We start from the raw sequence: 144,179 nt of genomic DNA on the forward strand, positions 1-144,179 counted from the left end.
TGGTCATCTCTCCGACGAAGGCCCTTCTCCCCCGATTGCTCAGTTTGGCTGGGCGGCCAGCTCTAGGAAGAGTCTTGGTTTGGTCCAAACTTCTTCCATTTAAGAATGATGGTGGCCACTGTGACCTTCAATGTTGCAGACATTTCTTTGGTACCCTTCCTTTCAGCATTTGTTGTTTGCATGTCATACTTAAGGTTGCTAATCTTGTCAACAYAAAGGTTATTGAAGTGGTTGGCAATATCAAAGGGTTTTGTTATGAACAAACCATCTGCCTCAATGAAGGATGGAGCCAAGTTTGCTTTTTGTCTATAATTTAATTTGAAGTACTCCAGAGCTTTTTACTATCATTCTTTTATATCATTAATCTTTCTTCCATAGTCTAMTTTATTTTTGTTTAGTTATGTGATTTCTCAATTTACTGTATGTTTGCCAGTCTGCTGCCTTGTCAGACTTATTTGCTATTCCCTTTGCCTCATCCCTCTCACCCATACAGTTTTTCHATTTGTAATCTATCCATGGGGATTTGGCAGTTCTAACAGTCCGTTTCTTGATGGGTGCATGCCTATCAGTAACTGGAAGAAGCAGTTTCATAAATGCTTTATGTGCAGCGTCCAGATGTTCCTCATTACACACATCAGACCAATAAATATTATTCACATCTTTGACATAGGAATCATTGCAAAATCTCTCTAGTGTAAATCTATCAGTGGGGAGTACAGTAACAAGTAATCAAACTCCAAAAGGGTGTTTGTAAAAATCAGTTTGCTCTTATTGATACCATATTACAACTCTGGTTCAACTGTACAGTATGTAGTTAGACCTGGAATGTGTTGAGCAATGGATATGTGCCATGGAGAATGATCATGCCATCATCCGATGTACCCATGTGAGAGATGGATAACACTGTACCCAGTTCTCTCTGTGTGTTTCCGTGTGCCCATCTGAATCCTGCCTGGGTCAAACTCTGCAGAGAGGCGATGTTGTGCTGCCTACCCTGTGGGAGATGGCCTCAGCTGTGGGAGCGTGTGCTTTGTCATGGGGCTCTGATTACATGCTCAATGCTTGGCTTGTGAGTAGCTCATTGTCTGGGCAATTGAAATAAATGACAAACCTGATCCCTGGCCTGCCTCTATTTGTTCAATTCTAGGCTATTTGATCAACTTCTGCTAATTTGACAACTTGAAGAATTTAGTGATTTGCTGAATTCTGAGGCCTTTACCTCGACTGACCCTTTGATTATCAATGAACTTAAATGTTATCTCAGTGTTTAGGTTCATAAAGTCCACAAACCTGCYCAGTCTTTCAAAAGTGCAAGACTACTCTCTCTGTGTTTCTCGGGTGTCAAGAAAGTGTTGTGTTGTTGTGAAGTTGTTGCTTCGATTGTGATCTTGTGTAATTTCAGGCAAAAATATTTTCCACCAAGAGACTCTTGGTGATGGAAGAGATTTGAGATTATTGTTTTGGGAGTTCCGCTTCTTACAAACCATTCCTACTACTGTTTTTCTATTTAGGCCCTTCTCAAATCATCCTAGAAGTAAGATTAAGGCAAAAATATGGCACAGCAACAATTTAATTTGAATGGTAATAATACCACAAAGTACAAGAGATTTACATTGTTTGATGGCTGACGAAGACAGCGTTTATTAATGCCTTGGTATTAGAGGAAACAATTGAAATGATCATACATATAAAACAAACCACAATAGTATTTCAAAATTCACACAAGCATGTTATTCTGAAGTGTTTTTATAATCATACGCAAAACATCAATTGTCTTAAATAAGCCAGAGAGGTGTTCACCTTGACCAATGTGTTATGTTAGCAAATATCTTCTCTCACTTGTTTAGACAGTTGAGATGCCTGTGAACAGTAATTCTTTTGTGTGAAATGTTAAGAACTATTGTGTGAATTGTACCAAGTTGTTCCTTATGTAACCAAATATTTTGTATCAAGGATAGAGAATGATTAAGAGTTTTACATAGAAGGATTTACAGACAGATACTTTCAAGAATTACAGACAGACCGATGGTTATACATGTAACAAAATCTTGCTTTGGAGTTGGTACAATTGGCTTGTCTTTACAGTACCAGTAAAAAGTTTGGATACACCTACTCATTCAAGGGTTTTTCTTTATTTTTACTATTTTCTTCATTGTAGAATAATAATGAAGACATCACAACTATGAAATAACACATATGGAATCATGGATTAACCAAAAAAGTGCTAAACAAATAAAAATCTGTTTTATATTTGAGATTCTTCCAAGTAGCCACCCTTTGCCTTGATGACAGCTTTGCCCCCTCTTGGCATTCTCTCAACCAGCTTCACCTGGAATGCTTTCCCAAAAGTCTTGAAGGAGTTCCCACATATGCTGAGTATACCACCCCTATCTTGTCACAACACAACTGATTGGCTCAAATGCATTAAGAAGAAAAGAAATTCCACAAAGGTGCTTTTAACAAGGCACACCTGTTAATTGAAATGCATTCCAGGTGACTACCTCATGAAGCTTGTTGAGAGAATGCCAAGGGTGTGTAAAGCTGTCATCAAGGAAAAGGGTGGCTACTTTGAAGAATCTCAAATCTCAAATATATTTCGATTTGTTTAACACTTTTTTGGTTACTACATGATTCTATACGTGTTATTTCATAGTTGTAATGTCTTCACTATTATTTTGAAATGTAGAAAATAGTCAAAATAAAAAATACACCTTGAATGAGTAGGTGTGTCAACTTTTGACTGGTACCTTTGTATATTTTCATATACCGTATCATTGATTAGGAAATACCGGCACTATTTGTTGCCCTTCCTCATCTACAAAATCAGCAACTTTTCAACACACAATCACTGCTCTCTCATAACTGCAACTCATCTCTTGTTCCTAATGTTTTTGTATACTTTCAGAGTTTTATAGATAGGCTGTCTCACTTTCTATGCATCCCTTAGGACGTTCAATGAAAGAYCTGACAGTTAGGGCAACTTTTTCATCAGTCTTTGGGTAACTAATGGGTTAAGGATATTTCAAGGCATGTATTTCCTGGCCTTCATACGGGGTATAATATGTAGGTCTCTGATGTCATTATGCTGAAGCAGCCAACACAAGTAGCGTTCTGTGCCCATACCCCACCCGCTGGTGAGTAGAGGAATGACCTGCCGCATGTTGATGTACCACTTGTAGGATTCCTCTGGAACTGCATGATGTCTGAGGGCTTCTTGCACCATCTCAGGGTTAGAGTGACGCTCCCCAAGACCCAGAGTCTCCCCCAATCCCAAGAGGAGGTCCGATGCTTTTGCCTTGCGTCTGCCTGAGCCCTCCACATATGCTTGGTAGAAAGCCACTCCCAGGTGGTCCATCTCTGTCAGCCAAACAGCGCCTCCGTACTTCTCAATCAAAACCCGTTCTCCTTTGCGGGTTAACTTCCTGCCAAACTGGGGCTGGCCATCCTGTACCCACTCCAAGCAGTCTGGCGAGGGCATCATAGGGATGGCCTTGTCCAGAGTGACTCTTGGGAGAGGGGTTCCTCCCTCCAACTTCTCCAGTAAGTCCTTGACATGTGAAAGGGTCCCAGCGGTGTTCAGGATGATGTTGGAGTGTTTCTTCAGCATTGCATTGGTGAGATGAGCCACGTATCCCTCAGCTATGTGCATGGCAGTATCCATGTCACCCAGGAGCTCACACTCAACATGGTAGAACTGGTTAAGATGAGTGGCATCTGGATCTTCTCCCCGAAAACTTGGCGATACATAGTATGTCCCTGGCAAGTTCTCTTGGAATCGCAAGAAATACTCCAGCACAAATTGCATGGAGTCAGCCAAGTACACATCCTGCCCCAGCAAGTTGACGTAAACGGGCTCGGAGTCTGATCCCAGGCCCATCGGAGAGGAGATTGTGTCAGTGGTGAGAGGAGTCATGGCGTACGCGTACTGACAGGTGTTGTTGAAGTACTCCACTGTGTTGTGGAAGAGGGTATTTTGAATTTGAAAGAGATTGCGGTACCACTGGCTCTTGATGGCTAACATGGAGTGGCTCTGTGGGTCCTCCCAGGAACGAGGAGGCCTGCAAAGTGTGATTTTGGTGTGGATTTCCTTTAGAGWTTCAGGGCTGGCGGGAGGGCCATCGYRAGATGAGACYTASCCGGGGTAGCTTTGGAAGTACTCTGGGAACACCTCAGCAGGCTTGTCACCACGTGGAGGAACCAGAGGMATCAGCTTGACATYGGCATAATCAATCTCAAAGCCCTCAAAGATGAGTGCAACACCTCGAGCATGCATTCCTTCCTCCAGCAGTCCAGCTACCTTACGAGTGGCCAGGATCAGTGATGTGTAATCAGTCTCTTCCAGACWGAAAATYTTGCTMGACAGTGGTTTACGTGGCACTAGAACTGTGAGTCCAGGTGTATTAGGGTAGGGAGTGAGGAAAGCCACATGATCACTGTCTTCCCACACCCGCCACTGTTGCTCCTCCCCACGCACGATACGGCTGAACAGTCCATTGTGGGAAGGATCTCCTAAGAAGTCATAGCACGATGGTGCATTAGGCGTTGGCAGCTTGTCCCGAATCTTGGCCTGAACCTGYTCCAGATCTGCYTCTTCSCAGCGRGGGCCACRCTTTGAGSTYCAGTAACCTGGGTCATAGGGCTGAAAGTCCTCCTRCCCGGTKYMWTGGGGGCYCCAGTTGGTTTCCAGGCCATGAAGTGGTAGCACTCGGATATGGGCCGGSMMCTCGGGATGTGGGTTAAATACTAGGGCGCAACGCTGTACCCCCAGTCGTTCGCATAGCAGGTTTGAAACAGCCCMTGCMCCTTGCAACAGTMCTAAGAAATCTGGTACAYCCAYSTGAAAGATGCTGCTRGGRCCACTCAGAGTCTTTTGGGTAAGGATGGTGGCACCMGGTGTCCAAGGGTMMGAGTGTAGGTGAGCAACTAMTTRGTCAGTCTCCCAGATRACATTGYAATAACTCTTCATMGGTCTCAGGACTTCGACACGTGCAATGCCACCAACCATGGAWGCTACAAACAWCACCCCAYCATTGGTTTCAARAACAGCATCSCCTTTMGCGTCTACAGCAATGATTCCAGCACAGCTYCCCTTCAAGTTCTCAGARATGACTTCTCGACARGCRGCCCTAAGGCTGTAGCCTTTATGATGGTAGAGACTGGCRACTTTTTGTGCAACTGTGTGCTMWAGAAACACATCTCCATCACCAGAGCAMGTTAKTGCAAGRTTGTCATCAGCAAATATACCTGCTCCCACTARTGCMGTGTCRCCAACTRGACCCTTCCATTTTCCCACCAACCCACCTGTGGACGTTGCAGCAGCTAACCTACACCARCGATCCAAAGCAACAGCTCCCACRMTCTGTGGATGGTTGTTCTTGGAGGCYTTGCCAGRACTGAGTTTTGCTATCAGCTCTCTGCGACGGACATCAGTTTGGAAGTACTCCGCCCTCATAGGCTTCTCACTCTCTTCTAAGCCTTGCAAAAACTCTTCTGCACCTTCCCCTACTAAGAGTGAGTGTACGCTCTTCTCCATGACCTGTCTTGCTGCTTTCACTGGGTTCTTCACACTCTGCACACAAGCCACCGATCCAGAGTTCATCCCATTTCCATCTACTATGGTCGCCTCCATCTCATTTTTCCCATCTTTGTTGAAAACAGATCCCTTCCCGGCATTGAACAGAAAGCAGTCCTCAAGAGCTTGCACACTCCGCTGCACTGCGTCAAGACTACTGCCTCCTTGTTGTAGCACTTGTGCTCCGAGGGTCAGAGCTGTATGGAGAGCAAATTTAATGACACCTACCACCTTTGTATTCAGCATCATCTCCTCCCCAGCTCCACCATGGATTACCAGAGTGAAGTCTGGACTCATCTTGGAGGCAGAGTTAGAGGGAAGTGCTGACTTAGACATGGTCTTGCCTTGTTTTTGGCCTGCTGGACTGATACTTTTGTGAATTTCCCCTTGGGAGGATCCATTCCTTCTTCCTGCTTGTCCTTCTTGCAGCAGACACTCCATGGCTCCCATTTGTCCGGCGATGGAATATCTGACAGCGAGAAGCATCACCAGCTTCAAATTTACTTTCAGGCTATCTTGAAGCTTCTCCAACACTGTGGCAAAGGTACCTTTCCCATTGAGCACCATACGGACCCGGTCTCTCCTCCCCAGGTAGGTTACAGCAAGTTGGTCTTTAGCATACACATTCCCTACAGCAAGCTCCACTCCCTCCATCAAATCCTTACCAGTAAGGTAAACAGAGGGGCACCCAAAAGGGTCAAGAAACTTCTTGAGAGGGTTGTCTGGAGACATGGACCAGCGTAGGGCTGCTAGGTGAGGGCCCACACCATGTCCACTTTTAGTGGCTTTAATCAGGTTCTTGTGCTCCAGGAAAGCCACATGGAACAGACGGAGCAGTTCGTTCGTGTATCGAGGTTTGTTGTCTGGTCCGATGCAGGATTCCAAAGCACCGATGAGCTGGTAGGATTGCATGGTGAGGGAGTATGTCGGATCGCAGCGGCCATGCTTGTAGTGACGCATATGGGTAGGGGTTACAAGAATGTGGCTGGCAGCAGATTCCCCAAGAGTCTGCCTCAGGGAGAGCTGCAAGGAAAAGTTGATCCAGGCATCGTACAGGCCCCTGTGACCCCTGAGGGTAGCAAAGACATCTGGGTAAGAGAGAACCTCAAACGTGATGATGGGATGAATTGCTTTAGGGGACGATTTTGGGGGGTCTGTTTTAGTTATACCCTGTAGTGGGAATGCTAGGGGGCTTGGGGAGGAGGAATCAGCCTTGTTAAGATAGGCTGACCCATTGCTTCCTGTGTTGGCCTGGACTAGGTCTACATTAAGAGACTCAGAGAGATACCACACAGTCTCAGCCACTAACCCAGCCACCATTCCATCCAGTGCACTGTGCTCAAACACCATCCCTGCTGTGCTGTCTTTGAATACCACCAGGTTCACCACCTGTAGAAAAAGTATAGAAAAATAGTTGACCTAAATAGGAACCTATGTTTTCAAGTCTTGTGTCAGTGAGTTAATAAACTGAGGTTTGTTGGGTGCAATTACGTATGTCTGATGTGCAGTAAAGATCCACTTACAATTTGATTCAATATTGAAAACTTGATTCAACTCCATTATCTAGGGTATATTTTTGTCAACACAGAAAATCAAGACCATATCCTCATCCGGTAACCTGATGAATCCAGTTGATTCACTACGGCATCACTGTACTGTATTGTAGTAGTTGTCATCCACAATTACAGTACCACAAACATCCCATACTGTACCTTGTCATAGTATCTCAGACAGGGCCCATCTCCTCCTCCCAGTCTGACAGCGTTAAGGGTGTCTGCCAGATCAGCTGGTGGATTGCAGTCTTCCAGGGAGAGAGCGACCACAGCACTCTCCATCAACCCCAGTGAGGCGGCCGCTGCCCCACCTGCTCTCAGGATCTCCTCCCTCACAGCGCTCCAGGCTTGCCGCTGCAGGGCAGAGAGGCCGCAGATGGCAGAGGGCTTGTTGTTCTTGGCAGCTCTATGTTGGCTCATCACATGAACCACTTGGCTGTAGATGTCAGGGAACGGTAAAGGGGACATAGGCCCACCTGGGCTGAGACGCTGCAGTATGTTGATTGAAAATACCTCTCCAGCACAGATTACGATGGCATGGAGGCAGTCTGGGTATACCTGTAATACAAATAGCACATTAAGAAGTAGGAGATAATCACATTAGATGAAAATAAGACAAAGGAGTATGATGAACTGTTATCATTATCATCAGAGATGGTGTATGAAAACACAAAACAACATTGAGTCAAAGTAGTCAATTTTTTCCCCAAAGCTTACTTTAATCTCATCTTGGGTCTTCCCAGGAATGCGGCTGGCAGCAAACACCTCTGATTGCTGTGTGCGCTCAGTTTGCCCCTCGCCCTCTACCAGCGAAGGCTCACTATACATCTTGGCCACAGCCCAGAGCAGAGCGGCAGCCCTCTCAAGTTGGGAACACTCCTTCTTGGCTCTGGAGGGGGGCAGGACAGCAGGGATGGCTGTCGAGGTGGGCAGGGGGTCGGTACATGAAAGCAGCCGGTTCTTGAATTGCTCTGTCACCCAGTTCTCTCGGCCAGAGAGGGCAGCCGCCAAGCATTTTTGGGTCTCCTGCAGGACCTCCCTCTGTTGGCTAAGGGTGTTTTTGAATTGTGGGTAGAGCTCGGGGCTCAGGGTGAGCTGGAGCACACGGCCTGCCTCTTGTAAGGTGACATCTAGCTCTGGAATAGGGTAATCGAGAAGTGCCATCCTGTCCTGTCGATAGGTGGAACCTAATGCAATGAGAGAGCGAGGACGCACAATCAATTGAGTTAAGGTAAAGACACTCAGGTAATTTGCCCTGATATTCTCTTTCAACCATAGTTACTGTAATACATACTGTATTAACCTGTATGATTACAAAAGCTGTAATTCAATTAGGCTAATCATATTATCTAGGAGAAGAGCTCATGAGACACACAGAGGACTCTTTATGGATTCACTTGGCTGATGTGAATGGACAGTACCCTTAGTTTGTATGCCAGATCATCAGTAATACAATACCTCCTGTAAGGTCAATGTATCCTTTTGAGATACATTGTGACTTCTCCTTTGTCACACTGTGTGTGAGAGTGGCTGCTCTACATTACCCTCATCCCTTAATGATAAGAATTAGCATGGTGTTTGTATTGCCAGTTGTCATGGGAATATGTCTCATTCTGCAGGACCCTGTTGGGGTAATTAGATTTGTGCTGATAAGCCTAGTCAGTCTCTCTTTACAATGTTGCCTGTTTTTCATTCTTCTAAGGCCATATTCAAGTTCAGCTATGCCTATGACCTTGTGATTACCAGGCAGTTACTAATTATTCTAACCAAATTAAGTTACAATTGAAAGGTTTTATGTAATACCACCTCTATAAACCACATAGGTAATATATAAGTTCAGAAATACATTCAACTGTAGAATTTAAGTACCAAATTGTAATATTTACCATAAAAAATAAACTAATAACACAGTTGTGTCACTTTTGTCAAAATGGAGCTTCATTAAAACCAGTTATCAGCAAACTAAACCAGCTTATAAGATGTCAAAATCATGTCACAGAATACATTTTTGGGAGAAAAAGTGGTTATTTTGAATTTTCTCTCTTGTATTATGGAAATTCAATTTTTGCAATTAACTTTTGAATGTGATAGCAGCTCTCTTCAAGAGATCTGTTCACAATCTCAGGGCATCACAACCAAAATATAGGGTGTGTAAGGGTTACAATGTGTAAGTTCCTCAAATGTGATTGTGACAACTCCACTGACAACCAATGCTATTAACCAACTATTTTGCATGCCTAAAATAGATGTAAAATAACAACACAGCTATTATATTAAAAACATTTCCCCCCTGCCTGAGGCAACTTTTTGTCATCAAAGTTGCTAAGATCAATTGCAATGATTTAGACAATAGAGTAAATCATTTAAGTTTACATACATTGTCAGTGGTATGTCCTGAAGTCCCTACACCCCTCAACAGTATAAGCAAGGAGGCTGCCCTCCACTAAATAATGTATCATACCGCTATGACTCATTCAAGCGTGACTAACTTTAAAACATGCATTTCAAGGAAGACCAATATACACATCTGGCTCAGCTTCGTGGGTGAAAAAAAATTGGAAATTTTAGGTACACAAAATACCACTATGATCAACAACGCAAGTACTCACAGAAACGTTGCTCTGGACATTACACTCTGTAATTAGGCTATACATAAGTAGATAAAGTTGTGTTATTCCTACAGCCATTGTTGGTACGTGTATAAGCTCATAAAATGGAATTTATAAAAGTAGAAACTAGCTTACCTCAATACCGAAAACACTCCCAAGATATGCACGCTCCGTAGGATGCAGTGATAGTCAGTGAACAGCAAGTTTTGTTGTACTACACAAACAAGGGTTGGCAATAATATGTACCTAGTGATTCCAATTAAGCAATTACATTTCCTGTCTCTCAATAGACGCTGGGTGAATCTGAGACAGCCTCTCACTGCAAATACTCTCCCTAATGCAATGGTCAATGTTCAACAAATGTTGGAACTCTTTTTAAAGGTTTTTCAGGTGCATCATTAGTTTGATGCTCTATGCTCTATTTCACCCAAACAGTCATTGACAGACAGTTTTCCACATGGCCTTTTAACCCTTGTGACTGAACATTAAATGCACTTTAACTGGTTTCGAAAATGTCTCCTGGTACATGCCTCCTGGTCTCTATAATTAGATTTGTAGCAACAGTAGAATAAGAGTCATGAGGCTGAATTAGTAATGGCTGTCTCTCGCAATGTCTCATGCCGTCCCCCGTTACAATAGTCTTAACGATTTAACACAATTTAGACCATATTCAAAAACACTTTTACAGATATCACTGCTGCCAGTAACTTGGTTACCTGTGAAGTTCTGTTAGGTAGACTAACATTATCTGACTCACAAACAACATCATTATGGCCATAGGGCAAAATGTAATGTGAGATTTCTGTGGTTTATTTACTAATACAGACCACCATACATTCAATCATGTGACGTAACTATACAAGTATTTCCTTGGTATTCTTGATTATGATCAATAGTATCCAATTGTGAAATATTGGAATAACTCAGTGAATATTTTTATTATCTTATCCCRAGGGCTCCCGAGTGGCGCAGCGGTCTAAGGTACTACATCTCAGTGCTAGAGGCGTCACTACAGACTCTGGTTCGATTCCAGGCTTTATCACAACCGGCCGTGATTGCGAGTCCCAGGGGGTGGTGCACAATGGGCCCAGCGACGTTTGGCCGGGGTAGGCAGTCATTGTAAATAAGAATTTGTTCTTAAATGACTTGCCTAGTTAATAAAAAAATCCTATTTCAGTAAATGAGCAAATTGCCTAAAAATGTCTATACTATACCTCCAGTCAAGGTGTCAAAGATGTGTGATGAGCCTCCTGAGGTTTCACACCTATATTTATACTCTGATGCATGTTTTTTCTTATTGTGTACACAGTAAAACCCATTACTTATTTTTCTTTCCCCCTTAGTGGGAACTGTTCTTAACATATGTAGTTTCACTTTCATCAAAACTGGTGCTGTTCCCGAAACTCTCTGACCACAACTACCCGAAGCCCCCTGAACTCAGTTGCCCAAACCCCCCCTGACCTCTGACCTCAGCTGCCCGAAGCCCCCCTGACCTCTGACCTCAGCTGCCCGAGACTCCCTAACCAAAGTAGGCCTCACCAGCCTTAGACAGACACACCTTAGACAGAACTGTGCTGTACATTTTTCTTGTAAATCAGATACGATTCTTAGGCACTTAAAAAAWWTRTTTTTACTTTAGACATATAGTATTCAACATTACTCCTTTTGTCAGTCTTTCTATTTGGAGTTGTGCTTATGAAAAGGTATTTAGCCGAAACGTGGGGAATTGGCTATGTTTCTGTTTGTTTAAGATTATTATTTTTTGAACGAATATAATTTATTGTAAGTCTTTGCATAAGATTGATGACAACACAGATTATTGGGACTTCTTATTTTCACTAAAGGTAATTTAGCAGACAATATACTCAGACATTCCTAATGGAGACAAACAGTATGTGATTGTATGCGAGCTGCTTAGGTAGCTAGTTGTGAGATTTCACCACTTAAGGGCATTTGGGTTCCCAATTTCAGAAACCACTTTGCTTAGTTATGTGTAATTCCTAAGTAACTGTTTCTTCAATTACACAACAATAACAATGTAGATATTTATGATAACAATAAAAAACACTTTTTATATTTTGTTATTAGTTATATTATTTTATATTGAATACTGCACTGTTGGGCAGGGCTTGCAAGTTAAGCATTTCAGTGTACTTGTGCATGTGACAAATTAAACTTGAAACCACCAGCAACATGGTGCCCAGCCCGTATGGGCTTATAGGACACGATATCAAGTGTCAAGTAGGTGTGCACAAAACAAAAATGTTACATTAAACAAATTAAATGCATAATTAGCTATTACAATTTTCACCTTGTCTCTCTACACAAACAATACACTTCTCCACCCCAGGAAAATAAATTGTGCAATGTAAAAAACTCACATTGTGAAAAAGAACTTCAACCTGTGTTCATCCTGTAGTCAAACACTTCATGAGTGAGCACCAACAATTTTACCAAACAGAACATGTCTCAAGTCATCATACAGAGGGCAATAAAACACAAAATGGGCTTCACTTTCTATTAACCCAAGATCACACAAGGGATTGTGTCAAATCTTAGCTGCTCACAAACTGACCAATATAGTACATATTAATATGAGCTTGTTTTATTATATGTGTTTAATTTATCCTTGTCTTGTCCTTGTAATCAGTGATGATGCTATAGGTGATAAAACAATTTCCCAAATTCGGGTTAATAAAGTAATACTCTCCTCTAACCTACTCTACTTATATGGTCTTGTTACATTGGCTTATGATCTTATTCACATATGTTTTCTTATTAGACTTCTTTATAAAATGCTTTATTCCATCATAGAAAGGTGTATAGGTTTGTAGGCTAAATAAGATTGAGTGCTGTAACGTCACATTTCTCAACCATACATTTTTTTTCAACCCGGATGTAGTAATTCCCGTGCAAAAATAAGTAGCCAATTGCTTCCGGTTTGTCATTCTGACCCCGACGCGAGGGGGAACTGTGTCTGTTTTACTTATAAGTAGAAACCTTTGAAATCGTTTCTCAAACGTAAGTTCAGCGGTCTCCCTTGACGATGTAAAATGTTGTTCTGTCAATATCGTATATTTGTATTCAATTTATTGTGAGTAGCAGCTCCTCAATGTGCAAGGTCAGCATCGTTCGGAGGCTAACGTTACTGTAAAAAGCTAATTAACGTTAGCTCGCAAGCTAGGCTAGCCGTAAGTGATTTTTTTATTACTGTTAGCCAGTCAAAGGGAACAATACTATTGATACTGGTTTTGCTATTCTAGTATAGCTAATTGTTAGCTCACTTATCGTATAGTCTACACGGGCAACAGCAGCTAACGTTTGGTAGTTAAATTGCAAAGGGGTGTTCTGCTGGACGAGTGCTAACGTAAACTATTTAGATAGCTAATGTCAGATGAAAGGGGTTAGTTAGCTAGTTCAGTATCTTTGGTGTATCTTATGTGTTGCTCTGGTCTGACAGCTAGGCTGCATTCAGACTAGACAGGCATAACATAGCTAATGTTAGATAGTTAGCAAATTAACTTGACTTGCTGCTGGGTGGGTGGGTATCATTTGTGGAAGGTTCTAACATGAATCTGTTCCAGAAACTTCGTAAAGTACAAGGATGCCAACAAACAACGCATACAAAGTAGCATGATCAATTCACCAAGCGAACTAGCTTCCGAATAGTCATCAACTCATCACGTAGCTTATTCTTAATGTTTGTCCATAGACTACCAGAGTGAGGATAGACATTTTTTGAAATAAACGTGGTGAGTGAAAAACTTAACTAAATTGCCCACGGCCTACCCGGTATCTTATTCTGCCGCTGTACAACTTTGTATGCGTTGTTTGTTGGCAACCTTGTTATTTTTGGAACAGATTCCCGTTTGGCACGTTCCACAAATTACACCCACCCCTTGCTGCTAGCTAGTAGTACCAATAATCGGTGTAACGAACACCGAATCGGCAACAAATGACCAGTCTCATCTCTTATCTCGTCATCCACAAAGGTTATCTAGCTAAATATGCCCAATCGTATAAAGTAGTTAAGTTACTGTTCAGGATTAGTATAGCCTAACTTGATCCATGTTGTCCTTCCACTTCACCAGTGGCAGATGCCTAGGTGACAATGTTCGAAAAATCGACGCTAATACTACCCTTTGTGTAATGATTACCTATTCTATTGAAATAAATAAATAAATACACGTCCTTCTATCTCTCCTCACAGGAGTCCTCCCATCTTCATGTGCTTCCCTAATGGGCGGCTGGTCTCGTAGTGCGGTGCTGGAGCTGTACCGAGCACTGCTCCGTGCAGGGCGCCACCTTCAGTACACAGACCGCAACTACTACCGCCGCGCCGTGGCCGGCGAGTTCCGCCGCTGCCAGGCTCTGACCGTGCCGAGCGACAAGGAGGACGCACTGAAGAGGGGCCAGTTCTTCCTCAGCAGTAGACTGGGGGGGCTGATGTAGTTGGGGGTCAACCATCCAACACCACCTTTTAGCAAGACGTGCTTGTGGCAGACCACAAACAGGTAGACTATTCAGCTATTTAACTGACCAACTATCCTTTTGCTCTCATAAATTAATAATACATATTTTAATAATGAAAGGTACACAGTCCTTGAGTTATGGTAATAGAACGCAGGACTCTTCACATCTGAATCAGTACTTTCTTTGTTCTTCTCATCAATTTCCCCTCCTAACGCTACATTCACAAAGACAGAATGGCGGGAGTGAACGGTGACCGTAAAGGAAAGAAGGATGACAACGGGATGGGCACGGCCGTTGACTTTTTGCTCTCCAATGCCAAGCTTGTGCTTGGGGTCGGAGGAGCTGCCATGCTTGGCATTGCAACACTAGCAGTCAAAAGAGTAAGTGGGACATTCTTTAAGTTAGATCATTGCAATTCTACTCTTGTAAATGTTATTATGTACATTCTTTGTCCGTTGCGCCAGTTCAGTTGTAGGCTAAATGTGATCACCTCACTGTTTGGCATCTGATCTCTACATCAGTCGTTTTACTGTTTTTAACCACGAGTGGAAGACGTGCATTTCATGAAACACTCTAATGGACAATAATGCTTTTCAATTCCATCTCCTTTCAGATGTATGACCGTGCCATAAGTGCTCCGACCAGCCCTACTAAGATGGAACCATCAGGGAAAAGGAGTTGGGAAGAACCAAGTTGGATGGGCTCGTCACCACGGGTACTTAACCACGACATGAGGTCAACAGTGAGCAGGTCACTGCAGACTCTACCCACCTCCTCCAACTCCTTTGAACCAGGTATGGTACGCTAATGTATTTAGGGTGTCACACACAATAATGTTCCGCATTACAACTATCAACATTGCTCATTTAACAGAGTTACAATCGTGCCGTTAGCTCACCCCACAGCGTGAAACGTTACCAATGGCGCTGTCAAATTGGTACTTTTTCGGTGGTGCGACTGGTTAGTACGTTGTCAAGCAGGACTGTTACGTGTGTTGGCAAGGCAGAGGATGCGAGATCAAGTACCAGTAAGGACTGGTGAGCGTGGAAGCTAAGCAGCACAGGGACGCCTGTTACACTTGCTCACACTCACACACAGTGGTCACAGTGGGGTAGTAGTGTGTTTCAGATGGTTTGACCTCACCTCTGTGCATTGTTTTCTAATCCTTGGCTGTGTCTATTGACGACAGGATGGCTGATGTCAGGATGGCTGTACTTCCTGTATTGTGGGTGATGCTACTGACTCTGTGCTTGTTGTAGGAAGCTATAGGGTCGTTCCATTTGATTTCAATCAGATTTTGACCGCACATCTTTTGATTTAAACTACACTTTCCATACATATTTGCCCATGGTTGAAGTGATCAGAAAATTACTTTTTGGACCTGAATGCCAACACAATCAGGAGATGGAGGGGCTCGAAGTTGACCAATTTTTGCATATCCCACCATAACATGAGACGTCCATGTATTTACCACTTGAAAAGATGAARGGTTAAGTTTGATATAATTTAAAAGCTTGAAACCGGGGTTGCCAAACTATTTTAAATTGTAGGAAAAATATGTGTTTAATTTCAATTATCTAAATACATGTAAACTCAGATTTAGTTAAATGTTTGCCTATGTTGACGCTTAGACCCTAATGTATATTATCTGAGGTGTATGTGTTGTGCCTGCCATCGGTTGAGACACAGTATACTCTTGAATACAGGGTGGGTGTCATTTTAATCATAGAAATTGTATTCATAGAATGGACCTATCCCTTCAGACAACTGCAATTGAGCTGTTACACCATTGAAAGTAATTGAATTTACATTTTACATTCCAATTACTACCATGAAGATGGCCGCCGGTCCACCCACCATCAAATGTCAATTTAAATGGGAATGTCTTGTTCACATCACCAACAAACTATCATGGTCTAAACACACTAAGACAGTCATGAAGGGGGCATGACAAAACCTATTCCCCCTCAGGAGACTGAAAATATTAGGCATTGGGTCCTCAGATCCTCAAAATGTTCTACAGCTGCACCATCAAGAGCATCCTGACTGGTTGCAGCACTGCCTGGTATGGCAATTGCGCAGCCTCTGACCGCAAGGCATAACAGAGGGTAGTGTGTACGGCCCAGTACATCACTGGTGCCAAGCTTCCTGCCATCCAGGACCTCTATACAAGGCGGTGTCAGAGGAAGGCCCTAAAAATTGTCAGYCTCCAGCCACCCTAGTCATAGACTGTTATCTCTGCTACCGCACAGCAAGCGGTACCGGAGCGTCAAGTCTAGGTCCAGAAGGCTTCTTAACAGCTTCTATTCCCAAGCCATAAGACTCCTGAACAGCTAATCAAAGGGCTACCCAGACCCCTCTTACACTGCTGCTACTCTGTTTATTATCTATGCATAGTCACCTTAACTCTACTTACATATACATATTACCTCGACTAACCTGTGTCCTCGCACATTGACTCTACTGGTACCCCCTGTATATAGCCTCGCTATTGTTATTTTACTGCTGCTGTTGAATTATTTGTTACTTTTATTTTAAATTTTTTACATAACACATATTCTTTCTTAAAGCATTGTTGGTTAAAGGCTTGTAAGTAAGCATTTCACTGTAAGGTTGTTGTATTCGGCCGCATGTGACAAATAACATTTGATTTGGTGCTATCTATATTTATGATTTTAATAGTTTTTTTTATGGGAGATTGACATTGTAATTTAAAAACTGATATTCCCATTCAAGTCAATATTTTCTGTGTGGACCTCCAACCAATTGGAAAGTTGAAATGTCAATGTTATTCCCTTTTTAGTTACACCTAGTCTGTATTCAAGTGCATGCTGTGTCTCAACTGATGGCAGTCTCAACATAAACCATACTTTTTTGTTTTAAATGAATTACCAAATAGTTTGACAATCCTGTTAGTAAGCGTTTAAATTATATCAAACTGAGCCATTTTATATTTTCAAGAGATAGAGACATACAGTGGCTGTCTCATGTTATGTGTCATGGATCACAATTTGGCCACCTCTATCTCCTGAATGTTTTGGCATTCAGGTCAAAGTAATTTTCTGACCACTTCTACCATGGGCATACATGTATGGAAAGTTTTGTTCAAATTACAAGGGGTGCGGTCAAAGCTATTGAAATGGAATGGAACGACACTATAGTTTTGTTAGTAGAAACCCCACTAAATAGACTCAGACGGCTAGTTTCTATTGAGCTCCATTAGATATGTGTTATAAAGTTAAAAATACCTCAAAGTCTGTGGTATTTTGGGTGGTTCTCTTATGCCGGGTGTACACTCCACAACTTTCAAAATCGTAACATTGCTGAGCCTCTCACATTTAACGACCGTCTTTCATGTCGTTTCATTGTCTTCCCAGCGTATTAGTGCTCAAGCTAAACGATGTGGCACAAACTGGGAGGCGGGGGTCACACACTACAAGGTTCTTCACTGGGTCGTGAGGATTCTCCATACCACGCTGTCTCGTGAAAAACAAAAATGAAACGTGTCTGAACTCGGCTAAAAAAATTGTGTGGTGTACGTCCGGCTGTAGTAGTAGGTTACTCTCTGTAGGAGAGGATAGTCTGTAAAGCTGCCCCTCTCGTGGTACGTGTTCCCATTAGTTGGGTTTGATTTCCTGTCGTCACCCAATATCCTTACATTTGTAATTTACCTCCCATGCCCTTTCAACATAGTTGATTTATTTCATTATTCGTGTCTTGCATCATCAGAATGCTCAGCCCACATGGGTTATATGCACTGTATATGCGATAACCCATACCTGCACATTCCTAACCTCTGCCTGTCGTGGCTGTATCCCACTCAGACTGCATGCGGAGGGCGGCGGGGCGGGGACGTAGCGCTGCAGGGGAGACCGACCTCTCCCGGGCCAAGATGCGCCTCTCCTTACAGGAGAAACTGTGGGAGTTCTACCAGGAGCGGGTGGCCATCCCCGCTGAGGAGCAGGCCACAGCCCGCCGGGCTGCCCTGGACATCTGCGCAGAGCTGAGGATCTTCCTGCATGCCAAGCTGCCTGACATGCCTCTKCGAGAGATGTACCTCAGCGGCAGCCTCTACGACGACCTGCAGGTAATAAGCGGGTAGTAGTAGTAAACTTTATCCCTCCGGGGGAAGGGATAAAGGCTAAAGATATCACTTCACAGGCCATTGGCTTAGGAGTGTTGTGACCACAAACAATGCTTTTTACCTCAGTGCCTGTCTCTGGGTTTGAAATGTTAAGGTTTTACAAGAGTAACACCATGTGCTCTCTCTCTCCCACTCTTTCTCAGGTGGTGACAGCGGATCACGCTCAYCTCATGGTCCCTCTGACCCTGGAGAAGAACCTGTGGTCGTCAGTCCCCGGGGAGGACACCATCATGAACGTTCCYGGCTTCTGGCTGATTCGCAGGGAGAACCTGGAATACTTCCCCCGAGGCAGCAGCTACTGGGACCGCTGCATGGTAGGTGGCTACCTCTCCCCCAAGTCTGTCCTGGAGGTGTTCGAGAAGCTGGTGGCGGGCTCCATCAACTGGCCGGCCATCGGCAGCGTTCTGGACTACGTGATCCGGCCGGTGGTTCCCTCGGAGACGCTCACCCTGGAGGTCCAGTACGAGACAGACCGCCTTCTTTACGTGGACTTCCTGCCTCTGCTGGTGATGGACGACGGCGCCTCGCTCATCGCCAAACCACACAGGCTGGCTGCGGAGCGCCATGAAAACCTGTGGCGGCAGAGCTTCCGTGTGGCGGAGACTGCGCGCCTGCGGGCTCTGGACCAGGAGGACGGGGGCTGCCGCTGCGCCTGCCTCAAGGTGACTAAAGCCGTGTGCAAGCTGAACCCGGCCCTGGCGCGCCTGTCMGCCAGTCAGCTCACCAACGCCATACTGCTACTGAGCGAGAAGGAGGGCGACTGGACCCAGGAGGCGCTGGCTAACCGCTTCCTGCAGTTGCTCCGCTCGCTAGTGGGACACCTAGAGGCCGGGAGGCTCCCCTGCGCCCTGGTCCCCAAAGTCGACCTGTTCTGTGAGCTGACGCCAGTGGAGGTGGATGAGCTAGGATATACCCTCTACTGTTCCCTCTCTGACCCAGAGGGACTCCTAAGGACTCCTCAGTCTAAGTCTGGTCACGGGTTCTAGGGTTTAGGACAGATGGTATATAATTCTAAGATTCCATACTGCAGAAGAGGATAGGATATGTAATTCATATGCGCTTCAGACATGGACCATGTCCCCTGTGACCATGTCTCTGTGTGATTGATTCAACATCACGTRGCTGGAGTCCCTGTTTCATTGATCAATATCTTTCTCTTGTAATTTTTTTTTATTTGTGTAATTATGTTTGTGATAAAGTAAAAATGCAAAATAAACCACTTTAGTATGGGGGTTTAAAAATGAATACAGGATCATCCGAATACCAGTTAAACCTCAGATGATGAAACCAGTCTCTTCATATGGTCCCTATGCTGCACGTAAGCCGTTTATAAATAGTACTGTTCAGAGGGGTATACTTTAAAGCACGATCAAGGAGTTGGCCAACTAACTTGCCTACATATCCTGAAATAACTTCAAATGGGCTTGGTCTAATTGACTTAACCAAAAACACAATTTAGCTTAATGAACCCCAAAATATGAAGTTATTTCTGTTTGTTTATCAAGGTTGAACCTGTTTTGTAGTATACCCCTTTGGGTAGGACTCTGTGTTTGTTGAATTGGGGATTGCTTCATTGGCTAATATTATGTTACCATAATATTATGTAGCCAGTTTGGATTGAATCGTCTCGGGGGGGGGGGGGGATATATTTATTCATTATAATTTGTGGGAATGGAAATTGGGGTTTATTTGAAAGATATTTTGGTAGCTCGATCCTCAGATTGCAGGTCTTTCAAACACTGAGATTATGATGGGTAACATTAGTTTAATGCTAGTTAATATCATGTCTGAACAGGGGCATGAAAGAGATCTCTCAGTTAAATGAACAAGCCTCCATAATCGGCTCAAGCAGTATTGTTCTCTACATTTATAGCTTACCATTAAGCTGAGACTTGGAGGCAGGGTGCTTCTTACACTCTGCCATGAGATGCCAGTTCAGATAGACAGATAGTTTGGTGACACCGTCAATACTGCCGCCCCCTAACGAGGTAAATGGTCTTGAGCACTGTTGTGGTCCACAAGGAAATAAGACCAGTGAGTGGAACATGACAGGGGGTTGTTCTTCTACTGCAGGGTACTTCTAGTACTGTAGCCTGGTATCGTACAGTTTGTGCTGTAGCCAACTCTTCTCGTTGTCATGTATGGCATTGACATGGCAAGGCTAGAAGAGTTGCTTACAGTGCAGACAGTATGGGACGAGGCTACACTTAGCCTACTCTACCGCTCTAACTGTGTAAATGGATAGAATGTAATGTTGACCATGTGAGCCGCCGCAAAAGCAAATAAATTATTGTGGTACGACTGAAATCTTGACATTCTTGAGGTAAAAAAAACCTGCTTTTTCTTTATTCTTTTTTTTTGTTGTCTAGATTTCTTGAAGTGAGTTTTTGAATTTGGTTCAAGTTATAGTTCTGAAATTGTAGCAAACTTTGCAAGGGGATAGGCTGCTGAGGGGAGGGCGGCTCATAATAATGGCCGGAATGGAGTGGTATCAAACGCGTTCATGTGTTTGATTCCATTAACTCCATTCCAGATGTTATTATGAGCCGTCCTCCCATCAGCAGCCTCCACTGGTGAAAATGCCCACTAAAAAGCCTAATATATAAATCACATAGAAACCTATCTTCATGGTATTTAAGTTGCGGATGATTTYTGTTTTCCAGGACTCCTCCCACAAAGTTGTTGAATGAAAGAATGTTGAGAAATAAGAATATATACTTTTATGTTAGGAATGTGTGCCGTTTGCATGGGTAAGAATACCAATGTAGAAAGTTAATCATACGTTGGGTTATTGTTATACACCTTTGTGCTGTCTGTTTATGACGTCAAATATGTCTTGTGACGCTAAGATAAAATACTTGACGTATATGTTCATTCATAGGTCTTTGTTGGGTGAAACTGGTTGTTGCATACCTTGTATGAAACAAATCTGGCATGACTTCCTCCCACTCATAACACAAAATGGTTGGTGTGCTTTTTTTCAAATTACATTTTGCGCTAGTTAGGATGTTAAGCTGAGAGCAAATTTATCAAAGACAGAGCACCTCTGTCGGATGCTGTGGAAAAAAATATGTTTCCAGTTGCAAATATAGTATTTGTCAGTTTGGCTTTCAGGTCTGGTCTTGCTTCAGCGGACCTTACTGGTATAAGGTAACTGTTGCTCAGTCATGATATAGTGTCTTCAGAAAACATTCATACTCATTGACTTCTTCCACATTTTGTGTTACAGCCTCAATTTYAAATATATATTTTTCTCACCCATCTACAGACAATACCCCATAACTGACAAAGTGAAAACATGTTTAAGAAAATGAAATATTTTATTTAACTAGGCAAGTCAGTTAAGGACAAGTTCTTATTTACCATGACAGCCTACCGGGAAGCAGTGGGTCAACTGCCTTGTTCAGGGGCAGAATGACATATTTTTACCTTGTCAGCTCGGGGATTTGATCKAGCAATCTTTCTGTTACTGGCTCACGGCTCTAACCACTAGGCTACCTGCTGTTGAGCTGAAATATGACATTGACATAAGTCTTCACACCCCTAAGTCATATGTTAGAATCACTTTTGGCAGCGATTATAGCTCTGTCTTTCTAGTTAAGTCTCTAAAAGCTTTGCACACCAGGATTGCACATTATCTGCACATAATTATAACAATTCTTCAAGCTCTGTCAAGTTGGTTGTTAATCTTTGCTAGACAGCCATTTTCAAGTCTTGCCATAGATTTTTCAAGACAATTTTAAGTCAAAACTGTAAATAGGTCACTCAGGAACATTCAATGTTGTCTTGGTAAGCGCCACCAGTATATATTTCGCCTTGTTTTTTAGGTTATTGTTCTGCTGAAAGGTGAATTTGACTCTATCTGTTGGAAAGCAGACTGAACAAGGTTTTCCTCTAGGATTTTTGCCTGTGCTTAGCTCTATTGTTTATTTTTTTATCCTAAAAAAAGTTCCTAGTTCTTGCCGACAAGCAGACCCATAACATGATGCAGCCACCACCATGCTTGAAGATATGAAGAGTGGTACTTGGCAATGGGTTGTTGGATTTGCCCCAAATATAACGCTGTGTATTGAGGACATAAAGTTGATTTCTTTGCCAAATTTTTTGCAGTTTTGCTTTGGTGCATTATTTCAAACAGGATGCATGTTTTGTGGAGTAACTACAATGTTGTTGATCCATCCTCAGTTTTCTCCTATAAACTCTTTAAACTCTTAACTACACCATCCAAAGTGTAAGTAATAACTTCACCATGCTCAAAGGGATATTCAATGTCTGCCTTTTTTTTTTTTACCAATAGTTGCCTTTCTTTGCGGGGCATTGGAAAACCTCCCTAGTCTTTGGTTGAATCTGTGTTTGAAATTCACTGTTTGACTGAGGAACCTTACAGATAATTGTGTGTGTGTGTGGATTACAGAGAAGAGGTAGTCGTTCAAAAATCATGTTAAACACAGTGAGTCCATGCAACTTACGTGACTTGTAAAGAACATTTTCCTCATGACATTATTTAGGCTTGCCATAACTAAGGGGTTGCATATTTATCGACACGAGACATTTCAGCTTTTCATTTGTAATTCCGTCTGTGACACAAAATGTGAAAAAACGCTAGGGGTGTGAATACTTTCTCAAGGCACTGTATATCGTCTTCTGTGGTATGTTTGTGTAGATATTGGAACAAAGGTATGTTCAGTTTAGAGAGACATTTCCTTTATTATTTATGGTAGTTACATTAACTTTACACTTACAGACACGGGTCGGTAGGTATTCATTTTGGTGCGCACTGTGTGCATTTAAGGGTGCTGGTCAACCCCATTGACATATAAGATCAACCCACATTGAAAGACAGCCAGGGTTAATCTGGTGTTGACTGAGTTGACGTCCAGCAGACAGACAGGGATTTAAACCAGGTCAGGTAGCAGCTATAACCATCCCATGCCAAGATGTCCAGTGTTCAATCACAAGCCTTCTTCGAGAGTGGCCTCCCGAGTGGTGCAGCGGTCTAAGGCACTACATCTCAGTGCTAGAGGCATCACTACAGACACCCTGGTTCAATTCCAGGCTGTATCACAACCAACRGTGATTGGGAGTCCCATAGGGCAGCGCACAATTGGCCCAGCATCTTCTAGGTTTGGCCAGTGTAGGCTGTRATTGTAAATAAGATATTTTTTCTTTACTGACTTGCCTAGTTAAAGGTTAAATACAAAATAAGTGTTATGCAAATATGATAAAATATAAATCTGCACTTTGCTCATCTGTGATTGAAAAATAAACATCTTCCCAATTAACACAATATTGTCTCACAGCTATTTAGTGTCTATCCTAGTAGGAGTGGAGGGAGTGCTTGGTACAGTAGAGCATTATACAAGAAAATCTTCYACATGTAATGGAGATAGTTTAGTATTTTTGTATTATACGTTTGTAACCAAAAAAGCAGAGTATGTTTGCAATGCTACCACCACAACCACACATAGTGTTCAGAAGTGCTTAATTCTAGGTGTACTGATATTAACGGCTCAATCCGTGATGGGACTACTTATAAAGGATGTTTTTGTGTGCAGATTTGTCTCTGTAGACCTGACTTAAACTACAAAGATTTCTGTGCTGTTGTTGGGGTCATTTTGCCACGCAAAGTTTACTACAACTGTTATGAACCACAAAGTAGACAACTACATCTACCTTGAGGATTTCAGCCTAGAGACGATATGCTTGCATGTAATGTAGGTTTAGTTTTTTTGTTGACAGTTTTCGATTTACTTTTAGCTATGGAACTGAATGGTACACAGCACTTTGTATACTCCGATAATAAATGTTGCGGCAGATGTTTCTTGTGGTTGTTTTTGTGCAAATAAAAATTGGTAATTTCTTATCATGAGGCTTGCAGGGAAAATAATTTTTGGGTAGGATACAGCAGCAACAGGTAGCTGGCAGCCGGAAGAGATGGAAATTAAGCTAGACGGAGGCTAGTACTTTTCAGCCCTAGCTAGTAGAAATAGTGGTCAACTAGTCGGTTGTAATATGTGGTCTAGTCAAAGTCAAATATCGCACGGCATAGATTTTAAAACTGGCTTGTCAATCTGGTCTACTAGCCCAGTGCATAAAATCCTTAAATTCAACCCCTAAATCTTTGAGTAAAACATGAAAAGGGTGGGGTTGAGAAGTTTGGTTAGGTCAATTTCCTTCCCTGTACTGAACACACTTGTATAGCTCCTTTGAGGGCACTTACTCTTAAAGGATGTCTGCTGAAGCATACAACTACCACCAGTTCATTCTGGACAAGAATGACTTGATTTTTACTTAATAAAATACATTTTTCAGTGTCACATCTTTTAATTAATGTTAGAATCAGATGCTGTAGTGCATTACCAGTTTATTTAGGCTATAACGGAAGCATCATGGTCTTGGGGTCAACGTACAATAAGAGTTCAAGTGTACACATCACAAGACATCGTTTCACAAAAAAAGTTTGAGAAACCTTGATACTATTACTGTACCCTGGTCCTTGGTACATAGTCAAATTCACTGGACGTCAACATTGTTTTTGTTAAATCAACCAGAGTTGAATCTACAATGATATGCATTCAGTCTTCTGCTTCATCTACAAAGGAAATGTATTTAGAATAAAGATATGCATTCAGTAATCTGCTTTCCAAACATAAAAGTGGTTGCATTGTCAGATAGGAGATACAACAGTACCACTTCGTCTTCATACAAAACACCAAGCTGAACTGCATACAGCAGCTCATATCAGTTTTGATCTGTAACTATTTATTAATCATTCACCAAACTCACCCGGGAACACTTTTATTAGTCTTAAAAGAAAATTAAGAAACAGCCCCCCCCCCCCGCCCCCCCCAAAATAAGAAAAATAGGCTAAGACAAGTTTCTTTTGGGGGGCGTTTGTTCATTTTGGTGGTGTGCCTCTCCTATAATTCAGCATGATCTGTGGGGATTTGATAGGTACTAGCTCCACCTTGCACCTTGGTTTGGTAGGACCACTATATTGCTAATACCCATCAAATCCTTTCAGATCTCCACATGTGGCTAGGGGTTGTTTGTGGTTTCTCCCCTCTACTTGGCAGGGGCGAACCCCACYCGGTCTGCGTCTCTATCAAACACGCTGTAGTAGCGTCCAATGAACACATCTCCCAGGATCCACAGCGGTCCAGCCGGAGGAGGGATGTTCATYGCCATGAAGCCTGACAGACAGATTTTCTGACCCATCTGGGAATCCTGCAGCACATAGGGGAGAAGCTTTTGAATGATTCTCAACGGCAGGCATGTCCAGAGAATTAAATATCATAATACATTTCAAGATGTAGTAAAATGCATATACGCATGCGAACTGTGATTAACTGTTTAAGTGATGATGATTGAAGTTGTCAAATTTCACAGACTTTCCTACTGGCAGGCAGGCCACATTGAACACTGGTCATGAGGTGCAATTTACCATTATGATATAGTCGTCTCCAGTCAAGTTGAACATCTTCCCTCCCAGGTTGAATGTGATGACGGGGAGAGAGGAAACCTTCTRGCAGTCAATCCAATACTGAGAGGAAGAAAAAAATAAAGTGCAAGTAAGTTAAAAATAACTGCATGTACTTCACAAATCAAAACTTCTATCACTACAATACATGCGTGCATGATTGAAATCTTTTGTTGGTCATTCAGGAGAACTAAAACAGAGGTTGGAACTGATAGAATGTACTTATATGCTACAACAGGTAGACATTTAGTCTACAGACTCCTGTACCTACCTCTCCCATCAGTAGAGGCAAGGCTCCGATGGCTTTATGCAGCGCCCGGACCTCCTCCGCAGGCCCGGTGATGAGGGACGTTCCCGTGTCAACAATCGCTTGGCAACCGGCCTTGCACAACGTCAGCTGGTTTCCCACTTCCACACTGCAGAGCACCAATTAGCTGTGATCACTCAAGACTAAATTATCCTTATAACATTGTGTGCGATTTCTTAATAAATCGGTTCAAGGACATGCATCTGGTGTAATAGAAGCAATTATTGGTACAATGATTGTCTTTGATTATTTACACGGAGATAGTTATTTTTCCATTGACTATAATGGGGGATCCTGCTTTCTGGAAACAGCAGCATGCAGTACCCCATCAGCCTTGAACTTCATGGCTTCAATGAGGGGGCAGTTCTCCTCTGGAATAGATATTATAAAAGAGCCTCTGTGTYGATGAGAACCAAGTTGCTTACCTGCTCATCTCAATCTGCCAATAGGCCTTGCGTGTGACATTGACATAGTGCAGGTCTCCAGTGTAGTACAGTGGGTCCGTGCCTCCCAGCATCAGCTCTCCTCCTACAGCAGCAAATGGAACTCTGAGGAACAGGATATCAAAAGGGGTTACAAGTTTAGTRCAATCTACTGACAGATATGTAATTGTATTGCCTTAACCCCATTGAAGCTAGTGACAACACAAGAATACAAGGTTGTACAAGTTATGCAAATGTTTAATTAACCTGTGGTTTATGTTCATAGACTTTACCCACAAAAATAAATACATGTTAAAGCTGCAATATGTAACTTTTTGGYTGACCCAACCAAATGCACATAGAAATGTGCGTTATAGATCTGTCACTCATTGAATGCAAGTCTAAGCAGTAGATGTTCTATTCTATGCTTCCCATTCTTAAGTTTTGTTATTGCTCTTTTACTTTCAGTTTTGTACACCAGCTTCAGCTAAAATGGAATATTTCAGTGGTGTAGATGGCACAATGATTCTCTACACTATAACGTGCTTGTTGTCACAAACTGAAATTAGGTGAACRATTTCACTTATTTCCGAGGAAATATGACAGAAAGTGTGGTTAAAGAATTTCAGGACAACAGAAGCTAAAAATATCCCAGTTCAAATGAAAAGATAAACTCCTTTCAGTTGACCTCCAACAGCAAACAGGACTTWAAAAAAAATCGTTTAAAACAAAATCACAAGTCAACAAACCACACATTGACCTACGGCCCTTAGTAGGAATGTATTAAAAATGAGAAAAAAAATCCCTAAAACCAACCTGCTAATATAGAAGGAAAATATGTTCTGAGGCAACAGCTTGGCAGCCATGGCGGTGTCAAACACAGGGGTTATCTTATCGACAGATATGGTAGGGTAGCCCATGCCCAGCACCCCGTCAAAGCGTGCCACTGCAAACGTGATGCCAGGTTGCTTCACGGCCTCACCAAACTGTTGACCAGTGACCTGCATGCCAGCCAACTGAGGGGGATGGAGTGAAGAACAGGAACTGTGATGTACAAAGCAGATTGTTCATGAACACAGTGAGGTTTACAAACAATACACAGTAAGAAATGGTATGCAGACTATGCTCCACATTCCATCACTTAAAATGGACAATGGTAAAATTACAGAAAAATGCTGTGGATTTGTCCACTTAAGTGCGAGGAATGCAAATAAACAATGGACACGGTGTGCACACACAGAAAAGTCCACTTACAGACACAGTGTCCCCACTGATGAACCCAGACAAGCTGCCTCTGCCATACTGGATGGAGAATTTGGTGCCATTCTGAACATACGTGCTCGACTTCTCCGAGTTATAACGATGGTGGAGCCCTAAGCAGAGGTGCACATAAAGTTCACAACCATCTCAGGTTGGATCAATGGCACTCATTTTCATACAAAACAAACACGTCCCTCATGACGCCTTAAAACGATGAATATGACTTCCAGTACAGCATGGATGATCAACAACAACAAAAAACGAGTATTTGCAACTTTATCTTTTGTACCCATCTCATGATTATATGATAAAGGGAGATACCTAGTCAGTTGTACAACTGAAATGTGTCTTCTGCATTTAACCCAACCCCTCCGAATCAGAGAGGTGTGGGGGGCAGCCTTAAAAAATTTAAAATAAATAAAACGACATCCATAGGAGACTCAGCGGATAGTAAAACCATATGTTATGAGTGAAGTGCATAGCCACGGGAAGTAGTTTGGGGCAGGGGGTGCTACGCCGACAGGGAGGATGCAAAAAAATGCCCACGCTGAAGACCTATATCGTCCGCTAATACAGGACTAGCYAAGACCCAGTGCACTAGTGTGAAACAAAATAATTGTATTTCAGTGTTTACTAGCATTTGTAACTTGAGTCTGATAYTTCTCTACATTTGATATAGGTTTTCCAGTTTCTTGAAATACTTTGCAAATGCAACTTATTTCTGTGGAAACTGAACTGATCTATTAATTTACATGTTAGTAGATGCTCTTATGCAGAGGAATTTACAGTAGTGAGTGCATACATTTTCATATTGGTCCCCCGTGGGAATCGAACCCACAACCCTAGCGTTGCAAGAGCCATGCGCAATCAACTCAGCACATGTCACAAACCACTTGATGTCTCAATCTACTCAAATACCGTATTGTGCATTTGTGATGGAAAGTCTACAGGTACAAACCTAAATGACCAGCCAATGTACAATACAGTAATGTTAATTTACATTACGTTTGTAAGGATGGTAATTAATACTGCACAAAAAGTGGTTGTTTTCCATGTTATTTGATGAAGAACATTTTTTTTATTGATGGATGTCTTGAGTCTTTGCCCATAACTTCGCACCTTTTGATGTAAATGTTTAAGGAGAGGGTTTTGTTTTTTCTGGATTCCGTTAGAATGATCGCAGAGAAAAGGGACAGMGCAACACCTCTTACAATTCCAACTATTGAACACCACACGATACTGRTCTTAATCATACAACTACCTTTTTGCCAAAGCTGAGATGCTGAAAAAAATGTTTTGCCRGCGCTACAGATGTCTAGATTGGTCCACTAATACAGGACTACTAATGGCCCAGTGCACTACTTGTGAGAAGAAAAAAAAATACATTTCCACAAAATATACAGTACCAGTCAAAAGCTTGGACACACCTAATCATTCATTTTTAGTGAAGACATTAAAAACAAATGAAATAACACATATGGAATCATGTAACCAAAAATATGTTTTAGATTCCTTAAAGTCGCCACGATGACAGCTTTGCACACTGTTGGAAATCTCTCAACCAGCTTCACCTGGAATGCTTTTCCAACAGTCTTGAAGGAGTTCCCACATGCTGAGCACTTGTTGGCTGCTTTTCCTTCACTCTGCGGTCCAACTCATCCCAAACATCTCAATTGGGTTGAGGTCAGGTCATTGTGGAGGCCAGGTCATCTGATGAACTCCATCACTCTTCTTCTTGGTCAAATAGCCCTTACACGGCCTGGAAGTGTCGGGTCATTGTCCTGTTGAAAAACAAACGAGTCCCACTAAGGGCAAACCAGATGGAATGGCGTATCACTGCAGAATGCTGTGGTAGCCATGCTAGTTAAGTGTGCCTTGAATTATAAATCAATCAATCACCGACAGTGTCACCAGCAAAGCACCCCCACGATTCACGGTGGGCACCACACATGCAGAGATCATCCGTTCACCTACTCTGCATCTCACAAAGACACGGCAGTTAGAACCAAAAATCTCAAATTTGGACTCAGACCAAAGGACAGATTTCCACCGGACTAATGTCCATTGTTCATGTTTCTTAGCCCAAGCAAGTCTCTTCTTATTATTGGGGTCCTTAAGTAGTGGTTTCTTTGCAAAAACTCTACTATAAAGGCCTGATGCACACAGTCTCCTCTGAACAGTTGATGTTYAGATGTGTCTGTTACTTGAACTCTTAAGCATTTATTTGGGCTGCAGTCTGAGGTGCAGTTACCTCTAATGAARTCATCCTCTGCAGCAGAGTTAACTCTGGGTCTTCCTTTCCTGTGCCAGTCCTCATGAGAGCCAGTTTCATCATAGCACTCAAAAGGTTTTTGCGACGACACTTTTTTTTACGGATTTTACAGATTGACTGACCTTCACGTCTTAAAGTAATGATGGACGGTCATTTATCTTTGCTTATTTGAGCTGTTCTTGCCATCATATGGACTTGGTATTTTACCAAATAGGGCTATATTTTGTATACCACCCCTACCTTGTCACAACACAACTGATTGACTCAAACGCATGAAGAAAATAAATTCCACAAATGTACTTTTAACAAMGCACACCTGTTAATTGAAATGCATTTTAGGTGACTACCTCATTAAGCTGGTTGAGAGAATGRCAAGAGTGTGCAAAGCTGTCATCAAATAAGATATTTTGGTTTGTTTAACACTTTRTTGGTTACTACATGATTCCATGTGTTATTTCATAGTTGATGTCTTCTACAATGTAGAAAATAAAAATACAATTCTGGAATGAGTAAGTGTCCAAACTGATGACTTGTACTGTATATACACTGAACAAAAATATAAATGCAACATGTAAAATGTTGGTCCCATGTTTTATGAGCTGAAATAAAAAGATCCCATACGCTCAAAGTTTGATTTTGGGCACACATTTGTTTACATCCCTGTTAGTGAGCATTTCTRCTTTGCCAAGATAATCCATCCACCTGACAAGTGTGGCATATAAAGAAGCTTTATGTGTTGGGGACAATAAATGSCACTAAAATCTGCAGTTGTGTCAAGTTGAGGGAGCGTGCAATTGGCATGTTGACTGCAGGAATTAATGTTAATTTCTCTACCATAAGCCGCCTTCAACGTCCTTTTAGAGAATTTGGCAGTACGTCCAATCGGCTTAACAAACGCATACCACYTGTAACCACGCCAGCCCAGGACCTCCACATCCAGCTTCTTCACCTGCGGGACGTCTGAGACCAGCCACCCAGACAACTGATGAAACGTAATTTTCACAAAAAAATTGTGCACAAATTGTCAGAAACAGTCTCTGGGAAGATCTGTGTGCTCGCCATCCTCACAAGGGTCTTGACCTGACTGCAGTTCGGCYTTGTAACCGACTTCAGTGGGCAAATGTTCACCTTCGATGGCCACTGGCATGCTGGAGAAGTGTGCTCTTCACAGACGAATCCCAGTTTCAACTGTACCGGGCAGATGGCAGATAGTGTGTTCGGCATTGTGTGGGTGAGTGGTTTGCGGGTGTCAACGTTGTGAACAGAGTGCCCCATGGTGACGGTGGGGTTATGGTCTGGGCAGGCATAAGCTACGGACAATGAACACAATTGAATTTTATCGAAGGCAGTTTGAATGCACAGTATACTGTGACAAGATCCTGAAGCCCATTGTCGTGCCATTCATCCACCGACATCACTTCATGTTTGAGCATGATAATGCACAGCCCCATGTCACAAGGATCTGTTCACAATTCCTGGAAGTTTAAAATATCCCACTTCTTCCATGGCCTGCATACTCAGACATGTCACCCATTGAGCATGTTTGGGATGTTCTGGACCGACATGCATGACAGTGTTTTCCAGTTCCCGCCAACATCTTCGCACACCCATTGAAGAGGAGTGGGACAACGTGCCAAAATCAATAGCCTGATCAACTCGATGCGAAGGAGATGTTTGCATGAGGCAAATTGTGGTCACACCAAATACTGACTGGTTTTCTGATCCACGCCCCTACCTTTAAAGGTATCGGTGACCAACAGATGCATATCTATAATCCCAGTAATGTGAAATCCATAGATTAGGGSCAAATTATTTGATTTCAATTGACTTTTATGAACTGTAACTAAAATCGTAAAAATRGTTGCATCTTTTTTTGTTGTTGCACCCTCTGCACCCCTACTTCCCGTGGCTATGGTGAAGTGCAGCAAAGGCAATAATAGACTGACTCACAGCATGCAACATCCAGGAAGGAGCAGTGAATGGAGGGCACCCACAGGTTGGAGGAGCCGGTGTCAAACAGCACAGTAAAGTCCTGGGGTGGTGTGCCTATGCTGATCACCCCATAATACTGAGCCTGTAGAGAGATTTGACATAAACACCACATTCATACGATAAATAGGCATAAGTCTATATTACAGTTCTCTTTTCCTAACTCCCGGGGAGAGAGATACTGAATGTGCAAGCTTTATTAAACCAAATAAATAAATTACATACACACATCTCATGATCTTCAATCTGGGCCATGATTAGCAGTTGGGCATGTTATGAAGGGTTGGAACAAAAGCCTGCACACCCAACTCCTGGAGAACCCTGGCTTTACTTATTATAGTTTTTTTCAGTCAACCTAGAATAAGCTAGAATTAAACCAGGCCTAGTGACAATACCCACTTACATCCATGAAGTTAGTGAGTCTCTCAACTGGCACTTTCGGGCTCTGAGTGGTTGCTGGTACGGGTGTTGGTYTGTCAGTTCCTGCACCACCAACGGTCTTGGCCATGTTCTGGAGTTGTTCAAAACTCATCCCATTGTCGTTCATCAGGCGGCGCATACTGCGCGTCTTGTGGAGGGGAATTCTAAAGGCCCATTTATATGATAACGAAGAGAATTAGTTTATCGGTCGTAATTTGTTTAACAAATAATTCATAACTCGTGCGCTCTAACGTACTTCCTGTTTTATACTGATGTTCCCATACATTTACGAGCAGCTTGGTTCTATTTTACAACTTAATTGCTTCGTTATTATGTACAATCTATGTTAACTTCAATTCAAAATTTAGGAGATAGATGTCATGAACATGCCAGCGTTATAGAAACGTTCTGTGGGTGTACCAAAATAAGACCCACATGTGCCTAAACAAATATGCATGTGAAATTGGCAATAATAATTGCCTAACGTCAGGAAATTAAACTACCCCAGACATAGCCTATTRTATACTCGTCACGGGATGGCGAAATAATAATTACTTGCGTTATTCAAAAGTTAACCAAGCAACTGACGAAAATATGTTACCTTATAATAGCAGAGCTGTGCGCTATCAACAGCGCGACGGTTATAGACAATATTTTAAGACACTTCATATTCTGTCTTTGATAACTCATCATCCAGTTGGTTTTTCTCTCACTTTAGACTATCTTGGCTGGCCAAACCGTCCGTTACACAAAAGACCGAACACTATCAAATCTACGCACTAAACCCAGTTATATCAGTATGCCTTTCGGTGGTTTCCGTACACACTCGCTTTTCTTCACTCGGTCCAATCCTGATTGGAGAGAGCGCATACATTAGACGGTCTTATTGGCTTGAATAATGTCCATCGTTTTAAAATGGTCACTGCAAGCTGGTATCCTTTGGACGTCTAGAGTGCACCTTTTTTTTTTTCTCTCTCTTTAACACTACACAGTTGATTGAAATTATAAAAGATTTGTGATTATTTAAATCAGGTGTGTAGTTCTAGGGCAAAAATCAAAACGTGCACCACTTGGGGTACCGATTGTGGGGAATCGCGGATAGCACGGGTCATTTTAAATCAGACACCCTACTGCGCACTTGACAAGTCGCTGTCGCAGGATCACGAGAGATGGAGAATGGTCTGATTGCGGCCCGCCATTCGGGGCGTTACTGCATCTGCAGGATCCCCTCTTAAAGAGCGACTGCCTTTAAAAAGCAAAGCATCCCTTTGAGAAAAAAAACGTATGGGAATCGATATGAGTCGTAAAAAGTTATTCTAGTGTCAACATTTACTACAAAGTGTAAATAGGATAATTTTGGTCATAAAATCAGTCTCTCTAAAACTGAGGTTGGATCATCCGTGTGTCACAACTGGTAAATTAAGGTTGGGTTTTGAAGATGTCCATTTTTCCAATAACATAATAATAATATGTTTTTTTAATTTGTAAAGAATAAATTAAATGTATAGATTTTTTATCCAGAACACAGACAACAATCAAAGCTATAGGTGTCGCCAGATCCAGAGAACATGACAACAGAATTAGCAGAGGTCCTTGAAAGCTGTCAACTTTCAGTAAAAACCACACTTGAAGCAAATTTAAACATTGAATTAAACCAATTTAATCAAAGGGCAGTTGAATAAGAGTGAGCAAAGTTTAGTATGAGTGGGATAAAGTAGTTGATTAGGCAGCATGGTATTGTCGCCAACAGCAAAACAACTTACCCTAATGAGAGAGAGAGAGAGAGAGCGAGAGCGAGAGAGAGAGCGAGAGCGAGAGAGAGAGCGAGAGCGAGAGAGAGAGCGAGAGAGAGAGAGAGAGACTGGGGAAGTTCAGGGATCATTTAAATTCTGTGAGATGGTAAAGGTAAAATGTAAATTGCATAATGATGTGGACAACCATTCACAGGCAAACAATTTGAAAGTGTCTAGGGGTCAACTATAGGTACTACCACACAACATGAGAGAAATGGAGAGACACGGCTTTAGAGCATCATGCCWAACAGGAAGTGTAAAGAAGGGGTTTTCCTTGAAGGATGGGGAAGGAGAGGAGGTTCTCAGCTGAAATCCAAGAATTATGATATGTTCTGTCCAGTTGTCCCTCTAACAGGCCTGCAGGTGCCATCAACCAGCCTACATACCATCTGTGAATGATGTCATGACTGTCCTGTGAGGATCCAAATAAGTCAGATCAGGTTTGCAATGAATMACTTCAACCAGACCCCCTCTCACCTGCAGAGGGGGGGAGGGAACTGTTGGGGGTTAACAACTCACGCCCTGTTGTAAATAAGCTCTCCCTCTCCAAATTCACCAAAGGAATGTGCCTTTGTTGTTTCAGGAGATTTTTTCAGCCGAAACTCTAACACGTTCAAAGGCAACTACTGGAACAATGTTTCTAACATAGAATGCGGGGAATGGTCAGAGGCGATCTAGAGAACATTAATGTCATGTTGTTTGTTGTTTTGTGATGTCATTAAAAATGTCAAAGGAAATACTGTAACTTGGAAAGTATTCCCACTACGTGTACGAAGTTTCCATCCTATGCATTATGCATGAAATATGAAAGTGTTTTTGTTTYGAGAGGGACATGATTTTAGGAGCCATAAGAGATAATTGTTTTACATAAACTTTGCACAGTGACAAGTCACACCCCTGAGTGAGGTCAGAGAGCGTGTCAGCCTGACGGAACAGCCCTTTRGAACAAACTGTATAAAATGATGAGTTAAGAATTAACATATCATACCAGAGAYACGTAGAGTTACAGCTCACGTTTGCACTCTGAATCTCAACACGAGGTAGAGATGATAAACTAACCTCCCGACCAATCACTGGTACGGCTGATTAGCTGTCCTAAGTAAAGTATCTAGAAAAGTGAATTGGAACCATTCTATTACTTTGCTCAAACATCTTATTACACTACTCTCTTCACACCACTGGGTACCAGCGACACGGCTGGCTAGCCTATCTTCAACGAAGCATCTTCCAGAGCGAATGGAAGTAGTACTGCTCGTTCCGTGTGTGATTTCCTGCAAGACAGGAATGTCAGTGTTCTGCCATGGCCAGCGAAGAGCCCGGATCTCAATCCCATTGAGCATGTCTGGGACCTGTTGGATCGGAGGGTGAGGGCTCGGGAACTTGCAGGTGCCTTGGTGGAAGAGTGGGGTAACATCTCACAGCAAGAACTGGCAAATCTGGTGCAGTCCATGAGGAGGAGATGCACTGCAGTACCTAATGCAGCTGGTGGCCACACCACATACTGACTGTTACTTTTGATTTTGACCCCCAATTTGATCATGGACACATTATTGCATTTCTGTTAGTCACATGTCTCTGGAACTTGTTCAGTTTATGTGGCCAAGTAATTTGGCCAAGTGCATCTGTGCTCTCTGTRCAGTGCGCTCTCTGCTTAGCAGTTTGGCAGCTGCGTGAGTGGGAGAGGGAGATGCCCGTGTCCTTCTCGGTTCACCGGATCTTTTTTTCTGCAGTTTTCTTGAAGATCACTCCGCGACACACGATGCAGCGCTGTCATTCAGCAGCAGATGATGCCCTGTCAGCCACTGACTTGTCATTCCCACTCACCGCTATCATGCTAGCCACAAGTTCTGTCTGAGCTCAATTGTCATGAAACGCAAATACAGGGACGAGTTTCTCTCTCTTTCATACAAACTTTGAGAAATAACGAGGAGCGCCCACAATGTGTTTTGTGCGGGGAAGTCATTAKCGTTAGTAATGAGTCTCTCAAAACGAACAAATTAACAAAACAAAACGTCCTGACCAAACATACAGCATGATGGTAAACCCAGGGAGTTCTTTCAGAACAGGGCAGAATGCTTCAGGAAACAGTGTTTCGACAGTTGAAAAGTAAGTCAGCTAGCAAGGCATTGTTGTAATTTTATAACAGACGATGTGATGATAAGCATAAATAAGGGAGTACTAACTCTCATAGTAGTAGATGTGAGTTTCGCTTTCAAACAATCCTGTGGCCTACACAGCTAATAGCTAAAATTAGCCAAAGCAAGCCAGCTACTTACTGATGGTGCAACCCTTAGTAACAGTACAGATGAAGATGACAAATTATCAGGCCTACTGTACATCTTACTGTAGAAATGATTGTTGAAAACTAGTCTACGTTGGAAATGTTGCTGTTAAAATACAAGTAATAATTTGGTTTCTGAACTGGAATAAATTGATTGATGCAAGATGCTTTTTGAGGCAAAAACACAGTTCTGGGTTGCTCATTGTCAGTAGACATCAAAAATTTGTCTACTGACATCATCTACAGCAGGAAGCGGCCCCCTGCCTGACTGAGAAAGCAGTAGATGTTCTGATCCAGTTTGGTACCACATACCTATGCGAGTCATTGTTCTCAACTCTGACATACTTAAAGAACAAGTACAGAAACAGTCTCATTGCTGAGTATGACCTCAATGTTGCACTGTCAAAAACTGAGCCAAGAATAGACATGCTTGTTGAAAATTTCAACCAGCCACACACCTCTCATTAGGACTGTGTGTGTGTATTCTGGTCTACATCTGTCTGATGTGTTCAATCAGTTTATTCAAGTTCAGAATAAAAAAATATGTATTTAATTTTAAACAGCAACAGTTCCAACCTAGATTTTCTTTTAACAATAATTTCTACAGTAAGAAGTACAGTAAGCCTGATACATTTTCATCTGTACTGTTACTTAGGGTTGCACTATCAAAAAGCCTGTGTGTGGATTCTGTTACTAATCTGTGTGATGTGATCAATCAGTTTATTCCAGTTCAGAATTAAAATTATTTATTGTATTTTAACAGCAACAGTTCTAACCTAGACAGATATGTAAGAGTGTTTTTAATGGTGGAAAATAAACATGAATGAATATTTAATTGAATTGTTATTTTTTGTTGTTGTCTATATTGCATTTGTTTTCAGCATAAGGGCAATGAAATGTACCTTAAACTGCAGAAATTGAGATAAACACCCTCCAAAATAAACCATCAGGCGCAGGCCTTGTAAAAACGTAGACCAATACTCTCTAGAATATCTGCTAAGAGAAGTACAAAAGCATCAAGAATTTGAGAAAGAGGAAAAAACTATGTCACCATGACTAGTCATGGAATTGCCTGAGAAAAGGTCAGATGAAATGAACACCATTAGCGAGGACGTAAAAAGATCAAATTACCCCTGCTCTCACTCAAAACCCTATCCAGGGCCCGCTCGATCAAGAAACAAGCCCCCGGGCTTTGACTATAGACTCATAAAGAAATGTTGTGACGCAAACAAGGCAAACAACATCGCAARAGCCAATTCCACTCAAACTCCGATAAGGCGATCTGTTTTCACCATGAACACAAATGACACATCACGCTGTTGCCAACAATCACTCCACTTTGTGGGGGATGTGACCACAGAGTGCAACTCTGAGGGTCGCTGCCTGGAAACAGTCCTGGAGGACTGCTTAAACTGTGATGTGGTAATTGATTCGGGCTCGACAATATCGCTCATCTCTCAAACATTGTTRAATGATCTCAAAAGGGCTTTGAACCCAGCTAAATGTTGGTTAAAAATGGAACGATGCGACACTAAACCTCGAGGTTTCACTCAGACTACCTCGCCTCTCACAATGGGTCTCATGCTGAAACTACACTTCCAAGACGTATCGCTTGTTCACCCTGTGTATGTTAGCAGCCTCGACACTGAACACCTGCTACTTGGAGCAGACTTGATGGATCGTTTGATCCCACTAATGGATTGGAAAAACAACCAAGTAATGGTCACAAGTAACTGTGCCGTCTCCACTTATCACACTGTCTTCTCCTAACGCTGGCTGTAACAGTCACCCACAAGGAGTATCTGTCGACAGGACCCCTTGGGGAAAAGATGTTTCGACACCTCTTGGTGCGGAATTTGACTCGAGCAGATATTACAATATCTCGTCACATTCAATCAGCAAACCTAATAGACTCTTATTTTCATGATTTCGAACCAGCAGTCTCTGTGAGTGAGCCACTTCCCTCCTCCTTGGAGTCATGCGATGCTGTGGCTAAGATGAACTTCTCTTGTCCTTCAGGTCACGACAGCCACTGAGCGTTTTGAAGCACAAACACCAGGGCTTTTGGTTGAAAGGTTACAGCCAATCTACTAACTACGCGGCTACTGACAACTCGTACAAAGGGCACAAACTTTTCGTTTGGGGTGGGGGGGCTACATGTAACACTGTATGAGGCCGTCCGATCAGGAAATCAAGTTGTAAACTTCCCCATGAAAACAGAGAGGAGCGGACAAGCCCCTCGACGAGGARAACCTTAGAATACATCTGAGATATCACAGTGGTCGTAAAAGAAGCCCAGTGGACTTTCCACCTCCCCCCAAAAAATTGTAACAATAATCACTTCTTGCCATGTGTAGTCTCAACTACAATGCAACTACTGTAGTAAAATGCTCTAATCATGTGTTCCGGTAGGATAACATTTTGGGATAAATTGGTAGGGTAGCTGGCCCCCTTTGGTACCAGTACCAATGCCAGCAACAGTCAGTCCAGCCACAGTCCGTAAGAAGGTTAGAGACCTAACAATTTGAATTGCCCTTGATAACAGCGACAGATGAGGTAGTAGTCGCTCAGATTTCAACACGTGGAAGAGAATTTCCAAAACACTCTTCTGATGGTTAACACACATGCCACTAATAAATAAAACCTTCCATTCAGGAGGAAAGTTATTAGAGGTCATGAACCATGATCAAACCCCGTACGACTGGTTCAGTGCTTATAGAGTACTTCCGTTGTGAGGTTAGTTCCACCGTGGATAGCATAGCTATGAAATAGACTCCTTCATACCTATCGCCACTACAATGGTGTAAGATACATTGACTTGTAATAAAACCACTACAGGTCCCCTTGGCATATGGCTTGAGGTCGGCACCGATTCTTACTGACACACGGTCATTGACATGGAAATTAAATGATGACATCAGACTCACTCTACCCAGGTTGCAGCCTACCAGGATACTTGGTTTTCTTGCCCTTGGCATGTGTACTTGTGCAAGCAGAAACGCACATGCACAACAAAACAATTAGTCAGGATTTATACTAGGATCACTTAAGGGTCCGAGCAAAATACCAGTCTTGGTAAAGTTGAAAATAGACCCTGAAGCCCCTTTGACTCTACAGCTACATTAATCACCAGTTTCTCCCCAGAGGTTCATAGATCATCCCTATAGACTGTCCGAAGCTAGTGCCTTATACCTGTAGACTTATCATGTAGTAATCAACTTAGGATAGTGCCCAAAGCAACACACCACTAAGTAAGATCGCCCTAGATATGACATTAGACAAAATGCCATGATAGAGTAATTTAGTCAAGACCGTGGACGTATATAGAATCGAGTCCAATTAGATTATTAAGGTGTGGTAACTATATTTTGTATATRTTTTTGTTCGMGTTTTTATTCTTAATTATTWRATTTTRTTGACACATAGGAAGTGATACTGTCACAAACAAGTTCCCCATARGACCACCAGTTGGTGCCACAACGCCGCTCATTTGGGGAAGKAATGTAATGATGTATTGCGTGAGTGTTATTTTGGGTAATTCGCTTACTTAACATGTAAAATACATAAAAAAATACGGTGAGATGCTTTTCAAGTTATGGCATACAAACATAAAGAAATAAAACATTGCCCTAAATATAACCCATCCAATTAGTGAATATCATAAGTTAAAGCTGTTTAATATGAACAGCATGAAATAATGCAGAAAATGCTAAATAATCTATTCCACTCAGTAGTGGCTACTGTATTATTCCTTATTACGTTATACCGTTTATTCCCCAATTGGTTTTGGGACATTGTGGAGAACAAAGCTCCAAGCTCTAAAAACAATTACAATAATCACCAAACCGTTTTTTAATGAGATTGTGAAACCCCTAAAACACATTTCCTACACATTTTTAATATTCAAACAAAACCCTTTGTAACATACCCTTTGTGTAACATTTACGCATCATACTAAATACTAAAGGTAGAGTGGAATTCCACTCTGCATAACATTTATGACAAGTTTATTAATTCAGGAGTTAAATTCACACTGCTATAAAATATGTAGTAAAACATTCTAACACTCAAAACCACACCGCCATCATTATCATATTTCTAGGCATGCTTAATTGCAGGTAGATTTTTAGAATTGTTTGTTTCAATATCTGTGTTTTTTCATGCACATTGATTGATTAATCTAATTCTGATAAATACACTATATACAAAAGTATGTGGACAGCCCTTCAAATTAGTGGATTTGTCTATTTCGGGTGTATTAAATCGAGCACACAGCCATGCAGTCTCCGTAGACAAATATTGGCAGTGGAATGACCTTACTGAAGAGCTTAGTGACTTTCAACGTGTCACAGTCATAGGATGCCACCTTTCCAATAAGTCAGTTCGTCAAATTTCTGCCCTGCTAGAGGAGTTGGAGTGGTGTAAAGCTTGCTGCCATTGGACTCTGGAGCAGTGGAAACATGTTTTCTGGAGTGATGAATCACGCTTCACTGTCTGGCATTCCAACAGACGAATCTGGGTTTGGCGGAAGCCAGGAGAATGCTACCTGCCCAAATGCATAGTGTAAAGTTTGGTGGAGGAGGAATAATGGTCTGGGGCTGTTTCTCATGGATCGGGCTAGGCTCCTTAGTTCCAGTGAAGGGAAATCCTAAATTTACAGCATACAGTGACATTCTAGACGTTTCTGTGCTTCCAACTTTGTGGCAACAGTTTGGGGAAGGCCCTTTCCTGTTTCAGGATGACAATGATCCCAAGCACAAAGTGAGGTCCATACAGAAATGGTTTGTTGAGATCGGTGTGGAAGAACTTGACTGGTCTGTACAGAGCCCTGACCTCATCCCCATCAAACACCTCTGGGATAAATTGGAACGCCGACTGCGAGCCAGGTTTAATCGCCCAACATCCGTGCCCGACCTCACTAATACTCTTGTGGCTGAATGGAAGCAAGTCCCTGCAGCAATGTTGCAAATTCTAGTGGAAAGCCTTCCCAGAAGAGTGGAGGCTGTTATAGCAGCAAATGGGGGACCAACTCCATATTAATGCCCATGATTTTGGAATGAGATGTTCGACGAGCAGGTGTCCAAATACTCTTGGTTATGTAGTGTAGATAAATAACATACAGAATACGTAATCTCAGCAGAACTTTTAGCAGCTTTGCTTTTGACTTGAAACTCTGACACCCTCTGGTGGCATTTTCTAAATGAGGCATTATATTTTATACTACCCTCTAAGTCATTTTTTGGTTTCAAAACTGTAAGTCCTAAAACACATGCTTAGTACTGTTAGAAAGGTAAGAACTGTGGGATTCTGATAAAGGTATGTGTGTACTACAGAGCCTAAGATACAGCAGGCCAAGATACAACAGGGGAGGGTTCCCCCAATTGTCCCCATGATAGGGAGATTTGAAAGGTTTCAAATAAAAAACTATGAAATAACACATATGGAATCATGTAGTAACCAAAAAGGTGTTAAATACATTTTGAGATTCTTCAAAGTAGCCACCCTTTGCCTTGATGACAGCTTTGCACACTCTTGGCATTCTCTCAACCAGCTTCATGAGGTACTCACCTGGAAGGCATTTCAATTAACAGTTGTGCCTTGTTAATTTGCGGAATTTCTTTCCTTAATGCGTTTGAGTCAATCAGTTGTGTTGTGACAAGGTAGGGGTGGAATACAGAATATAGCCCTATTTGGTAAAAGGCTTTTAGAACATTTTCCACATTTATTTCAAATAAAAACCTGAAATATGACATTTACATAAGTATTCAGACCCTTTACTCAGTACTTTGTTGAAGCACCTTTGGCAGCGATTACAGCCTCGAGTCTTCTTGGGTATGACGCTACAAGCTTGGCACACCTGTATTTGGYGAGTTTCTCCCATTCTTCTCTGCAGAACCTCTCAAGCTTTGTCAGGTTGGATGGGGAGCGTCACAGCACAGCTATTATCAGGTCTCTCTAGAGATGTTAGATCGGCTTCAAGTCCGGGCTCTGGCTGGGCCTCTCAAGGACATTCAGAGACTTGCACCGAAGCCACTCCTGTGTGCTTAGATTCGTTGTCCTGTTGGAAGGTGAACCTTCGCCCCAGTCTGAGGTCCTGAGCACGCTGGAGCAGGTTTTCATCACGGATCTCTCTGTACTTTGCTCTGTAAATGTTTCCCTCGATTCTGACTAGTCTCCCAGTGCCTGCCGCTGAAAAACATCCCCACAGRATGATTCTGCCACCACCATGCTTCACCATAGGGATGGTGCCAGGTTTCCTCCAGACGTGACGCTTGGCATTCAGGCCAAAGAGTTCAATCTTGGTTTCATCAGACCAGAAAATCTTGTGTCTCATGGTCAGAAAATCTTTTAGGTGCCTTTTGGCAAACTCCAAGTGGGCTGTCATGTGCCTTTTACTGAGGAGTGGCTTCCGTCTGGCCACTCTACCATAAAGGCCTAATTGGTGGAGTGCTGCAGAGATGGTTGTCCTTCTGAAATGTTCTCCCATCTCCACAGAGGAACTCTAGAGCTCTGTCAGAGTGGCCATCGGGTTCCTGGTCCCCTCCCTGACCAAGGTCCTTCTCTCCCGATTGCTCAGTTTGGCCGGGTGGCCAGCTCTAGGAAGAGTCTTGGTGGTTCCTGTCACGCCCTGACCTTAGAGTTCCTTTTATTTCTCTATTTGGTTAGGTCAGGGTGTGATTAGGGTGGGCATTCTAGTTTTTCGTTTCTATGTTGGCCTGGTATGGTTCCCAATCAGAGGCAGCTGTCTATCGGTGTCTCTGATTGTGGATCATATTTAGGCAGCCTTTTCCCACCTGTTTGTGGGATCTTGTTTTTGTGTAGTGCCTGTGAGCASACCATTACTTCACGTTTRGTTTGTTTCTGTATTTGTTTTGGTGAGTTTCATTTATTAAAACATGTGGAACTCTACGCACGCTGCGCCTTGGTCCATTTCTAACAACGATCGTGACAGTTCCAAACTTCTTCCATTTAAGAATGATGGAGGCCACTGTGTTCTTGGGGACCTTCAATGCTGCAGACTTTTGTTGGTARACTTCCCCAGATCTGTGCCTTGACACAATCCTGTCTCGGATATCTACGGACAATTCCTTAGACCTCATGGCTTGGTTTTTGCTCTGACATGCACTGTCAACTGTYGGATCTTGTATTGACAGGTGTGTGCCTTTCCAAATCATGTCCAATCAATTGAATTTACAACAGGTGGACTCCAATCAAGTTGTAGAAACATCTCAAGGATGATCAATGGCAACAGGATGCACCTGAGCTCAATAATTTCGATTCTCATAGCAAAGGGTCTGAATACTTATGTTAAAAAAATATTGTGGTTTCTAATTTTTTATAKATTTGCAAAAATTTATAAAAACCTGTTTTCACTGTCATTATGGGGTATTGTGTGTAGACTGATGAGACATTTAAAAATATATATTTTAGAATGAGGCTGTAACGTAACAAACTGTGGAAAAAGGCGTCTGAATACTTTCCGAATGCATTGTATCCATTGATGCAAATACATCCGCTGTCTGATTCTCAGTTTGTTCACTAGATAGCAGTAGGAGATCACATGATGTCTCTTGGGAAGTTCTTACTTGCAGGTGTCTGAGAGGATAGAACGGGGTCAGGTCAGTCGGTGTTGAGCAACTGGGAAAAGGCTGCAGACACAATGGGGGAACCTCAGGAACTTCTGTCATGAGTGTGGGGATGCTCTGACTAACTAAGCTGGGGGACACATCCTTCTGTTTTGAATGTGTGGAATGGAAGAGGAAAAAGAAGGTGTTGGAAGAGGTTGAGTTTGAATTTGATGAAGATGGGGATAAAAAGAGAGATGAGGTGTCAAAGAAGACTGGTGGCAAGTATAGAGTAAGAAGTACCCCAAACCTAGTCCTGGAAATGAATGAGGGCGAATTAATGGAGATGGAAAGTGTGTCGAAGAGCTCTAAGTCTGAGCCTTGCATTGATGGACATGATAAAGAAGAATCTGGTCCAATAGGAGTCACATTTTCTTTTTTTATGGATTCTTGCCTTTTGGCAGATCCATTTATTGTTTCAGAATGGGTGGGTAAGGAGTTGGGTGCAGCTGAATCAGTGAGGGTAAATACTTGTGATATTTGTTTGTGTTTCTTCTGCCCAGAAGGAGCTGGCGCTCCATGTCACCTAAATTGGGTCAAGTCTGTTTCTTGCTTTGCTTTTTAGGAACAGAGTGCCAGTGAAAAGAGTGATCTCTGGGGTGGCGTTAAGTGCAGCGCTGGAGCAATTGAAGTTGAAGATTCCCTGTGTGTGTGACGCCCACCATTTGGTGCGACGCAGACCTGGTGGTGAGCATGGTGAAACAGAGGAGTCACTGTCAGGCCTTTTGAGTTTTGAGTCAGTCTTTACCTGACAAAGTCATGATAGGATATATCAGTTATCCTGTTAGAGCTTTTGTGTCGAACCCACTGCAGTGTTTCAGGTGCCATGTTTATGGTCCTGTTGCAGTAGTGTGTAGGAGGGAGATTCCAAGATGTGGGAAGTGTGCAGGAGGGCATGGGACAGAGGAGTGTGTAGTGTAGTGGTCGCAGTAGCAGAGAAGTGCTTGGGTGTACAAAATGTGACTTCAGAAGATTTACAGGGTGTGTTGAGTGGTGGTGTTCTGTCCTCCCAGGCCGTAGGGTTAAATAGTGGAATGGGGTAGTGGGTTTTAAATGAGTGTATGGTTAGTCCCTTTTTCACATTTTGTATCAAAGTATGATGGATATATACCCCAGTCTAGTTGGTGGCGGTAATGCAACATATATTGGATGCCAACCGCCATTAAACCTCACCGAAGAAGACGTCTCTTGGCCACTTGAAACCAGTTGCATCTGGTTTGGATAGTGAGTCACAACGGATTTTCAAGCCTGGCATCTTAAATTGACCTTAGCAATCAAGTTATGGAGTACAAAATAAAAGACATAGACAGGTGAGGACACTTCAAACTCCCATTCACAGTTCKTATTGTAAATGATGAGCTAGATCAACGGCACATGTGGAGGATGCATACAAGGGAATGTGGATGGYGAAGGAAATGCTTGATTTACAATATACCTTTTCCATGCATGCTAAATGTTTGCACTTACATTGCATACTCTATGAAAATGACCATAGCATATGATGTATGGTCTTTATGGGGGGGGGGGGGTACATTTGTGCACAGACAAACAAGCTAACAAACACATTGTTGGCACGCAACGAACTGAACCTGAACTCTCCATCTTTATCAATCAAACTTCATGTTCATACTGTTTATTTAACCTGTGGGTATCTGTTTCTTGTGTTTATCTGTTATGCGTATCAGACACAAAGAGAGGGCAGCCACAGGCTATTGGGTGCATTCAAAGAGAAGGATTGTATGCAGCCACATTGTTTGTGAGGCCCTGCTGATACGGTTGAAATGCAAGGTCAAGCACACTTTCTGCAGATCATTGTGATGCATTTCTAGGAGGATGGCTAAAAACAGAGGTTAACAAAGGTGCACATGGGTAACAGTGAGTAAGGTCATACAAGGGCAAATGGCACGCCATTCCCTATATAGTGCACTACTTTTGACCAGAGCCCTATGAGAAATAGGGTGCCATATGGGACACAGTACACACCCAAAGACTGCAGAGTCATAAGAGGGGGAATACACAGGGGAAGGGCTAAAGAGGAATGAGGAAATTATTATCTGAGGAGAAACAGGATGCATCCCAAATGGCACACTTTCCCCTATATGGTGCACTACTTTTGACCAGAGTAGTGCACCAAATAGGGAGCCATTTGGGTCAAAGAAAAGTCTGTCTGAGAGAAATGGTGCAAAGAGATTCATGTGTTTTCTGTTCCCAAGCAGCAGTGAGAGCACACCTATTTGACATCACAAAGGCATAGGTGACAGAGACAGAGGCACAGACATCATTATCATCCATGTCACAACAGGTGAAAGAGCATGAACATGCATGAGAGAGAAGTGTAAGGGGAGAGACTCAAAGAGAGGGAAAGACTGAAGGTGAGACGAGGCTGAAAGCATGACAACGGTAAGGTCCTACATTGACTTTGGGGAAAACATTCTGTTTTAATGGGGCAACATACAAATTAGCATTAAGGATACATCTAATTGAGGGTGCAATCCATAACATAACCCTAACCAGAGTGACCATTTTCTCTGGCCTTGTAAATAACAGTGGCTTTTAGAGGATATGAAATTAAAATCTAATGAAACAATAAAAGGATTGTAAAATCATGTAAAATGGTTTGATTATGAAGACGTAAGCCACTACAATATGCCAACCTCATGTACAGCCAAAACATGCAGTCCCAAAATACCTCTGACGTACAGAGTTGCATAATCGAAATGCCATAGACACAAAAGAAGAGGATAGTCCCGTGAAGGCGAAAGAAAGAAACCAGTCAAACCAGTAATATTGTTACGCTCGTCGAAATGATCGGACCAAGGTGCAGCGTGGTAGGCGTACATTTTGTCTTTATTAAAAATGAACACCTAAAAACAACAGAAGGAAACCTGAACGTCACATTCGGTAGGCTACACAGAACTGTACAAAAAAAACATCCCACAAACTAAGGTGGCAAAACAGGCTGCCTAAGTATGATTCCCAATCAGAGACAACGATAGACAGCTGTCCCTGATTGAGAACCATACCCGCCCAAAACATAGAAATAAAGAACATAGAGTTTCCCACCCGAGTCACACCCTGACCAACCAAACATAGAGAATAAAAAGATCTCTACGCTCAGGGCGTGACAGATATATTCATTATCTGAACTTAGCACATGTCAAAGCAATTTAATGGCTTTGACATATTTGACAATTTGCACTTTAAAACCAGGCTTTTCAACATAATATGCAGTCAGAGAGACAGTAGAGGTTAGTTATAGAAAACAAACAATCTTTCTATCTGAAAGACCAGTCAGTATGTAACGGCTGATTTCCATGATTTATTAACAATAAACTGAACACTACACGAAACAAAATAACAAAAGCGAATCAAACCGAAAGACAGTCCCGTGTGGCACGAACACTGACACGAAATACAAACACCCACGTGAAACCCCGGCTGCCTAAGTATGATTCTCAATCAGGGACAACGATTGACAGCTGCCTCTGATTGAGAATCATACCAGGCCGAACACACAAAACCCCAACATAGAAAACAACACATAGACAACCCACCCAACTCACGCCCTGACCATACTAAATAAATACAAAACAAGAGAAAACAGGTCAGGAACGTGACACAGTAACATACTGTAAATGTTTAGCAAGATTTGTTTTGGGTGTCATGTTACTGATAGTCTGACAGTGGAGATGGCCAAAGTCAAGTGCTTTTGAGAGACAGGAACTCTCAGGGCCGGTTTCCCAGACCCATAGAACTTGCTTTTAATATCCTTCTTAGTCCATGAGTAGGCTTAATGTGGGTCAGCCAGGAAAACAGCCCCCAGTTACTCTCGAAAAACTATCTGCCAACAATAAAAATATATCGCCCTACCATTTCCAAAAAGGAATGTTGCGAAAATGATATGGTCGGATATCCTATTCATTGGTTGGCTGTTGTGTCATCATTAAAACAGCGCCAACTTTCAGTGTGAAACTAAAGCCTTAACCCAACACTATGGCTAAAGGTATTTGTCATTGCTCATAGTTAGATGTATCTTGTATTTATGAGTCTTGGATGTTCCTCACACAGTAGACTTGATATCAGGGGGAAAGTGCAACATTTCAAAGCAAAGCTCTCACTGAAGATTTGTCCTGTAAAAAGACAAGCGAGAGTTTGCAGTGATTTGATGTTGTGGTTTCCCATCATTCTGCCCCCAGCCTCCTATACCCCCCAGGAAGTCATTCTTGGTGAAGTCATCCACGGTCCTCGGGTCCTATGACCTCCCATCCTTACAGGAGGATTCAGACAACCAAGAGGAAAACGCATCAACGGTAAGGATGATGCCAGAAGGAATGTTTTTCAAATGCTTCTTTGAGACAGTGTTACATTTTTGAATTGCGTTTGATAGAATTATACGGACAATGTAGGGCCCTGGGAATAGCCAGACACCAGGGGCTGCAAGGTCAAGAAGCCAATCTCCCTTTCGGCCAAACTTTGTGACTGCTAGTGACCTGCGGCCTCAGATGTCAGAGCCCCAGGTGAGCAGTAGCCAAGTGAGATCAAATACAGCACAGCACTAACCTTTTCCCCAGGCTCAATTGCTATGATAGCATTACAAAGGTATGATTCAAAGACATGAAGAAATGCACCTTATACTGTTGTATGCAGGAGACCTGGGTTTCAAAACTCTGGTTGGTCACAATAGCTACATTATCATTTCATTCATCCTAATTCGCTATAACAGTAAAGTACTTATTATTCATATAATAATAATAATACTTTTTGGGGGGTGCTTATATTTGTCCTGTTACACAAAAGTACGTGATGGAAATGTTTAAACTTTTTTGTTGCATGTCCCAACTTCCTCTGAGACACCCGCAGGGAGTAGGGTCACCATTGTACAAAGCCCCTGCAGCAATTAGAGTTAAGGGCAGTACTACGGATTTAAAAAAATGTTGTTWTACCTTTAGGTATTCAAACCAGCAACCTTTCAGTTACTGGCCCAACGCTCTATGACACCACAACAGTCTATATACCGTTTAACTGCACATAATTGTGACTTTGTGATTTGTATCTCAGCCAAGTCTAACAGGAAGAAGCCAATCTGTGTACAAAATCAAGACTCAGCCGGCATTACCCCGGTGTATGTCCCACTCAGAGCCCCTGGACAAGAGGCCTCTCCCCCAGCTATGGCAATGTGATGGATACCCAGCTGAGTCAACAACACTCTCTCTTCTCTTGTGTTTCATTACATCTAGGTTCTTCTCATCCGTTTTCCTGTCAGAACCAGCATAGGAGATGCACGCACTGCTGTGCAGCGGCCCGGGGACCTCTTCTTATTTTTCCCCTCTCATTCTACCCTTTCTAGTCTGGCTGTGTTTCACTGTGTTTCGCAGTTAATGTTCCAATTATTGTTGCTAAATGATTGATTAACTGTTTTGACAGACCTCCAATCAGACTGGCTCCCTAACGGACTATCAGAGCCCCGGTTTGAGCCCCCGTCCTGTTCGCCGCCCTCCAGTTCCTCCCAAGACCTATGGCACTCTTCTGAGCCCCTCTCCAACTGCAAGCAGGGACTATAACACTGTTGATAGATCTAAACTTGGAATGACTSAGAAGGTAAACCAASAGGACCACTGAATAAGCCAGTATATAGTGTATACAGTAAGATAGGTTGAATAAAACAAATCAATCCACTACTCTTCTCTTGGTTTAACACAGGCCTTAGACGTGTATGGCAAAAATAAGCCCTCCCCTCCTCCTCTCCCATGGCCTGTGAGACCCCCTCGGTCCCCCATGATGTCCCGCTCCTCTTCAGAGTATGAGAGGACTCTACCTGAAATGCACCTATTACAACCTCAGGTGAGAGAGAGTACTTCATATTCATTGCAAAGAAGAAAACTGTCAATAAGATATCTTTGCTTCCTATGTATTGGTATAGGAATCCATAGAACGAAAGCACAGTCAGTCCCCTCGCCCTGTTCGACCCTCAGCTCGACCCAAATCTGAAACCATGTCTTTGTATGGGGGCTATGACGTCAATAGATCCCAGAGTCCGAGGGTAAGCACCACTCATTATTAGCATCACTCAAGTAACTTTTTAGGCCCTTATATCAATTCACAACTAACATCGCCTCTGGGGGTTTTTCATGTTCAATAGCCCTCAAACACAGACAATAAGAGGTCGCCTCACCCTTCACGGCCCCCACCACGGCCAGGAGGGCCCCCCTCCCACACCCTGTCCCGTTCCCCCTCAGGGTTTGAAACAACGACCACACAACTCCAACCCCTGCTGCAGGTGAGAGCAGTACATGTCCCTGTCTCCAGCTGGTGCTGACAGAAGCACAAACACATACACACATGGTGCAGTGCAAAGGATATAGTACAACATTTATTTACTGTGATATGCTTTCATTGCTTTCATCTGAGGTGAAACAGATACTGTACGTGTGTGACAGAGAAGTGTTCACAATGAAATGTGTGAAATCTCTATTTATGTTCCTTCCTGAAACTCAAAATGTGCCCTTATGGTTATGAAATGTGCTTGTCTCTTGTTGATTTGTTTTCACATGTGAACAAGAACAACATGTGTTTTTGGAACACTTCACCTGTGACATTTCATAAGTGAAATCATATGCAAGTGAAATTTCAACTGTGAAATCATTTGCAAACATGTTTTTGGAACATTTCACGAGACCACGTTTACACATGTTGTCACGTGTTTAGTTTCATGTTATTACATGTTGCTTTACATGTTGTCACATTAACTTAACTTAAACACGTAGAATTCAGATCGTTTTTCCGTGAGGGTGAGGACCATGTTAGGATGTTTGTAAGATGTTCTCAAGACATTTGTTTTACCAGTCGTCAGGATGTCATGATGATCCCAGATGGCCCCAAACGGTCCCAAACCATTATAATAAAGTAATGACACGGTGGTTTTAAAGTAAGTGGTACGCTGTTCAGCTGAAACATAACCCCACCTGGGATTTGAACTCACAACCTCTGGATTTGAGGTGCGCTGATCTTTCTGCTGCACCATAATATCTGTAACATTGCCCCTCACATGAATTACTCATAATAAGTCTCTGCACTTAGCAAAAGAGTGCCATTTGACCTGCTATTTTAGTTAATCTGACTATTGTTTCATCATTGATTACATTTATTTCTCTCAACAATTTGAGGTTTTACTAATGTTCGTGGGGCATATTATTGTGTTTAATGTTACTCCGGAATCACTATGCTAAATATAATAGTTTATATTGAGTGTATTATACAAAGCTGAGATTTACTTTGAAATCCAAAATATAGTAAWGCAGGTGAAATCAGTTATTGACACKMACGTGGAGTAGCAGAAAGATCGGAATGCCGTGAACCAAGAGGTTGTGAGTTCAAATCCCAGGGYAGGACATGCTGYATAATAATTACAGAAAAATACGAAAATGGATGCACTCACTACTGTAAGTTATTCTGCATAAAAGTGACTGCTAAATGACTAAAATATAAATCAACATACACAARGTGTGTCAAAGAAGTAAGTTGAAAATCACTGGGTGTGTATCATAATGACTAATTTTGGTTTTCACACAAAGGAGATCTTCCACATGTGAAATCATGTGGTTTTTCCYTAAGGGAAGGCTATGATACTATGATGAAGTTGCAGCAATAGAGTTGCTTGTGTCTGTAAAACAAAACTAAATTCATTCCATAGCCCACCAACACAAAAGGAGGATCTCTGCCTGCTCGTCCTCAACTCCCGCCCCCACCCTCGTTCACCCCCCCACCACCACCTGTAAATAAATCATCCCTGTCGTATCYACCTACCACCATCTTCCACTCAGAGTCAGACTACAGCGAGGTCAGCGAGGTTCAGGACCAATTATCTTATCTAGAAGTACTGCCTGATGAGAACACATTCCAGGTGAGACACACACACACACTCACGTGCCACACCGTACCTGACAATAAGTGGATATAATCCTACCTACATTGTATTCAATAAAAATAATTAGCAATGGTTTTTGTATCTCTGTTATTTCAGTTCAACCCATCTAGCAGCGTCTACAAAACACAGGCAGCACCACAGTTCCAACCTGGTCAACGTTATCAGAACTATCAATTCAATAAGGAAGCAGAGGTACAGAGTGAAGTCTAAAATGATTGATTTGCATTGTAATGATTGGGGGAATTTTGTATCCTTCTTTTGTACCAATGTATGTAGTACGTCCTATTCTCAGTGTCTAAGCCAGAGCCAGGCTTCACATGAGTTTTTCCCTATTTCTGTTGCTGTTCACCTGCATTATTAGATTATCCATCAATTCAATTTGACCTAAAAACCTATTTGTACCTATTTTTGTTTTTCAGCAGGAATTTGAAAATCTAATGAGGTGGATGAAGACAGTGGGATGTGAGTTAAACATTATTGCGACAGATGTACAGTACCAGTCAAAAGTTAGGAGACAKCTYCTCATTCGAGGGCTTCTCTTTACTTTTACTATTTTCTGCATTGTAGAAAAATAGTGAAGACAGCAAAACTATGAAATAACACATACGGAATCATGTAGTAACCAAAAAAGTGTTAAACAAATCAAAATATAATATATTTGAGATTCTTCAAAGTAGCCACCGTTTGACATGTATTTTTTATTTAACTAGGCAATTCAGGCATTATGGCAAGAACAGCTCAAATAAGCWAAGAGAAATGACAGTCCACCATTACTTTAAGACATGAAGGTCAGTCAATTTGGAAAATGTCAAGAACTTTTAAAGTTTCTTCAAGTGCAGTCACAAAACCATCAGGCGCTATGATGAAACTGGCTCTCATGAGGACCGCCGCAGGAAAGGAAGACCCAGAGTTACCACTGCTGCAGAGGATAAGTTCATWAGAGTTACCAGCCTCAGAAATTGCAGCCCAAATAAATGCTTTACAGAGTTTAAATAACAGACACATCTCAACATCAACTGTTCAGAGGAGAATGCGTGAATCAGGCCTTCGTGGTCAAATTTCTGCAAAGAAACCACTACTAACAGACACCAATAATAAGAGACTTGCTTGGGCCAAGAAACACATTAGACTGGTGGAAATCTGTCCTTTGGTCTGATGAGTCCCAATTTGAGATTTTTGGTTCCAACCGCCGTGTCTTTGTGAGACGCAGAGTAGGTGAATGGATGATCTCCGTATGTGTGGTTCCCACCATGAAGCATGCAGGAGGAGGTGTGATGGTGTGGGGGTGCTTTGCTGGTGACACTGTCAGTGATTTATTTAAAATTCAAGGCACACTTAAGCAGCATGGCTACCACAGCATTCAGCAGCGATACGCCATACCATCTGGTTTGCGCTTAGTGGGACTATCATTTGTTTTTCAACAGGACAATGACCRAACATACCTCTAGGTGTAAGGGCAATTTGAGCAAGAAGGAGAGTGATGGAGTGCTGGATCAGATTAACTGGCCTCCYCAATCACCCTGACCTCAACCCAATTGAGATGGTTTGGGATGAGTTGGACCGCAGAGGGAAGGAAAAGCAGCCAACAAGTGCTCAGCATATATGGGAACTCCTTCAATAAATKTYATGTATTTATAAAGCCCTTTTTACATCAGCAGATGTCAAAGTGCTATACAGYAATCCAGCCTAAAACCCGAAACAGAAAGCAATGCAAATGTAGAAGCATAGTCGCTAGGAAAAGACTGTTGGAAAAGCATTCCAGGTGGAGCTGGTTGAGAGAATGCCAAGAGTGTGCAAAGCTGTAATCAAAGAAAAGAGTGACTACTTTGATATCTAAAATATATTATGATTTGTTTAACACTTTTTTTGTTACTACAGTATTCCATATGTGTTATTTCATAGTTGTGATGTCTTCACTATTATTTTACAATGAAGAAAATAGTACAAATAAAGAAAATCCCTGGAATGAGTAGTTGTGTCCTAACTTTTGACTGGTACTGTATTTCGTATTATTTTATAATACATTACATTGTATTTAATTCATTTTTAAGGATGAAAGAACATGCAACTGTTCTTCTGTAATTGTTGTACTGTTCTCAGCTGTCTATGATTCAATAAGATGACCATTTATTACTGAGGGATAATACATTTGGTTTGTAATTGTGTATGTGTTTCTCTTTCAGGCTGGGAAAACATGCCTCCTTCATTTCATGGCCTCAGTCTAGAGGATGAAACCAGGTGAGGCCAGACTAAACTCTTACTGTACCCATGTGGTTAATACACCATTTCAAGGATAGAGGTTTGATCTTACATCTAATACAGGTAGGCATACCATTTAATCAGCACGTCTTTTATTAAATCCATATTTTGAAATCCATCCCACCAGGGAGTTCAGCCAGAGGTGCCTCTATGTGAAAAATGGCCTCCGTCTGTTCAACTGCCTGCTAATGAAGCATAACGATACCCTGCGAGGCCACATCACAGAGCTCAACGACCTTGCCGAGAAGCTGGACAAAGTGCAGAAGAAAACCAAAACCATGAGCATCGCAGGGGGCACCACGGGRGCAATTGGAGGGGTGGTGGCCATTGTGGGCATTGCCCTCGCCCCCATAACCATGGGTGTCTCCCTCATAGGCACGGCAATTGGGGCGGGCATGGTGGCTTCGGGTACTGGGATGGGCATCAAAGCGGCCATGGACAACAACCAAATCAACTCTGTGGACAGAAAGAGGCTGCAGGAGGTGGTGCAGAAGTACAAAGCTGAGATAGCAGACGTGGAGTTGTGTCTTTGCTTCATCCACAGTGGGATGGCGGAGCTGAGGCGGTATAACTTCCACAGGCTCCAGCATGCTGATCCCGAGGCCCTGCGGATAGCCAGGGTGGCGGAGGCAGTGCATCCTGGGTGTAATAAGTCCCAACAGTTGGGCATGAAGTCTGAGATGATCCTGCAAGGATTTGCCAGAGACATGGACCTGCATTATACCGACAAGGATGGCCAGAGGCTGAAAAAGGGCTCTGAGACTAAGTTTGCCACCAGGATCCGTGGTGTGACCCAGGAGCTACAGGAGGAGCTCAATGAACTGCACCAAGTGTGGCAGACTTTCTTTCTAGCAGCCAGTAGATTTTGAGGTGTGTGTGTTCCGTCGTTAATGCAGTAAAGGTCTGGCAATGTTTTGGACACATGCAAGATATAGTTTTTTTTGGGGGGGGGGGGCCGTAGGGAGGTGCTCATTTTTGAAGTGGGTTGCCCTATTGAAGCCTACATGAAGCCAGCCTTTGCTGACAAGTTGCTGAAATTTCACCCCCTGTGAACAGCCTTGGTTATCAGTGCAAACTTGCAGTGCTAATATTTGGGAGTCTCAGCCATGTACATAGGCTGACAGTACGTGGCTTTCAGATTGCAGGCCTGCATAGGACAAAGGCAAAGCAGCGGTACTGCTCTGTGTCAGCTGTTTTGGGCAGCTTTGCTGTATGGAGAAGAAGGTGCTTTCTTTATCCATAAGTCTCCATATATCCATGAACTTTGAAATGTTTTAATCCTSTCGACTGTCATGCGATTTGTGGATTCAAATAAACTATTTAAAATGTACGAGTGTGAATGTGAAATGTTTTATTATGCAGTGTGTACTGCTGAGAATATCCATGGGACATTTTATCTATATCCTATTTGTGAATTATCTGAATACTAAAAATGACGTGCAATAAACTTTATTGAAAAGTTGTTGGCTCACATAAATGTGATTAGTTTAAGACATCACAGGATGATTTCTAAAACTGGCCCCTGTTAACCCCCAATGTGCCGAATGATACGGTTCCCACTAGCTTCTATAGCCACAAAGTCAGATTCCACAGCCACCAAGTCAAAATTGGCAAACAAAAATWGATTTTGGTCTTAATTCAAATTTAGGGGTTAGGCATAAGGTTAGCAGTGTGGTTAGGGTAGGTTTAATATCACATTTTAAGAAGATAATTTGTAGAAATGGGTGGGGTTTATGACTGGTTATAGAAGCTAGCGAGGACCTGTGGAAGGATATCCTAGGTCTACATCAACGATGTATATAAACCCTTGACTGTTTATGCTATGTAGTGGCCATTTAGAGGCTTTGAAGCCACCGGTCGGCCATATTGGTAATCACCAGTAGGCTCAGTCKGCCATAGGACTGAATGGAATTCTATTTCAATTAAATGTTTCAAGGACAAAATTACATATATTTAAGTATTTCTTTGCTGTAGTTGGGGACAGTAACATTAGTAACCTCTAAAAATGTGACTAAGGAAAATGTTATGTATTTTTCACTTTTTATTTGTATGTTTATCTCACATAATATAATTTAAAAGTATGCATTAAGGTGTCTGTAATAGAATAAACGTGACAAAAATGAATGTGGACATTAATAAATACTTTTCTATAAGTTCCAAAATATGTTTTACAATGGCGGGGGTACCACGATGGAGGCACGGAGGCTTCAACACAGCGACTCCTATAAGTCTTCTAGTGTGTATATATAAATCATTGGTCTTTTGGGAGTTGTATATTACGTCGCGCTCTCAAAATGCGCCATTTTCTACCAGCGCCCAACAATATCAACATTTAAGTGACACCGCTCTCTTGAGCGAAATGGCAGTTTAACGGCTTGCGGCGGTCCTAGCAGCAGCAAATCCAACAGTGCATCAACRCAGTGCACTGCTTCAACTTCATATTTGTCAAAATGACGTAAGTATATATTTAAGGATTTTATTTGTAAGCAATTTGCAGGCTAACAGCCCAATGACGTCAATGASCTCTAACCTCAATTTGTGAAGCTATTAGCCTGCTTCTGTTGTGTAGCGAAGTATTTTRTAAATACATATAGTAACGTTATAACTTGCCGTAAGGTCGCCAGACAAATCCTTGGAATGACATTGGATACAAACGTCACGAGTCAGATCAGAGAATGTTACATTGTATTTCTTTCGGGCAAAAGGGTCAGTGAGTTGTTTCATAATTACAGCGCTAGACATTGTCACCAATTGTTTAAAAATAGGTGGTACGATTTTATGGAATTTTCCTATAATCCCAACGTGGCAAACAAAATGGTTCGTGATTTTTTTGGGGGGACAAAATGGCGATATAATCAGTGTTTAAGGCGGGAGGGTGTACACAAGTGTGGCTGTTGGTTAGGGAGGCGGAAGCAGCCATCTCATTCGCTAGACACACTTCCATTCTGACGATGGTTGCTGTGGAAACTGACCTCATTTGGCGCGTTTGCGAGTCACAAGACAAAGGCAGGGAGGGTATTCAGTGCCAGCGTTGTAAAATTGTAGGGGCAGTGTTGTGCACAACGCATTACATATATAAACATAAGTTCAGACTTAATGTTTTTCCCACCCAATTCAAAATGTGCAGCCAAATATTACATTACACAACATAACACTGCCGACCATGACATAATATAAAAAAAACAACAAAGGAGAAAAAGATAATTTGCCTACATTATGAGCTACTGTTTACATTTACATGCTCACCATGTCTAATCCTGTCTCTTTCCCAGGTCCCTTGTGGAAACCCTCAGCACTGCTGTAGTTGACAGCATAAAAGAATCGCTCAACCTCTTACTGCCGTACCTACCGTCTCAGATCCTAGTGACTGAACAACAGAGCTATGACCATGATGAGTTCACAGTTTGGCCTGGACGATATGGAGGCCCTACTCTGGGGGCCTTCCTCTCTCATGGCTGACCCCATGGGGTCGCTGCGCCACCAAGATGAAGTTACCTCGATAGAGGGGGGGGCTTCACCCCTCTCGTCATCTTCCTCTTCTCCACTTCTCCTTCTATCCCCTCCTCCCACTCCGCCGTCACTGCTCCTCCAGGAAGAGAAGGCTGGGGCAGACTTGCTGTCCTTCCCTTGGCTATCTGCTGACCAGCTAGGCCACACCCATCACATTGGTGCAGATGATGGGAAAGGTGAGGACCACAACATCCTAAGTCCTCCACACGTATGTTCATACTGGTCAACAGTGTGTAGAAATCCATAGCAATTTATATTTTATTCCCATTATCTGTTTTTTGCCGTATAGAAAAGGTAATGACTTATCACAAATTTTAATTCCAGTATATTACTTTAGCTATTGAGCAGCTGATTAACCCTCTCTTTGTCCTCCACAGAAGATGCCTTTTCTGGCATGGACTGGATGGCCGAGAGGGTAGACCTGAGTGAGTTTGATCTGGACTCCTTTATTGGTTCCTGCAGCCCAGACYGTTCCCCCAGCTCCCCTGAAGACCTCATCACTTCCTTAGAGTGTTCCATGGAGCTGGACTTACTCCCCCTCCCCACTCTCCCTACTCCCACGGACCTCCCCACCACCACTGATCCACTTCTCCCCCCGACCGTGTCACAGCCCCAGGAAGACCCTCAGGAGGTGTTTCATTCACCTCCCCCCTGTGTCCCTGATGCCCAGGAGGAGCTGGAGATCAAGTCGGAGCCCCAGTCCCCAGCTCCCTCTCCTCCTCCATCACCCACCTTCACCTTAGAGTTGGGCAGTGAGGTGTATGTCTCCGCGAGTGTCAGCGAGAAGCCGCTTCACCTGGAGGTTCCCCAGCCGGTCCCCAGCATTGTGCTGTCTCTCTCCCCGACCCGCATCGTCGTCCTCCTGGCCCCTAAACAGGAGGTCGGCGTGACAACCACCACTATCACCATCCCAGAGATCCTCTCTGACAGTGACAGCAGCTTCAGCTCCTCTGGTCAGCTCAACCAGCCCTCCATCGCCACAACTCAGTCAAGTTTCCAAAACGAGAGCAAACCGTACCCAACAACCCCCAAGTCTAGGCCACAACATCCAGACCAGCCCACCACCACCACATCGAGTGGGGAAATGAAGTCCTCCACTGGAGGACCCCCGAAGGAGAAGAAGCTCAAGAAGATGGCGCAGAACAAGACGGCGGCCACGCGCTACCGCCAGAAAAAGAAGACTGAGCAGGAGGCCTTGAGCGCGGAGTGCGACGAGCTCGAGCAAAGGAACCACAAGCTTGCGGAGAAAGCGGACTCCATCGCCAATGAGATCCAGTATCTCAAGGAGCTCATGGAGGAGGTGCGCCAAGCGAAGAGCAAGAAGGGCCTTGTGACCTCTAACTGTATTGTGTAACCCACCAAGTATCCCACTATCTAAAATCTATATGCTTTTTAAATGCGTGTATTGTATTGAGACTCCCAAAGCCCAAGTTCTATTGACATTTGACCTTCCTGCCTGTCTCTTCCTTTAAGAGTGAGACTATTGATCTTGTAGCTTGAGTTTGATGTAGTCGCTGATCTCTTGTATGAAAACCTTAAGTATTTTCCAGACAGAAACAGTATATTGACTTATGTAATTAGTCGGATCTTTTGTTGTCTTTGTCATCGTTTATTATCAATAGACGTGTCTATTGTTGTAGATGCATGTCTTAAATAGGCTTTGAAGGCTCTTATTCATATGTACTTTTACTGTAGTCTGAATCATATCTAATTCCTTTTTTTTATCTATTAAAAATTCAAATCCATTTGGTTTTGTGCTTTTCATTTAGCAAACAAGCTGGGAATGGGAATATACAGTGTTCATGATAAAGTATATTATTGGGACCAATTTTGACATTTCCATATAGTCGTTTCAAAATAGGGCCCTTGGCCTGCCTTGTCATTTGGCTAATACAGGTGTGAATGTTTGTGTTCATAAGTGTGGAGGCAAGTTGTTTAAATATAGCCCAGATTATTTTTAAAGTTTACCCCCTTTTCTCCCCAATTTTCGTGGTATCCAATCGCTAGTAATTACTATCTTGTCTCATCGCTACAACTCCCGTACGGGCTCGGGAGAGACGAAGGTCGAAAGTCATGCGTCCTCCGAAGCACAACCCWACCAAGCCGCACTGCTTCTTAACACAGTGCGCCTCCAACCCGGAAGCCAGCCGCACCAATGTGTCGGAGGAAACACCGTGCACCCGCCCCCCTTGGTTAGCGCGCACTGCGCCCGGCCCGCCACTGGAGCGCGATGAGACAAGGATATCCCTAACCCGGATGACGCTAGGCCAATTGTGCGTCGCCCCACGGACCTCCCGGTCGCAGCCGTCTGCGACAGAGCCTGGGCGCGAACCCAGAGTCTCTGGTGGCACAGCTAGCGCTGCGATGCAGTGCCCTAGACCACTGCGCCACCCGGGAGGCCGATATAGCCCAGATTTGACCTGCTCCAGTGCTCTCCTGAGTCATGTGAAAACCTGTTCCGTGGAGGAACATTTAACAGCGTGTTCTGGCCCAACATAAAACCCTTTACCCAGATAAGGGTCAGGTTAAACAACCATTGTGTGCACTCCAACCCTGTCAGAAAGGTCTACACATGAGACATTACAATAAGCATATGATGCTTCTTTCTAGAGAGAAAACAAGGACTGGGTTCTAAATTGCACCGTATCACCTACATAGTTAATTTACTTAGTTCATTGTGGGATACTATAGGAGCCAGGGTACATCCAAGTTCATTGTGGGATACTACAGGAGCCAGGGTACATCCAAGTTCCAACTCCTTAAATTCTATGTGGCCTGTACCAAACATTTAGTGCTGAGGCACAATGTATGTCTCTCTGAAAACACTCACAAGCTCCCTAAAGAAGCTGTGGGCAGTGAGAATCACAACCAGTTCTATAGGACAATTAAATCCAATTTACCACAACTCCTGCTAACTCTTGATGTTACAACTGGTCTGTCTGAAAGCAACCTTTTAATTCCAACCCTTTTGTTGCACAATTTAATAATGGATAATAACCCCCTCCGCAAAGCAGGAAGTCTCCTGGCTCCAGGAGTGTCATGCGATTCAGTCTTTCTTGAGAATCTCATGTGAGATCTATAATGGACATGTGACTGACCAAACTTGGCCTATCCATTCTTGGCCTGTGACTGACAGTAGGCTTTCACAAGTTTTGGGTTCTGTTGATTCCTCAGTTGCGGTTGGTGTCAGCAACACAGTTGAAGTTTGTATGTTCAGTTCACAGACATCTTTTAAATATGGGAAGACCTACATTGGACATATAGACCTACAAATTATCTTGGGATAGTATTGCAAAACAACTTTCTTAATCACAGTTCAGTGGGATAAGCTCTTCAAAAAAGTCCATTATTTCCTTGAATAATTCCTAATAACTTGGTAATTGTTCATTTGACTGGACCTCCAGGACCAAGTCCTCCTCAAAAACAAAGCAGGATCCACAGAGAAGGTCCCCATCAGAGGCCTAGCAGGCTCCATGAATATCATCAACACCTCCACACTCTGGTGCCTCTCCAGAGAGACAGAATCATCTCAAAAATGTGAATCTTGTTTCTCATGATCTGATGAGCTTTAGATGCCTTTTGGCAAACTCCAWGTGGGCTGTCGTGCTTTTTCCTGAGGAGTGGCTTCCGTCTGGCCACTCTACCATAAAGGCCTAATTGGTGGACAGCTGCAGAGATGGTTGTCCTTCTGGAAGGTTCTTCCATCTCCACAGAGGAACTTTAGAGCTCTGTCAGAGTGACCATTGGGTTCTTTGTCACCTCCCTGACCAAGGCCCTTCTCCCCCGATTGCTCAGTTTGGCCAGGTGGCCTGCTCTAGGAAGAGTCTCGGTGGTTCTAAACTTCTTCCATTTAAGAATGATTGAGGACACTGTTCTTGGGGACCTTCAATGCTGCAGAAATGTTTTGGTACCCTTCCCCAGATCTCTACCTTGACTCAATCCTGTCGCGAAGATCTACGGACAGTTCATTCGACCTCATGGCTTGTTTTTTTGCTCTGCATGCACTGTCAACTTATATAGACAGCTGTGTGCCTTTCCAAATCATGTCCAATCAATTGAATTTACCACAGGTGGACTCCAATCAAGTTGTAGAAACATCTCAAGGATGATCAATGGAAGCAGGCTGCATAAGATTCTTCAAAGTAGCCACCCTTTGCCTTAATGACAACTTTGCACACTCTTGGCATTCTCTCAACCAGCTTCACATGGAATGCTTTTCCAACAGTTTTGAAGGAGTTCCCACATATGCTGAGCACTTGTTGGCTGCTTTTCCTTCACTCTTCAGTCCAACTCATCCCAAGTCATCTCAGTTGGGTTGAGGTCAGGGTATTGTGGAGGCCAGGTCATCTGATGCAGCACTCCATCACTCTGCTTCTTGCTCAAATAGTCCTTACAGACCCTGGAGGTGTGTTGGTTCATTGTCCTGTTGAAAAACAAATGATAGTCCCACTAAGCGCAAACCAGATGGGATGGCATATCGCTGCAGAATGCTGTGGTAGCCATGCTGGTTAAGTGTGCCTTGAATTCTAAATAAATCACTTAGTGTCACTAGCAAGCACCCCTACACCGTCACACCTCCTCCATGGTGGAAACCGCACATGCAGAGATCATCCGGTCACCTACTCTGTCTCACAAAAGACAAGGCGGTTGGAACCAAAAATTTCAAATTTGGACTCATCAGACAAAGGACAGATTTCCACCAGTCTAATGTCCATTGCTCGTGTTTCTTGGCCCAAGCATGTGTCTTCTTATTGGTGTCCTTTAATGTTTTTTTGGCAGAAATTTGACCATGAAGGCCTGATTCACAGAGTCTCAGAACAGTTGATGTTGAGATGTGTCTGTTATTTAAACTCTGTGAAGCATTTATTTGGGCTGCAATTTCTAAGGCTGGTAACTCAAATGAACTAAACCTCTGCAGCAGCGGTAACTCTGGGTCTTCCTTTCCTGTGGCAGTCCTCATGAGCCAGTTTCATCATAGCACTTGATGGTTTTTGCGACTGCACTTGAAACTTTAAAAATTCTTGAAATTTTCCACATTGACTGACCTTCATGTCTTAAAGTAATGGACTATCATTTCGCTTATTTGAGCTGTTCTTGCCATAATATGGACTTAGTCTTTCAACAAATAGGGCTATATTCTGTATACCACCCCTACCTTGTCACAACAAAACTGATTGGCTCAAATTCATTCAGGAAAGACATTCCACAAATTAACAATGCACACCTGTTAATTGAAATGCATTCAAGGTGACTACCTCACTGGCTGAGAGAATAKCAAGGGTGTGCAAAGTTGTCATCAAGGAAAATGGTGGCTACTTTGAAGAATCTCAAATATATCTTGATTTGTTTAACACTTTTTTGGTTACTACATGATTCCATATGTGTTATTTCATAGTTCTGATGTCACTGTTATTATACAATGTAGAAAATATTTTTTCTTAAATAAAGAAAAACCCTTGAATGAGTAGGTGTGTCCAAAGTTGACTGGGACTCAWTTATTATATCTCCTAGATATAGGACAAATTCTTCAAAACCTTGTTTCTTATGATACTTTTTTGCCATTTATGAATGTGTTATTCAATACATTTCTCTGGGCTATAGTAGTAAAGGCCAAATTCTATATTTTAAACAAAAAAAGTATATATTTTTTAATCTAAAAGGGTCTTAATTCTAAATTAAATAGCTAAATAATCCATAGCGTGACCATCTTAAAACAATTCCATGTCAGAACTGTCTCTCCAGCTGCAGTAGGATTCAACAACACACGGATGTTCTGTCTATGTGCCTTTGATCAAGGCACTTAACCCTCATATGCTCCAGGAGTGCTGTTCTACTATGGCTGACCCTGTAAAAAAAAAAAAAAACATTTCACTGCACCCATCTGGTGTGTGACAATAAAACATTTTATCAATTTATTTTAAATAAAAAAAGTCAAGTAAAATGATTGCAAAACCAATCTACAAATGAAACTACAGCCAGTTGCACTGCAGCAGTGTTTGTCCACAAAGCCAGTGCAGTCGTCCTCTGTTAAACACAAAAGAATCCTATCAGGCAGAGCATACTGATGACCTCAAGCAAACGTTAGGGTGGTGGTGGGGGAGGATGAGGTAGAGACCACATCAACACAAAGACAGAAAGGGTAAGGTATAATGGGTGTTCGGAACTAAATTTCAACCACAAATGTTGGCTAAAACATTGGATCAGAACAATCATGTTAACAGTGCAATAGTGCTGAGCCATAGACAAAGGAGAGCAGTTCAGTATCCTCTACTCACCATAATCGCTGTGTACGGGCAAGGAGGCCTCGTCACCATTCAGTCTGAATTTCCTCTATTTTTGTCCAGCAGATCCAAACTGCGGCGCTCAAGCCCTCCCCTCTGAATGTGCTCCTCAACGGCTGTGTGGCTKAGCCAAGCCCCGCAGGTGAACAGCACCATGGTGTGGAACCATGCCTCTTGAGTTCAGTGAAGGGCAGCACCAGGATGAGGGTGTAACAGGGTGAAGGTGCCTCTATTTGAGTAATTATGGTTGTCATGTGAATTGTATATGCTTTCCTATTGGTCTGTCTGAATTAATTGTTTGAGTGTTCTGATTGGTGGCAGAAGTGGCTCAGCAGAAAGCACCTCCACCTGTTTCTACAAAATGGTGGCGCATTTCCTGGAGRGGCAAAAAGGAAAGACAGGCATGGAGCTGTTGCACACTAGACCTATGGTAGCTTGCGAACGTCCCGTCATGGAGGACATCTTCTATATACAGTCTCTGTGTTAGCTGTAAGTATCCGGAACACACTTGTGTTTGGCTGTGTATACAGCCAGCGAGGTCATCGTTGTGTTTTGTGTCTATTGTTACATTTAAGGGGCTTGCCTATTTATTGCATGTGCCCTTTAGTCTGAAGACATTTTGATATTTAATCCTTATTTGATTACAGCGTGTGCTTTGCTGTGCACACTAGGATACMTTCAAGACTTGAACATTGCATGTAACCACAAAATTATTGCAGTAGCCATTTTGTGCTTTAGACTGAGACACTAACTTTCCTTTTAGGTGCGATTCCAAGCCCACCCAGTACAGRCCTGTTTGTACATGATCTTTGTAATATTTTCTATTTTATTTATCCTGTGTTGTGTGTTTTCCATACCGGTACCCAGTTCAGGTCTCTGACCCTGCCCTATCCTAGAACCTGTGGTGGTTATATGGCGGCTGGGCTGGAGGAGGGCGGCCCCTTGCTTCATTGTGTGCCTCACAGAAACCCAGTGCCAGTTGGGGGTGTCTACTATGGGGACCTTGCGTCTGACCACATCAGCTTGCCTCCTCAGGTTCTGCTCCATCTCTGTCCCCGACTAAAAAGGCCCTCTGACCTAAGATGGTGTTCCCGACAACTTTTTTTCACTCCTTTCCAGCCCGGCAAAGTGCAAAGWTCATCCGGACACTCTGCACCTTCTCCCTCACCCTCCTCAACCGCCTTCCTTGCCTGCTCCTACTCCAGCTGCAAAATACCAGCCGTGGTTGTCTTTAACCAGCTCCTCTGCCTTCTTCAGAAGCTCCTGAACCTGTGTCTTCACCAAATTGTCATCCTCACTCTGCTGTGTGTTACTATCCAGGCCATGGTATCTGTTACCACACCTCTCCACCAGCCACTGAAGGGGCTCCCCAGCTGTGACGAACTCATCCACAAATGTTCCTCCAGGTAGCTTGTSCACCCCAGTGAAGAGCACCTCCAGGCCCCTCCTCCTAGATGGCCCATCTGCTTCTCTGCAGCCTTCTTGTGGCCCTCTGAAGGGCTGTGACACGGGGACCCCCAGTAGAAGCGTGTGGGGCCCTGAGGGGCAGAGTGTGGCACTGACACACAGTCCCTCCTCGCTTGCCCGCTCTGGTGGGCCCCGGTAGCATTATCTGCTGAGTCACGGGGTGTAATTCAGGGTGGGTTGTCAACTATGGTGATCCGCCTTCCACAGACCTCCCTGTGGCCAACGGTGCTGTGGACAGTCTCACCTAGGATGGCATTCCCTGTAGTTCTATGCTCAGCTTCCGGTCCCGCCAGCAACTGGAGCTCCAGGAGATGACAGATGGGTTCTATTGTCGGAAACGACAACAACAACCACTGARGGCTGTTTTGACTCTTCATTTGTGCTCTCCACAGCAGGAAGGTAGTCAGGCAAAAAGGACAGTTAGTTTCCGGCCTCATCACCTTTCAGTCTGAGTATCCTCTATTAAGTTGACAGCAGATGTTGGGTTTGTGCAAGAAGGAGTGCGGATGGATGCCTGACATTCAGAAACTAAACTCGATTACGGGTACCAGATTCAGAGCCAGAGAAGACTGTAGCCATTTTGACTCCTGCCTCTTGTTTTCTTTCTCACTCCCCACCTCCCTTCTCCTCCCAGTTATGTCTGTTAGACTGTGTAAACAGAGAGAGCTCCACAAGATGCTGGCAGTCTTCTTCTTGGCTCTCACATTCTATCCCATCTCTCTGACTCCTCCCCTCTCACTCTCCCTTCCTCTTTCTTCCTCCCTCTCTAATGGTCTTTCCCTCACATTCCCGGAACTCTCTTGTATCTCCTGTCATATTCAGCCTTAAAGAGAACAGATTGTACACAATGCAGATGGGAAGTCAACACAGTGCAGCTCTTCTCTGGAAAGTGACTTGTTATTCAGATGACGCATATTAGGGAGCTGCTCCCACACAGAAAACAACWTGTCGCTGAAGACTGTGGGGGCTGGCTGGAGCAGGACTGGACTGAAATTACAATGGTTTTCTGTTAGTCCTGGTATGTTTTACAGATTTTTCATTGAGCATGCAATAGTCCCAAGTACTAGGCTTAATCTGTGTCCGGGAAACCAGCCCCTAATGTTTTAAGACTACACACATCACTACACAAGATATGTTATGATACCAGCTAGCTACCCTACTGATATTGTTGCACACGCTATGTCTAGGTGTCCTAGGCCTAGCTACATGGGCTGTAACCTGATTTTTGAATGTGCATTTATGTGAGAAGTTAGAGTATGTGGACCGTGTTGTATACATGTGCCAGCTCCGTTTTGACCCCTTAGTTGGCCACGGATTATCAACTTGTTCAGTTCATGGTGACAAAATAAATATATACAAAAGTACAAAGAGGGCATACCCCAAAACTAAAGCTAACACAAAACAAACACTGCCAGGCCGAGAGGCTTGTGGCCACCTTTCTCTGATTGACGATAATCTTAATTGCCTGCACCTGTGTGCTTATCAAGGCTTCCTGGCAGAGCACAGAACCTGACTCGGTTGGGGATGGAGCGTGGAAGTGGTAGTATGCTGTCCACCTACTATGTCAGGGTTAAGCAACCGTGGTCCTGTTTTTGATTTAACCGACCTAGAGGACCAGGTGTGTTGAATTTAGGCAATCACTAAATTGATCAATTAAGTAGCTCAGTGTGGTGCCCAGTTGGGATAAAATCCGGCAGTACCTGAGGCACTCCAGGAACAGGGTGGCCCACCCCTGTACTATGTGCTAACACGAAACAACCACCCCATATCGTAACAATATACAGTACATACAGTGCAAAATGTTTTAATGTACATGTTTCCATGGATTTCAGTGCAATTGAACATTCACATCACATCATGTGCATGTATTTTTAAATATGTGTACTGCAATGCGCTACTAGATAAAACAGTCAGTAAAGCATTTKTAAGTGTCAGAGTTGAGATATTTAAAATAAGAAGTTAATGTTAGATTTCAATAATACACGGCAGTGCTGTCACAGGACATCCATTACTCCATTCCAGTTTAGTATTGTTCTGACGACACGAACCAAAGCCTGATCAAATGATAAGATTGATGTGAATATTTTAAGAGTGCCGTTTATCTTTAGGATGCTCACCACACGTGCATTTATTCGACAATGTATTCATAATGCGTAGTTGCATTTTTCAATTACCATAACTCCTTGAGGGAAACGATGACAACTGGGTCGCTCTTGAATCGCAGTGGCATTTGGGGATTTTGGAAATGTCCATTCTCTAGATTTTAAATGTATTTGGGTACATCTTCCCATTTCAAATCAACTAAAAGGGCAGCTTAATGACTTTAAATCATTTCTACCGTTATGATAGAATTGTGCCACAGTAGGAGTAGTAACACCAAGGACGGTAACACCAATGACACATTTGAGGTAAATTAGGATTTTCTTAAATGGAGGCCATAGAAGGTAAAATATTACGTCTTTAACCCTTTAAAAATAATTWACTAAAGTGATATGATGAATAATTTTGCTCACAGTATAATTGTCCTTCATTTACATTTCAATTGAGGCAACCACATCAGGTGAGGCAACCCCATATCACAGCCATAGTAAGTATGCCACATTATATGCCAACATGTATGGAAGTATATATGGAAGTTTAGTTTCTAATTGATTACATAAAAATGTATCTTGAATGTTGGCTGTATGGTATATATGAGGGAGGTGTGACCCTTTCTGTCCAATGAGGTCATTAATGGGGGAAAAAATCAGCAAGTCAAAATATAGTCACACTTCAGAATAGGGAACACGTACTGAGGTGCTATGCCCTTATTATAGCTAATAACGAGATTATAATTACATGCCTTATGTTTGAATAACAAATAACTTAGTTAAGGCCTAATATATGGCTAATAACACATAATAAAGGCCTTATAAGCTACTTATATACATACTTATAAACTAGAAATTAGTGGCCCATATGTGTACCTTCAAATAAAGTGTCACCCTTGTTTGAATTGCAGTTATTAATTGGTCCAAGGCTGCATCATTCGTGGGGGACGACATGTTTACTGTTGCCTTGTGTATCTTTGTAATGAGTAATGAGATCAGCTTTAATATTGCAGAGAGATTGTGACTTCTATCAATGTAATTATAAGCATAATTTCCAATCCCCCATATATTTTGGGGTAAATATARATTTTTTATTATATACATTTTCCTTCTTTTTAATAGCCTTTATTTGTTTTCATTGAACTGCATACAGTTTTGCAGTATAAAGGACTTGCATTATGTTTTATCATTAATAAACAGTTCAATATAAACAAAAACATGAATGATGTGCAATTATTTGTCCTTTTTAAAGTGTTTTTCATGGTTGCAAAGGCGAGGGACGCAAATGCCACAGCAATTCAAGAATGACCCAACTACTTTGAATACATGTACAGTCCCTTCAGAAAGTATTCACACAATACTTTCTGAAGGCATTGTATGTGTTATTTCATTTCATTTCCAGTGTAATTCTACACCAGGCTACTTTGTAGGTGGGGTGTGAGAGCTTGGCTTGGGGTGTGAGAGCGTGTCCACCTTACAGTGTGTAAGCATGTGCTCTTGGCTACTCCCTCCCTTGTCACTACTGGAGCTGGCATCCTCTGCTACAGTCCTCTTCAGGGCTGTTGTTCTCAGATGACTCAGGGCTTTCTTCATCCACTGTCAAACACAAAAGAACCCAATTATCTCAAAACTTATTCTCCAATGGGGGGGGGGGTTTAGAATGTTAAAATAATTTGAGAAAATATTGAATTTGGCCTTTACTACAATAGCCCATAGAAACACATTGAATAACACATGAGTTAATGGCAAAAAAGACTGGCAAAAAAAACAAATCATAAGGAATAACGTTTTGAAGTGTCTGTCATATATCTAGGATATATAAGAAACATCAAGAAATATGTGATTTTTTTGGGACARATATTTACCCTTTTATCTTTGTTGGCACAAAGCTGCCTCCATACTTCCCTTCGTTTGTATGGYTTACCTTCAGATGAGTCCCGTGACACTTGTGGGGATCGTAGAGCAAAACGGAGAACACCATCGGGTTCGTGAGTCTCCCCCTTCCATACAGGGGTCATAATAGTTYGGCCAAACCGTTCGGATGCCACAGACGTTTTCGTGAGAAGAACGATTTTTGGGATGTCTCATGGTCTGACAAACACAGCTGTGGCTCGGCCACCTTCCACCGCAGATGTGGAAGGCCGACATAGGCGTAAGCGGTGGATTGAGACATCCCATGCAAAAACTGATATTCCTAGCTTAAACTGAACGATATTGTTGTTCCGAGACAGGATTCTGTCGAGGCACAGATCTGGGTAAGGATACTAAAAAATGTCTGCAGCATTGAAGGTCCCCAAGAACACAGTGGCCTCCAACATTCTAAAATGGWAAAAGTTTGGAACCACCAAGACTCTTCCTAGAACTGGCCACCCAGCAAAACTGAGCATTCGGGGGAGAAGGGCCTTGGTCAGGGAGGGGACCAAGAATCCGATAGTCACTCTGACAGAGCTCCAGAGTTCCTCTGTGGAGCTGGTTGTCCTTCTGGAAGGTTCTCCCATCTCTGCAGCACTCCATCAATCAGGCCTTTAGGGTAGAGTGGCCAGACAGAAGCCACTCCTCAGTAAAAGGCACATGACAGCCTGCTTGGAGTTTGCCAAAAGGCACCTAAAATACTCTCAGTCCATGAGAAACAAGATTCTCTGGTCTGATGAAACCAAGATTGAACTCTTTGACCTGAATGCCAAGCGTCACGTCTGGAGGAAACCTGGCAACATCCCTACGGTGAAGCAAGATGGTGGAAGCATCATGCTGTGGGGATGTTTTTCAGCAGCAGGGATCAAGAGGCGAGTCAGGATCAAGGGAAAGATGAACGGAGAATAGTACAGAGAGATTCTTGATGACAACCTGCTCCAGAGCGCTCAGGACCTCAGACTGGGGCAATGGTTCACCTTCCAAAAGGACATTGACCRTAAGCACACAGCCAAGACAATGCAGGAATAGCTTTGGGACAAGTCTCTGAGTTTCCTTGAGTGGCTCAGCCAGAGCCCGGACTTGAACCCAATCGAACATCTCTGGAGAGACCTGAAAATAGCTGTGCAACAACGCTCTCCATCTAACCTGACAGAGCTTGAGAGGATCTGCAGAGAAGAATGGGAGAAACTCCGCAAATAGAGGTTTGCCAAGCTTGTAGCGTCAAACCCAAGAAGACTTGAGGCTGTAATCACTGCCTAAGGTGCTTCAACAAAGCACTGAGTAAAGGGTCTGAATACTTTTGTAAATTTGACATTTCATTTTTTTTTATACATTTGTTAAAATTTCTAAAAACCTGTTTTTGCTTTGTCATGGGGTATTGTGTGTAGATTGATGAGGGAAAAAAACAATTTAATCCATTTTAGAATAAAGAAGGAAAAAAACAATTGAATACATTTCAGAATAAGGCTGTAACATAACAAAATGTGAAAAAAGTCAAGGGGCCTTAACTTTACTGTATAACAAAAAATGCATGACAAAAACAATCATAACAACATATATGAACTTCATCCAGAAGTGAATTAATGGCACCAGAGAAAGAAGAGAGCGGTTCAGTATCATCTACTGTCTACTCACTCTGTATTGGCAAGAAGGCCTCATCACCATTCTCTCTGATCATTTCCTCTATTTTGTCCAGCAGATCTGAGATGTTCCTTGTGTCCTTCCCCGGCATCTTGCTGTCCACCACGTGATAATAGTTCCCACAGTATTCCAACAACCTGTGGAGCTCCCGCCCTCCCTTCTGGATGTGCTCCTCGACGGGTGTTCGGCCTAGCCAATCCCCGCAGCTGAACAGCACCATGGTGTGGAGACACGCCCTATCACCAAACAGGCCCTCCAGGTGGGCCTCCAGGGTCCGCCTCTTGCGTGAAGTGAGGGTGGAGATGATGGGCAACACCAGGAGAAGGGTGTGGGGGCCAGGCCGGAGGAGGGTGGCACCTCGCTTCGACTCCTGTCTGACGTGTTTGGGGGTGCGTCTGACGGAGAACCAGTCCCAGCCAGGGGTGTCAACGATAGTGACCCTGCGTCCGGCCACCTCAGCCTGCCTCCTAAGGCTCTGCTCCGTCTCTGTTCCAGACTCAAAGTCCCGCCGGCCCAGGATGGTGTTCCCTACAGAACTTTTTCCCACTCCTTTCCAGCCCAGCAAGAGGACCCTCAGCTCTGGAAGAGACAGGGAGAGATAGAAAGCTTTATAACATGTATGCTATTTATTAAAACCTTTGAACTTTTAGGAACTATTATGCCAAGTATACAAAACTCTTAGAAAAGAAGGTRATATTTAAAAAGGTTTTTCAGGTGTCCCCAATGGAGAACCCTGTAACAACATTAACCGGTGTTATTACATTAACCGTTGTTAAAAACCCTTTGAAGAACCCTTTTAGGTTCCATGTAGAACCCTTTCCACCGAGGGTTCTACATGGAATCTAAAAGGGTTCTTCAAATGGTTCTCCCGTGGAGACAGCCGAAGAACCCTTTTAAAACCCTTTCTTCTAACAGTGAAGCAATAAGAGCTGGTCACCTCTGGGAGGCCCTCCGACCATCCGCAGTCTCTGCCTCTCCCTTTCCTCCCGCTCCTCTCTCACCCGCCTCTCTTCCACCGCCTTCCTTGCCTGCTCCTCCTCTAGCAGAATCAGTTCGTTTACTGCAAAATACCAGCCGTGGTTTTCCTTAACCTGCTCCTCTACCTTCTCCAGCAGCTCCTGAACTTGTGTGTTCACCGTGTTGTCATCCCCACTCTGCTGTGTGTTACTATCCAGGCCATGGTATCTGTTACTACACCTCTCCACCAGCCACTGAAGGGGCTCCCCAGCTGCAATGAACTCTTCTACGAACGTCCCCTCAGGTAGCTTGTCGACCCCAGTGAAGAGCACCATGGTGGACCTCCAGGCCCCTCCTCCTAGATGACCCAGCTGCTTCTCTGCAGCCTTCCTGTGGCCCTCTGTGAAGGGCTGTGACACGGGGACCACCAGCAGGAGCGCGTGGGGCCCTGGGGGACAGAGGGTGGCACCGACACAGGGTCCCTCCTTGCTAGCCCGCTCTGGCGGGGCCCCGGTGTTATCATCCGCTGAGTCATGGGGTATAATCCAGCCTGGGGTGTCAACCACAGTGATACGCCTCCTGCAGACCCCCCCGTGGCCAACGGTGCTGTGGACAGTCTCTGTCCCAGTCTGGAAGACCTCCTCACCTAGGATGGCATTCCCTGTGGTGCTCTTCCCAGCTCCTGGTCCCCCCAGCAACAGAAGCCTACGCTCCGGGAGATGACAGATGGGTTCAACTGTCGGAGACGACAACGACTGGCAGATATTTGGACTCTCCATTTGAGCTCTCCAAGGCAGGAAGGTAGTGAGTGATAGATATTGTCCTGTTTTAATGTCTATGCTGTCAGATGGCCAGAGAAGAGAGAGCTATAACTGACAGTAGCTACCGTTGGGATTGTCCATGGAAGCGTGCAGATGAATATCTGTAGCGAAACATAAAGGAGCAGAGCTCCAGAAGTAAACTCACCTACCGGTACCAAATTCAGAAGCAGTGGAGACTGTAGCCATTTTGTCTCTAGCCTCTTGTTTTCTTACTCACCCCTCCACCTCCATGTTTTTTGCCTCCTGCTCCTTCAGGGGACACCGGTAATCTGTTAGATGGTGTATCCTGACCGGTCCACAAAATACTGGCAGTCAAAAAGGTTTCCTCTTCTACTCTCTCTCCCTCTCATTCTCACTCTCCTTCAATCGCAGAACATTTCACTCTATCCCACCCCCTCTCTCTCTCTCGCTTTCTCTCGCTCTGTTTCCCCTTTCTCTCTTTGTCACTCCTTCTCTCTATTCCTCTCATTCTCCCATTTTCTTTCTCCCTTTCTCTCTGTAGGTATTTCTGTCTTGCCCCCTCTTCCCTGGAACTCATTTTTTCTAATTTTTTATTTATCTTCTCAAGAGCGAATATTGTGCAGACAGGAAGTAAACACCATGCAGCTTCAGGGAAATGACTGGTCATATTGAGGGGAAGCAGGCAAGGGAGCTGCTCCCACACCGAACACGACATACTGCTGCAGACAGAGACAAAGTGGGGAGCAACGTTTGGAGAGAATTTGCCTTGGTTACAGCTGTGGGAAGTATTCCCTCAATGCTGAATACTATTTATAATACAGACATTGGAGGAACAGGTGTGAGAGAGGGAGAATATGAGGGAGGAGGGAAAGAGATGATGATCATATTGAAATACGGTATTAACAAGAAAAMACTATTTGAAATGCAGACCAGAAATGTGTGGTTTTGTACATTTTGGCTACTTATAATTCAAACCAAAGAGTCATGACTCTTATGAATCATTTCAGTTTAGCATGTGAGCATCTTGTGCCAGTTTTACAAACGGAACCACACAAAGCACAGCAAATAAGCTTTGCAACAGCTTTACGAGGAGGAAAAATGCATCTATGCAGCCTAGCGCGAGAGCCACTGTAGAGCGAGAGCACATGAAGCAACCACTAGATTGAGTGGCTCCCTCTGCAGGCTGAAACAAGCACAACACCCCTTGACTTTAAATAACAATAAATACAAAAAAATCATCATTACAAAATGRCAAAGATAYGGGTACCATAGCTATATCTCACATTCTCCCACATTTCTGGTTGGCAACACAGGGAACCCAAACATAAGCAAAAAATGGTACAGAAAGTATTACCCCTTTTTCACATCAACTATTTCCCTTTTTCTTCGATGTTAGACAAACCAGGAACAACAATAGTAGCKTAAWGCCTCTGACTTTATCAGAAACTTGTCCATAATGGTATATAAATGCATCATAATACCAACCAACCAACCTCTTTTGACCTTGGTGGGTTTATTTATTTCATCTATTATACTGCTACCAGTTACCATGGTAGAATGTGACCCATGGTAGAGTGCAGGTTAAAAGCATGGTATTTCCATGATCCACATCTATACCATGGTATAAATGATGCAATATCTTGGTATTATTTAGGTGCATGACAGTACCATCATACTTCAAAGCTAAAACCATGGTACATTTCCATGATTCAGATCTATAGCATGGTATAAATGATGCAATAACATGGTAATATTTGAATTGTGCAAATAGTATAGGGCCTACCTATCTGAGATGTGTAAATAGATGTTAGCCTAACAGAAAAATCCCCATAACAATCTGTCTAAGCTCCAGATATGTTTTTTTTCTTCCATGGGCTGCGTCTCAATCCACCACATTGGCCGGTGTCGGACTTCCGCATCTGCGGTTGGAGATGGCAGAGCTAAAGACCTGGAGTCCGAAGACATCCGAAAAATTGGTCTTCTCACGAAAACGTCCGCAGCGTCCAAATGGTTTGGGCTACATCACGGGAAGTCTTGTRTGTAGCTACACACTATGACCCCTCTATGGATAGCTGTGGAAGTAGGGGTGCTGAGGGTGCTGCAGCCTGATTGTATTTCGGTGCTATTCATTAACAATATCTCCATGTATATGTTTGCTACTTCCTATTTAAGAATGTCCTCTGACATGTTGACTGTGATGTAGACTACTTGAATAGTCACATAAAGGCTGTTTTTGAAGTAATCTAAATTGAATAATTCTACACCATCAGCTACCTACCATTAGCCACACTATATGAGTACAATATGATTTGCATAACTTAAATTCTACATAAGTCATAAGGTGTGGAGTTGCTCTTCAATCCGTTCAATTGGAGTTGAGACAAGATGGATCTACCTTTTTTTTGCGACATGGGCAATGGAAATATTTAAATAACATTGATTTTATAAGTTGGTGCTTTGGGGTGGCAAGTAGCCTAGTGGTTAGAGCGTTGGGCCAGTAACCAAAAGGTTGCTAGATCAAATCCCCAAGTTGACAAGGTAAAAATCTTTCGTTCTGCCCCTGAACAAGGCAGTTAACCCACTGGTCTTAGGCCGTCATTGTAAATAAGAATTTGTTCTTAACTGACTTGCCTAGTTAAATAAAGGTTAAAAGGAAAACAAGCTGAACCAACAAGTATGACAATGAACAAAAATGTTATTCACTGAAAAAAGTACATGAATGATAAGAGAGAGCTCTTAAGCAGCTTGAAGAACTACAAAAAAATATAGAATACTATCAAAGCTCACTATAGGAATACTATAGAGATTTTGATGAATGATAATAATGTACAAGTATTATTGAGTATTATAACAGAATACATCCTGCAGGAAATCCTATAGCTTTATTCCTGTTCAAACAACATGAAACAGGTGGCAGTATGTACCCTTTCAGTTTGTTTGCATACATACAAGTAGTAGAAGAAGAAAATTGACTACTTCAAAATGGAGATTGCCTCAATGGCGTTGCCAATGCGCTCACAGATACCATACTTGTAATGATATAGGGAGGCTTTCTTTATCATTGTCTATGTGCTGCCCATGCTAAAACAGGCTTTTGGCCACTAGAGGCCTTTATCATTCTTTACTGAGGTATCTCTGGTGAGTCTCATCTTCTACCATACATCGCTCTGAAGTGTCGCAAAAAAACAGTTGTTCTCCATGTGACATTTTTGGACAGCAGCTGCACCATGACATATTTTGTAAATCTTCAAGGACATAAAGTTACATATCCTACAGAAAAGGTGATCGTAGAGTGCTGGGAGCATGAACGAGAAGTTTTGGGTGGATGGGTAATTGCATGGAGAGAGAGATAGGACTCATTGGAAAGAGTTCAGCCCCTCTGGGGTTCTTTCTATTATCACACCTTGGTTGCTGTCACGACTTCTGCCGAAGTCGATGCCTCTCCTTGTTCGGGCGGTGCTCGGGGGTCGACGTCACCGGTCTTCTAGCCATCATTGATCTATGTTTCATTTTCCATTGGTTTTGTCTTGTCTTCCTACACACCTGGTTCCAATCCCATTCATTATCTGTTGTGTATTTAAACCTCTGTTTCCCCTCATGTCCTTGTCAGAGATTGTTTATTGTTATGCTCGTGTTTTATGGATTGGTGTGTGACGAGTTCTTCTACCCACGTTTATTTTTATTATGGACTTTGGTTTTGGAGTTTTTGTTTTAAGTTATTAAACTACTCCATTATACCAAGTTTGATTCTCCTGCGCCTGACTTCCCTGCCACCTACACACACATGTCATGACAGTTGCTCCCTCAGCCAAGACCTAGGGTGGCTTGAGAGGGTCAGCGCTAATGAGGAAGGAGTAGATCCAGTAAGTGAGTGAACATTTAAGAACCCAGTACTATGCTGTCTTGAATATATTCACTGATAATTGATCTAAGGACCTCTAAATACTAATCAATAATGAGACGAGACAAGGTCAATCACCAATCAGGATATTACTTTATTCAAAACTTATAAGGAAAGCATAGAGCAATTGCTTCTYTAATGATGAGGCTGGTCGGCTCAACACTTCCAAGTGTTGTGACGAGTAGATCTGACATACGAAGAATACAAATATGTTTTATAGAAAAGATACGCCCTTTTAGTCTTCATGACAAACAACAGATTTATGGAATGGGTCACAAGGTGAAACTTGATATATGAGAAAGGAYTATCCCYCAGCCAGATAGCATTTGCTATGAAGACTGTTCTTGTTGTTTAGTCTGGCCSCTAAGARGAGGCTCCGATCTCGTTCCTGGTACTTCATAGCACAGAAACACCAATTCATTCTATGGCATAAATCAATTGTCAACTCCAGATACRRCCATCTCAAGTAAAACCCCTTCTTGACCACACGCCTGGACAAGTTCACTGGGGGGAGTGAGCCTCTAGGTCATACACTACCCCAGGATAGGTGCAACATCAGAGATTACATACAATGGCTCTACTGTAGACACTACCCCACACATCTTTTCTCAGACCTTATRTCCCCCAAGGCCAAAGGAGGGAGTGACTGGCACACAGACATTGTGGAGACAAGTAATTGGTTCCCCATGAATCACACCATCCCTTCACATGGGTTAGAATAGGTAAAGACACATTCACATATGAAGACAATGTATCCTCCTGTCCTCTTCTCTTTCTGATATTCTGCATAACACCAGATACATGTGAAAACAAGCCTGTCTTCTCCCCTCTCTGGGCCCCAGGAGACTGAGCCCCAGCTGAGGGAAGAAGTGCCACTGCCAACACCAGAGTCTGACACCAAAAGCATGTCATATAAGCATATTATGCAGATAAGTCATCTTAATTATCTAAACTCAGCAAAAAAATAAATGTCCCGTTTTCAGGACCCTGTCTTTCAAAGATAATTCGTAAAAATCCAAATAACTTCACAGATCTTCATTGTAAAAGCTTTAAACGCTGTTTCCCATGCTTGATCAATGAACCATACATAATTAATGAACATGCACCTGTGGAACAGTCGTTAAGACACTAACAGCTTACAGACAGTAGGCAATTAACGTCATAGTTATGAAAACCTAGGACACTAAAGAGGCCTTTCTACTGACTCTGAAAAACACCAAGAAAGATGTTCAGGGTCCCTGCTCATCTGCGTGAATGTGCCTTGGGCATGATGCAAGGAGGCATGAGGACTGCAGATGTGGCCAGGGCAATAAATTGCAATGTCCGTACTGTGAGATGCCTAAGACAGCGCTACAGGGAGACAGGACTGACAGCTGATTGTCCTCACAGTGGCAGACCACGTGTAACAACACCTGCACAGGATCGATACATCCGAACATCACACCTGTGAGACAGGTACAGGATGGCAACAACAACTGCCCGAGTTACACCAGGAACGTACAATCACCTCCATCAGTGCTCAGACTGTCCGCAATAGGCTGAGAGAGGCTGGACTGAGGGCTTATAGGCTTGTTGTAAGGCAGGTCCTCACCAGACATCACCGGCAACAACGTTGCCTATGGGCACAAACCCACCGTCACTGGACCAGACAGGACTGGCAAAAAGTGCTCTTCACTAACAAGTCACGGTTTTGTCTCACCAGGGGTGATGGTCAGATTCGTGTTCATCGTCGAAGGAATGAGGGTTACACCGAGGCCTGTACACTGGAGCGGGATCGATTTGGAGGTGGAGGGTCCTTCATGGTCTGGGGCAGTGTGTCACAGCATCATCAGACTGAGTTTGTTGTCATTGAAGGCAATCTCAACGCTGTGTGTTACAGGGAAGACACCCTCCTCCCTCATGTGGTACCCTTCCTGCAGGCTCATCCTGACATGACCCTCCAGCATGACAATGCCACCAGCCTGTCCTGCAAGACAGGAATGTCAGTGTTCTGCCATGGCCAGCGAAGAGCCCGGATCTCAATCCATTTGAGCACGTCTGGGACCTGTTGGACAGGAGGGTGAGGGCTAGGGCCATTCCCCCCAGAAATGTCCGGGAACTTGCAGGTGCCTTGGTGGAAGTGTGGGGTAACATCTCACAGCAAGCACTGGCAAARCTGGTGCAGTCCACGAGGAGGAGATGCACTGCAGTACTTAATGCAGCTGGTGGCCACACCAGATACTGACTGTTACTTTTGATTTTGACCCCCCTTTTGTTCAGGGACACATTATTCCCTTTCTGTTGATAACATGTCTGTGGAACTTGTTCAGTTTATGTCTGAGTTGTTGAATCTTGTTATGTTCATACAAATATTTACACATGTTAAGTTTGCTGAAAATAAACGCAGTTGACAGTGAGAGGACATTTCTTTTTTTGCTGAGTTTATGTTACCTAACTAATTCTGAATCTAATGCCACAGAGCCTAAAACAGGGAGGCCAGGTGCCGCTTTTAGTGTTCCTGAGTTTAAGGTAGCAGTGACAAAAAGAGCAATGGATAATTTAGGTGAGGCCAGAGAGGGTAGTCATCTGCTCTGACTCATGTGCTGCACTGATGAGCTTAAAATCATTTGTATCACGGAGCAAACAATATGTATTGTATGAGAATTGCAGTTTAGGGTGAGACAGATGGGGGCATTTGTGAGGTTCGTCTGGGTACCAGCTCGTAAAGAGGAATGAGTAGGTGGATGTTCTTGCCAAGCAGGCTCTCAAACATCCTGGTGTTGAAATGGAATTCTCAACCAGTAAAGCAGAAGCCAAGGGGTTAATAAAAAGAGTGGTTAAAAACAAATGGCAAGAGTTGTGTAACAGGGAGGGAAAGGGAAAACACCCGTATAAGATCCAGGAAAAGGTGGGGGCAGGGAGGTCCTCAGGTCAAGAAAGAAGGGAGGAAAGTGTAGTCACAAGGCTGAGACTGGGACACACAAGGCTCAACAGTACATTAAAATTGCTAGGAAAACATCAGACTGGGAGGTGTGATCACTGTCAGGGGGAGATGGAGACAGTGGAACGTGTTACTCAGTTCCAGCAATATGGGAGGGTAAGGAAGAGATTGTTATCAGATTTAAGGAGTAGTGGTGTTGAACAGCCAAGCATAAGCGAATTGCTGAGAAAATCTTCAGGGGATGTAGTATTTAATGATCTATTTAGTTTCCTTATGGAGATGAGAATAATGGGTAGGATTTAGACCCTCCCTGTCTCTGGTCCACACTCTAGTCCAGTTGGTGGCGGTAATGCACATTGAAGTTGGTTGCCAACCACCATATAAAAACCAAAGAAGAAGAAGAAGAAGAAGAGGAAAAAGAAGAAGAAGAAGACGAGCAGCTTCTGGTTAATTGTTTGCAGTGGCCATTGAAGATTAGCTTCACACGTAGCCGTGGGAAGTAGAAGTGCTGAGGGTGCAGCAGCACACCCTGAAAAATATGAATAAAAATATATATAAATAAAAAAAATAAGAAAAACAATAGTGTACTGGACCTTTAATAGTGTAGTATTAGCGGACCGATCTAGCATCTGTATCGCAGGCAACAACAAAAAAACAGCACCCTAACCCTTAAACTACTTCCCGCGGAGGAGGGAAGTAGAGGGATAACTGGGCCAAAAATCCGTCTTCTCCAGCAGGTGGCGTTGTTTTGTTTCTTTCGCTCAACAAGCGAGGCGTTTTTGTTTGGAGGTCAATGAGAGAGTGTCGAATTTGCTCAACAAAAAATGTAATGGCTTATTTGAGGTTTATTTAATTGAATAGAAGTTTCGTAATGCTTAGGTTGTTACGAGTGTACTGATATAAGTAGGACATGTGACATCCTGGCAACTTTGAGAGAAAACACTATATATCGGCTATGCACATTCATAACATGAGGCTAGTAGCCTAGCATCTCTCTCCAGTAAATACAGGCGGTTGATGTCAACATCCAATATTCAAAAAAGTGTTACAATAATGAGATGTATCCACCAATACAAATAGAGGAATGGACGGGAGCTTGACAGCAATAGCAAAGGCGGTAGTTGAGTTTCTTGAGAAGTGTAACATTAAAAAAGAGAATCTTCAGTGTATTGGCACTGATAATGCGTCCGTGATGACTGGGGTGCACAACGYGGTGCACATGACCTGTTGAGGATAGAGGGCGCTATTTACACTTTGGGGGAAAATCGTGCCCAATTTAAACGGCCTCGTACTCTATTCTTGCTCGTACAATATGTATATTATTATTACTATTGGATAGAAAACACTCTCAAGTTTCTAAAACTGTTTGAATTATATCTGTGAGTAAAACAGAACTTATTTTGCAGCATACTTCCTGTCAGAAAGTGAAAAATCTCAAATCGAGGCTCTGTTCCAGGGCCTCCCTATCATTTTGCTTGATATTTGTGACTATACATGCACTTCATACGCCTTCCACTAGATGTCAATAGGCTGTGAGAGGTGAAATGGGGTCTCAATCTCTTTCTATGGTCAAAAGAGCCAGCTTGGAATGACATGACCCCAGAATTCGTTTGTTCAGGAAGCGCATAAAGGTCACCAGTATTGGCTTTATTTGATAAATGTGAAGATATCATCGTAAAGTATGTTTTTTCAATATAGTTTTATTAGATTATTGAAATTTTTTCGGGACGTTAGACGTGTTGCGTTCTTTGCGTTTGGTGAAGATGGACAGCTTAGCGCCACTTGGCTAGTTTTGCTTGCTAATTCGCGAGGGAAAAAGGCCATTCTAAAACCAGACAACAATTGTTCCCGACAAAGGACCCCTTGTACAACATTCTGATGGAAGATCATCAAAAGTAGGACCCATTTTATGATGCTATTTCATATATCTGTCGAACATGTGTACTATTAGGTAGCGCCCAGATTTTGGGCACGCTCTCGCTATAATGTAAGCTGGATGTCGTAATGAAGTTATTTTTAGAATTCTAACACGGCGATTGCATTAAGAACTAGTGTATCTATCATTTCCTATACAACATGTATTTTTTAGTCATGTTTATGAATAGTTATTTGGTCAGAATAGGTGAGTTTTTGAAAAATATCCGCACATTCTGGGAAAAAGATGCTACGTTAGCACAATGTATAACCACTGATTTCAGCTCTAAATATGCACATTTTCGAACAAAACATAAGTGTATGTATAACCTGATGTTATAGGACTGTCATCTGATGAAGCTTATCAAGGTTAGTCAAAAATTATATATCTTTTGCTGGTTTGTTACGATCGCTAACTTTTGCTGCTGGTAAATGGCTTGTGTTTCTGGCTATTGTGGTAAGCTAATATAATGCTATATTGTGTTTTCGCTGTAAAACACTTAAAAAATCTAAAACATTGGCTGGATTCACAAGATGCTTGTCTTTCATTTGCTGTACACCATGCATTTTTCATAAATGTTTTATGATGAGTATTTAGGTATTCCACGTTGGTCTCTATAATTACTCTGGCTGCTTCGGTGCTATTTGTGACGGTAGCTGTGATGGTAGTTGCAATGTAAAACTGATTTATAGCTCAAATATGCACATTTTTCGAACAAAACATAGATTTATTGTGTAACATGTTATAAGACTGTCATCTGATGAAGTTGTTTCTTGGTTAGTTTGGTTGGTTCTTGGTTAGTTAGGTTGGTTTTGTGCATGCTACCTGTGCTGTGAAAGAAATGTCTGTGCTTTTTTGTATTTGGTGGTGAGCTAACATAAATATACGTGGTGTTTTCGCTGTAAAACATTTAAAAAATCGGACATGTTGACTGGATTCACAAGATGTTTATCTTTCATTTGCTGTATTGGACTTGTTAATGTGTGAAAGTTAAATATTTCTAAAAAATATTTTTTGAATTTCGCGCTCTGCCTTTTCAGTGGAATGTGGGAGGAGTTCCGCTAGCGGAACGCTGGGGCTAGATAGGTTTTAAAGGAAGAATGTGCATTGCCCAATTTGGTACTCATCCGCTGTGTGTGCCAGTCTTTACAATTGGCTGTCTGTTCAGCATCCCAAAGAGACCATCCCTAGGAGTGTTGAGTACTTAATCTTAAACTGTTTTTCGATTTCCCCAAAACGGCGCGAGGCGTACAACGCAGTGTATACCACCATTAATTGTGGCCAGAAACCCCTGCAGATCACCAAAGTGTGTTCCACACGTTGGCTATCGATTGAGCCTGCGGTAACTCGTATATTGAGCCAGTGGGAAGAACTGAAACTCCACTTTGAGTTGACCAAGGCCAGTGAGCGTTGCTACATGGCTGATGTGCTACACGCCATGTACATGGACAAGACCAACTATGTCTACCTGACATTCTTGAAATCAATCCTGTCCGACGTACAAGTTGCAGTGAAGTCATTTGAGGGAGAGCAAACAGATCCTGTCAAGCTTTTGGACAATCTGGTACACCTCTTAACATCAATTTGCAGCAAAGTAGTCAACACTATGGCAAAAATTGATGTCCTGAAGGATGCCATTGATGGACATCTCAGTCCATCACCATACCTTCGGTACCTTTTCGAGAGCACGGTGTACCAACTCAGTCTTGCGCCAGAGGACAAAATGGTCATTCGGAGACAGTGCATAAACTACATTGTTGCTTTAAGCAAGGAGCTGCAAGCAAGGCTCCCAGACAACCTTGAAGCCTTGCGAAACATGGCCTTGTTCAGTGTTAAGGAAACGCTAAAGCACAATAAAGGTACCACTGAAATTATTAAAGTAGCTGAGCTACTGGGATACCAGCCCCAAACAATTGATAAAAATTGTTTCCCAATGGAGAAATTCCATCTGTTTAGGTGGGACTCAACTGAAAATACAGTCGGGTTTTGGAGTGAAGTCAATAACTACATGGACTCTTCCGGMTCAAATCCATTTGAAGAACTGTGCAACGCTGCACTCGCTGCCCTCTCCTTGCCACACTCAAATGCGGAGGTTGAACGGCTGTTCCGCCAAATGAGTGTGGTCAAGTCAAAGTTAAGAAATAGAATGTCATTGCACACTCTCAACTCCATACTCCTGGTGCGGTATGGACTGAAGCTGGCTGGTGATACCTGTTACCAGCATAAACTACCAAGTGAAGTTCTGCAGCAGTTTGGCACCACAGCAGCATACAGCTTTAAGGCCGCTCCATCCTCTACTGCTGGTTTCAGCTCCATGACAATGCAGCTGGACAGTGAAGATGAAGAGGATTTCCTTGCCAARCTATGATTCATCATATTTACAGWACGTATMCAAGGAGTGGACTTTCTGGAACTGGCGGAGACACACAGCTGATGGTGGCAGTGTGTACTGCAGTGTGTGCAAAAACAGTGGCAATATCTGGAGGAAACCATTGAGCAGCTAGCCAGCCAAGCAGCACAACAACCTGGAGAGAGCTGGAGAGAGATGCCTAGCGCATACATCATTATTTGAGGTAAGTTGCTTGATCAATAAGATAGCATATATACCTTGTTATTAGCCTGTACCTATAATTGTTGAGCAGTTAGGTAGCATGTTAACTAACTACCAATACACTGCTTAAAACTATAATTGTTCAGAATGTGTAGGTTTAGTAGTTAAAAATAAAATAAATAAAATGTAATTGTTCAATAATGTGTAATTGGTCAATAATTCAATGTGTTTTAAAAATTAAAATGTGATCATATAAAATGTGTTGTGTTTATATTACTATTACAAATATATGATAATAAACAAACAAACAAATCTAAACTAACAAATGTCAAATCATATTTTTTGCCGAGGTGGCCAGTCAATTTGAGTAACGTTATTGTGTATTCTACGTAATGACACAGTTTTACGTAATTACGTAATGACATCACAACGTCATTTAGCAACTTTTAGCAACAAATCGACCTGCCTCTAGCGATTCCCCTGAAAATTAGTTGGCAACACTGGACGCATGCTGGTGATAAGCGCGTTTAGTTATGGACGAATTTAGTAAGTATCGTTCGCCGCTGGTGTCTCGATATGCCAGCAAGGAAATGGCCTACAACTTCAGTGACAGGAAGAAATTCACAACGTGGAGAAAACTGTGGATCTACCTGGCCAAAGCGGAAAAGGTGTTAGGTATTTTTAGTAACTTAGCTAGCCATCATGGATGAACATGTATGCATGCCCTCGTCTGTATTTCAGTAGCTAACGTTAGCTAACTATAGTTTTCCAAATATATTTTGAAGTCTATTGTAAAAGTTGCGACTTTGAGAGACTTCAAGTTCCCTGCTCTAAATATGAGGACCTTACAGTAAATGAACAGGTTCAGAATATGTTTGCCTTCCAAGAGAGAAGATGCGAACCATAGTAGGCAGCAGTTAAACAAACTAGTTTAGCTAGTAGGATGTAGTGTCTTGTGATAGTCATTGCATGGTTGTGGATTAGGGCTGTAACAATGCATGTAGTTATTCCTCAACAGTACCCAGTTGTTGGCCTATGTCAGGAAAATGACTGGTCAGGTTGGTAAAGTAAGTTACACTAGTCCAGTGTTAACCAATCCTGGTCCTCGAGTACCCCTGGACAAGCACACCTGATTCAACTAATCATCAAGCCCTCAATGAGTTGAATGAGGTGTGTTTGTCAAGGGCTACAACAAAAGTGTGTACTGTTTGGGGTACTCGAGGACCAGGATTGGGAAACACTGCACTAGTCAATCAACCCTGTAGTAGTCCTTCAGATTTAACGTTATCCCCTTCAATGAATCTAGCCTCTCTAACTTAATGTCTGGGTTCCATATATTTTTCAGCCTCGTGACCACACTTCAAATTCCATTATTCCACTGCTGTTGGGCTAAACTATTTGGAAACTGGATATATGTCTAGTTAGTCCACATGAGTAAAAGTGCAGACTTTGAAACCTAAATAAGTGTTGCACAGCAAAGACCTTTAAGAGAAAAACACTAGGCAATTTTTAAAATCTAACCTCTTTTTACTAGGCAAGTCAATTAAATACAAATTCTTATTTACAATGACAACCTACTCCGGCCAAACCCGGAGGACGCTAGGCCAGTTGTGCGCCGCCCTATAGGACTCCCAATCACGGCCGGATGTGAGCAATTTTTTTGTTGATTCGCTTAAAGACAAAAATGACTTCCACAACCCTTCTAATTTACAGGGAAGCTGTGTGTGTGTAATTAACGTTACTATCAGACCCTCTGTCAAATGCATCAGCTCAGCTCATCTGATCTGTTAGTGGAGGGGAAATGGACTACACAAAGGTAAGGATATAGGCAGGGATGGCCAAAAATGACAAAATACAGATACATTGATCTTTATGATATTTTGTATCAAAATAAACTACTAAATATGTGTGCAAATAAACACTACATGGCCAAAAGTATGTGGACACCCCTTCCGATTAATGGATTCGCTATTTCAGCCACACACGTTTCTGACAGGTATAAAATCGAGCACACAGAGATGCAATCTCCATAGACAAATATTGGCAATAGAATGGCCCATACTGTAGAGTTCATGGACTTTCAACTTCATAGGATGCCACCTTTCCAACAAGTCAGTTTGTCAAATTTCTGCCCTGGTCAAGTGTTTTTGGTTACTACATGATTCCGTATGTGTTATTTCATAGTTTTGATGTCTTCACTATTATTCTACAGTGTAAATAGTAAAAGTAAAGAAAATCTCTTGAATGAGTAGGTGTCAACTTTTTGACTGATTGTACATTTATATTTAATTCATTTAGCAGATGCTTTTATCACACCATAGTGCTATCATTCTGATACCAATGTAGGGTGAAAGGGGAGCCACAATGTGAACCAAACCACTATACAAAATTATATAGTAAACTATTTTGAAAATACAAAGTACATTGGAGTTAGTTCAGCCCAGTGTAATTCAAAATACTCTGAAGTAATTAAAATACGTATTTTTAATACATATAACATAAATTGGGCAGGTAGCCTAGTGGTTAGAGCATTGGGCCAGTATTGAATCCCCGAGCTGAAAAGGTCTGTCGTTCTGCCCCTGAGCAAGGCACTTAACCCACTGTTCCCCGGGCGCCGAAGATGTTGATGTCGTTTTAAGGCAGTCCCCCCGCACCGCTCTGATTCAGAGGGGTTGGGTTAAATGCAGAAGAGACATTTCAGTTGAATACATTCAGTTGGACAACTGACTAGGTATTCCCCTTTCCCTAAATACTGGTCATCACTGCCTATGGAGCCTTTTACCAGCTCAGCTGACATGCACGCACAGGGCCATGGAAATCTCTCTTCTCGCACTCGCTAGTTGATACTTTAAACTTGAATGTACATTGTGTTCCCATACAAAACATTGTTTCGTCAGATGTCAAGTAGCAAGTTGGGCTCCAGTGTCTTTCTGTTGGGGTGGGGTTGTCTAAAATAGCCAGGCCAAAATGGCAGGGTAATAGGACACCCCCTGAGAGTTAGCTTCTTTACTCTCCCTTCTCCTTGGCCCTAAGTAACCCTTCTATGTTTTTAGATATGTAAGTTGTATACAATATGGTGGAAACTCCACCACTGCACTGCCTATAGCCTACCTATCCAGAGCCAAGTAAAAAACATTGTGTTACTTACGGCTAAGGGTAGGGGTAGGGAGGGAGTTGAGACGCTGCCCAGTAATGTCACTCGCTATTCTCATAAACACAGGGCCAACCTCCTGATCTCCTACTCAAACACCACATTCTATATTTCAATGGTTTTAAATAGACCTACCGTGATGAAGATTGTGCTTGAATAGTTTTCCTAATTACTGTGAGATATGGAGCAAAAAAACAACCCATCTAGCTATCTGTTTGAAAGTGATCGGAAAATGTTGACCCACTTTCTGAACCGTTCCATTGACCCAATTGGCTTACTTTTTATTCCATAGGAGCCTACAATGTGCAACTACTACAAGCTGCAATGTTGCAACGATGTTTCGGCTTAATAAAAGCCAGGGAACACTTGATAAAGTAGCTAGCGCTTACTCTGAGATATGCATCCAGTGTATCAGCTACAATGACCGGCTGCAGTGCTTTCCCTACACCCCTAGGTTACCATCTCTAACTGTCTCTGCTCCTCTTGCCCCCCCCCCCCCCCCKCCSCTGACCTCCAGGATCTTGGTCTGCTCCTTCTAACTCTCTCCTCTTCTTATCCTCCCTTCTCCAGGCTCTTGGCCTGCCCGTCACCGAAGCCCAGGTGACCGAGATGGAAAACCACGCTGAGGACATCGACTTTGCCATGGCGGCGGAGGAGGAGAGCAAGCTGAGGCACGATGTCATGGCCCACGTGCACACCTTTGCCCACTGCTGCCCCACCGCTGCTCCTATCATCCACCTGGGCGCCACTTCCTGTTACGTGGGAGACAACACGGTAAGAGAAGCCCGAGGACCACGTTATTTTAGGATGAGTGTGCTTAATGGTCATGTTTGTTTCTCATGGGTATATGTACAACTGACTGAAAATGACTGATATACCTGCTGTTTTTTTCTCCCAGGATTTGATCCTGCTTCGTGACGGTTTTGACATTCTCCTGCCGAAGGTAAATTAGAGTTGTTATAGACCAGGAAGGATTAATACTACTACCCCCAGGGCAGCACTAGATACTGATAGTATAGTGTAAAGTTATGTGTAGCTTTTGTTGAAAATGTCTGAGAAAGTCAACCAAGTAAACTAAAAACAATATTCTGTCTCTATAGTTGGCCAGAGTGATCGACAGACTATCAAACTTTGCTGAAAAATACGCTGGTCTCCCCACCCTGGGTTTCACACATTACCAGTAAGTATGAACACCTAACGAGGTTCTAACTTCTATATTAGTCCATGAGCGTGACCCTCAAATTTGGGCTGTCGGGCTCACTTGGGCTGACGATGTCTCAGTGATTTTCCTCAAGGTTTGTGTCTCTAGAGTTGGAAAATGTGTGATAGCAGTGCAGCAATGGTAGCGTTCTCTGTGTTATCACTCTTTATTTCATCCCTCCATCCCATTTATTTTCCCCATAGGGATTTTACCCTATGACAAACAATGTCAGTTTTGAACAAGGTATTGCTCACGTATAGCCTTTACTCATATATCATTGGAAAGCTTAGCTTCACAGCTATCCATCAGACATATTTTCGGAATGTTCAGGTCAACAGAACTTTGACCTTTGACCCCTAGGGTACATATAATAATTACCTGTGTAAGTCACTTAAAGGAAACCCTGACACATTTTAATCTTTGTTTGACAAGTGGTTCTGAAAGGTCATGAATTTACCTTTCAAATTATATATAATGTAACCAACTTTTGAAAGCACCAGCTACAACTATAGTTTTTTTTTTTTTTAAATAGCCCATATTGTGCCATTGACATTAGAATGTTAGAAGCTTAGCCACAGAATTCCTGATGATGGAGGCACCACATTTCACACACACACACTGCTAGAACAGGCTTTTAAAAAGATTTGTAGATATATAGGGCCATCACAGGATTCACGTATTAACTCCACAGAAACCTTTTTCCTATATGGCCGCCAAACAACTCAATAGGGTCTTATTGTATCAACTTCACACGATCATACTTGTATGAAATGTAACCGTAGCATGCCCAATAATATCATGAAATGCTCATAGTCATGTAGAATACACAACCAAATGAGCCAGCTGTGCAGATATAAAGATTATTTACAGAACTGTAAGGATGTGCCTGAAAATCTGTCTGAATTGCTGATTTCTGAAGATGGCATGATCAATTGCAATATTTTCTCTTCAAACAWGTAAAATGGATATGTACAAGTGAAGAGTCATGGATGTGAGCTGATTAAAATTCTATACAATGTTATCCTATTAACTGTTGGAGTACCCTTTCAGAACCACTTGTCAAACAAAGATAAAAATGTATCAGGGTTTCCTTTTTTAGCAATTTATACAGGTAATTATGATATGTACCCTAGAAGTCAAGGTTATGTTGACCTGAAAAGAAAAAATGTTTTGACTGATTGGTATTTGTGAATCGAAGCTTTCCAGTGATATATAATTAAAGGGTATACGTGCATATAACTTGTTGCATACACATTTCTAACTAGTGACATAGACTTGAGTGAGCTCGACCAATCCCCCCTGGCTCATGGACTATATGTGCCATTGTGGATARAGGTGAAGCTGGAAGTTTACATACACTTAGGTTGGAGTCATTAAAACTCATTTTTCAACCACTCCACAAATTTCTTGTTAACAAACTATAGTTTTGGTAAGTCGGTTAGGACATCTACTTTGTGCATGACAAGTAATTTTTCCAACAATTGTTTACAGACAGATTATTTCACTTATAATTCACTGTATCACTATTCCAGTGTGTCAGAAGTTTACATACACTAAGTTGACTGTGCTTTTAAACAGCTTGGAAAATTCCAGAAAATTATGTAATGGCTTTACAATCTTCTGATAGGCTAATTGACATCATTTGGGTCAATTGGAGGTGTACCCGTGGATGTATTTCAAGGCCTACCTTCAAACGCAGTGCCTCTTTGCTTGACATCATGGGAAAAGAAATCTGCCAAGACCTCAGAAAAAAAATTGTAGACCTCCACAAGACCGGTTCATCCTTGGGAGCAATTTCCAAACGCCTGAAGATAACACGTTCATCTGTACAAACAATAGGACGCAAGTATAAACACCATGAGACCACGCGGCCGTCATACCTCTCAGGAAGGAMARGRGTTCTTTCTCCTAGAGATGAATGTACTTTGGTGCGAAAAGTGCAAATCAATCCCAGAACAACAGCAAAGGACCTTGTGAAGATGCTAGAGGAAACATGTACAAAGTATCTATATCCACAGTAAAACGAGTCCTATATCGACATAACCTGAAAGGCTGCTCCGCAAGGAAGAAGCCACCGCCATAAAACAGCCAGACTACGGTTTGCAACTGCACATGGGGACAAAGATCATACTTTTTGGAGAAACGTCCGCTGGTCTGATGAAACAAAAATATAACTGTTTGGCCATAATGACCATCGTTATGTTTGGAGGAAAAAGGGGGATGCTTGTAAGCCGAAGAAAACTATCCCAATCGTGAAGCATGGGGGTGGCATCCTCATGTTGTGGGGATGCTTTGCTGCAAGAGGGACTGGTGCACTTCACAAAATAGATGGCATCTTGAAGGAAAATGTATGTGGATATATTGAAGCAACATCTCAAGACCTCAGTAAGGAAGTTAAAGCTTGGTCGCAAATGGGTCTTCCAAATGGACAATGACCCCAAGCATACTTGTGGCAAAATGGCTTAAGGACAAGAAAGTCAAGGTATTGGAGTGGCCATCACAAAGCTCTGACCTCAATACTATAGAAAAGTTGTAGGTAGAACTGAAAAAGCATGTACGAGCAAGGAGGCCTACAAACCTGACTCTGTCAGGAGGAATGGGCCAAAATTCACCCAACTTATTGTGGGATGCTTGTGGAAGTCTACCCAAAACATTTCACCCAAGTTAAATAATTTAAAGGCAATGCTACCAAATATGAATTGAGTGTATGTAAACTTCTGACCCACTGGGAATGTGATGAAAGAAATAAAAGCTGAAATAAATCATTCTCTACTATTATTCTGACATTTCACATTAAAATAAAGTMGGGATCCTAACTGACCTAAGACAGGGAATTTTTATGAGGGTAACATTTTTGGAATTGTGAAACTGAGTTTAAATCTATTTGGCTATGGTGTATGTAAACTTCCGACTTCAACTGTATATCCCATTTGTATATGAACACTCATGTTCCTGTTAGCAGTTGATGTTATTCTTCAATAACACAAACCCCAAAGCAAATCAGGGGGAGACAAATGTATTTATTTGAAAAGGACAAATCATAGCTGTTATGCTGGGAGGTAGATGTTCATTCCCCCTGTCCTCAACTTTTCTCCACAGAACAAAGGAACACGATGCCATTTATAACCCCCCCCACTTTAACCAATCAAGTCTTTGCAGTACAACTGGGCCAATGGCCAAATAACAAGTATCCTGCTCCAGACTCAGTGTAGAAATCAATGAAAACYTGGCACATGTAGCTCTGAGTCTGACATTCCATAGATTCTGAACAGCTGTTGAACTGAAGACCAATTATTTCCATTGACAATTCCCTATTGACCATTGGTACTCTATTTACTTTGTAGTTCTCATGTCCTCTCATCCTCTACGTTGTGTATCTTCAAAATATTCTTATATTCCTCTAGGATTAAAGTGATATATTCAGTGCTTCTTAGTCCACTTTATTCTCTGGGATTTTTCTCAGTCTTCATCTTTCTGTTTTTATTTGAATCTGAATTTTTTTCTCTCCACATTGTATTTGAACTTTTCTCACCTTTTTGTATTTTTCTCTTCCACCTCGTTTTTTCATCTTTATCTTTCTCCTCCACCTCTCTCTCTCTCTGTCTCTCGCTCCCTCTCTCTACCAGGCCGGCCCAGTTGACCACAGTGGGTAAGAGAGCATGTCTGTGGCTCCAGGACCTGGCCATGGACATGCGGAACCTTAAGCGTGCCCGCGAAGACCTGCGTTTCCGGGGGGTGAAGGGTACTACGGGCACCCAGGCCAGCTTCCTGCAGCTCTTCCAGGGGGACCATGATAAGGTGGAGGATCTGGACAGAATGGTCACAGAGATGGCAGGCTTCAAAAAGTGAGTTCAATTTATACTTTTATGTCAAGTCTCTTGAGTTTCCTATCTACCACAAGTTTTGTAATTGGAGGCTAGTACAAACAGATCCCACAAATATATATATATATTTTTTTAGGTTTATGTTCTCCAATCCTGTTAATTTTTCCTCCCAGGGCCTACATGGTGACCGGACAGACGTACAGTCGTAAGGTGGACATCGACTCCCTCTCTCACCTGGCCAGCATGGGAGCCACCATCCACAAGGTCGAGATGAGATTTTACTTTAGTGGAAATCAGTTTGTCATCCTTACAGCCCAAAGTCACAAGTCTATATACAGAGAAACAATGCCTCCTGGTGGTCTTTAACCTCTCTAGGGTACGTGGGACGGTAGCGTCCCACCTCTTCAACAGCCAGTGAAACTGCAGGGCGCCAAATTCAAAACAACAGAAATCACATAATTAATATTCCTCAAACATACATGTATTTTACACCATTTTAAAGATACACTTGTTGTAAATTCAGCCGCAGTGTCCGATTTCAAAAAGGCTTTACGACGAAAGCAAACCAAACGATTATGTTAGGTGAGTGCCTATTCACAGAATAACACAGCCATTTTTCCAGCCAAAGAGAGGATTCACAAAAAGCAGAAATATAGATAAAAATAATCACTAATCATTGATGATCTTCATCAGATGACACTCATTGGACTTCATGTTACACAATACATGTATGTTTTGTTCGGTAAAGTTCATATTTATATCCAAAAATCTGAGTTTACATTGGCGTGTTACGTTCAGTAGTTCCAAAACATCCGGTGATTTTGCAGAGAGCCACATCAATTTACAGAAATACTCATTATAAATGTTGATGAAAAGTGTTATGCATGGAATTTTAGATGCACTTCTCCTTAATGCAACCGCTGTGTCAGATTTCAAAAAAGCTTTACGGAAAAAGCAAACCATGCAATAATCTGAGGTCGGCGCTCGGAGCCCAATCAAGACAAAAATATATCCGCCATATTGTGCAGTCAACAGAAGTCAGAAATAACATAAACATTCACTTACCTTTGATCTTCATCAGAATGGACTCCCAGGAATCACAGTTCCACAAATGTTTGTTTTGTTCAATAATGTCCATAATTTATGTCCAAATTCCTCGTTGTTCTAGCGTTCAGTACACTATCCAAACTCACGACGCGCGGGCAAGTCCAGCGGAAACTACGGACGAAAAGTTAAAGTTATATTACAGTCCGTAAAAACATGACAAACGAAGTATTGAATCAATCTTTAGGATGTTTTTAACATAATTCTTCAATAATGTTCCAACCGGAGAATTCCTTTGTCTTCAGAAGTGCGATGGAACAGAGCTCGCTCTCACATGAACGCGCATGGTCAGCGCATGTTCAGCTCATGGTAGACCTAACGCAATCCCCCCTCATTCGGCCCCACTTCACAGTAGAAGCATCAGACAAGGTTCTAAAGACTGTTGACATCTAGTGGAAGCCTTAGGAAGTGCAACATTACCAATATCCCACTGTATCTTCAATAGGAGCTGAGTTGAAAATCGACCAACCTCAGATTTCCCACTTCCTGGTTGGATTTTTTTCTCCGTTTTTTGCCTGCCATATGAGTTCTGTTATACTCACAGACATCATTCAAACAGTTTTAGAAACTTCAGTGTTTTCTATCCAAATCTACCAATAATATGCATATTCTAGCTTTTATGGCTGAGTAGCAGGCAGTTTACTCTGGGCACGCTTTTCATCCGGACGTGAAAATACTGCCCCCTACCCCAAAGAAGTTAACAGTAGTGGAATGACCCACAGGTAATAAATTATACTCTCCTTCTCAGATCTGCACTGACATCCGCCTGCTGGCTAACCTTAAAGAGATTGAGGAGCCTTTTGAGAAGGAGCAGATCGGTGAGTTATAAGAAGGAAATTGGTCCACTTCCTACCCAGGTATAGGGGAATCTAATCCCAAAACTAGGTTGAATCTCAATTCCTCGCGTCCTCTCCTTGCATCTTTCTCAAAGCGGATTGGAGCAAAAGATCAGAAGATCCTTCCCCTTTGATCTTCTGCTCCAATGTGCTTTGACAAGGAGCTGTGGAGGAAGGATGTGAGGAATCAATAATATACAATTGAGTTTCGGCCCTAGATTTCACTTTGATTAAGGCACCAACCAGTAAAATCATCCTGATGGCTCTGAGTAAACAGCTAGTTTAAGATCTTTCCTAAATGCCAACCCATTGTTACTTGTCTGGGTCCCACTGACAGTCTCTCCCCCTCTCCCCCACCAGGCTCCAGTGCCATGGCCTACAAGAGGAACCCAATGCGTTGTGAGCGTTGCTGTAGTCTGGCCCGCCACCTGATAGCGCTGCTTGCTGACCCCCTCCAGACCGCCTCTGTCCAGTGGCTGGAAAGAACACTAGATGACAGTGCCAACAGGAGAATCTCTCTCCCTGAGTCTTTCCTTACCGCTGACATCATCCTCAGCACCCTGCAGAACATCACTGAAGGCCTGGTGGTCTACCCCAAGGTAGATTCATTGAGGTTTATTAGATAAGTAGAAGTAGTAAGCTTCTCCAGACAGAAATTGAGGATAAAAACACAATAAACCCGGAGGCTTTTTTCCATTGTCCTCATAAGGTATTATCACCACCGTTTTAAACCTTGTCATTTCATGAGTAATGCACACAACTGCATCTCTGCACACAGAGGAACAACATTCAACTCACACTGTCTTGCAGGCCAGCAGACTGTTAGCAGCCTCTGTGTTTTTGATGGCTGTTTGCCAACATACAGACATTGGCTACTTTAATAAATTGATCACTAGTCACTTTAATAATGGCACTTCAATAATGTTTACATATATTGCATTACTCATCTCATATGTATATACTGTGTTTTATTCCATCTATGCATCTTGCCTATGCCGCTCTGTCATTGCTCATCCATATATTTATATATTCTTATTCCATCCCTTTACTTAGATTGTGTGTATTAGGTAGATATTGCTGCACTGTCAGAACTAGAAGCACAAGCTTTTCGCTACACTCACATTGACATCTGCTAACCGTGTGTATGTGACCAATAAAATGTGATTTGATGTTATGTATGGGTGTAACAGTACACACATTCGTACCCGAACCATTCGGACAGGGACCTCTGTTTGGTCAGCACTGTGAGTGAATATAGCACACACAGTTGAAGTTTACATACACTTAGGTTGGAGTCAATAAAACTCGCTTTTCAATCACTCCCCAAATTTCTTGTTAACAAACTATAGATTTGGCAAGTCGGTTAGGACATCTACTTTGTGCATGACACAAGTAATTTTTCCAACAATTGTTTACAGACAGATTATTTCACTTAATTCACTGTATCGCAATTCCAGTGGGTCAGAAGTTTACATGCACTAAGTTCACTGTGCCTTTTAAACAGCTTGGAAAATTCCAGAAAATAATGTCATGGCTTTAGAAGCTTCTGATAGGCTAATTGACATAATGAGTCAATTGGAGGTGTACCTGTGGATGTATTTCATGGCCTACCTTCAAACTCAGTGCCTTTTTTGTTTGACATCATGGGAAAATCAAAAGAAATCAGCCAAGACCTCAGAAAGAAAATTGTAGACCTCCACAAGACTGGTTCATCCTTGGGAGCAGTTTCCAAATGCCTGAAGGTACCACATTCATCTGTACAAACAATAGGACGCAAGTATAAACACCATGGGACACGCAGCCGTCATACCGCTCAGGAAGGACACGCGTTCTGTCTCCTAGAGATGAACGTATTTTGGTGCAAAAAGTGCAAATCACTCCCAGAACAACAGCAAAGGACCTTGTGAAGATGCTGGAGGAAACAGGTACAAAGGTATCTATATCCACAGTAAAACTAGTCCTATATCGACTTAACCTGAAAGGCCGCTAAGCAAGGAAGAAGCCCCTGCTCCAAAACCGCCATTAAAAAAGCCAGACTACGGTTTGCAACTACATATGGGGACAAAGATCGTACTTTTTGGAGAAATGTCCTCTGGTCTGATGAAACAAAAATAGAACTGTTTGGCCATAATGGCCATCGTTATGTTTTGAGGAAAAAGGGGGAGGCTTGCAAGCCAAAGAACACCATCCCAACCGTGAAGCACAGGGGTGGCAGCATCATGTTGTGGGGGTGCTTTGGTGCACTTCACAAAATAGATGGCATCATGAAGCAGAAAAATTATGTGGATATATTGAAGCAACATCTCAAGACATCAGTCAGGAAGTTAAATCCTGGTCGCAAATGGGTCTTCCAAATTGTCAATGACCCCAAGCATACTTCCAAAGTTGTGGCAAAATGGCTTAAGGACAACAAAGTCAATGTATTGGAGTGGCGTCACAATGCCCTGACCTCAATCCTATAGGAAATTTGTGGGCAGAACTGAAAAAGCGTGTGTGCGAGCCAGGAGGCCTACAATCCTGACTCTGTTACACCAGCTCTGTCAGGAGGAATGGGCCAAAATTCACCCAACTTATTGTGGGAAGCTTGTGGAAGGCTACCTGAAATGTTTGACCCAAGTTAAACAATTTAAAGGCAATACACTCAATTGGTATTTGGTAGCATGTAAACTTCTGACCCACTGGGAATGTGATGAAAGAAATGAAAGCTGAAGTAAATCATTCTCTACTATTATTCTGACATTTCACATTCTTAAAATAAAGTGGTGTGATCCTAACTGCCCTAAGACAGGGACATTTTTACTAGGATTAAATGTCAGGAATTGTGAAACTGATTTTAAATGTATTTGCCTAAGGTGTATGTAAACTTCTGACTTCAACTGTGTTTATATCTATCTCAGAATGGGAGGATCCTCCATCATTGTTTAAATCTCCAGTTAGGGAACATTTCGGTTTCCTAGTAGAAGCAAAAATGTATTGAACTTTATTAGAGCATTAATTTGCCCAAGATGATAAGACATGAAGAAAATGGCCAAGTCATTAGTGTATTCCTTTAACTTTCTGAAGAGGCAATGGCGCGGGATGCCCCTGTCTGTGTATAGCTGTACACGATGATGCTAATGACAGCTGTCTTCTGGTAGATGGAAAGTCCTTCCCCAAAACCTTCTCAATGAAATGTTAACTACAAAGTAAAGTATTCAGACCCTTTGACTTTTTCCTTATTTTGTTATGTTACAGGCTAAATCAATTTTAGAATAAATTATAATTAACATCTACACACAATACCCCATAATGACAAAGCGAAAACAGGTTTTTAGAAATGTTTGCAAATTTATAAAAAAATAAGAAAACACCTTATTTACACAAGTATTCAGACACTTTGCTATTGAATTCAGGTGTATCCTGTTTCCATTGATCATCCTTGAAATGTTGCTACAACTTGATTGGGTTCCATCTGTGTTAAATGCAATTGATTGAACATGATTTGGAAAGGCACACACCTGTCAATACAAGGTCCCATAGTTGACAGTGCATGTCAGAGAGAACCAAGCCATGAGGTCGAAGGAATTGTCTGCAGAGGTTTGAGACAGGATTGTGTCGAGCCACAGATCTGGGGAAGGGTACCAAAACATTTCTGCAGCACTGAAGGTCTCCAAGAACACAGTGGCCTCCATCATTCTTAAATTTAAGACATTTGGCCAAACTGAGAATTTGGGGGAGAAGGGCCTTGGTCAGGGAGGTGACCAAGAACCCGATGGTCACTCTGACAGAGCTCTAGAGTTCCTGTGTGGAGATGGTAGAACCTTCCAGAAGGACAATCTTCTCTCAAGCACTCCACCAATCAGGCCTTTATGGTAGAGTGGCCAGACCGAAGCCACTCCTCAGTAAAAAAGGCACATGACAGTCAGCTTGGAGTTTGCCAAAAGGCACCTAAAGAGAGAAACAAGATTCTCTGGTCTGATGAAACCAAGACTGAACTCTGCCCTGAATGCCAAGCGTCATGTCTGGAGGAAACCTGGCACCATCTCTACGGTGAAGCATGATGGTGGCAGAATCATGCCGTGGGGATGTTTTTCCACGGCAGGGACTGGGAGACTAGTCAGGATCGAGGGAAAGATGGAGCAAAGTACAGAGCGATCCTTGATGAAAGCCTGCTCCGGAGCTCAGACTGGGGCGAAGATTCACATTCCAACAGGGCAACGACCCTAAGCACACAGCCAAGACAACGCAGGAGTGGTTTTGGGAGTCTCTGAATGTCCTTGAGGGGCCCAGCCAGAGCCCGAACTTAAACCTGATCGAACATCTCTGGAGAGACTCTCTCCATCCAACCTGATAGAGCTTGAGATGATCTGCAGAAAAGAATGGGAGAAACTCCCCAAATACAGGTGTGCCAAGCTTGTAGCGTCATACCCAAGAAGACTTGAGGCTTTAATCGCTGCCAAAGGTGCTTCAACAAAGTACTGAGTAAAGGGGTTGAATACTTATATTAATTTAATATTTCAGTAAAAAAAATAATCATAATATATATATATATATATTAGCAAACATTTATAAACCATTTTTTTGCTTTGTCATTATAGGTTATTGTGTGTTGATTTGATGCATAAAAAATAAAAAATCAATTTTACAATACGGCTGTAACCTAACAAAATGTGCAAAAAGTCAAGGCGTCTGAATGCTTTCCGAAGTCACTGTTTACCTGGCAGAATGATCTCATGATTATTTGCATCAATCCAGTAGTGATTTGTTCAGCAAACTCTGCAATCACATGTGCTACAGAAACACTGTTAACCAAGCAAGGCTTTTGCTGGAGTGCACCTAAAAGGAAAGGGTATTTACACCCAAAGATTAAATGTATTTGGTTTTTGCCAGACCTATAATGTCTGGTGCATTGTTGTTTTTCTTTTAAAGTGATTTTGACAGTGGAAAACGGGGGCAAAACTATTTTTATTGTGCCCTACATTATATGGCTCATGATCTGTTCCTGGGTTAGTTTGACATATTTTGCCAAATCTAAAATTAACTACAGTAACTGTTGCCTTTTTAAAATGTTCCTGCTGTACCGAAACTAAACCAGGACCCCAAAACCGCAATACGTACCGAACCCTGGGTTTGGTGAACCGTTACACCCTTAATGTTATGTATCCCCTTCTCATCATAGATGAAAATTATCTTTCCCTCTCGCTTTCTCTCATCCTCTCTCTCTCAGGTGATAGAGAGACACATCCGTCATGAGCTTCCCTTCATGGCTACAGAGAACATCATCATGGCTATGGTGAAGGCTGGCGGCAACAGACAGGTACACACCCTTCTAGTACCGCATGACGCCACACAACTTTTTAGAACAGAACATATTTCTCAGACTCCACGTTGCATAATTAGTCCTGGATTGTATACCTTTCCGTTACTCTTTTTCCTAGCTTCACTTGAGTCCAGTGCATCTCTTCCTCCATCAGTTTAAAATATAATTTAGCTGTGATGGTGAGTGGGGATGCAGAGCCTGATGAGTCTTCTGTTACGTGTGCATTTTATACATCGGCGCAGCGAGCGAAGTCGATACATTGCGTCTTTTTCATCGCCCGGTATAACCAAGAGCACCTGCCAGTCTGAGTAGGCTTTTCAGCTGCAAGTTTGCTGTCACGCAGCCTCTGAGTGACATAGAGGAACAAGGAAGCACCGTTTTGCGACAGGCATGCTTGCAGCTTTACAGGAAGGAAAATAGCTTGTCTATAGCTTAAAAGGTGAATAAAATATGACCCATATTACTGGAGCTACCCTTTTCTTCAGGCGTGATTTCGCGCACGTTTTAGATAATGTCACAATGTTCCGTCCCTTTTTAAACTAATCCCGGGTTGCTAATTATTAGTTTGATAACATGACCTGGCTGAACAACATTGTTAACTAGCTAGCTAACAACCTGGTAACTTGACAGTAGGTCTAGACAAATTTGATTGGCACGAGCAGAAAGGAAAAGGGGTCTGCTACTTATGATATTTGCTTCAAAGGCAAGATTCATACAGGCCTAATGTGAGCGTAAACTATACCACAAGTCAATCTCTTTCTGGTGCTCCTTAAATTCTGTTTGGCACCTAAGTTGGGAACTGTGTCTGTGAGAGAGAACTGAAGAGTTAAAGTTTAATACAGTGGTTTCCCCTTACTGCTACAATGACATGCAGATCATTATGCATGTATTTTCCTCCAGCCAAATCAGATAGAACGGCTGATATTTGCAAAGGCCTATGCAGTATCCTATTATACAGTGTGAAGTTAATTCAATATGTCTTGTATTGAGTGTGTAAATATTAGTGATATGTTTTTTGCGTAGCACATGCGCAAAACGTTTAGAAAACGGGGACAAGCGTCCGGAGGGCATACAGGATACTGTATATTGATCAAAAATATAAACCCAACAGGTGTTGGTCCCATCTTTCATTAGCTGAAGTAAAATATCGCAGAAATGTTCCATACGGGTATTTCTCTATACTTTTGTGCACAAATTAGTTTACATCCCTATTTAGTGAGCATTTCTCCATTGCCAAGATAATCCATCCACCTAACAGGTGTGACATATCAAGAAGCTGATTAAACAGCATGATCCATTCACAGGTGCACCTTGTTCTGCTAGACAAAAGACCACTCTTAAAATGTGTAGTTTTGTCACAACACAATGCCACAGATGTCTCAAGTTTCAAAGGAGCGTGCAATTGGCATGCTGACTGCAGGAATGTCCACCAGAGCTGTTGCCAGAGAACTAAATGTTAATTTCTCTACCATAAGCTGCCTCCAACGTCGTTTTAGAGAATTTGGTAGTATGTCCAACAGGCCTCAACCGCAGACCATGTGTAACCACGCCAGCCCAGGATCTCCACATCCGGCTTCACCTGCTGGATCGTCTGGGTTTGCACAACCAAATAATTTCTGTACAAACTGTCAAATACAGTCTCAGGGAAGCTCATCTGCATGCTTGTCGTCCTCACCAGGGTCTTGACCTGACTGCAGTTCGGCGTCGTAACCAACTTCAGTGGGTAAATGCTCACCTTCAATGGCCACTGGCACGCTGGAGAAGTAGAAGCAATTTACGGATGAATCCCGGTTTCAACTGTACCGGGCAGATGGCGTGTGGGGGATGTCAACGATGCTGATGTCAACGTTGTGAACAGAGTGCCCCATGGTGGCAGTGTGGTTATGGTATGGGCAGGCATAAGCTCCGGACAATGAACACAACTGCATTTTATCGATGTGAATTTAAATGCACAGAGATACCGTGATGAGATCCTTGTCGTGTCATTCATCCACCGCCATCACCTCATGTTTCAGCATGATAATACACGGCCCCATGTCGCAAGGATCTATACACAATTCCTGGAAGCTGAAAATATCCGTTCTTCCATGGCCTGCATACTCACCAGACATGTCACCCGTTAAGTGTGTTCCAGTTCCTGCCAACATCCAGCAACTTCGTACAGCCGTTGAAGAGGAGTGGAACAACGTTCTACGGCCACAATCAACAGCCTGATCAACTCTATGCGAAGGAGATGTCTGCTGCATGAGGCAACCTTTTTTTTTTAAAGGTATCTGTAACCAACAGATGCATATTTATATTCCCAGTCAATACCTTTGAAATTGTTGCATGTTGCGTTTTTATATTTTTGTGTAATCACACAGTAACAGTTTCTCTCGTGCCTGTTTTCTTGCTCCAGGACTGCCATGAGAAGATCCGTGTGTTATCCCAGCAGGCTGCAAACGTGGTGAAACAGGAGGGGGGGGACAATGACCTCTTGGCCAGGGTCCAGGCTGACCCCTACTTTGCCACTATCCTGGGCCATCTTGACAACATCCTGGACCCCAAGACCTTCATCGGCCGCGCCCCCCAACAGGTACTATACAGAACACCCCACTACCCGTTATCTTTGTTTTTCACAACTTGGCCTCAGATTATTGTCAGATCTTTTTAATATACCTTTTGTTAAAAATAAAATAATCTCCAGCACACTGGGGGTCTTGGTACAGATTTCATGGTGGCAAAATATCCATTCAATCTGAGCATCAATATCACCAGTGTGCTCTTTGGTATTTAGTACAGTATACAGATTTTCTCCATGCGCTTATAGTTTTGACGCACCCTAACTCATCATTCTGTCTCCCGCTCAGGTGGCAAGGTTTCTCTCTGAGGAGGTACGCCCTCTGCTGGAACCTTACAAGGCCGAGATTGACGTCAAGATCGAGCTGGAGCTCTAAAACAGGGGACACTGACCTGTAAAACTACTAATTTAACACTTAGTTTTAACCAATTCTGAAATGATGATATTGTTTTGCAGGTCAGGAGTGGCCTTTTCACTAAAACACATACTGTTACACACCAAAATAAACCTCATGACTGACTAATTTGGTGCTGTATTGTATGACAATAAAAGACTGAAATCAAAGGTCGGTGAGTTTGTAATGATGTAATGCTAAACAAGCAAGGTTACAACGTATACATACAGTTGAAGTCGGACGTTTACATACACCTTAGCCAAATACATTAAACTCAGTTTTTCACAATTCCTGACAAAGCACCCCCACAACATGATGCTGCCGCCCCCGTGCTTCACGGTTGAGATGGTGTTCTTCGGCTTGCAAGCCTCCCCCTTTTTCCTCCAAACATAACGATGGTCATTATGGCCAAACAGTTCTATTTTTGTTTCATCAGACCAGACGACATTTCTCCAGAAAGTATGATCTTTGTCCCCATGTGCAGTTGCAAACCGTAGTTTGGCTTTTTTATGGCGGTTTTGCTGAGCGGCCTTTCGGGTTATGTCGATATAGGACTCGTTTTACTGTGGCAAAAGATACTTTTGTACCCGTTTCCTCCAGCATCTTCACAAGGTCCTTTGCTGTTGTTCTGGGATTGATTTGCATTTTTCGCACCAAAATACGTTCATCTCTAGGAGACAGAACGTGTGTCCTTCCTGAGCGGTATGACGGCTGCGTGTCCCATGGTGTTTATACTTGCGTCCTATTGTTTGTACAGATGAATGTGGTACCTTCAGGCATTTGGAAACTGCTCCCAAGGATGAACCAGTCTTGTGGAGGTCTACAATTTTTTTTTTAAGTTTTGGCTGATTTCTTTTGATTTTCCCATGATGTCAAACAAAAAAGGCACTGAGTTTGAAGGTAGGCCATGAAATACATCCACAGGTACACCTCCAATTGACTGATATTATGTSAATTAGCTTATCAGAAGCTTCTAAAGCCATTACATTATTTTCTGGAATTTTCCAAAACTGTTTAAAGGCACAGTCAACTTAGTGCATGTAAACTTCTGACCCACTGGAATTGTGATACAGTGAAATAATCTGTAAACAATTGTTGGAAAAATGACTTGTCATGCACAAAGTAGATATCCTAACTGACTTGCCAAATCTATAGTTTGTTAACAAGAAATGTGTGGAATGGTTGAAAAACGAGTTTTCACGACTCCAACCTGAGTGTATGTAAACTTCCGACTTCAACTGTGTGAAATCTGAAATTTCAGGGCCTACGTCTGAATTCCAAACTGTTCCAACACTACATTTTCCTAAATGAATGTATGATTCACCAATTAAAACATCAACATTGTGTTAATGAATTAACTTGTTAGCTATTTGAGGCACAGTAAACCTATGGAGACTAAAGGACCCAGCTTCCTCTTCAAATGGTTGGGGTCAAAGATCCTTTGTCCCACCAATCTTTATTACCAAGAGCGTCATTATAGGAAGCTGATAATATTGGTGCAGTGAGACCATTATTACACTCATTTATTCCTTTGTGTTTGACAGTAGACGCCCTGTTACAGCTTTCAGTCTAGAGAGAAAGAAGAGTATATCAAGTCCTTCTGAAATATTTTTGGTTTCACAATAATTTATGGTAATGTGTGTGTGTGTGAGTGAGAGAGAGAGCGAGGCGTGCAGAGGAAGCCCACAGCTTGTACAGTATGTTACTGGGAGGAACTAGTGCAAGCAAGTAGTTGTAAATCAAGACATTGTTGGCCAGACTGTTACCGTAATGTCTTGCATAGCAAACCCCTTCAAAAATGTACTTTCAAAAAATGAATGCTTATACGTAGAATAGTTACACAATCTAAAAATAATAGATTTATTGTATATAGTGYTTTTCATTACAAAGAATTTCAAATCCGCTTTAAAAACAATAATCCATTCCGGGTGCTGGCATTGGCAAGTGCTGGTGTTCCACAGCTGACCGGGTGTTGAGGCAGTTCAGAAAGGCAGTGTGCAGTGGAGGAAGTGTTGCTGGTACAGGAAGGGAGAAGTGTCAATCAGATACTGTAGATGGGCCTGGAGCTCTTCCTCGGGCACCTTTGCCGTATCCTCCACAATGTGTTTAAAAAAAAATCTAGGATATACACTTAACACACATGAACAGAAATAATCCCATTAAGTACAGTATTAACAAGGAAAGTCACATATGTGTCTAAGTTCTCCAGTTCCACTCACAATGGGCATGATCCGATGCTCAGACATGAGCTATGTCCTGACCTGTTTCTTCATGGTGATACGTGGCAACTTTATTTGAATGAATCAAATTATAACACTGTCATGGTCAAAATCGCTATCGGATCACATCGTCACACTTCAATCAATACTGCCATCCTCATACCAATCTTCGTTATCACCATTATAATAAAATAAAATATCTAAGCCCCACGGCGTATTATTTCTTAATCCAGCCCTGACCCAATGTAATAGTTGTACCATACAACCTTCTCTCTGGTAAAGCGAGTGAGAAACAACTTTCTTCTGGTGTTATTACGGTATATTTGACGGTGATGGCCAAGGGGGGAGATGCATTTCCTCTATAGAGGAGAAAAAGTCAAGAGGTTGCTTCAGCTTTACCTCCCATCTGTACATACAAGAAAACTGTGAGTTTAAACCATTTCTTTTTACTTAACTTCTCTTTCTCTGACAGTTGAATATTATTTTCTTCTAGGTTACCATGTCATAGAGCTAGCAGGAAAGGCATTTCACTGTACTTGTGCATGTGACATTAACATGAAATATGACACTTGTCAATATATCTTATTTGTGTAAATTGTGTCTGACATTATTGCTCTTTCTGTATCTTGCTTTCTTCTCTTTCCTTTTAAGTAACGATTTTTCTGGGTGTCATTTGATGAGGTTTTAACAGTCTGGAAGAGCAGGGAGCTTATTTAAACTAGACAGTTATTTTTCTCTTCCTATCACTCAAAATTATTTCTCAATTGAGTAAGCCTATAGCTTCAAATGTTCCTTTTCACCTCATCAGCTTTGATCCTGTAAGATGTGTACGAACAGATATCAACAGATACTCATCTTTACCGGACCTGGGTTCAAATACTATTTCAGTTATTTCAATTACGTTCACATCCATTTCAAATGAAGTATTCAGATGTTTTTTTTTTATTTGAAAGTAGTTGAATATTGGAATGTATTTGGAAGTATACTTGGAAAGTATTGACATATATTAAAATATTTTCAAATACAACTAAATACTCAGATGCATTTGAAATAATGAATTTGAAAATATTTTCAAAGTATCTTTTTTATATTTCTTTGCTATCTTTTTTTATATGAAATTATTTGACAATAAATTCAAATACATCCAATAGAWGTAGTTGATTTTGGCCACGTTATTTGAAAGTACTCAAATACACAGAAAATGTGTATTTCATAATTAGTTATTTAAATACTTGTGTATTTAAACTCGGGTCAGGATTCTACATGTCATTGAAAGCAACTACTGTACACAACTACTGTACACAGGAGTAATTGTGTCTGTCCCAGGTGACCTAAGTGGACCATTATGTGGCTCTGGGCACTGCTTCCGATCTGCTTGGCGGTGTTTGGCATTGTGGGCATATGGGTTGTGTAAGTATTTCTCTGACGTCTGTGTGTGCTCCCCTCTTCAACCACTTCTTTATTAGCAATAGGCAGAAGAATACTGTGGTCACTTATGCTACAACGATATGGCAATGATGATGATGATGATGAAGAAAATGTTAATGTTTACTTACTTTCAGTACAAGTAACAAAAATAGAACACTTGTGCTCTGAGTCACCCTTCACAGGGTTTGGTCTGGAAGATATACAGTGCCTTTGAAAAGTATTCAGACCCCTTGACTTTTTCCACATTTTGTTATGTTACAGCCTTATTCTAAAATGGAATGAATAAATGTTTTTTAAAAACTCAGCAATCTACTCACAATACCCCATAATGACAAAGTGAAAACAGGTTTTTAGAAATGTTTGCAAATGTATTAAAAATAAAAAACAGAAATACCTTATTTACTTAAGTATTCAGACCCTTTGCTATGACACTCAGAGTGGAGGTCAGGTGCATCCTGTTTCCATTGATCATCCATGAGATGTTTCTACAACTTGATTGGAGTTCACCTGTGGTAAATTAAATTGATTGGACATGATTTGGAAAGGCACACACCTGTCTATATAAGGTCCCACAGTTGACAGTGCATGTAAGAGCAAAAACCAAGCCATGAGGTCGAAGGAATTGTCCGTAGAGCTCCGAGACAGGATTGTGTCAAAGCACAGATCTGGGGAAGGGTACCAAAACATTTCTGCAGCACTGAAGGTCCCCAAGAACACAGTGGCTTCCATCATTCTTAAATGGAAGAAGTTTGGAAACACCAAGACTTTTCCTAGAGCTGGCCGTCCGGACAAACTGAGCAATCGGGGGAGAAGGGCCTTGGTCAGGGAGGTGACCAAGAACCCGATGGTCACTCTGACAGATCTGTGGAGATGGGAGAACCTTTCAGAAGGACAACCATCTCTACAGCACTCCACTAATCAGGCCTTTATGGTAGAGTGGCCAGACGGAAGCCACTCCTCAGTAAAAGGCACATGACAGCCCACTTGGAGTTTGCCAATAGGCACCTAGACTTTCAGACCAAGAGAAATAAGATTCTCTGGTCTGATGAAACCAAGATTGAACTCTTTGGCCTAAATGACAAATGTCACTTCTGGAGGAAACCTGGCACCATCCCTACGGTGAACCATGGTGGTGGCAGCATCATGCTGTTTGGATGTTTTTCAGCGGCAGGGACTGGGAGACTAGTCAGGATCGAGCGAAATATGAACGGAGCAAAGTACAGAGAGATCCTTGATGAAAACCTGCTCCAGAGCGCTCAGGACCTCAGCCTGGAGCGAAGGTTCACCTTCCAACAGGACAACAACTCTAAGCACACAGTCAAGACAACACGGGAGTGGCTTTGGGACAAGTCTGGGACAYGCTTGTAGTGTCATACCCAAGAAGACTTGAGGCTGTAATCGTTGCCAAAGGTGCTTCAACAAAGTACTGAGTAAAGGGTCTGAATACTTATGTGAATTTGTATTTTTTTMMTTGTTGATAAATTAGCAAACATTTCTAAAATCCTGTATTTGCTTTGTCATTCTGGGGTATTGTGTGTAGATTGATGACGGAAACAAACAATTTAATACATTTTAGAATAAGGCTGTAACTTAACAAAATGTGGGAAAAGTAAAAGGGTCTGAATACTTGCTGAAGGCACTGTATGTTGTAATGGGAGGTATTCAAATACTAACTACAGTTCTTGTTCTTGCCAGGTTTGGTATCGCTGTATCGAATGAGACTGTTAACATCACAGACAGATTCCCCTACATCAGGTAGGAGTCACACTGGTCTTGCAATCAAGTCAATGTCTCACAGTACTCCATAAAGGAAGGCCCTGAAAATTGTCAAAGACCCCAGCCACCCCAATCATAGACTGTTCTCTCTACTACCGCATGGCAAYCGGTACRGGAGTGCCAAGTCTAGGACAAAAAGTKTTCTCAACAGTTTTTACCCCCAAGCCATAAGACTCCTGAACAGGTAACCAAATGGTTACCCGGACTATTTGCATTGTGTGTCCCCCCCCAACCCCTCTTTTACACTGCTGCTACTCTCTGTTTATCTTATATGCATAGTCACTTTGACTATACATTCATGTACATACTACCTCAATTGGCCCGACCAACCAGTGCTCCCGCACATTGGCTAACCGGGCTATCTGCATTGTGTCCCGCCACCTACCACCCGCCAACCCCTCTTTTTACGCTACTACTACTCTCTGTTCATCATATATGCATAGTCACTTTAACCATATCTACATGTACATACTACCTCAATAAGCCRGACTAACAGGTGTCTGTATATAGCCTTGCTACTCTTATTTTCAAATGTCTTTTTACTGTAGTAAAACTGTAGTTGTTTTATTTCTTTACTTACCTACACACACACACACACACACACTTTTTTTCTCCGCACTATTGGTTAGAGCCTGTAGAGCCTGTAAGTAAGCATTTCACTGTAAGGTCTACACCTGTTGTATTCAGCGCACGTGACAAATAAACTTTGATTTGATTTGATCACTTTAATATTAAAGTTATAACATTATTCAAATTGTATTAGTCGTGTGTACGGGACACGCACGGTATACCTCGTCCAATTAAAAACATGCTTGCAGGTTACTTCTCGACAATGCAGCAACAATAATAAATTATCAATATAAGAATACGAACATAACGTAAATGACTGAAAATAAAATAAACATTTTAGCATACACAGAACAGCCTCAATTCGTCAGGGCATGGACTTTGCAATGTCAAGTTGGCTGGATGTGTTTTGGGGGACCAGTATTGATACACAGGAAACTGTTGAGCATGAAAAACCCAGCAGCAGCATTGTAGTTCTTTACACACTCAAATTGGTGAGCCTGGTAACTACTACCATACCCCGTTCAAAGGCACTTCAATTTTTTTGTCTTGCCCATTGGCACATATACACAATCCATGTCTCAAGGCTTAAAAATCCGTCTTTAACCTGTCTCCTCCCTTTCATCTACACTGATTGAAGTGGATTTTACAGGAGACATCAATAAGGGTTCATAGGTTTCACCTGGTCAGTCTATGTCGTGGAAAGAGCAAGTGTTCTTAAGGTTTTGTACACTCCGTGTAAGTATAATACAGGAAAGCACAATTTATTGTCCAATATTTACACGTGTATTGGAGAGGGGTGCACGTGTATAAATTGAGCAGTATAATACGAGTCTGGTAGCAGCAGTTGTGATGTGTGTGTAATGAATGAATTTATGTGTGTGTATAATGAATGTATGAGTGGGTGTGTGCGTGCGTGAGTGCACGTGTGCTAAGGTGTGGAGAATCAGAGCAGGTGGTCAGTTCAAGTGTTCAGCAGTATGATGGCTTGTGGATAGAAACTGTCTCTAAGCCTGTTGGTATCAGACCGGAAGATGGTATCGGAGCATGAGGTCTGATATCAACGGGCTCAGAGACAGTTTCTATCCACAAGTCATCAAACTGCTGAACACTTGAATTGGACTGACCACCTGCTCTGATTCTGCACACGTTAGCACACATGCACGCACTCACACAGACATACACAGTCCCAGTCCCAGATGCAACCGGTCAGGACGCGCTCAATGGTGCAGAGGTACTATTTGGAGAGGACCCGGGGCGGCATGCCGATAGCTAGCATGGCGTATTAAAGTTCACCCAAATTACAAAATGACATTGGTTTCCTTACCCTGTAAGCAGTCTATGGACAAGGTATGACTCRAGAGTGGCGCAGCGGTCTAAGGAACTGCATCTCAGTGCAAGAGGCACTTGAATCCTCTTGCACTGAGGTTTGAATCCAGGCTGCATCACATCCGGCCGTGATTGGGAGTCCCATAGGGCGGCGCASGATTGGCCCCACGTCGGCCGGGGGAAAGGCCGTCATTGTAAATAAGAATTTGTTCTTAACTGACTCGCCTAGTTAAAAAAAGGTTACATTTAAAAAATGACAGCAATCCATGCTTTGGTTGTGTTTACCGGTCTGCAAGTCAATGGTACTTATATTAGCTTTTTTGCGCCTCATGTCCAAATCATCTATAAGCAACTTCATTGAGTTACACACTCATCTTTTAGATACTTTAGGATGATTTGAAGCAAAAACTAAGATACATTTTTTACATAATGTATGAGAGGGAAACAATAAGGTGTGTATTGTGAAATCAACGAATACACATTTTGATGTTATTTGTTTATAATCGTAGAGAATTGAAATGTGAATATTTGTGTTCCATAGTGAATGTGGCACCTATAATCCTCAGAGCTGCATCTTTGCTCAGATCTGCAACGTCTGTGCTATCCTGGGTAAGTGATAGATGCGCGTGCACGCACGCACGCACGCACACACACACACACACACACACACACACTCTGAATACCCCCTTCTCTCTCTGTGTGTCAGCCCTGTGGGTTGTGGTGATCCGGTTTCAGCAGGTCAGGGACTATGGTCAGAACAGCAAGGTGAACATTGCCAGTATCGTACTGGGCTTCATCTCCTGTGTGGGCATCTCCCTCATCGGAAACTTCCAGGTATCGTTTAGAATCTCGCTTCAGTGTAAACTATTGTGATTAAGGGCAGTTATCGCAATACTATTATATTATGTTTGTATTATTGTGATACAAGTCCTATTATAAACTGGGTGGTTCGAGCCCTGAATGCTAATTGGCTGACAGCCGTGGTATATCAGACCGTGTACCACAGGTATGACAAAACATACACTTTTACTGCTCTAATTACGTTGGTAACCAGTTTATAATAGCAATAAGGCACCTCGGTGGTTTGTGGTATATGGCCAATATACCACGGCTAAATGCTATGTCATGCTTAAGAACAGCCCTTAGTCGTGGTATATTGGCCATATACCACACCTCCTCGGGCCTTATTGCTTAAATATCCTCCGCCCCTCGCATGTACACATAGCAAGTTGACATATTGTTAAACCTTGACAATTGCTGACAATATCTCCTTCGTTCCATCTTCTCTCCCATCCCTCCCTCCCTCTCTTCATCCCTCTCCTTCAGCAATCTGTAGTGATAGGGATCCACTTGTTGGGAGCGTTTTTGACCTTCTTGGTGGGCCTGGCCTACTTCTGGCTGCAGGTGTGGCTCTGCTACAAAGCCCACCCCTTTAAAGACCGCCACTGGGTTGGACCTCTRCGAGCTACCTTCTGTAGCATCTGCAGCGTCCTGGTCATCACCAGTATCCTTACAGACCATACCGCTGGTGGCGCTCGCCGTTCTCAGAGAATGTCTCTTCATGTAGGAAGATTAAACACATCTATTACTCACTGTTGATGCATGCTTAACAGTGTTTATGCAAAATATAGCAACTTGAATACAAGTGAGAATATGACACATAAACAATGGACTGTAGTATATATTCCCTGACCAGAATGGCAGTACAGTGGTACACTACACTTAGCTGGGAATGAGACAGTATACAAACTGTATAGTTTCGACATTGACAGGTCATCTGCTTGTGTTGTTGCTCCTTGCCTGGCTTTTCCCTCCCCAGTGGTTATACTTCATACTACCAGCTACAAATCTGGAGCGGCCGTTTGTGAGTGGGCCTTGGTCATGTCCTTCTTTGTCCTTTTTGGCCTCTTTGGGTCCGAGTTCCGTCACATCGACTTCCACCAGCTCACCGTGCAGAAACAAGGTCTGAAGACACAGAGCACCAACGGAGTGGTCAGAATGAATTATGTTTCATAGTACAGCCAACGAGACCGTGACAATGACCATGCATTGATACACTGTTCATCGCTTAGCATCTAAAAACACACACACACACACACACACGCTGGGTTATTTTGACCCAGCTAGTTGGTTTGCGTGAATACCCAAACATGGGTTAATTTAACCATCATTAGTTGTTTTTTTACCATCAGTTGGGTTGACCCAGCAGCTGGGTCTTTTTTTAATGTAATCCATAGGTTATTTTCATGAGGCGTGGCCTATTAGGGGCATGGCTTTCAAATATATATTTTTTTGGCCACCTGTAAGAGTAAAGGTCATTCCTGTTAATCATGTTAAGTTTTTACACTGCAAATTTCAAATTTATTTGAATATTTTTGTACATTACATATTTGAATATAACATTCATAACATTATTATTTACATATCCCAACATTGCGATATCCCATATTTGGGGATATGTATTAGCATAAGCTCACATACTTGTATAAGCCTCATTAAAGCTTCAACAGTGTCAGTGTTTAACCGTAACATGTGATAACAATACAACAGAACACATGAACCAGACTGACATTTACGCTCACGGGTGGCCAAAAATAACTATCTGAAAGCCACGCCCCTACAAAGCCATGACTCCAGTCTTCTGAGCTGACCCGCTGGGTCATATCTCAATAACCCAGCATCAATAACCAAGCAGTTTTTTAAAGAAAACAACCCAACTAAGTGGCCCAATGCCTGCAACCCAGCAGTTGGGTCAAACAACCCAGCATTTTGTTTTACACGCACAAACAACTTTTGTATTACTGTTATTTATTTACTTATTGAATATTATGTTATGAAAGTATTGAAAAAATGCATAAAGTTATATAAAAAAATGTTTTTCACAATTCTAATTGTCTTGTACTGTTATTCAGTCAAACGGATCTAAGATTTTCTCCCCTTTGGTTTTATTTTTGTACCAACAGATATTATTTCAATGGCACATCAAGACATGAACACTGGAAACATATCTACAGTATTTATCTAGAGGAAGATGAATTAACTGATTATTGCCATGGAAATTGAAATCAACTTTAATGTGATTTGATACTTCAACAAAGTTTTTTTTAAAAGTCATGTGTCTGAGGGTTTACGTAACTGTAAGTGTTTTTATTTGACTAATGTTTAATAAAATGTAACTTTAAACATACTGTACAGAGAGTATCGAGCCTTCCATCAGTGTCTGTCATGTAAAAAAAAAAGTGTTCTCTGTGCAAACACATGTAATTTAATGTAAATGTTGCATAAATTAATGTTGCATTGTAAAACAGCAGATAATTTTTTTTTACAAACATTTAAACAATCAATGTTTTTGCATCAAAGGTCCATATTGTTGATATATATTGTACCAAATCTGTTTTCAGTGCTATTAGTGTTTTTGATTAAATAGGCATATAGCACTGTGTGTCCAAGCCTTTGCTCTAGGTGAGTGCTGTGTGCAGGGGGTGGCTGTCATCAGCTGGTCTGCCCTTCATTTTCTTCAGAACTACCCTCTCACACAAACAACCAGAGATGTATTCAGAGAGGTAAAKGCATTAAGAACATTGCAGATAGAAATACAATTTATAGACGTGGCATGACACCTAATTCTATGTGACATATAAGGATAGCTGTTCTACGTAACGCATTTATATCTGAATGTTTTTTAACGTTGCACCCTCCTGAACACACCCGGTACTCCGCGGTTGCACCGGCACAGACAGATTGGCTGCCCGCCAAGGAGAATGCTGCAGTTTCTTCAGGCTCTGTTTCGTCAGTCCGTTTAGCCAGGCTATCGAGCTGAAGGTGAAGACTGACTGTTTCACATTGAATTAGAAAGACAGCATGCTACATGATGTCTCAGTCAACCCTGAGCGTTATTGCAGAAAATACAGGTCAAGATTTGTTTCGCGGTAAGTAGTCTACAGCATCTATTCACCTAGAGCCTATATATTTGTTTCTGTTGAAAGGGGAGAATATGTCCTCAATGTTTCGACTGCAGCAGTGGTGGATGCTATGTTTCGTCCCTCTACCTGTTCGTCACATGGTATTGCTTTCACTACATGATGTCTCAGTCAACCCTGAGCGTTATTGCAGAAAATACAGGTCAAGATTTGTTTCGCGGTAAGTAGTCTACAGCATCTATTCACCTAGAGCCTATATATTTGTTCGACTGCAGCAGTGGTGGATGCTATGTTTCGTCCCTCTACCTGTTCGTCACGTGGTATTGCTTTCACTGTTACAGGAATATCTGTGTGAGGGTGATGCAGAGGCGCTGTACTGCACTAAGTCAATTCTACCACATGGTGGCACCATTAAGCCTATACTCACTTCAACATACACTGATTAACCTTAGTTTTGTTTGACTGTTCTTGGGCCTCTCCATTACCAGGTTATAGGTGCCTCTGACAGTTTCCTGTCTAAGGCTCTGAMGAAGGTGATCATCAAAGATCATCGCAGAAATCTTTTTCTGGGATAGTCACCATGTGAAATGTCGTGGGGTAAGATATTTTAATTTTTATGGATTCCTGAGTTCCTTAGTTGCGGACCTTTGTCCCTTTTTATTGAAATTGGTCTAAAGTGTATCTGGGTGTCTCAGTTGTCTCGTTTCATATTTCCCAGGGGACGTAAGTAAACAATAATGTGGCTCTGGGCACTCCTTCCAATCTGCTTGGCGGTGTTTGGCACTGTGGGAATATGGGTGGTGTGAGTATCTTAACAGACTGGTCTGCTCTCTCCAGCTACTTGTCTAGATATAATAACAGTGTGGTCTTATGCTACGGTACAATGAGATGGTGTRGATGATAATAAATAACAAACAGAAAACCACTGAAGTATTGATATGCTAACGACAGTTCTTGTTCTTCCCAGGTTTGGTATCGCTGTGTCAAATGAGACTGTTAATATCACAGCGAGATTCCCCTACATCAGGTAAGATGGTCTTTACAACACTGTAAAGGGTTTACCCTGAATTCCACTCTGTAACTGGACTATGTCAATAGAGGCACTCCCACAGACCAGTTAAACTGGTATAACCACTAACAAAACATGCTGGGAAATGTTTCTGAGCCCACAATGGCACAATACCATTGACACACTGGTGGCTATTTGTTTTAAAGTCAATATTTCATTACCAAGTCATTTCCAAATGTGTAAATAATTCAAATGTGAATTTGTCTTCCAGTGAATGTGGCAGTTATGATCCACAGAGCTGTATCTTTTCCCAGGTCTGCAACATCTGTGCTGTCTTGAGTAAGTGAATTTATTCAGCACTTTCACGTTGGTTTCATACCACTTTATTATTCTTTCTTGTCTTTTGTGTCACCTCAACCTTCTTCTCCCTTCTACACCCCCTCTCTCTCTTTTCTCTCTCTCTCTCTCTCTCTCTCTCTCTCTCTCTCTCCCTCTCCCTATCTCTGTCAGTTCTGTGGGTTGTGGTGATCCGGTTTCAGCAGGTCAGGGACTATGGTCAGAACAGCAAGGTGAACATCGCCAGTATCGTACTGGGCTTCATCTCATCTCTGGGCATCTCCATCCTCGGCAGCTTTCGGGTATCGCTTTACGATTAKAATAGGATACTATAACTACAGTATTATCGTCATACGAATCTCAATATCGTCCCAATCCTAGCATGTTCCCTTAAAAAGATGCCATATTGACATACCCTGATATACGGTTGACAATATCCTGCCTGGCTCTTTCCCTCTCACCACCATTTCTCTCTCCGTCCACCTCTTTCAGCAATCTGTGTTGTTTGGCATCCATGTGTTCGGGGCTTTTCTGGCCTTCTTTGTGGGCCTGGCCTACTTCTGGTTGCAGGTGTGGCTCACCTACAAAGTCCAGCCCTCTACAGACCGTGGCTGGATGGGGCCTCTCAGAGCTGCCCTCTCTAGCATCTGCACCATCTTGGTCATCACCAGTATCCTTTAACATCAGATCAATCAGCTGAGATACATCAGAGTGAGAGCACAAGGGGAGTGCTCGACGATCCAAGATCAACACAGCTGAATGGTGACCCAGGGTCAACACAGCTAATTGTAAATGATAAAAAAAATTATCCCAAATCATGCTTCTTTACATGAATTTACAGTGAAAACATTGCACATAAAAATAATATCATAAAACTGTATGTCCTCCCTACAAACCGCTATATTTTAGACATTGTCACCTGTTTGGGTTATGCTCCTTGACTCCCCTTTCCTCCTCAGTGGCCATAGGTCTACTCTTTGATACTGGCTACCGCTCAATGGCGTCCATTTCTGAGTGGGCTCTGGTCATGTGCTTCTTTGTCCTATTTGGCCTCTTTGCATCCGAGTTCCGTCACGTCGACTGTCACCTGCTCACCGGGCAGAACCAAGGCCTCAGCYAGACCCAGAGCAGCAACAGTGGTGMGATCATAATGTACAATAGTACAGCCAACGGAACAGTAATGTAATAATTACATAACATTTGAACATTCAGCTCTGACTGATGAAGCTCCACTTAACTGTACATATTTGAAACCTATTGTTGAATAAAATCCTACTCTTTTTCTTTGATAAAATACTACTGTCTTTGATGCGGCATCTCCTTAGCTAAACCTTTTTTGTTTGGTTTCTGTTGAGTTTATGGGAAAAGGAGAGTGATTTTTTGGATCTTTGTTCATCTTTTGACTACAGCAGTGGTGGTTGCTATGTTTTCTCTCTCTGTAGGTTGATGGTATTGCTTTCACTGTTACAAGAATCTGTAGGGTGAGGGTGAGAGGCGCTCTACTGTAGTTAGTCCATTCTACCACATGGTGGCACCATCAGGCCATGTAAGTCAGCCTGGCCTCAGAGCCATACGAAACATACTTTATGTGTTTCTTAGCACCTCCAAGACGTATGATACCTACTAAGACAGAAACAAAAGGAGGGAGTTCGGTTAGTTGGTCAGTCGGGTGGGGTGTGTAAGTCATGACCTTCTAGCAATCCAAAAGTTGCGTGTTCGAGTTGAGTAGGGGACAACGGATACATTTTTAGTTAACCCGTCCCCTAACCCTTATTCAAAACTTTAAGGAAAACTCCACCCAAAAACTATATTTTGGTATTTGTTTCATTAGTTCATTGTAAACATATTCCCACAATGTTTTGCTTGTCAGCAATCACATTTTCAAGATCTTTAACTTTCAAAGTACAGAAATCARCCKCGTATGATGCATTTTGCTTATTAATGGAAAGAAATCATACGGGGATGATTTCTGTATTTTGAAAGTTACAGATCTTGAAAACTAACCTGCTACATAAATTCACCTAACCTTTGTCATGTTAGTTCTCTTAACCTTTCATGTAAATGATCCTAACCTTTGCAGTTAGTTTCCCTAACCATCAATGTAAATTCTCCCCATAATTCTAATTTGTTGCTACAGCGCAGCAAGCAACCTGGTCTCATCCAATTAGTATGCTATTGTACGACCGGGTAAGATGTATGATATTATGGCTCCTATAATTCGGATGATATTATACGAGCGTTTTTCCATTAATAATGTAACCTAACGTAACCTAATTAAAAATGGAACCTAAATTATTCATACTAAATGGAGTTTCACATTTACGTACAGAATCATACCAACTGAGTGGCAAATATCTTTCAGCTTACAATTTTGAACTTTTAAAGTACATTATACTGCATCTCTGTGTTCCAAAACAGAGTAGAGAACATACGACATATTTAGTCCATAGCTTGTGTCTATATGTGATTAGATAATCATTAGAAGAGCAAAGAGGATCATTTAATGGCCCCGTGGTGTCTAGTTTCATCTATCCCAGGTGACCTACGTGGATCATAAGGTGGTCCTGTGCGCTACTTCCGATCGGCTTGGCGGTGTTTGGCACTGTGGGCGTATGGACGGTGCGAGTATCTGACCGGCTGGTTTGCTGTGGTCACTGACACCTCAAGCTAATGTACAATGAAATGGTGTCTAATAAAAAAAAGTACTATTGGTGCAAGTAACAGACACAGAAAACGTATTTTCTGAGCGCGAGAAACAAAACACATTAACTGAATAACTCAATTTTGTTAGTGTCAAACTCCACGGTGTGTTCTGAAAAAGGTTTCAGTTTCACTGAAGTGTTGAAATACTTAACACAGTTCTTGTTCTTGCCAGGTATCGCTGAGACTTTTAATAATATCACGGAGAGATTCCACCACATCAGGTAGGACTCACACTGGTCTTTACAACACTGTGAAGGGTTTAACGATTCCAGAGTAATGCGGACCATGCAAATCATGGAGCCACAAATATATCCAACTGAAGTGGAGATTAAGTTTAGGAATTCTATGACTGAGCATAGAGAGGAAAAGTCCAGTGGCAATACTTATATTTTTTCTCTTGTTAACAAGTAGTGATTCCTCAGATAGAACAAACTTTTGCGGTCGTTTGTCGCTGTGTGTCAWCATGAAATTAAATGATGGCTGGGAAGTTATTCAATCGGCAGTGCGACAGGTAGCCTAGCGTTTAGAGAGGCGTGCCAGCAACCGGATGGTTGCCAYTTTGAATCCAGGTCTGATGGGAAGTGAGCTGGAAACGGGAGGGTTGCTACTATCCAATCCTAGATGCCATTTCCTGCCGTTGTGCACTTGAGCAAGGCACGTAACCCCCCACAACAACTGTTCCATGCCCAGTGTGGCAGCCCCCTGCTCCAACCTGTATACGTATGTCTGTGTTTTGGAGGGGTTGGGATACAGCAGAAGTTACATTTTGGTTGGACGTTTTGGACAATTGGTGAATTAAGTCATCTTATTCAATCAGCATCTTGGATCGGCACCACCACAGACCAGTTAAACTGCTGCAGTATTTTCCCTAACAGATGCAACTATTATTTCCTCAGTTCTCCCACTGCAGTGTAATGTACAGTGTGCTCCTAATGCTTTCTCAGTATCTGTAGAGAATTTACATTTTGAATTTGTCTTCCAATGAATGTGGCACCTATGATCCACAGAGCTGTATCTTTTCCCAGGTCTGCAACATCTGTGCTGTCTTGGCTGGGTGGATTTATTCAGCACTTTCAATGTTAGTTCAAACCCACTGTACTTAGCATTATTTTCTGTCTTTGGCATGTGACAGCCTTCTCTCTTCTATCCTCCTCTGTCTGTCTGTCTGTCTGTCTGTCTGTCTGTCTGTCTGTCTGTCTGTCTGTCTGTCTGTCTGTCTGTCTGTCTGTCTGTCTGTCCTGTCTGTCTGTCCTGTCTGTCCTGTCTGTTTCTGTCTGCTGTCTGTCTGATCTGTCTGTCTGTCTGCTGTCTGTCTGTCTGGCTCTGCTGGCTGGTCTGCTGTCCTGCTCTGCTGCTCTGTCTGCCTGCCTGTCTGTCTGGGGTCTGGCCTGTGCCTGGTGCGAGCAAGCAGTGGCCAAGCAGTACTCCACACCATCATTAAGTTTGCCGACGACAAACGGTGGTAGGCCTGATCACTGACAACGATGAGACAGCCTATAGGGAGGAGCTCAGAGACCTGGCAGTGTGGTGCCAGGACTACAACCTCTCCTTCAACGTGATCAAGACAAAGGAGATGATCATGGACTACAGAAAAAGGAGGGCCGAGCATGCCCCCATTCTCATCGGGCTGTAGTGGAGCAGGTTGAGAGCTTCAAGTTCCTTGGTGTCCACATCACCAACAAACTATCATGGTCAAAACACACCAAGACAGTCGTGAAGAGGGCACGACAACGCCTATTCTCCCTCAGGAGACTGAAACGATTTGTCATGGGTCCTGAGATCCTCAAAAAGTTCTACAGCTGCACCATTGAGAGCATCCTGACTGGTTGCATCACCYCCWGGTATGGCAGCTGCTCAGCCTCCGACCGTAAGGCGCTACAGAGGGTAGTGCGAACAGCCCAGTACATCACTGGGYCCAAGCTTCCTGCCATCCAGGACCTCTATACCAGGCGGTGTCAGAAGAAGACCCTAAAAATTGCCAAAGACTCCAGCCACCCTAGTCATAGACTGTTCTCTCTGCTACCGCACTGCAAGTGGTACCGGAGTGCCAAGTCTAGGTCCAAAAGGCTTCTTAACAGCTTTTCCCCCCAAGCCATAAGACTACTGAACAGCTAATCAAATGGCTAACCGGACTACTTGCATTGACCCCTCACTTTACCCCTACCTACATGTACATATTACCTTAATTACCTCGACTAACCTGAGTCCCCGCACATTGACTGAGTACGGGTACCCCCTGTACATAGACTCGTTTTTTTATTGTTGCTCTTTTCTTTTCTTTTTTTCTTTCGTTTATTTAGTAAATATTTTCTTAACTCTTATTTTTCTTAACTGCTTTGTTGGTTAATTAAGGGCTTGTAAGTAAGCATTTCACGGTAAGGTTTACACCTGTTGCATTCAGCGCATGTGACAAACAACATTTGATTTGTTTCGATTTTTGACCCCCTTGTTTTTGGCAGTCTGACTGAGTGCCATATGGTTTCTCAAATGTTTACTTTGTTGAGTTAAATATGCTGTTGCCTAGCTATGTTGTATGGTGAAGTGTGTTTGATTCCATGGCAGAACCATCAAATCAGAGTCTGTCTCTACAGAATGAGGAAGATCATGTAGCTGTACTGTCTGCGCGGAAACCAATGTATTTTCCTTGACTGTCTTTTCCCTCCTTAGTGTCTATAGGCATACTCTCTCATTTGCGCTTCCGCTCTGGAAGTGGCCATTTCTGAGTGGGCTCTGGTCATGTCCTTCTTTGGCCTGTTTGACCTGTTTTTGGTCTGAGTTCCGTCKCATCGACTGTCACCAGCTCACTGTGCAGAAGCWAGGTCTCAGCGAGACCCAGAGCACCAACGGTCTCATCGGAATCGCAGGTGGCCGGTGGCACCTTAATTGGGGAGGACGGGCCCATGGTAATGGCTGGAATGGAATAAATGGAATGTTATCAAACACATGGTTTCACAACGTCCTCTCACTGTGTTTATTTTCAGAAAACTTAACATGTGTAAATATTTGTATAACAAGATTCAAGAACTGAGACATAAACYGAACAAGTTCCACAGACATGTGACTAACATKAATTTAATAATGTGTCCCTGAACAAAGGGGGGGTCAAAATCAAAAGTAACAGTCAGTATCTGGTGTGGCCACCAGCTGKATTAAGTACTGCAGTGCATCTCCTCCTCATGGACTGCACCAGATTTGACAGTTATTGCTGTGAGATGTTACCCCACACTTCCACCAAGGCACCTGCAAGTTCCCGGACATTTCTGGGGGGAATGGTCCTAGCCCTCACCCTCTGATCCAACAGGTCCCAGACGTGCTCAAWTGGATTGAGATCCGGGCTCTTRGCTGGCCATGGCAGAACACTGACATTCCTGTCTTGCAGGAAATCACGCACAGAACGAGCAGTATGGCTGGTGGCATTGTCATGCTGGAGGGTCATGTCAGGATGAGCCTGCAGGAAGGGTACCACATGAGGGAGGAGGATGTCTTCACTGTAACACAGCATTGAGATTGCCTGRAATGACAACAAGCTCAGTCCGATGATGCTGTGACACACCGCCCCAAACCATGACGGACCCTCCACCTCCAAATCGATCCCGCACCAGAGTACAGGCCTCGGTGTAACGCTCAATCATTCGACGATAAACGCAAATCCGACCATCAACCCTGGTGAGARAAATCCGCGACTTGTCAGTGAAGAACACTTTTTGCCAGTCCTCTCTGGTCCAGCGACGGTGGGTTTGTGCCCATAGGCAACATTGTTGCCAGTGATGTCTGGTGAGGACCTGCCTTACAACAGGCCTACAAGCCCTCAGTCCAGCCTCTCTCAGCCTATTGCGGACAGTCTGAGCACTGATGGAGGGATTGTGCGTTCCTGGTGTAACTCAGGAAGTTGTTGTTGCCATCCTGTACCTGTCCCGCAGGTGTGATGGTTGGATGTAACGATCCTGTGCAGGTGTTGTTACACGTGGTCTGCCACTGCGAGGATGATCAGCTGTCCGTCCTGTTTCCCTGTAGCGCTATCATCTGCAGTCCTCATGCCTCCTTGCAGCATGCCTAAGGCAAGTTCACGCAGATGAGCAGGATCCCTGGGCATCAGTAGAAAGGCCTCTTTAGTGTCCTAAGTTTTCATAACTGTGACCTTAATTGCCTACCGTCTGTACGCTGTTAGAGTCTTAACGACCGTTCCACAGGTGCATGTTCATTAATTGTTTATGGGTCATTGAACAAGCATGGGAAACAGTGTTTGAACCCTTTACAATGAAGATCTGTGAAGTTATTTGGATTTTTACGAATTACATTTGAAAGACGGGGTCTATTTAATTATGTTGTCAGAATGTTGCAGGGTGAGGATGACCTAGAGGTGCTGGACTGTATTTAGTTAATTCTACCACATGGTTGCCCCATCCGTCTACTGACCTATACTCATTTCCGCATACTGAATAGTTTTTAGCCTTTACGGTATACAACATATCTTTTAATCACAAAACAAAAGTAAATTCATTAAATATATGTCTTACAGACTGGGTAGTTTTGCCATGTTTTGCAACCTTATTTATGGAGTAGTAGTGTGTTTATCTAATGGTGTGTTACGTGTGAATTGAACACTTGGCAGTAGCATTTTGTCACCATATCAGGAAAAGTCTGGCCTTTGTCTATCTCTCCACCTGTCAGCTGGCTAACAATGAGAGAGAGAGAGAGAGAGAGAGAGCAGGAAAGGAAAAGTTCACAATGATATCATGTGAATGTCATTACTATATAAATGTCACATTTTCTTTAGCAGCAATTTTGTCATAATGTAGAAATACAGAATGTTGCGTTTATATCAGGTATTAAAAACATTCAAAGGTTAATACAACACTGAGTTGCGGTCTTATCTCCCATGTCTTTTATAGCCCGACTATGCCACACAGCTTACTTCTGTGGGTACAATATATTCCGTGAGCTATTTCAAACAGCTKAGAAAACACAACGTTTTTAATTGTGAGAAAGATTTGCGCCTATCCCCTTCAAATGCTCTCGTGATTTTAGGCTCGTCTAACGTTAGTTTGGCGCCTTCTACTCCACTRCATAGATGTTCTCTGTGTAGGAACAGACATGGACATGTAGGAACAGACATGGCCACCGGAGACACTATGGAGCAACATRGCATTATCATACTGATGGGAAAATGTCGTTCTGGTGACATGCCAAAACATTTTGGAAGATACCCCTGATCGGGCCAGACATTTTGCATTCACAACAATTTGTTAGGGGTATTTTAAGATGAACTGAGTAACTTGGCTGCTCATAGGGCCAGCCATAGTGATGGGAGGGGTCCTTGGCTCATCTCCACTTTTATCCAATTCAGTCTGTATGGACAAGARGTTGATATTAAATTACCTTTGATTCTACTTCTTTGTATTTCATAACTTTTACTGCCGCTATAAAATATCTGTGGCGCCCGTTTTAGTACGGAGTAATGGGTTTTAGATGGGAATCTCAAGCCCCCTAGCTCCTTTCCCCCGTCCCCTTAGCATTCTTTCACATACTCCGCGCTGTGTGATCTCTAGAGGGGGCCTTTGACGAGAGGCGAGGGGATCAGACATGCTGGAATTCTATGGGAATTTTCCCCAAGTACCCGTTTTTTTTGGTMTCGTTTCAAACTTAGTTTTTTGTTTTATAGTGTTCTCAGTAAGACATTGGAGCAATGCAGGCCTAATACAGTGAAACATTGTAAGTAGAGAGGGAACATAACTTGGATTAAGTATCATAGATTACTACATATCTTCACTAGATGGGATTGAAATTGCGTACGGTGCATCTAATGAGGAGMAATTCCTAAACTAGTCCAGGTGTTTTCATTAAATGGCAAAGGAGGCCCCTGATAAAGCAAATAAACCTAATTTAAAAAAAGAAAATGAGAGTCAAATACAGAGAGGTCATTGATGTACATCTTTTAACGGTTGAGAGTGAGACATTCTCTTCRAGTCAAAGAGAACGGTTGACGAAACGCCTGATTTGTTAGTCTTGACTTTGATTCAAAAGGACGCCGTGCTGCAGCCTACTGTAATCTCAATAAACACCTGCCTCGGCTCAAATTGCTCTTATCCCACTCACAGCTCTTGACCAGCAACAATAGCTCTGCTCCACTATCGCAGAACAGAGCACTCGCCCCAGGCCCTCGGACCATGGTCTCACAGTGTGCCCTAACCCTTATCTTCTGATTCCCCAAATCCTGTTCAAGACCCGGCGAAAGGCCACGTCTGTCCAAGAGCAGCGGCACGAACCTGGAATTCTCCGGGACAGATAGAGGGATATATTGTATATATAAAGAGAGAATGAGAGAGAAAACGGGGGTCAGATAGAGGGATATATTGTATATATAAAGAGAGAATGAGAGAGAAAACGGGGGTGGGGGGGGAAAGAGTAAGAGAGAGAGAGAGAGATACAGAGTGGGCACCACCAGCTGTGATCTCACCCTCCTCTCCTTGGCACAAGGTTCCAGAAAGCTGCCCTTTTGCAGAAAAATGCCAAGCGCACCACATTCCATCCACCGGCACACAAAAGCCCTCGTCTCTTTCTTCCCCCCCGCGCGCGACAATCACATAATTATATAATTGCACTAGTGTGCAGACCCAGCCACTCAGAAACGGTATATTTGTGTATGTGACAATGGAGGAAGTCTGGCTCAAAAGACAGTGGGCTATGCAGTTAGGGAGGGAGATTGTCGTGTCGGAGCATGAGGGCGAATGAGTGACCTTCTGTCTGGTCTGTCCCCCACTCTAATGCGGTGCATTGTGATTCTATGTAACGCGGGTGGGGACTTTTTTGGGTCAGCGGCCCAATCGGCACTAGCTGCTGGACACGGGGACCCATGAAATGTACAAAAACAGAGAAAGGGAGGGATTGAGAGAGAGAGAGAGACCAAGTCACTTCACAGTGAGACAATAACCCAGAGTAGACAAAAATGCCCCATGCTATAAGATGTACTGGGCTGATATGAACAGACTGAAACATAACAATGACACACACACACACATTGTCTCTGTCTGTCCTGTCATGTCTGTCTGTCTGTCTGTCTCACTCACTCACTCACTCACTCACTCACTCACTCACTCACATACCATGACAATTAGCATGGGACAGTTAAGACAGACCCCCCCCCTGTCCACGCTCCCAGATGAGAATCAAGCCACTGTCCCTGATGACTGGCCACCTCCCAAATTTCTCTCCCTGCAGCCCGGCCTTGGGTTGGGTGTGTCCCTTCTTGCACGGGGCGCCACAGAATAGACTATTGTTAATATGCACAAGACAGGGAGTGGGGGGGGGAGGGACGGGGTAGGCTGATGATGATGGTGGTGGAGGGCTGACTGAGTGGAGAACTTAGACAATGCAGAACTTCCCCCTTCTTGTAGTGTGTTTTAACACATAGATACACACACAAACACACACACACACGGGGCAAGTGGAAGGCGAGAGTAATGGAGAGACAATGAACGTGCTTGTTCCTTTACATTGGCCTGACTCTCTTCTCCTACACTGCTATTCACATGTCCATCCCTGAGTCCTGCATTGAAGTCCACGTTCTGTGTCATTCACTCCTTCACCGCCTTGTCTTCTTGCTATTTGGACAATGTACCTCWCCCATCCATCTCTCTGCCTTCTGTCCCCTCTCCTTGTCATCCCACAACCCACTCCCAATGTGCGGCTTTGAGAGGCACAGATATTTTGCAGGCGTAAATAGATCGACAAATCTTTCCAATACCTGGGGAAGTTTTTAACCCAGTTTGTTAGTCCTGGTGGTTTTTTAGTTTTTGCCTTAGTACTACACATCTGATTCCACTAATCAACTCATCATCCAACCTTTGATTAGTGGAATCAGGTGTGTAGTGCCGGGGAAAAATAAAGGACCAGGATTAAGAAACATCYACAATTTAACCTATCAATTAGCAATAATAATCCTATATTTTGTGCAAACCTTCATGCACACTTTGTGTATCTCAAACACTAGTTGAATCAACGTTGTTTCCAGGTCATTTCAATGAAATTACATTGAACCACAGTGCAATAGACATTGAATTGACGTGCCCAGTGGCTATCGTCTTTGCTCTGGTCAGCTAACATACTGCATCAGTTTCTCCCGAGCATATGTTCTCCTTGTCTTCTCATTTCGTCAAATCAGCCCTCTCTCCATCTCGGTCTTGATTTAGCTCTGTTGTGACAAGCTGACAGTCAAACCGAGGCTGAATTCCACACCTCACAGTCGCTCACGCAAAGACAGTCGTTTGATCTAGATGAGATACTTGGTGAGACGGACATTTGAGAGTGTGTGAGTGTGCGCGTGAGTGTGTGAGAGAGAGAAAGACAGCGAGAGAGAGAAAGAAAGAGTAGAGATGAGAAAGAGTGGAGCTAACACTTTATCTCCTCCACGGTTCTTCCTTAATTTCTCTGGCAATGTGTCATTGTTGTCGTCTTCTCACCATGTAATTACAACTAAAGAGGCTCCAAGAATGAGCGTCTCTGCCTTTAGGTCGGATTTCTCTGAGTGCCAGCCTCCCAGTAGCAGCAGGAGTGAGAGTCTAGGATCCGTCCTTTTTACGAAGCTCATCAAACTGTTACTTTAAAGAAACGAAACGATGACGAACTCATAACCAACAGTTATAGTTGGGGTTATATTTGTTCTTCTGACGTTTTTATTGTGATGCKCTGCACACTGTCTTTGTGTGCAGTATGATATTGCAGCCGTTCTAAAGGATGCTGTCTTCATGGACCTGGAACGTTTCAAACTAACATGGAGGGTAGTTTTACAAATTCTATTGCAGGTGTCCTATATCCCTGTGGCGCTAGGCTAGGCTATGCTAGTCAGCGTTTCTGATGAGAATGATCCCGGATCCGGGATGGGTAGTCCAGAAAGGTTTTAATTACAGATAACTGATGATTGAGATGTAAGGGTCAACAATGGCCTTATGTCCATACGGTTCAGGTTCAAGTTTCACCTGTATAATGGTATTGATAAATGAGTGCAATCCATTCACTGCGGATAAAACATCATTCATGAATCACAGACATGACATCAGGCGGGTAAACAGCCTCCAAAAATGCACCCAAAGTCATCATCTCTCCATGCTAACCTTTTGCATGATGCCATCGGTCATGACCGTGACTTTTCCGCCGCGTTGGGAGTGTTCCGGATGGAGAATGTTCGTGGTATAGGTGTCATACTGGAGAATAGAACACAGTGCTGGCTTATGTAACAGCCGGGGATGACATTTGGGTGGGCTGACCTGCTCCTGCTCCCCTCTCCTTTGAGGATAGATCAGACAGATGCTGCTACATAGCCACTGTTGTTGGGAAGAAATGCTGTCTTTCTTGATCCGGTCTTACTGAAGTTAAGACGGGTCCTGTCTCTGTGTTCTGTCTATAGGGTGATTCATGACTAACCTAAAGGGAAAGTTTCACTCCGTAGTCAACGTTTGTCTCTATTTCGGCGCCCCTTTTCGGCTCAAGATCACCACCGGAGGGAAACGCTCAATATAGTATCTTTAAATAAGCCGTGGGATTTTGTAATAAACTGTAGCTACTCTAAAACATCTGAGGGGAAAATATGGACACAATTCATTACCTTCTCCTGACATTCAGCATCTCCACACGAGACATTCTACTGTGCTGTATTCAGTCTGAATACTGGAAAACTCACAAAACACAACCCAAACCTCCAAAACTGCCCCATGCATTGTCCAGTGATGGGCATTGTTCCATTAGCTGCCCAGACAAAGACAAAAGGACTAAGGGCTGTTAACCTGGCAGCTCACCAGCGATCCCAGCAGCAGCAGCCACAGAGCTGAAAAACTCCCAGGCCATGGGAAGCTTGACGTCAAACACATTCGCCTTCTCTTTTTTTTRTGGCCTGCATTTTCATATTTCATCGGTATTTCCGGATGGTRCCACATTTTGCAAAATAAAAACCATCTGAGTAATCATTACAACGTTAACCATAAGAACGGCGGGAACCGAATGAAAGCCTGGAGAGGCTTGTTGACCTTTCAGAGCTAAACTGGTCCTGGCTCTGTGTGAGCTCTGCTGGACCCATTGTGTTCTGAGACCTTATCATTGTGTTGCAGTTTCCTCTCCCTGCCGTGTCGCGAGTGTGTCTTGGTGTGTGTGTGTTTGTGTATGTGTATGCGCGTGCGTGCGTGCTGGCATGCGTTCGTGTGTGTGTGTGCACATGCGTGTGGATGTGTGTGTGTGTGTTTAAGGGAACACAGGACAGGGCTAGTGTGAAGGCAGAGAGGGCACTCACACTCACTTAACACGTGTTCCAGACGAGACCAGAGGTCTACCTTTTGACAAGACGACCCGTCGTTCTCACAACTCAGTAAACACTCTGCTTCCTGTATGAGGACCCAGACGGTGGTGCTGAGGGATGACGTCATTGCCTAACAGACGTGTTACGCATGGCAAAAAATAACAAAACAACAAGTAGGCGCATAGGAGCAAATAGCAACACATAGTAACACATGAAAAGGATAATAGTCATTCAATTATGATTATGACGTCGTCAAGACATGCGGCCGCATCACAGAACAGCAGGTTGTTTAACGAGTCTGATTTCAAAGGCGATTGCTACAGTAGTGGCCTCGCACTCCTCAATGTGTACCGTCTGTCAGAGTATTATACAGTATATATCCATCAATGCTGTGCACTGTTAATCCTGCTAAATACTCATGAAATTAAACAATGGAGGGCATTGATCGAGTAACCGTAGCTTATCGCCATGGGCACAGTGGAAAGATAGAACAACACTCTAGTATCCACCTGTGCCCCGACCCCCGACCCCCGCCCCACCCTCCTCCACATAAACCAAAGAGGTGAGTGGGAGAGATCCTGTTATGTGATGTCATGTCTGCACTCCACTCTCTAGAGACAATACACCCACGCCACGGGGTTTCCCCTGCCCATCAACAGGGGGTGCTGTTGTGCCCCGCAGGGTGGTATGTGGCATGAGTCATCGCCTTCCTCTCTAACCTTCCCACACACCCCTCGGAACCACCACGCCCTCCGTCCGTCCGCTGTATGTGTGGACAAAAGGGACAGGGACTTGGTGTGGAGGCGTGATGATCAAATTGTTGCCACGGGCAACTCTGAATCCTAACACAAGGATGACCCCGGGAGGACTCGGTCCTAATCGAATAAATGGAGGCATTGATAGATGGAGAGAATGAGACAGAGGAAGAGGAGGGAGAGAGAGAGAGAGAGAGAGAGAGAGGGAGGGAAAGAAAGATGTTTATGACTAACACATCAGAGAGGCTCTGTGAGTGAACTCAGTCCGCTGGCTGTCCAGGAGCTGCGGCCGAAATGACACCCGGTTCCCTATATAGTGCACTACTTTTTATCACGGCCCATAGGGCTCCGTACAAAAGTGGTGCACTATATAGGGAATAGGGTGCCATTTCAGACATACATAGCTGTTTTATTAGGTAAAGTCCAGGAGAGGTAAGGTCCAGGCTCTTTGTGCTAGTGAGACTGAAGGCTGGAGGCAGGGGACTGAAGTCACCATATGGCAGAGAGAGAGAGCTGATGCTGTATTCAGTGTTTACACAGTAGTCTCCTGATGCATTTAATAATGACTACCTGTGCCCTCTGCAGCACCTGTCCAGCTGCTGTCTGTGTCATAACACATACACCTCTTTCCACTTCGCTGGGGTTTGTATCATAACACAAACTAATCTGTACAACTGTTGTTAGGGCACAGTTTGTTGGGTCAGTCGTGGGTTTCATCCCTTATATACGGAATATACGTGTTGACTGAATATACTGTAAGCGTCTGCTACAGTAAAAGGACCACACCATATGAAAAAAATGATTTATTTCAAGGATATTAAGAACTTAAAGAACAACCAAGATTCAGTTTGACTCCAGATCTATGACTCAGGTTGTGATTTCAATGTTGATAAGCCAGCACCTACAGTGCAACAACCTACCGCACGCCATCAAAGCTATCCTACTATTGTTCCCCGTTCAGACAGGAAGTGGAGTTTGTTGTGTTATTGTTGGATGCCGGAGAAAGAGGGAGGGAGCAGGGAGCAGGATCCCGGGTCGGGAGGTGTAGGACCACGGCGGTAAAAGGAGGAGAAGAGGAGCGAGGGAGAGGGAGGGAAACCACTGGTATCTGAGTCAGAGCGGATGACCAACTCTTTCCGCTACAGAACGCAGATCCTGAGCCAGGGGAGGAAAACACCTGGGACCTGAACGGAGGACAAACAAACACAGGAGAGGAAGCTGAAMGAGGAGAGGCGAGAGGAGAGGAAGAGGCGAGAGGAGAGCTGATGTGAAAGCCATGTGGTGCTAGTAGCAAGGAAGGGCGGGGCAGGATATGGCTGCTCTGTACTGTATGAAAGCAGACCAACGATGGAAAGAGTTCTTGTCTCATAACCTTTAGTTCAAACGTGCTGATTTGACTATCATCCAGGGATCAAAGGTCAATTTGGAATCAAGCCCACCATGCCTGTGTTGATTCATGAACCCATAACACCAACCCGAAAATGTAGACTTCCCAAATGTTTCTGTTTGTACGGGCTAGCAAAGTGCACAAGGTGAATTTGCCATGGTGTTGCATTGACAGCTAACGTCATGGTGAGGTGCTACCAGTGTGAATGAAGAAACTTTCAGATCCGAGGTTAAATAGTAAGGCCACACGTTATAAAATGTTGTCAGTCCCCTGCTCTGTTGTGCATGCAGTCAGGCATCACATCCTTGACACAGTTCTCTGCTACCCTGTCWAAGTAGGCCACTCCAAACCTTTCTTTCCACTGTGCCGAGAGCTCGCATTGTTTCCCGACACAAATGTCATTGTATTTGGAGTACCAGGAGGGGACAACCCAATGAAAAGCCCTGCAGGAGAGGAGAGCAGCAGACTAGGAATGTAGTCAAGCCTTTTGGCTTCACACCTAACAGGCGGCACACCCTCTCCCTCTCATCCTTAGAGAGGTGAAATGTGGATTTTCCCTACTTCTCTCTCTCTTTCCCTCTCTCCCTCTTTAACCGCTAACGCTCACTCCTACCCTCTCATTTCCTACCCTCGCTGGTAAAGCATTATGTGTTTTATTTGATAGGGTTCTTCCTCCTCTTGCTTCTTTACCACTCCTCTGCTCTAGGCAGGGAGGTCACAGTTTTACAGTGTAGACACCTGTGTTATGTGTAAGTGTTTGCTTTCAACTACTTAAGATGCCCTTGATTGATCTCAGTGCAATGGGACCAATGGAATAGCTCCACAAGTCCAAACACAGGGACTCTGTGGCATCTGCACTCCAGGCAGGCTCAACCAAAATACAAAGTATTTGAACGATTTTGAGTACTATTTCWACCCAGGTCTGGCTTGCCCATGGACCTCACTCAATGATCATCATCATTCTTTACCGGCAGCTGTCTTCTCAAAACTATTTAATAAATGATCATTTCACTTATATACAGTTGAAGTCGGAAGTTAACATACACTTAGGTTAGGTTCAACCACTCCCCAAATTTCCTGTTAACAAACTATAGTTTTGGTAAGTCGGTTAGGACATCTACTTTGTGCGTGACACAAGTAATGTTTCCAACAATTGTTTACAGACAGATTATTTCACTTCTAATTCACTGTATCACAATTCCAGTGGGTCAGAAGTTTACATACATTAAGTTGACTGTGCCTTTAAACAGCTTGGAAAATGCCCGAAAATGTGTCATGGCTTTAGAAGCTTCTAATAGGCTAATTGACATAATTTGAGTCAATTGGAGGAGTACATGTGGATGTATTTCAAGGCCTACCTTCAACCTCAGTGCCTCTTTGCTTGACATCATGGGTAAATCAAAAGAAATCAGCCAAGACCTCAGAAAAACATTTTAAAACCTCCACAAGTCTGGTTCATCCTTGGGAACAATTTCCAAATGCCTGAAGGTACCATGTTCATCTGTACAAACAATAGGACGCAAGTATAAACACCATGGGACCAGGCAGCCGTCATACCGCTCAGGAGTGAGACGTGTTCTGTCTCTTAGAGATGAACGTAAAATTTGCAACAGCAAAGGACCGTGTGAAGATGCTGGAGGAAACAGGCACAAAAGTATCTATTTCCACAGTAAAACGAGTCCTATATCGACATAACCTTAAAGGCCGCTCAGCAAGGAAGAAGCCACCGGTTCAAAACCACCATAAAAAAGCCAGACTACAGTTTGCAACTGCACGTGGTGTCACYCCCTGACCTTAGAGATCATTTTTATGTCTCTATTTTGGTTTGGTCAGMGCGTGAGTTGGGYTGGGCATTCTATGTTTTGTGTTTCTATGATTTTCTATTTCTATGTTTTGGCCAGGTATGGTTRTCAATCAGGGACAGCTGTCTGTCYTTGTCTCTGATTGGGAACCATACTTAGGTAGCCCTTTTTTCCACCTGTCTTGGTGGGAATTTGACTTTGTTTAGGGCACATAGCCTTTGAGCTTCACGGTTTGTTTGTAGTGTTTATTGTTTTGTTCGGCGTCTTGTTTAATAAAGGAACATGTACACTCACCACGCTGCACCTTGGTCCTCTTTTTTCAACGGCCGTGACACATGGGGACAAAGATCGTACTTTTTGGAGAAATGTTCTCTGATCTGATGAAACAAAAATAGAACTGTTTGGCTATAATGACCATCGTTATGTTTGGAGGAAATAGGGGGAGGCTTGCAAGCCGAAGAACACCATCCCAACCGTGAAGCACGGGGGTGTAAGCATCATGTTGTGGGGTGCTTTGKTGCAGGAGGGACTGGTGCACTTCACAAAATAGATGGCATCATGAGGGAGGAAAATTATGTGGATATATTGAAGCAACATCTTAAGACATCAGTCAGGAAGTTAATGCTTGGTCGCAAATGGGTCTTCCAAATGGACAATGACCCCAAGCATACTTCCAAAGTTGTGGCAATATGGCTTAAGGACAACAAAGTCAAGGTATTGGAGTGGCCATCACAAAGCCCTGACCTCAATCCTATAGAAACTTTGTGGGCAGAACTGAAAAAGCGCATACGAGCAAGGTGGCCTAAAAACCTGATTCAGTTACACCAGTTCTGTCAGGAGGAATGGGCCAAATTTCACCCAACTTATTTTGGGAAGCTTGTGGAAGGCTACCCGAAACATTTGACCCAAGTTAAACAATTTAAAGGCAATGCTACCAAATACTAATTGAGTGTATGCAAACTTCTGACCCTCTGGGAATGTGATGAAAGAAATAAAAGCTGAAATAAATAATTCTCTACTATTATTCTGAGATTTCACATTCTTAAAATAAAGTGGTGATCCTAACTGACACAAGACAGGGAATTTTTACTGGGATTAAATGTCTGGAATTGTGAAACCTGAGTTGAAATGTATTTGGCTAAGGTGTATGTAAACTTCCGTCTTCAACTGTATACTGAGGAGGTGTATATAGACACAGGGATATAAATGTGGTAGATATTCGGATGTGGTTACTGCTTTTTGTCTTTTGTGATTATTCCGCAGTGGCTCAGTGCTGTCTGGGCCTGTCTGAATATTTGCTTTGATTGTTGGGTCCTGAGGTGAACCAGTCAGCACCTACTCCTCCACTGTGTGTTTGCATGGTGTGTGTATACACAGTACGTGTGCGTGTGTTGACGTAAGTGCAGATGTGATTTGCTGTGTATAAATGTCTTCCAAGAATCCCAGTTGATCTGACGTCTTTAATTTATGAGTTCCTATAAGGATTTTCACTTTGGTTGTGCAGCTGCATGGCAACACTATAAAGGTTTTGGGTTAGGCATTGGGACAAATGAATTATCTCTGTTTTTCAACCTTCTACATCTTGTGTTCCTTACTCTCTTAATTTGTCCATGTTACTTGTTTCTCACCTGAACTTGACCAGGCACTATAATAAATGGAACCTTTATTTAACTACGCAAGTCAGTTAAGAACAAATTGTTATTTACAATGACGGCCTACCACGGACGACGCTGGGCCAGTTGTGCGCCGCCCTATGGGACTCTCAATCTCGGCCAGATGCGATACAGACTGGATTCGAACCAGGGACTGTAGTGATGCCTCTTGCACTGAGATGCCGTGCCTTAGGCCACTGCGCCAACTGGGAGGCTTAGTTGTAAATGCATACAACCATGTAACAACCAATAAAGTGCTTTGGACTTGAACAATAAAAACAATAAAAACGCACTTTTCAGCGAGAAATAAAAACACAACATTCCTCTTGTCCTGTGAGAATGTGTAACGGATGTGAAATGGCTAGCTAGTTAGCGGTGGTGCGCGCTAATAGCGTTTCAATCGGTTACGTCACTCGCTTTGAGGCKTTGAAGTAGTGGTTCCCCTTGCTCTGCAAGGGCCGCGGCGTTTGTGGAGTGATGGGTAACGTCGCTTCGTGGGTGTCAGTTGTTGATGTGTTCAGAGGGTCCCTGGTTCGCGCCCGGGTCGGGGCGAGGGGACGGACTAAACATCGGTTACAAATGCATATGATTATAATGCTAAATGAAAATGAACAATTTGTTGAAACTTGGTAGGCTTTCAGTTTGATATTGGTTTGAATGTAATCACAGACCCAGCCTCCAGGAATCTAGACCAATAGAAATAGGATTACCGCTACAGCACAGAATATTGACTCAAGTGAGAATGTCCGTTCTAATAATCATATTTCTGTGCCTAGACCTCCTGTCTTACAGTGATCTCTCATCTGAGAGCAATACCAGATGAGGGAATATGACACTCTGACAGCGTCATCAGGAAGCTGCACTCTAAACAGGAAGGACAGCGGTGGGGGGAAGGGAAGAGCCTTCAGACTGACCAGTAGAGTACACACCTGTGACCCTCCCCGTTTCTATTTCTGTGGTGGATGTGGCGGTCCCTCCCAGTCTGGCTGTCTCCTGGTCTCCTCTCCGGCTGTCTCCTGCTCTCCTCTCCACACTCTCTCCCTTGTTCTGTTTGGCTAGTTTTTATGTACATTTACATTTACTGAGGTGTGTGCTCCTCTCTGACAACGCCTGTATGTTGCTCAGACCTGGGAGGTTGGGTGAAGGTTGATCGTAAGTTGGGGGAAGGTTGGGAGGAGGTCAACGGGAGGTTGAGTGGAGTTTTAGGGAATGTTGAAAAGGAGGTTGATGGTAGGTTGAAATAATGTTGGAGGGATTTTGTTTMAGAAATGGGAGGGGGGTTGTGTAGTGAGGTAATGGGTTTCCTGTCATAGGAATAGTCTCAGGCAGAGACCTGTATAGGATATTAATATATCCTATATTAAGCCCCCCTCTCAACCAGGATAGGGAGAATGGACAGTCAGAGAATATACTGTATACAAGTGCAGGTACTGAGGACAGGCAGTCAAAGGAGGGCTGATATGTGTACAACACAACATATTTCGATTGTTGTGGTTCTCTACTTCTGTATAATTCTGTATTTAGAGACCCAAATGCCTGTCCCTATGGCACAGATTCAATGACAGCCCTTAGTAAGGCATGATCTGATCTCAGACCAGTGTTGACGTCAGTATAGAGAGAAAAGTAGACGCCATTAGCAAACAGAGCATGTTGACATCCCGAGACAGGCATGATCTGATCTCAGACCAGTGTTGACATCAGTATAGAGAGAAAAGTAGACACCATTAGCAAACAGAGCATGTTGACATCCCGAGACAGGCATGCCTGGCATTTACCCTGCAGATCATTGAGGCTTAATATGTTGAGCAGGCAAATGTGTGCCAAAACACAGTCAGGGCATGTTTTTGGCAAAGTGGATAACAAGTATTGGCATCATTTCCTCATAAATTACCTAAGGATCCAATAATCAGTTTAATGGATGGTGGGTAGGTGGGTAGGGTGTTGGCATGTGCAAAACTACAGGACCATAGTGCAAACATACACGTAGCTTGGAAAAATGTAATTTACATTAGCCAGCGTACAGGGAGGCATGAAGATAGAAAAACATTCAGGAGATGATCAAGTTGTAAATTACTTTGGGCAACTAAGCCTGCAAATGTTAGAGGATCTTGATTCTTGGCTCGTAGCCAGAATAACGCCTTTGGAAGGGGGAGACTTCGACTGTGTGTTGAAACAGCATGCATACCTTCAGCTCTGTGAACATCTGTGTGAGTTTGTGTCTCATTTCTCCATATATATCCTTTGCTGTCTCTCTCTTCGTCTTTATTATCCCTCTCTTTTAGCATGTTCTGTTTGTCCTTCACTCCTTCTCCTTGTCAAGCCTTCACTCCTTCTCCTCTATGTATTACTACAGACACAGTACGTTCTAGTAATGCCTCTCTGTCGGCTCATTCACTCGCTCCCTCTCTTGCTCTCTCTCGCTCGCCTCCCTTCCCTCTCTCTCTCTCTCTCTCTCTCGCCCCCCTCCCTCTTCTCCATCTCTCTCTCTCCTTGCCCTCTCTTCTCTTCCTCCCTTCCCCTCTCTCTCTCTTCTCCTCTCTCTCTCTCTCTCTCTCTCCTCTCTCTCTCTCTCTTCTCGCTTCTCTCTCTCCCTCCTTCCCCTCTCTCTCTCGCTCTTCCTCCCCCCTCTCTCTCTCTTGCTCTCTTTCTTCTTTCTCACTCTTCTTTCTCCCTCTCTCTCTCTCGCTCTCTCTCTCTCTCTCCTTTCCTCTCTCTCTCGCTCTCTCTCCTCCCCCCCCTCTCTCTCTTGCTCTCTTTCTTTCTTTCTCACTCTTCTTTCTCCCTCTATCTCGCACTCCTCTCCTAGACTCAGTCGTTCTCTTGGCACTACTTTACAGTGTTCTGCTGAAACATGACTACCTGGACCGTCAAGAATGTAATGTGTGCCACATTAACTCTGTAGTCTACCTGCTCCGTCACACTCTTCACATCAGCACACACAGCAACTTCACCTCTCTATCGCTGACCAGGAGAACATACTCAGTAAAATAATGACTGGCAGACACCGTTAAATCATTTACTGGCTTGTAACAAATAGTATCTGAGTGTTTTGCTATTTACTGTATAATGCAAACATTTCTGAACTCCAGTACTTTTAGGTGCATCCATGTTGAATGTAAACGGACAAATCATGGACAATTGAAGTCGCCATAATGTAAAGTTCAGTTTGCCAAGGCCTCTGTAGAGATGGAAAAAATATACAGGCCTTCAGAAAGTATTCACACCCCTTGACTTTTCCACATTTTGTTGTGTTAAGCTAATTTAAATGGATAACATTTTGATGTTGTGTCACTTGCCTACATACAATACCCCATAATGTCAAAGTGGAATAATGTTTTGAGACATTTTGACAAAGAATAGAACCCTTTGTTATGGCAAGCCTAAGTAAGTTCAGAAGTAAAAATGTACTTAACAAGTCACATAATAATAACACACTGTGTGTAATAATAGTGTTTAACATGATTTTTGAGTGACTAACTCATCTCTGTACCCAATTATCTGTAAGGTTCCTCAGTCGAACAGTGAATTTCAAACCAGATTCAACCACAAAGACCAGGAAGGTTTTCCAATGCCTCGCAAAGAAGGGCACCTATAAGTAGATGGATAAACATTTCAAAAGCAGACACTGAATATCCCTTTGAGCATGGTGAAGTTATTAATTACACTTTGGGTGCTGTATCAACAAACATAGTCCTACAAAGATACAGGCGTCCTTCCTTACGTTGCCGGATAGAAGGAAACCGCTCAGGGATTTCATCATGAGACCAAAGGTGACTTTAAAACAGTTACAGAGATTAATGGCTGTGATAGGAGAAAACTGAGGATGGATCAACAACATTGTAGTTACTACAAATGCTAACCTAAATGACCAACAATACTAACCTAAATGACAAAGTGAAAGAAAAGAAGGAAGCCTATACAAAATTAATCCTGTTTGCAATAAGGCACTAAATTAAAGCTGCACAAAATGTGGCAAACAAATTACCTTCATGTCCTGAAGACAAAGCATTATGTTTGGGGCAATTCAACGCAAACATCACTGAGTACCACTTTTCACATTTTCAGGCAAATTGGTTATCATGTTATGGGAATGCTTGTCATCGGCAAGGACTAGGGAGTTGTTTAAGATAAAAAGGAACGGAAGAGAGCAAGTGCATTGGCAAAATCCTAGAGGAAAACCTGGTTCAGTCTGCTTTCCAACAGACACTGGGAGACAAATTCACCTTTCAGCAGGACAATAACCTAAAATACAAGGCCATACACTGGAGTTGCTTATCAAGACGACATTGAATGTTCTTGAGTGGCCTTATTACAGCTTTGACTTAAAGTCGTCTTAAAAATCTACAGTTGAAGTTGGAAGTTTACATACACCTCAGCCAAATACATTTAAACTCAGTTTTTCACAATTCCTGACATTTAATCAGAGTAAAAATTCACTGTCTTAGGTCAGTTAGGATCACCATTTATTTTAAGAATGTGAAATTCAGAATAATAGTAGAGAATGATTTCTTCAGCTTTCATTTTTTCATCACATTCCCAGTGGGTCAGAAGTTCACATACACTCAATTGTATTTTGGTAGCATTGCCTTTGAACTTGGGTTAAATGTTTTGGGTAGCCTTCCACAAGCTTCCCACAATATGTTGGGTGAATTTTGGCCTATTCCTCTGACAGAGCTGGTGTAACTGAGTCAGGTTTGTAGGCCTTCTTGCTCGCACAAGCGTTTTCAGTTCTGCCCACAAATTTTCTATGGGATTGAGGTCAGGGCTTTGTGTGGCCACTCCAATACCTTGACTTTGTTGTCCTTAAGCCATTTTGCCACAACTTTGGAAGTATGCTTGGGGTCATTGTCCATTTGGAAGACCCATTTGAAACCAAGCTTTAATTTCCTGACTGATGTCTGGAGATGTTGCTTCAATATATCACACAATTTCCCCCCCTCATGATGCCATCTATTTTGTGAAGTACACCAGTCCCTCCTGCAGCAAAGCACCCCACAACATTGCTGCCCACCCCCGTGCTTCACGGTTGAGATGGTTTCTTCGGCTTGCAAGCCTCCCCCTTTTCCTCCAAACATAACGTGGTCATTATGGCCAAACAGTTTTCATATTTTTGTTTCAACAGACCAGAGAACATTTCCCAAAAAGTATGATCTTTGTCACCATGTGCAGTTGCAAACCGTAGTCTGTGCATGTAAACTTCTGACCCACTGGAATTGTGATACAGTGAATATATAAGTGAAATAACTGTCTGTAAACAATTGTTGGAAAAATGACTTGTGTCATGCACAAAGTAGATGTCCTAACCGACTTGCCAAAGCTATAGTTTGTTAACAAGACATTTCTGGAGTGGTTGAAAAATGAGTTTTAATGACTCAAACCTAAGTGTATGTAAACTTCTGACTTCAACTGTATGTCAAGACTTGAAAATGCTGTCTAGCAATGATCAACAAACAACTTGACAGAGCTTGAATAATTTTTAAGAATAATGTGCAAATATTGTCCAATCCAGGTGTGCAAAGCTCTTAGAGACTCACCCAGAACGACTTACAGCTGTAATCGCTGCCAAAGGTGAAACTAACATGTATCGACTACATTTTTCCACATTTGGTTACGTTACAGCCTTATAAAAAAACATTTTTTAAAAAATCCCTAATCAATCTACACATACCCCATAATGACAAAGCAAAAACAGGTTTACAATTTTCTGCTAATTTATACAAATTATTCAGACCCTTTACTCAGTACTTTGTTGAAGCAACTTTGACAGCAATTACGCCTCAAGACTTCTTAGGTATGACGCTACAAACGTGGCACACCTGTATTTGGGAGTTTCTCCCATTCTTCTCTGCTGATCATTCAAGTTCTGTCAGGTTGGATGGGAGCGTTGCGTCACAGCTATTTTCAGGTCTCTCCAGAGATGTTAGATCGGTTCAAGTCCGGGCTCTGGCTGGGCACTCAACAACATTCAGAGACTTGCCCGAAGTTACTCCTGCGTTGTCTTGGTTGTGTGCTTAGGGTCATTGTCCTGTTGGAACTTGGAACCCTTCGTCCCCAGTCTGAGGTCATGAGCGCTCTGGAGCATGTTTTCATCAAGGAACTCTCTGTACTTTGCTCCGTTCATCTTTGGCTCGATCCTGACTAGTCTTCCAGTCCCTGCCGCTGAAAAACATCCCCACAGCATGATGCTGCCACCACCATGCTTCACCGTAGGGATGGTGCCAGGTTTCCTCCAGACGTGATGCTTGGCTTTCAGGCCAAAGAGTTCAATCTTGGTTTTATCACACCAGAGAATCTTGTTTCTCATGGTCTGAGAGTCTTTAGGTGCCTTTTGGCAAACTCCAAGCTGACTGTCATGTGCCTTTTACTGAGGAGTGGGTTCTGTCTGGCCACTCTACCATAAAGGCCTGATTGATGGAGTTCTGCAGAGATGGTTGTCCTTCTGGAAGGTTCTCCCATCTCCACAGAGAAATTCTAGAGATCTGTCAGAGTGACCATCGTGTTCTTGGTCACCTCCCTGACCAAAGCCCTTCTCCCCCGATTGCTCAGTTTGACCGGGCAGCCAGCTCTAGGAAAAGTCTTGATGGTTCCAAACTTCTTCCATTTAAGAATGATGGAGGCCACTGTGTTCCTGGGGACCTTCAATGCTGKTTTTTTGGTACCCTTCCCCAGATCTGTGCCGTGACACAATCCTGTCTRGGAGTTCTTCGGACAATTCCTTCGACCTCACGGCTTGGTTTTTTCTCTGACATGCACTGTCAACTGTGGGACCTTATATCGTCAGGTGTGTGCCTTTCCAAATCATGTCCAATGAATTGAATTTACCACAGGTGGACTCCAATCAAGTTGTAGAAACATCTCAAGGATGATCAATGGAAACAGGATGCACCTGAGRTCAATTTCGAGTCTCAGAGCAAAGGGTCTGAATACTGATGTAAATAAGTTATTTCTGTTTTAGTTTTTTTAARAAATGTGCCAAAATGTCTACAAACCTGTTTTCACTTTGTCAATATGGGGCATTGTGTGTAGATTGCTGAGGAWWTMTTTTTATTCAATCCATTTTAGAATAAGGCTGTAACGTAACAAAATGTGGAAAAAGTCAAGGGGTCTGAATACTTTCCGAAGGCACTGTATTTCTGTATTTCATTTTCAATAAATTTGCGAAAAATTATAAAAACCTGTTTTCACTTTGTCATTATGGGGTATTGTGTGTAGATGGGTACGAAAAGAAATCTAGTTAATCCATTTTGAATTCAGGCTGTAACACCAACAAATGTAGAATAAGTCAAGGGGTCTAAATACTTTCTGAAGAAACTGTAGTTCTGCTGTTGTCTGCTTACTTTTGCCGTGCAGTAATACTTAATCATATGAGCATTTTGTCTATTTCATAAGAATCATGCARGTCGACCACATTCATCTATTGCATTAGTTAACTTATGGTCACCTGGGGGCGAGATGCGGACTTTTGCCTGCCAAAGTAATCTGTGCACTATCCTAAAGAGCTTTAGACTGTCCTTGAATATTTCTGCTTGGATGCAAATAAGGCTTTGGCTTGGGTTCAATTGACAACCTGCCCATCTTCTCTCATCTTATACAGAAAACATGWTTGCTAGGTACATTTTTTTTCACATAACATCTTGCTATCGGTTTATCTTGATAAATAATCATGCATTGTGGTCTTTTATTATGTGGAAACTTACACTATCAAAATTCAGTGTGAGTCAATGAAACAAGATGGCTCCTTGGTTTGCTTTGCATTGTCTCCACATAAGAATTGGTTTTGTCTCTAGCCGAATAATTATTATATATATWTTTTTTAATCAAGATAGCCACATTRCTCCATCCAGCAAGGGAACCTGAGCCATGTGAATGGTAATGGTGGTGCTAGCATAAAGGTGGAGCTAATGATTCCCTGCTGTCCATTTGGTGTATTTGATACTCTGTTATCAGCAGGCTAGGCACTAATGGAAGATCAGTCTGTGGAGTTCCACAAGGCTCCCTACTGAGACATTAAGTCAGTTGGAGCTGGACTGGTCATGGATCAAGGGCAAGGTGGAACAGCATAAGCATGGAATAGGCCAGATATCACCTAGAATGAAATMATATGGCRTGTAATAGGCATGGAATAGGSCAGATATCACCTAGAATGAAATMATATGGCCTGTAATAGGCATGGAATAGACAAGATATAACGTTTTCCATGTGGATATAGGTAACACATGGAACGAGGCGATATCCCGAAGTGGGATTGTAGTCCACATTTATGAATATATTTAAGGGGTCAGGTGCTGCTGATAACTCCAGTGTTGGAGTTAATAACAAGTGTTAAACCAATATAAATCATTATCACTTTTCCCAGCATGGTCTATTGCAGGTTGATTTTTAGAATTGTTTGTTTCAATATCTATGTTTATGCATGTACATTGATTGATTGATTYATTAATTGTATGCTACTCAAATATAAATAACATACCRTTTTCTAAACTAATCCAATCTGTTACTTGGACTTATTTTAAATGCTTTAGGTAGTCTCATATATTCAGTCATTCTGAATGCAGGTTGCGGGTGAATACAAATTGCAAATGTTGGATATCCCCACTCTGGCTGGATTCCAATAGGAATTACARATCACTTTGCAAGCCAGCATAATATGACTTGCAGGCCTGATATTGCCTATAAACCATGAGTTTCAGGCAACTATATTAGGGTAAAACTAGGCCCTCAAATTAAGGCKTAATTAAATATGTGTTTTATTGTATTAAATAATACCATTTCAATGATAAKATATTCACTTAAGATATCACTTGGTGAAGGACACAGGACTAAAAAGGGATGAATGCAACCATCATGTCTTTGTAACTAACAAATACAGTCATGGGTGTTAAATGTACAACTCACCGAAAGGCCAGGTACTATGGGAAATATGCAAATGAGCTTTACACTAAGCAGTGTGTTCATTTAACAATAAAAAGTGTGGACCCATATAGACACTGGACCAGTGTTAAATTTAACACTCAGTTTTGATTTAACACTGGACCATTTGCTGTGTGTGCAGGTGTAGCTTTAACCTCTCAAGAGGGGAACATCGTAGATGAGGGGGAGTAGATAAACTGTAGACCAGGGTTTAGTAGAATACTTAGTAGATGACTCCAATGCTGGCAATACAGAGAAGAATCATACTGTACAATCCTGATGAGCCAGCTCAAAACTGCACACACACACAAAAAGATTAATAATGACTTCTGTGTCAATCCTCCTTCACTTGCTATACAAAGTAACCGTTAAAAAAATTATCTTAAATGATTGTGGTCTTGCAGCTTGCAGCTTAAATGACTCTCGTCTTGCAGCTTGAGTGGAGTGTGTACCTGTATTTGGTTTCCAGGGAGAGATAGAAATGGAAAGGGAGGAGCAGGTACAGTATGCATCTGATGAGAGAGGGATTTCCCCACAGATAAGACCAGCACTCAGATCAAACAGAGGATCCTACATCTGCCCGCGTCCCATAACAACTCACATCAAAACCATGAAGTGGAGAGAGAGGCATAAATCACCCTCTACAGAAGTGACAACTTAATAACCACATCACATTCATACTGTGTGGATCATGGACACACATATTCCTACAAAACACACACACACACGTTCATACCAACATACATGTACAGTACATTCTTAGACCTCTTGCCACATACAGATACATAACGTACTCGTATAAGATATAAAACAGAAAGGTGAACGTTRCATGCACGSATACACACAACGATGGATCGTTTTATAAGATGGAACGTTTTATACACAGGCAGATCATTGAACAGCATTCYGCTACATTAAATGCGCAATGATGTACACCCTCGCACATTCGCACACTCACACACACTGGCCTTGTCTAACCCCCATTTCCTCCAAACAGAGAGAGCTTTATCGGCCATTGAGAAATGACAGCACTCACTAAAATATTTGAGGGCTTTTTCACAGATCCAAAAGGGGTCAAGGGTTSCAGATCTAATTTTCCATTGCTCTTGGTATTTACTTTTATTCCGTTTTTCCCATCATGGCCTAGAGCAGTTAAATAGCTAGCGCACTGTATTAAAAGGCTTCAATATAAATGTCCTTCATATAAACACAAATATGAAGCTGTTTACATATAAATGATGTTTCTAAGCATTACAAGCTATCCTGTTTTGGGTTTGTTTACTTTTTTCCGTCAGAGTGGGGAGGTTGGTGTAGATTGGTGTTGGCACTCAGATCCAGAGTGGGGAGGTTGGTGTAGATTGGTGTTGGCACTCAGATCCAGAGTGGGAGAGGTGTGTGAGATTGGTGTTGGCAGGGGAGCCTC

At 42.7% G+C, this 144,179-nt stretch overlaps 10 protein-coding genes, 1 long non-coding RNA gene and 1 pseudogene across 13 annotated transcripts; 8 read left to right on the plus strand and 4 right to left on the minus strand.

The window, feature by feature from the left end:
- Positions 1 to 1,557: 1,557 nt before the first annotated feature.
- Positions 1,558 to 10,137, minus strand: LOC111981579 (uncharacterized). The gene is given in 4 exon segments (XM_024012913.2): positions 1,558 to 6,961; positions 7,285 to 7,683; positions 7,843 to 8,312; positions 9,870 to 10,137. Coding segments are annotated over 3 exon segments (4,785 nt in total). The 5' UTR covers positions 8,290 to 8,312; positions 9,870 to 10,137; the 3' UTR covers positions 1,558 to 3,022.
- A 3,836-nt stretch (positions 10,138 to 13,973) lies between these two features.
- Positions 13,974 to 14,186, plus strand: LOC139029392 (mitochondrial ribosome and complex I assembly factor AltMIEF1-like). The gene has a single exon (XM_070449197.1). The coding sequence runs from the start codon at positions 13,974 to 13,976 to the stop codon at positions 14,184 to 14,186; it is 213 nt and encodes a 70-aa protein (XP_070305298.1).
- Positions 14,187 to 14,440: 254 nt separating this feature from the next.
- mief1 (mitochondrial elongation factor 1) lies at positions 14,441 to 19,434 on the plus strand. Its single transcript, XM_024011928.2, has 4 exons — positions 14,441 to 14,587; positions 14,821 to 15,001; positions 18,032 to 18,294; positions 18,495 to 19,434. The coding sequence occupies exons 1-4, from the start codon at positions 14,441 to 14,443 to the stop codon at positions 19,335 to 19,337; spliced, it is 1,434 nt and encodes a 477-aa protein (XP_023867696.1). The 3' UTR covers positions 19,338 to 19,434.
- Positions 19,435 to 25,096: 5,662 nt separating this feature from the next.
- napsa (napsin A aspartic peptidase) lies at positions 25,097 to 33,327 on the minus strand. The gene is made up of 9 exons (XM_024012717.2): positions 33,103 to 33,327; positions 32,485 to 32,665; positions 32,043 to 32,166; positions 27,815 to 27,933; positions 27,377 to 27,576; positions 26,564 to 26,686; positions 26,103 to 26,247; positions 25,796 to 25,894; positions 25,097 to 25,578 (listed from the first exon to the last, which is right to left on the minus strand). The coding sequence occupies exons 1-9, from the start codon at positions 33,192 to 33,194 to the stop codon at positions 25,417 to 25,419; spliced, it is 1,245 nt and encodes a 414-aa protein (XP_023868485.1). The 5' UTR covers positions 33,195 to 33,327; the 3' UTR covers positions 25,097 to 25,416.
- A 13,083-nt stretch (positions 33,328 to 46,410) lies between these two features.
- Positions 46,411 to 55,845, plus strand: LOC111979920 (uncharacterized). Its single transcript, XM_024010607.2, has 11 exons — positions 46,411 to 46,600; positions 48,397 to 48,510; positions 49,625 to 49,798; positions 49,901 to 50,041; positions 50,121 to 50,240; positions 50,340 to 50,477; positions 51,891 to 52,100; positions 52,221 to 52,316; positions 52,544 to 52,586; positions 54,308 to 54,362; positions 54,511 to 55,845. The coding sequence occupies exons 1-11, from the start codon at positions 46,592 to 46,594 to the stop codon at positions 55,250 to 55,252; spliced, it is 1,842 nt and encodes a 613-aa protein (XP_023866375.1). The 5' UTR covers positions 46,411 to 46,591; the 3' UTR covers positions 55,253 to 55,845.
- Positions 55,846 to 56,548: 703 nt separating this feature from the next.
- On the plus strand, positions 56,549 to 59,638 carry LOC111981084 (cyclic AMP-dependent transcription factor ATF-4). 2 transcript variants are annotated; one of them, XM_024012223.2, is made up of 3 exons: positions 56,549 to 56,838; positions 57,656 to 58,069; positions 58,271 to 59,638. In XM_024012223.2, exons 2-3 carry the CDS (start codon positions 57,766 to 57,768, stop codon positions 59,245 to 59,247), a joined length of 1,281 nt encoding a protein of 426 aa, XP_023867991.1. In that variant the 5' UTR covers positions 56,549 to 56,838; positions 57,656 to 57,765; the 3' UTR covers positions 59,248 to 59,638. The 2 variants fall into 2 exon arrangements, with proteins under 2 accessions (XP_023867991.1, XP_023867992.1); XM_024012224.2 differs by having other exon boundaries at positions 58,274 to 59,638.
- A 4,110-nt stretch (positions 59,639 to 63,748) lies between these two features.
- LOC139029393 (GTPase IMAP family member 8-like) lies at positions 63,749 to 66,139 on the minus strand (annotated as a pseudogene).
- On the plus strand, positions 64,578 to 76,759 carry LOC139029394 (uncharacterized). The gene is made up of 2 exons (XR_011481696.1): positions 64,578 to 64,663; positions 71,342 to 76,759. It is a non-coding gene; the product is annotated as an uncharacterized lncRNA (long non-coding RNA).
- LOC111982067 (GTPase IMAP family member 8) lies at positions 67,430 to 73,019 on the minus strand. The gene is made up of 3 exons (XM_024013603.2): positions 72,221 to 73,019; positions 71,278 to 71,862; positions 67,430 to 69,327 (listed from the first exon to the last, which is right to left on the minus strand). Exons 1-3 carry the CDS (start codon positions 73,017 to 73,019, stop codon positions 69,251 to 69,253), a joined length of 1,461 nt encoding a protein of 486 aa, XP_023869371.1. The 3' UTR covers positions 67,430 to 69,250.
- A 7,990-nt stretch (positions 76,760 to 84,749) lies between the features above and the next one.
- LOC111981997 (adenylosuccinate lyase) lies at positions 84,750 to 102,848 on the plus strand. The gene is made up of 11 exons (XM_024013504.2): positions 84,750 to 84,977; positions 88,031 to 88,234; positions 88,359 to 88,403; positions 88,561 to 88,640; positions 92,288 to 92,506; positions 92,659 to 92,749; positions 94,338 to 94,407; positions 94,786 to 95,024; positions 99,632 to 99,721; positions 102,123 to 102,299; positions 102,574 to 102,848. The coding sequence occupies exons 1-11, from the start codon at positions 84,843 to 84,845 to the stop codon at positions 102,658 to 102,660; spliced, it is 1,437 nt and encodes a 478-aa protein (XP_023869272.1). The 5' UTR covers positions 84,750 to 84,842; the 3' UTR covers positions 102,661 to 102,848.
- Positions 102,849 to 105,246: 2,398 nt separating this feature from the next.
- On the plus strand, positions 105,247 to 113,147 carry LOC111980412 (modulator of macroautophagy TMEM150B-like). Of its 2 annotated transcripts, none has more exons than XM_024011137.1 (8): positions 105,247 to 105,322; positions 106,224 to 106,307; positions 108,021 to 108,080; positions 110,539 to 110,606; positions 110,704 to 110,831; positions 111,324 to 111,501; positions 111,817 to 111,989; positions 112,961 to 113,147. In XM_024011137.1, exons 2-8 carry the CDS (start codon positions 106,243 to 106,245, stop codon positions 112,988 to 112,990), a joined length of 702 nt encoding a protein of 233 aa, XP_023866905.1. In that variant the 5' UTR covers positions 105,247 to 105,322; positions 106,224 to 106,242; the 3' UTR covers positions 112,991 to 113,147. The 2 variants fall into 2 exon arrangements, with proteins under 2 accessions (XP_023866905.1, XP_023866904.1); XM_024011136.1 differs by having other exon boundaries at positions 111,817 to 111,960.
- Positions 113,148 to 114,072: 925 nt separating this feature from the next.
- LOC111980243 (modulator of macroautophagy TMEM150B) lies at positions 114,073 to 116,571 on the plus strand. Its single transcript, XM_024010928.2, has 8 exons — positions 114,073 to 114,137; positions 114,406 to 114,514; positions 114,636 to 114,719; positions 114,885 to 114,944; positions 115,198 to 115,265; positions 115,437 to 115,564; positions 115,755 to 115,932; positions 116,222 to 116,571. Exons 3-8 carry the CDS (start codon positions 114,655 to 114,657, stop codon positions 116,446 to 116,448), a joined length of 726 nt encoding a protein of 241 aa, XP_023866696.1. The 5' UTR covers positions 114,073 to 114,137; positions 114,406 to 114,514; positions 114,636 to 114,654; the 3' UTR covers positions 116,449 to 116,571.
- Positions 116,572 to 144,179: the final 27,608 nt, after the last annotated feature.

The sequence above is a fragment of the Salvelinus sp. IW2-2015 genome, linkage group LG20 (assembly GCF_002910315.2).
Source record: "Salvelinus sp. IW2-2015 linkage group LG20, ASM291031v2, whole genome shotgun sequence".
Lineage (NCBI taxonomy): Eukaryota > Metazoa > Chordata > Actinopteri > Salmoniformes > Salmonidae > Salvelinus > Salvelinus sp. IW2-2015.

Bases quoted from the DNA above. Each gene is read 5' to 3' on its own strand.
- LOC139029392 (XM_070449197.1), top strand. From the start codon at position 13,974: ATGGGCGGCTGGTCTCGTAGTGCGGTGCTGGAGCTGTACCGAGCACTG.
- LOC111982067 (XM_024013603.2), bottom strand. From the start codon at position 73,019: ATGGAGAGTCCAAATATCTGCCAGTCGTTGTCGTCTCCGACAGTTGAA. The intron at 71,863-72,220 runs GTGACCAGCTCT...TGTCTCTTCCAG, and splicing joins GGTCGGAGGGCCTCCCAGAG to AGCTGAGGGTCCTCTTGCTG. The intron at 69,328-71,277 runs GTGAGTAGACAG...TGTGTTTGACAG, and splicing joins GGCCTTCTTGCCAATACAGA to TGGATGAAGAAAGCCCTGAG.
- LOC111981997 (XM_024013504.2), top strand. From the start codon at position 84,843: ATGGACGAATTTAGTAAGTATCGTTCGCCGCTGGTGTCTCGATATGCC. The intron at 92,750-94,337 runs GTCGAGATGAGA...TCTCCTTCTCAG, and splicing joins TGGGAGCCACCATCCACAAG to ATCTGCACTGACATCCGCCT. The intron at 94,408-94,785 runs GTGAGTTATAAG...CTCCCCCACCAG, and splicing joins TTTTGAGAAGGAGCAGATCG to GCTCCAGTGCCATGGCCTAC.